This window comes from Serinus canaria, chromosome 5 (genome assembly GCF_022539315.1).
Source record: "Serinus canaria isolate serCan28SL12 chromosome 5, serCan2020, whole genome shotgun sequence".
Lineage (NCBI taxonomy): Eukaryota > Metazoa > Chordata > Aves > Passeriformes > Fringillidae > Serinus > Serinus canaria.
The window spans coordinates 14,481,785-14,616,743 of record NC_066319.1 but is presented as its reverse complement, the minus strand read 5'-3'; the positions used below and the strand labels follow the sequence as shown (position 1 = coordinate 14,616,743).

General features: G+C 42.3%; 1 protein-coding gene across 13 annotated transcripts; it reads right to left on the bottom strand.

Moving 5' to 3' along the window:
• Positions 1 to 30,435: 30,435 nt before the first annotated feature.
• PTPRJ (protein tyrosine phosphatase receptor type J) lies at positions 30,436 to 104,860 on the bottom strand. Of its 13 annotated transcripts, XM_030240184.2 has the most exons (24): positions 104,474 to 104,860; positions 57,996 to 58,014; positions 56,811 to 56,957; positions 55,787 to 56,059; positions 54,919 to 55,194; positions 52,050 to 52,322; positions 51,175 to 51,450; positions 49,794 to 50,069; positions 48,344 to 48,619; positions 47,186 to 47,461; positions 45,219 to 45,515; positions 44,833 to 44,967; positions 42,051 to 42,261; positions 41,786 to 41,901; positions 41,141 to 41,228; positions 39,799 to 39,840; positions 38,771 to 38,858; positions 37,585 to 37,675; positions 36,707 to 36,777; positions 36,432 to 36,566; positions 35,879 to 35,998; positions 35,371 to 35,531; positions 34,771 to 34,906; positions 30,436 to 33,729 (listed from the first exon to the last, which is right to left on the bottom strand). In XM_030240184.2, the coding sequence occupies exons 1-24, from the start codon at positions 104,534 to 104,536 to the stop codon at positions 33,571 to 33,573; spliced, it is 4,005 nt and encodes a 1,334-aa protein (XP_030096044.2). In that variant the 5' UTR covers positions 104,537 to 104,860; the 3' UTR covers positions 30,436 to 33,570. The 13 variants fall into 13 exon arrangements, with proteins under 13 accessions (XP_030096044.2, XP_050831617.1, XP_050831618.1 ...); XM_050975660.1 differs by lacking the exon at positions 48,344 to 48,619; XM_050975661.1 differs by lacking the exon at positions 51,175 to 51,450 and having other exon boundaries at positions 104,474 to 104,859.
• Between the last annotated feature and the right edge of the window lie 30,099 nt (positions 104,861 to 134,959).

The window sequence follows — 134,959 nt, the reverse complement described above, 5'->3', positions numbered from 1 at the left end:
CCCTCTTCCCTGAATTATTTGCAAAATCAACACAAATTTTCCAAGTGTTTTGCAGATTTTCAATTGGCATTTTTTTGCTGAACGAGATTCATTCACTTATAGTCCTGACAAAATAACTACAGGAAATTGCTTCTTTCTGCTGCTCTCCACAGCAAGTGTTTATATGCACAGAAATTAGCACATTTTTCAGAAAGGGAAATCATCCAAGAAATTAAGAAAGTACAATATGTCTTGAAAGACTAAATCTGCTCCAGTATTTTCAAAACAATATGCAAGATCTGAGGTGTGTGACTCCTGCTGGCACTAGGGAGAGTCACAACATTTCAGTAGAGGTTTTTGAGATGAACATGTCTGAGACCTGATTTCACTAAGATTTAAACCAGCACTGCCCTGCAAGAACTTACAGTTTCCTGGGAGTACAGAGGGGAAAGCAAACAAACAAAACCAGTGAATAGAAAAACCTCTGAATAGCAAAGGCAATGTGTAAGGGAAAGTTAAGCAGAAATGACAGTATTATTTGATTCATTGCCTACAAAATTGGCAGTGATCAAGTTGAGGCTTTTAAAGAACAGCTAATCTGAGTTGTTGTTAATTAAAATCACCTTTGGTATGAGCTGCAACTATATCTACACACATTTTGACAGAGACAGACTAAGTTGAACCCTTTTTATAAGCACCTAAGCATATGTGGTAAAGAATAAACACTTGGAGTAATACTACAGTTATCTATAGTATAGTCAGCAGAGTAAAAACCCAATTAATGCACAGCAACCCAAACCTTTACAGATTAATTAATCCTGTTTTTAAAAGGGCATCACTGGTGGCTACAATGATTTGCCCTCTGGAAATTCTCACTCTCACTGACTATTGGAAGATTCCTACCAACCAGAAGTCAAACTAAAGTTAAATAAAACACTGTCTCAGATAGTCTGGCAAATTAAAATAACTTCTGTAGAGTTAAAATTTTGCCTGGCTTTTCTCAGATTGCATTTTAGAGTTATTTTCATTAAGATAATCATTTCATGATTGACTTCAATGGGAGTACATTCCCATTAATGCCAAACATTTTGAGAATGTTGTGGGTTTTATATTCAAGTGTAAAATCACTGATCCTTAGGGGAGTGCTATCAGAAAGAGAGCTGAACTTCCTCCAGTGATTTAATTTGATCTGCAACAAATCTCACTAAAAGAGACAGTTATATCCTGGATATTAAGGCTGTCATGCAGAGGTTCACCAGATTTCACATCCCTACAAGAAGACCTTGTTTAACTAAAGGGATTTAGAGCAAGTCCTCAAAAAAGGAGCATGCAGAAACTGATTTGAGTGCCTTTTTTTACCAGCAAGACACTAGACAATGCTGCTTGGCATGTTGCTGTACAGACTGACAGCCAGCTGAGAAAGAGCTGGGTATATGACCTGACTTTGTATTTCATTGGAAATTGTCCTTCTTATGCCAAACACTTCTTCAACATCCTAAAAACAGTCGCATAAAGGAGGTAAAGTTGCCTTTTTCTGTAACACACTGGAAAAAAAAAAGATAAATTCATTCTTGTCCTACTGTTGACTTACAAATGCAGCAAAATTCAGTCTCTAAACAGTAAATCTCAGAAGACACAAGGACTTCCCAAAGGGAGTCATGGTAGAGTTTTTCCCTCTTCCCCATCCTACCTGCTGCAGAGCCAGCCCTTCAATCCTAGGCAAGTACTGAGAACAAACAGTGATAAAACCTCCTTGGCAGGATCCTCTCTTCTGTGGGTGGACAATATCTCAGTTGCAATCACAGAATTGCTGTGATTTGGGGCCAGCTATCCTTGCTTCCCACCACAGACTGCACAGGGCCATGGAGAAAACACTCTCACACCAGGGTTGAGGTTATATTCTACCCCAATGAGTTTTTACTTTGTCAAGTAAACTATGACACTCACAAATATTATCTAATAAAATGTGAGGCCAAAGAAGAGGGTTGCATGTTTCAATGTCATGGCTACGGGTATACATTGCTCTTCCAATCAGAGGGAATATGAGGTGAAAAGAAGCTAAAAATCAAGCTGCAAAAATATTAGTGTTTCTAGGCATGTCCAGAAACAACTAAAGAAAGGATTGTGTTTTGTTTGATAGAAGAGAAGGGCTCAGCTGCCCAAATTAAAAATAACTGAAATCCATTTCCCTGAATTTAGTTCCTTATATTGCTGGCTTTATCTATGCCTGGCTTAAATGCTGAAGTAATTGGAAATCATTTAAGTAGAATAAGTCATGTTTCTAGCACTTGAGAGTTCAGTTTGGTGAGTTTATAAGAGTTTTTACAAAAAGCTTGCAGTAGGCCTAAATTTGTATATTTGGACCTTCACTGGGAGCAGTGTCTGAGCACAGAGTGGTGTGTTCCCTCTGTGGACACCTCAGGAAACCACAAGGCATAAAATGAGTGTGTGAGAACTGATGTTTGACATTCCTAGGCCAGGGGCCAACCTGGCAAGCACAGCGCTTGCAAGGTCCAAGCAGCAAAGGTTTAAACTCTACCTTAGCTGCTGCAAGGGCTTTTGAAATCCTATCCTCCAGAAATCATAACCTATTTCTTCTCAGCTTCTGGCAGAGCACACACTTCTTTCATTAATAAAGCAAAGCACCTCTAAGGAATTCACAGCCACTGGAAAAAAAGTCTAATGTAAAGTAGCAATTTAATTTGCAGAGCTCTTGATAAAAGCCTTTTACTTTGGGATATGACATAAAGCTGTCACTAACAAGACAACACGCTTAACCATGAATAAGGTGTTTATAAAATTCCTTGACTACAAATACAGCAGAGCCAAGGCCATGAATAATTGTGCTCCTGACTGGGCATCTTGCCCAGTCCCAAAATTTGATGCCTTTGGCCCTCCTGCTCCTTTTGCAGGGTGTACTGGCACTGCAGGCAGCCTCCTTAGCTGTGTCAGTCCCCTCCAAAGTGGAGCCTGGTTCCAATCCCACATTTGCTGAGGCATGTGGAAAACAGCAGCTGCACACACCAAAAGGCCAAAAAAACCAGATCCAACTACTTCAGGCAGTCCTGGTGAGCTGTCTCCTGGAAATCACTAGTAACCTGCACAAAGATACATCCTAGCAAAATACAGCCTATCATCTTTAAAAACAGCTCCTGCCACTGACTGCCACACCTGGGAGCAATGAGCAGGTGTGTGGAAAGGAAGCAGGAGACCCAAACAGGCCTGAAACATGGTGAAGTGCTTCCTCAGAAAGATATTCCAGATTGTTCCGTGGATTTTGGATTCATATTCAAAGCATGCCAATTTACATACATCCTGATCTTTCTGCAATTCATGTTTGGACATGCTCAATTCTGCTAATATTTAGGATACCATTTTTTTCATATTGTCCTGAATTCTTTAGCAGTTCTGAACTCCAAGACTTCCCTTCAGCTTTCCATTCTTAATTTTGTAAGATTGTGGATGACTTGGAAATGTACTAGTTGTTTTATACCAGAATAAATGAAGGTCACTAGCTATGGGGAATTAACTTGTTATTAAATCTGTTTGCGTATCAAAAGAAGGATCCAGACATAAGAGTACACATATTTCAAGAGAAAATTATTAGTGTACTTCAAATATTTATTAGAACTCTATAAATTATGTATAGAGTTGTTTGTGTGAGGCCACATAACATCATTGGTCATAGTCTAGCTTTTTGTTTGGAACAAGGCAGAAAATGTCACTGAACTCATGTACATGTATTTTATATTTTTAAAAACCCCATACATCATCTTTATTTAGCTGTTGTAAGAGGTGAAGGGTCCCCCACAAGCACTAAGTTGTTTTAGTGATTGATTAGTCTCTTTCATGTAAAGATTAAATTTATCTGCTTATCCTCCACCCCCAGTGCTGACTCTCAGGCAGAAGAGCCTCTGATGTGCTATTGTCTCTGATAAGAGAGCCCTCAGCAGGATGCACAGCTGGGCAGGGATGGGTGAGGTAAATCAAGCACTACCAGCAGCACAGCCTCCAGATACTGCTCCCCTCCTGGCCATGTTGTTCTTGTAAGACAAGCTAACTGGCCCACATTTGGGGATGATCTAAGGCAGTTATACTGCTCCTGGTACCCAGAAACAGCCAAGGGAAGCAATTTGGGTGTTCCTACACAGCACCCTCTCACAGAAACATACACTGCCAATATCCACAGGCTGCAGTCAGGTGGCATGGGAAAGAGAGTCCTCCCAGTACATTGCAGGAGGTAAGACAGCTCCCAGACTGCAGTCTTTGGTCAGAATAATCCTGAAACCAGCTGCACCTGACTTCTTTCCCCAGGTACAGCTCAGCTGGTTCAGAGGAGAGCTGGCCTGAGGAGATCTCCCCTCTCTTCTTACATCATGGCACGGAGAAGTGGCCATGTAGAAACACCTCATTTTTTTTCTGCACCCACCTCCATCTGAGCCAGACAGCCCTGGTTCAGCAAGCACCTCCTGCTCCGTGCTGCCTCTGACCCACATCTCATCTGGTGCCAGGGCTTTTGCTGCTTCCTTCCAGGTCACTGCCCTGCCTCTAAAAGCACATTCCCTCCACCTTCAAAACCTTGAGAGAGTCTGAGTTAAAACAGCCACTGTCAGCATTGACTGCTGGCAGCCTGACCCTCAGCTGACAGCAAAGCAGGCAGAGCTAAATCTTTCCTTTCTCCTCCCAGCTCCTGCTCTATGTATATATTTGCAGTAATCATAAAAGCTCAGGCACCTTCCTTATCACCATTCAAGACATTACAGCAGCCACAGGAAAAACCCTTTTCCTCTCTGAGGAAACTGCTCCCTGAACATCTGCTCCCTGCTCGTCCTCACTGCTGCCCAAATAGATTTCTGTAACAAAAGCCAATCAACCTCAGGTAGCTCCTAGGGGAGTCAAAGAGGACATGATTTGGTTATGTCACCATCTGATTGCAGCTCTGAATCTGCCTAGATCCATGAGAACTCCTGATGAAATCTTATTTGCATCTATTTAGTAGATTATAAAAGCAAATGTGTTTCCAGCCAAGCATTTTTAGATGACTATTTCTTTGCACACCCTTTCAAGGGAAGGACCCTCCAGCATCTCTTTGCTCAGGAGGGTCTGAAAATACACTTCATCCTTTTGTGTTGCACCTGACTGATGCTTGTGCATGCAAAACCAGACATCCTCTCTTCAGAGGGTCCCTTTTTCTTCTCTTTCCCAGAGATTCTGGGGATGTGATCCAGATACACACAGTCATGGGGCACTCCCTGGAAATACAATAACATATCTCCAGTCATTTCAGCTCTGGCAGCTCAGATAAATCTTACTCTGCATCCAGCCATGGCCAGGACAGAAATGCCTTTTTCAGAGGAAGCTGATGAGCTTGGCAAATTACATCCTCCTGCATCACTAGAGACAGGGGATGAACAAACCTCATGCTGGCAGAACAAGGAGCATCAAAGTAGAAAGCTACACATATCCTGCCAGTGATTTTTTGATGGGTGAACCTGGGGCCAAGCTGAACAAGTTTGCCTCAGCCTTGCACTGCAGTCTGGGCAGCCTGTCACACCTCCAGACTTGTGATATATTTTCAGCACTGGCCCTTGATCAAACTTTCCTGTCATTTCCCTGGGCCAGTACTCTAACATTTGACCAGAAGAGCCTCCTTTACCACATGGAAATGACTGCTAACTTACACAGAGTTAGCCTGGCATATTTGTTAGTTATAGTTAAGGAAATGAGGCAAAAGAGGAGAGTTTTTATGTCTACTGTCAAATCATTGGTTTCTTTTGGGGCGGTAAGGGACAAACTGTATTTAAAGCTATGTTGTTTCCCTCATAAAACCCGCTTTTATTCTTGTGTAATTTTGTGAAACAAAATGGGTTAAAGTTCCAAGGGGCCCAATTCTCTGCTGCAGAAGAATGGTAACTAACTTCTCTGTGAGCACCATGTATTTACTTACAGTTGAATGAAGCTGAAATGGCATTTGTCCTTGCAAGTGACCAAGAGATGTCATTGATACCTTGACAGGGCTGGGTGCCCACCAGGTGGTGAACTTAACTGGCTTTGGCAACACCCACCAAATGATGGCACGTCAAAGTCCTGCACCGCGGTCTGGGGTACTTTTTTTTCCCAAGCTTTAGATACTTCTCTTATTTTGAGGACAACAACAGCTTGCTTCAGCAGAGCTAACAGGTCAGGATTACCTAAAGGGTGCCCTTAAGGGTTTATTTTCTTTTAAGTGAAGTGGCCCTGCAAATGGCTTATTAAAGTGGCATCAATTTAGCAGTGGTTTTTTGAAGCAGAATTTTGTATTTCAGTTTCCCATGTGGGGTTATGCATTTCTGGTTTGTGCTCAAGGAGGAGGAGGCAGTTAAGAAAAAGAGTGAACTGAATATTCATGATCAGGATAAAGTAATATTCTTCTCTTGAAGCAATAAAACAAAAAAAAATTTAATGGGATTTGACTTAATCTCATATAGTCTCAATAATCTACTATAGAGTGATATCTTCTTTAAAAAATGCAAGATATTTCATATTTTAAAACCCCTTTTCTTAGTTTTTCCTGAATTTGTTTTTTCTTTCTGGTAGCCAAATAAATTAATTTCAATAAAGCAGTAATGTATCAAGTTTCAGTAATAAAGACATTGGCAGAAAATTAGTTTCATTTTTTTAGGAGTTTGAGTTTTTAAAAAAGACAGTTCTTCCCTGAGAAATTTGCCAACCTAACTTTGAGCAGAGGGACTACAATATTACAAACAGATGATGTTTGTTTTGCTGGCCCCACTGATGATGTCTCCCCAGATTTGCTTTGTTGAAAGCAAATGTAAGATCCACAAAAGGGACCACACTCCTTTCCTAGTTAACTACCAGAGCCACATCTGCATCTCCTTCTCTCTAAGCACTGCAGACAAGGTGTCTTGACAGGAGAGCTGATCAAGTCTAGAAAGATTCTGTGCATTGATGCAGCACCTCCTTATCTCTCCACAGACCACCTAACACATCCTGTTTCCACACATCTCTCCTCCAATGTATCCTCTTACTCCCTTCTATACGCACCAACCCCTCCAAAGGCTCTGGAGGACCATGAACTTGGTGATTCCAAACACAGTCATGCCAACCATCCCATGCATGCCACATGCCACAGCCTTCTTCTCAAACTTGTCATAACCTGTTTGCCTTTGAGAGCTGTCCCCCTATGCTGAATTTTGCTGAAATGTTAGTGCTTCAGGGACAACAGAATCACAGAATGGCTGGGGACAGAAGGGACCTCTGGAGGTCATCCAGAGCCCCAGAATACACTGCCATGGTTCTACAAGCAGATGGAGGGTCCCTGCAGCCATGGACAAAGGAAGCTCTGCACCAGCCACCTTCTTCTGTGTGCAACTTAACATAAGTTTTCTGATTCATGAACACATGGCTGGTTTATGCTGTCTTTTTAGGAAACCTTTCAGGGCTATTCCTTTTGCATAAGGATTGCATAAGCTTCAACTTCCTAGGAAACCAAGCTAAAAAAAAAATTAAAGCATAATGAGTGTCACAGCCAAGATTAGAGCCTGCAGGCAGGGATGTGTAAACCAAATGTGTGTTATGAAGGAATCAACAGTGTAACTGAGCCCAACTGGCTCCTTGTGAGCTCTTGAGAATCTTTCCCAGATTTTAGACTTCTGATCGACTCTAGGATTCAGGAAGGAGCAAATCTTAGATTTAGTATCAGAATAAACAGAGCCTGGGCACAGAAGAACTGAAGGACTTGATTTGATTTACAGGCACTGTGACATCCTATGATAATTAATTTCATTAACAGGCCTGATATCAATCTCTCATTACTGAAGGAAAGTGTCAGAAACAGCAGAAATTGCTCTCATTACACATTTGCTCCTCCTAGACCAATAAATACTCTGCTCCCATGCTGGCAGGACTGCCAGTGTCAGGAGAGCAGCTGCACCCATTGCCATGCTGGCAAAAGGAGCTTCCTTCCAGACCAGCAAAGGCAATGTACTGTGAAGTTGTGTGTGAGGAGCTGTGCTTTTAAGGATAAGGAACACTCTGCACAGCAGCCAGCTGACCTACATTTACAACTGAAGATGTAAAGCTGACCCACAGGGACTTCTGTCTAACCTACAAACACAGAAGGAGGACTACTCAAGCAGACCGTGTCTTTAAAAACTATAAACTGAGCAGGAGCAGCAGCGTGGGGACAGGCTTTTCCTGCTCCCACGTGTAAGCAGCAGCCCAGTTCAGTATAGCATGGTGAGCCACTGCCAGCAGGGGAGCACATCCCAGGATAACTCCTACCACCTCAATATGCCTTGCTGCAAGGAGAAAAGCACAGTTTTCCTATGTGGAGGTCCACAGAGTGAGCAGGGAGATGGCAGCCTGGGCTAAGCTGGGCAAAGCAGGCCCTGGGGTCTCACTGCAGGCAGTAATGCTGCAGCAAAGCCAGTGCTGCTGTGCTGTCTCTCCTGCCAAGCTCATGGCATCAAAGCTCACACAAGGAGCAGCACTGAGCCACTGACACGTGAGCAAGGGCAACCTTCAAAATACAAAGGGGACAAACAGTGCATTGTAAGGTTACTAGGCCATAAAGAGAGAAGAGGAAGAGAGGCACCTTCCCCAAGCACAGTGGTTGCATCAGCAGAAGAGAATCACACACACTTGAGACCAGATTTTTAACCCCCTTCAAACAAAGCAGCTCTGTTGAGATCAGCACAGTGCTGCTCCACAGTGTATGAGGATCTTCCCACTGGCATTAATCAGCCTTTAGAAAAAACAGGCACCCACTTAATTTGCTGAGTCCTTCCCCCAAAACACTGATTTTTCTTGAACAGAGCATTCCCTGTCCCACTGTGGAGCTGCAAGGTCACATGACAAGTAAAGAGTACATCAGCTCTTTTTCCACTGCTACAGTGGTAAAGGAAAGACATAAAAGAAAAACTGACAGTAATCACAAGGCAAAACTGCATATCCTAAACCCACCTTAAGACAGACTGTAAGTGTTAATTAAGCCCCCTTGCCTATAGTTAAATTACATCACACCATTTCATCCCTGAATGACAGTTCTATATTTTGGAATTTTATGAGACAAAATCAGAGCAAGGAATAGCTCTGCTGCGCTCTGTAAATATATGTAAATACCCACAGAAGGAAAAAAATCATTAATAAAGCCTGGATAGAAGACATCTCCCAGATTACTCGGTATTAATTTCCTTTCAGTTTCATTTTGCAAAAATCTAACCATCTTTTATCAAAACTTCACACAGACAAGACTTTTCCTGGGACCGTGCAAATGATTGGTGCAGATGCAATAACCTGGGAGCCATTGCAGCTTAACTGCAGCCTGGAGCAGGGACTGACTGCTGAGACACAGCCACGTGTCTTACTTGAGACTCAGAGCTTCTGTTGGTGCAAGTTGCTGCATTGACTGTCTATATTTATCACACACTTGACTGGGTCATGTTTGTTACCTAGGTTCTCAGGTAGAAGTCACCTCCATATAGGATCTTCATGGCATTTCTGTGACACCCTAATGGAAAATGTGATGCCCATATATTGGAGTCAACAAGGGGCATCAGCTTGAACACAAACCATTCATGTTTTCATGTATCATTTCTTTGTCCTTCCACCCAGCCTCAGCCTTGTAACATTAAAGGGGTTTAAGAAGTTAAATAAATACTTCATCTCTTTTTTATATATTAAGCTTTGGTGTCCACCATATTAAATAAGCTCAAGAGGAATGAGGTTTGGTTTGCAGACCAAACAGAAACATATAATATAAAAACCTAATCTGCTGTGACAAAACTCCCATTTCCTGTAGCATGGATTCTAGAAAATAAGTAAGAAGATTCAAGTAAGAATCATGGAATCATAGAGTACCTTGAGTAGGAAGGTATCCATAAAGACTACTGAGTCCAACTCCTGGCCCTGCACAGGGCAAGTATTCACTATTCCTTTGCTGAGACAAGTGCATTTTCCAACCATGCTTTTTTCCAAGCCCAGACTTTTCTATTACAAAGGTTGAGGCAATTACCCATGCCCATCCCTGACAAATCTTATCAGTTCAGTAAGTCAATTCCAAATTTTACTCCTCACAGATTTCAGCAAGTTCATGATCAGCAATGTTTTTTGGCCAAAGTTAGGCCCTTTTTACTTGTAGGAAATAGACATTTCTATTCACTCAAGGAAGATGGACTATAAAAATATTTCAAAAGTGATTACAGGATTCAAGATCATAAGCCCCTAAACCACTTCTAAAAGCTAGAAGGTCAGTGGATTTAAAGTTGCTTTTGACAACTTCTAAATATTTTACCCTAATTTTCAGCTACAGCAATTTACAAGAACATGGGGAGATGACAGATCATTCCACAGTGAGGAACAGCCTGTCAGACATAATTTTTGTTAGTGACCATCTCCTCTAAGAACAGAGGTATTGACCAGCATATATTCCATGTGGCAAATTACATATTCACTAAAACCTATACAGTCATCTGGATTTATCAAACATTGCAAAACTCTTTCAAGGGAAACCAAAATAACAAGTATATAATCCTTCTGTAGTCTAGCCTGAAAATTACATGCCTGTAACACGACATAGAGCGTTTTCCTCAAAGAATTCTTCCTAAGACGTCAGCTGAAAAGAGAAGTCAGGTATGCTGGGGAAACTATTTCTATATTAGCACTAAAGCAGCAAATTAAATTATTACACAACCTTTAAAGTCATCCCATCCTCCCCCCACCCCCTTCAGTTACCTATGTGGGGACCAATTTGTTCAGCTTTGTGCCTTGTACTAGCTCTCCATTGTGAGAGCCTATTTTAGCCTAGATTCCCACAAACTGCCACATTTTAATGGTTTCTTGACCAAAGGAGCAATGCCCATCTGGACACATTCAGCCAGCCACGTTTCATCAAACACATTACATGATGGTACAGAAATGCACCATCTGCTTTAGGGTTTAGGCTTTCATATTGTGCTCATCTTTTGCAAAAGATTAAAGGGGTACAAATTTTTGTGTCCATTTATACACTTATATGGGGTCATGGGTGAATGAGTCTGTGCAGTTTTGCCATTTGCTACTGCCAAAGCAAAAGCTGAAACTACTCTGGGAGTGCTGATAGTGTTGCAGTTACAAGTGACCAAAGGTTGCTGTCTTACTGATGAAACTTTCCCAAGGAGAGTCCAACAGGCTTTCCCTTCCCTCTGCTTCCATCCTGCATCTCCTTATCCCTGGGAGGTTCCTATGAACACTGTGAGGGAGGAAACCTCTTGTGTTTGGACAAGTAGAAGTGTACATCCACACATGCTTTGTAAACACTTCAGTTGACATTAAAGGCACAAGCTGTATATAATCAGCATCATTTTGGTGGTAGGAACACCCAGAAAGATCCCAGCTACTGTCTGCCCACTAAGATCAAAGTGGCTGCAAGAGCTACACCACTAAGGGAGGGCATGAGGTGCTCTGGAGCGATCCTGTCACCCATCCATCTGTTGAAACTGTGGGTGTAAAAAACAGGGTGTCACCCAACTCCTATTTTCTCCCAGACTGCAGTGCTCTGCAGAAAATAATGAGCAAACTTCAGCAAGCTTTGCTTTCCAAGATGGTATTTCCATGGAGATACTCCTGAATGTCTGCAGCTGCTGTCCTGACTATGGATTTAGGAGTTTTGCTTCTAAAAGGTATGATAAATATTGTGATTAAAAGCAAATAGGTGTATTTATTCCTAGGGATGTGTGTATCAGGCTGGTGGGTTTTTTGGTGATATATATTTCTCACACACAAAGAAATTCTAACTTTGCTTTGTGTTGCTTTCTAAATTTCTTCTCTGGCTAGTTTTTTATCTATCCCTGCACACCAGGCATGTTGGAGTTGGGATTGTGCACCATGGAAAGGCCATCCTCACATAGTGTGTGAAAGAATGGAATTTGTTAGTGGAGAAAGAGGCTTTCCTGAGGAGGTTGCTGGCTCTGCTGCTGAGGTGGGTGCAGCATGCTCCAAGCCTTCAGACTGGAAAACTCTGAGCTACCTAGGGTACCTTCTCCTGGTAGTGTCCATTCCCTTACTCAAGACAACAATTTGCTCCGAAAGCTGAGATCAATTGTTAGGTTCTGTATTCCTTGAAAATAAATGCCTTACTGCTGCAGAAGCTGCAGAGCATGTGATCAAAGGATGCCATATGGGCCATTTATTAACAACGAAAAACGAATGCACCATTTGTCAGGCTGTAATTGAAACGGAAGAACAATTCCAGTTTTCACTCCCACTGTTGATCTGACTATCTGTATCACAGAACATAAACAGCTTCTTGCCTTATTACTTCTAGCATGAATCCACAGCACATTAAGTTTACACATGGATACTGAGAGTAAATATTTCATGTTATGACTCAAAACCATGCTGGTATATATGTAAGCATATTGCCTACCAGCTTCCTACTTACATATATGTTAATGGGATTATGTTTATATACATATACAGAAATACAAATTCATATCCAAGCTAACCAACCAACCCAACAAAGATAAAAATAAAATCACTGCAGACAGTTTACATGCCATTCTGAATTTCAAGTTTTAAAATACTCTTGCAATTTGCAAGTCCACATTTTAAATGGACATGCTGTAAGAGCATTGCATAGAAGCTATTTTAAACTGTCAAAAACCAAATCAATGTATTTCTACTCCTTTAACTCGGATCTTAAGCTAAAACCAAAAAATTTCCAGATAAATGCTTTCTTAAGTTTTCTCTTGGTTTCATTTCTGCAAAATTGCCAAATACAATCATCAACATAGATCACAAGCTTTATATTTTAGTCGCCTTCTCTTTCTACTTTTCTCCATTTTCTCCCCTCAAAGTAAAATGTCTAGAACTGCCCTTGTCTTTTATCTACTCCAACAGAACTGAGAAACTTGCAACATTTACAAGGCTGAGGACGGCAATTGCGGTGCAAAGCACCACACCAGACAGAGAGCAGAAGAGGAAAAAATCTGCTGTTCTGTTCTGAGGGTGGCTGCAGTCATGGCATTCCCACTGCTACAAGCTGAGGACCAGGCCAGGAAAGGGCACAGGAAAGGGCACATCATCCCATGTGACTGATCCTCATCCCCTGCCCTGCCACAGGGCCCTGGGCCACCCTTGCTTCCCTGGGACTGCTCAGAGACCACTTACACAGCTCAGGCACAAGGAGCATTCCTTGGGTATCCATTCCACAGTGCCCTAAGTGAGGCCACCTCTGCCTTTGGCTTGACAGTGACAGAAATCACCAACATTTTGCCTGTTGTGGCATGTAGAGTGATGGCAAAGGCTCAAAAATAAGAAGCCTGTATTCAGCTCTTTCAGGATTATGCTGGAACACACAGCAGCACATCAGTAACTGTGTTTCAAAAAGCCCTTTGAATAATCAAGAGAATCACTCATTCCCCTCCAAATAAATTGCATCCTACTTTGTGACAAAGCTCCATTTCTACCAAGGGTTACCTTCAATGCATCTCATTTAAATCTTAAACCAGCAAAATTCACATCTTCACTTACTTTTCCTCCCCTTTTTTTCCCCTTTTCAGTATTACAACTGTAACAGCCACAGATTGCAACTTCACAGATGCATGTTTGACATTAATACAAAATACTTCTCCAAGAGGATAAACAGGTACTGAGCTTCTTTGCCAGTACTATGCTTTTCACATTTGTTAAACTTCAATCTTAACCTGAGATAAGCTCTAATTCATATTCCACAAGAAAATTCCAGGAAATCACAAATACATCTATAAAACTAGGTATAAAACAGCCTAATCTTCCATATAATGACAGAGCCTGTGATTTCTGGAAGGGATGTTTGGAATCCAATGAGTATGAATGTCAGCTTCCCATGGCTCCCTTGGAAGCCTCAGCCAGCAAGAACAGGAACAGGAATGGTGCAGAAACACAGGAACAAGCAAAAACATAGTTCAGACTATTTACAGGGCCAAATAAATGTTTACAAGACATTTAGAACCAAAGTTTGTCAATGCTACTTGGCACAATTGCACAAAAGTCATACTAAACCATATTTGCTGCATCGTTTCTCATTAGTACAAGGTCCTAATTCACTCTCATAACCACAGGTGGTAACAGGGCCACATGACTTCATGGACTACCATTGCCCTTGTCATGGGAGCCAGTTCAGAAGTTATTTACTTCTGAGCTGAAACAGAGATGGAATTCCACCAAATGAAGCCTCCCCTCTAACCCCACCTGGACATAATGGGGAGACTCCTCCTTGCAACTACAGCTGCAAATCAATGCTCATGTCTTTCCTGCACCTACAAACTTGGCCTTCCCACTCTGTCCTCTTCCCAGAGTACTCAAAACATGACTTCAACACAGCTTGGAAAGGCAGCTGTGGTGCAGGTGATTCCAAGAGGTTATAGCCAGCCCCATGCCATCCATTTCTGACTCCCTAAGGAACCCATTGCATCCCAGTATGGTACTGCAAAGCTACTCCAGCCAAGGCAAATCATGAAGATGTTTAGGTTCCTCCTTGGCCCTCAGGAAGGAGAATGAAGAAAAGCATCATTGCCATCAACAGTTGTGCTACCCACAGCCCATGAGTGTGGGAAGTTCTTGCTTGGGAAGTCTTTGGGGACTGTGTGTAGCTTTACTCAGCTTTAATTTAAGACTTTGACTTAGTTCTACATTGGAACTACATGAGGAAGCTACATTGTTCCTGCACTATGTTCAGGAGGGATCTGTTTGCAGAAAACACTGACACCCCATTTCCTGTACCACCTCTCCCAAAAAACCCTACGAAATATTAGAGAGAGGTATTTTGAACAAGTAGAGTGATAAAATGTTGTTTCCCAAAGCTGCCAAAAATACACATTTTTGAACTCCACTCCAAGTATCCGGGGCAGTGCAGGCTGTTAGAGTGAAACTCAGGTTATTTGGTATCATTTTTGAAGCAGCAGGTATGAAGCACTCTCAGGATTAACTGCATCTTTGTATATTATAGGATTGCTGCAGTCTAAAAAGCTGCATTCCTTCATTCTGTTCCAGTGCTGCTGGTCAACCATCAGTTCCCTTAGGCAGCAACATTTTTGGGGGCTCTTCAGAAATGTTTATCTGTAGAGCTGTTTACAACTGCTGTAGGTGCAATGCAGTATCCTGCCACTTTGAGCACCACACACTTTGGGGGCTACATTAAAAACATTCCCTTCCTTTGCTCTGCCCTATTTTTCCTCTGTGGCAGAGCACAACTTGCAAAATGATCCGTAGCATCAAACTTAACAGAAGTTACCCTTAAAAAAGAAAGGGCAAGATTAATCAGCAATTTTCAGAAGACTTGAGCAAATATTAGCAAGCAGCTCTGGTATTTTGAGTTTCCACTAGGAAAATAACAAAACCAAAGAAAACATTTTAATATCAACATCTTGCAGCAGCATTTTGCTCTCTCATGGCTAAAAGCTTAAATCAATGTATTGCAGCGCAGGAAACAACCAGAGTAGGACACAAACACAGTGTTTTAACTCAGATCATTGCAACAGTTAATCGAGCATTTTATGACAGCAAGCCATTTACCAAGTACATTTTCACATAATTAAGCAGCAAAGGAGACACAGTCCACAGGAGCCGCACATTTAATTGTGTCAGCAATTAGATCACGGCACACTCTGCGCATATAGACGTGGCTATATGGACCTGCCTTTCTATACTCACCGTGCAGCAAGGCATGGGTGTTACGTTGGTCTCCAAACAATTGCTTCAGAGCCCCAGGCAGAGCAACCTTCCTCTCACTCTCATCTCGGGCAAGTCAGTGTTTCTGGAAGGTGGCCAGGCAAGATCAGATTCATCAGCCAATAAAATTGTCTAAAGCTGCCGTTCCACAGGAGACCGTTCCGCCGGCTGCAGCCTCAGGAGCAGCCAATAAAGGAGAAAATCAGCATCAGAGTGCAGGCAAGCATTTTGCCCCATACTAAGGGTCTGCTTGCCAAAACTCCTGCTTTTCCCTGCCTGTGCTGCTGCACACAGTCATCCTGCATGAAAAACAACTTGCACTTGACTTGCCTGGCTAAAATAGGTTCACAGCTATTCTGAACACTGACAAGGGTAAAGGAATCAGTCAGGCAGGTGCCTCATGAGCTGGGAAGCAATACAGTGACATTTGGAGCCATGGATTTGTGCTGCTAGAGGGGTAGCACAGTAGACCCTGCTTTTTGTGGGCACTGGGAATTACTGCTCACATAATGTTGCTTCACTTGAAAGTTCATGGCAGTTCATGGTGGGCAATGTGGAGACTGTGAAAACCTTACCCCGATTTTATCTTCCAGAGCTGGACCTGCTGCAGTGGCTGCGGGAAGCCATCCTGTCCTCAGCCCCACGTGTTTGTCCTGGACTTCATTGCCATTCAGAGGAGTCCTTGATTCCACCCTGCCAGTCCTACAGCAGCAGCAAAATATCCCAGTGTGCAAAAACACTTCACAGAGCAGCTGTCTGACATCCCAGGATCCTTAGGGCTTGCCTTTCCTTGGAAAATCCAAAACAGCCAGTAAACAAAAAAAAAAAAAAATCAGTCTTACTATGTGTTATCTAACCAACAGTAAATCCTAAAGGTGACAAGGCATTTGTGACAGTTATGCATGAAAGCAAGTCAAGAAAGACCTTTGCAGGTCTTTACTTGTAAATTAACAATCTGAATAAGACCAAGCCTGTGTGTTATCAGTCTGAACACACATATTTTGATAGCAGATACCACATTTTTGCCACAAAATCTTAGTGGAGAAAAAGCACAGGTGGTCTCTGTACACTATTTTACTGCTTTGCTGGTATTTACCTCCCCTAACCTCTCTGAGGTTAAAACTATTTGGATTTGTTTCCTCAGAAATCTTACACCAAGGTGCTTTGCCAATGTGTATCTGCAAAGCTGAGTTGGCACCCAATCTGACAGCAGCCCTGGTGAAATCCCATTCTCAACAATATTTCTTTCAGTTTCCCAACACAAATGAAAAGCAAATACCATCCAGACTTCACCAGTAATGTTACTGTGAAGTAACATACATAAGTTACATACCTTCACCTATGTGTATTGCAGGACAAAATTGTTTGTAGTGCAGACAGCCCTTTGGAAGGCTAAGACTTTGCTCCTTGAAATGGGAAGGGATTCTTAATTGAAAAGCAAATGATAAGGGAAAAAAAGATTAGAATATGAAGATTGGAAATTAGAATAAATTAGATATTAGAATAGGGTCAGCAAGAGCGTCATTAACAATGACTGGTTTTCGTTTTCACATGCCATTGCCTTTAAACTCCTGGTTTATATGGATGTATTTTTACACATTTATGTGAGACCTCAGCTCTCTTTCTACATATTTATGTGAAACCTCTCCTTTCATGTTGGTACTACAGATGTTTGAAGGACAACAAGCCAAAGATGTGTCCCCCAGAGCTCTAAAGGCTGTATTACACTGGAGGAGCTGGAAAAGAGGCTCCTCAGAAGCCACACTATGATAAATCAGGCAGCGCAGAGGCACAGCCTGACTGAATTCAGAGGCCTGGAATTTGTACTCTGATCTTGAAAAGTGAAGAGGGTCCCAAGGAGAGTTGGCTGAGTAATGACAATCACACCATTATGGCAACATTTTGCTACTACATTGCTACTTTATTTAGCAATCTTGTCGTATTTATGCCGTACCCTTGTCTCATGCCACTACTGCCTAATGCTCATGGGCTTAGTGGCTGTAATTACATGTCCATGTTACTTGCTGATTGGTCGTCACGCTATAAGCATTTTTAGCTAAGGTGTGCTAAATTAGCAGTTCTCATATCGTGTTTGGCATCTGGCTTCATCCTTGCACAATGCTTATTCTTCTTGTATCTATTTGAGAATGGTACATGGTCTATCTTGTTCTGAGGACGGTACATGGTCTTCAAAGTAACTCTGTAATCTGCAGGCCAGGGCTGTCCAAGAGTACAGCATGCCCCTGTTTTGCCAAGAATTCTTCTACAGAAAAGCTGCATGTGCAAGCATTTATGATCTGGATTTTCCTTTGATGTAAATTGGCACAGACCCATGTCAATTGACACAGGCTTTTCTTCTAGCTGGGGATCTTCCGCTGTCTCTGTAAAACACAGGGTCCCATTTGGAGCCATGGTGTGCTGCCCTATTGTCCATTCAAGGGCAGCACTGGGCAGGGAGCACACACCAACCTGAAGGCAAACACATGCCCTCAAACAGGGCCTTGGTCTTGGAAAGAGGCTTGTCAAGCTGTAACCTCAGAAAACAGTGCCTTAGCTGCAGAGAGGCAGGTAAGATGGACATACACTTCCTCAGAGCAGCTGGCTTAAGGAAACCATGGCACACTTGACAGCAGGTGAGGAGCCTCCTTACCTCTGGGAGAGCACAAAGCCAGCAGCAGGCCAGGACCCACACCAGTGACACACAAAAGAGGGGGATGCCAGGCAGGTTCCCAGAGCAGCCTGCCTCATGGAAATTCTTCATTTTCACACAGTTGAAAATAAAAAAACCATTCACCCAAGGCAGCTGTGCTGGTGTCCCATCCCACTGGCAAGCACTGGGTTGATTTAGGCTGGAAATTGTGCACGTTGTGCTAAAAACCTGGTGAACGCATACTTTTTCTTCTCCTGCAGAGAGGAGTGCTGCAGGGTTTGGTTATCACTCATCATAAACTTTAGTTCCAGGACTTAAATTCAGTAATGGAGAACATTTTCTAAGCTGCTTTCTGCACATATTTGAGGTGATTTGGGCTCTAATTAATTTGGAACAGGGCAGGGAGTTCAGAAATTTTCCTTTTCTCTCCCTGACATCTCTGTGTCCCAGTTTAGTTTTAAAGTGGTAAGGCACATCTAGATTAAGGCACTAGGAGGGAGAAGGAAGAGAAAGAAAAGAAATCTAGCTGAATTAGAGATAGCTGACAGGGCATTTCATCAACCCAATTGTGTACTCAAAGCTTTTCAGAATCCATAACAAGAGTGGCCATGCAAATCAGTGAGTCATTGCAGCAGCTGAAGGGGAAAAACCCTACCAAAAAAAAAGGAAAAAAGAAAAAAATCCAGCAGAACTCTGCTCAGCGAGGAGTTTCCATAGCATGCTTGTGCTTTGCCTAGCCATAGCCCATTTTTATTCTCTTTAGCACATTTATCCTTTGTGAACTAGGGTGTTCCTTCTGGGAAAGCTACAACACTTTCTTACAGTAGGATAGCCCAGCAGCATGCAGGAAGCCTATGACACTTCAAGGAACTGAAGGATATATTTGTAGTTAGAGCTAAGGCTGTTAAATCTGCACTGGGCTTCTCTGTAACCCAAGATCAAAAGCTGCTGCCCTCTTCCCCATCTCTTCCAGCACCTGGATGTGCAGCTGGCATGCACATGTCCCCAGTGAGGGTGTTGGGTAGTCTTAACCTTTGAACAGCAGTATTCTGCTTTTCTATGTTTTATGGGCTCAGTATTTGCACAGTTTCTTAATATTTATTTAATTTTTTTAAATATATAGATGATCTCAGTTAAAAGAGAATGTATTGATTTTTGGGAGAAAACTGTTTTACACTTAACCCTTCACAGTTACTCTGATCACAAAGGACAGCAGGATGCTGTGACTTTCTGTAGTTTCACCTTTTCTAGCAAGGAGTGATGAAAGGCCATATATATGAAAAACAGGAAAATAATCAGAAGAACTCAGATTGTTTTTGCACCCACCTCAAGTCTAAGCAGTCCCTGCTTGTCAGGACTCCAGAAACATGGAGAAATCCAAGTGCAATATGCACCAGAAAACAAGCATTGATCTTAGAGTACAAAAAAGCAGCCTGCAAGAGACTAAGAGAAAATAATTTCCCTGTGAATTGTCTACCCCTGTGAGAAGTGAGATACCCTCTCCTGGAGCAGGCAGGTCAGCAGGCACGGTATCCAGTGGCCCTTGCTTTGAGGGGGAAGGCTGCTTTGGAGTAAACAGAATGTGGAAGGAGAGACAAGATCAGAGATGTGGCATTGCAGTGCTCAGCTCTAGGTTGCTTCACACAGTCCTACTCCATGAGCAGCTTGGGATGAGCAAAAGGGACGAGACCAGCTCTGTCAAAGCTAGGGAGCTTGTGTGGCAGGTATGTGTAAAAAACAGCTTCAATGTATAGTTCCTGTGATCTCTCATGACAGATACCTAACTTATTCATTAACACAGGAAAGGAGACTTTAAGGGATTTACAGCTGAGGAAAGAAAAAAGAAGTCATGTTGCTCAGAGCTCTGATTCAGATGAAGCAACTCTGCAAGTCTAATAATGCAGCTTTTGGCCTTTAGTGTTATTTATGGGAAAAGTGAATTTGAACAGATCTGCTGGGTTTGTTCAATAAAAGGAAAGGACTGGGTTTCTATTTACACACACACCCCTCCTTAAATCAGTTTGACACTGCAGTAGAGTTGATGCCCTCTGCTTGGCAGCCTCATTACCATCTGTAACAAATGTAAAATCTTATAAATAATTTATGTTGTAAGAGCAAATACAGTTTAGAAGAAAGAAAACATTTAAGAAATCTGGGATCAGAAAAGGCTAGAGTGAGTCAACACAGGCCTCTCTGTTTCCATGGAATTAAGAGCATTACCCTAGCCGCCTTGGAGTAGTCAAAGAGCAGCCCAAGTGACCAGGCAGGAAATATTGCATCAGATTACCAGAAAGGGAAGAAGAGCACTAAGGAGGGAGGGGGATCTCCCAGGGAGGGAGTATGCTGGACTGGGACCCAACAGGAGCCAAACTTGTTTTCCATCTCTGTTGCTGATTTCTGTCCCACTCTAGGCTGACCCCTAACTGTGAGGGGGAGGAAATCTATATAAATAAATGAAAAATTTTAGCAAACAGCTGTTCTGGTGTCAATACGTTGTCACATCCCATTTTCTGCTTGTTGAAATGAACTTTACCCATGCATCCTCTGCTGCACTTGGACTAATTTATCATGCATTATGTATGTTCCTCTGTCTCAGAGTTTAATTATTCATGAATCCCCCCACCCTCACCTTCTTCCCCTTCCACATTCACAAGGACCACCGGGCACAATTCATCCACTCAAGCCCTCCATCACCACCACCTCTCCAAGGTGTGAGGCTGCAGCCTGGCCCAGCTGTGGCCATTGCTGGCTCCTGCCAGAGCTCCCCCCATCCATGTGCTCACTGACCTGCCTCAGACCTCGGGAAGCGCAGGGGCACTGCCTTAGGCCTGGCTGCTGATGCCCAGAAATGTCACCTCCCCTGGGGCTCCTTACAACCCTCCTACCCCTCAAGCAGGTGCTGTAGACTGGGGGCAGCCCTGTGTAACCCCTAAAAATGTGGGGTGGCCACCAAGGCGTGTACCAAAAGCCCCAAAGTGAGGCTGGAAACAAATTGTCCTCGTCCCCCACAGTGGCGGGAGCCCCAAGGAGCCGCCTCAGGGCCCTGAGGGCCCTCTCACCTGGGGTGGGACTCTGTTTCTCCCAGCACCATTTTCACTCCATTGCTGTCTGGAGGGAAATGTCTGAAGAAGGCAAACCTACCTGCTGGGTGCCAGCTTGCACAGGGGCCATGCCAGTCCTGTTCCCAGCACTGGTGGAGTGGGGCAGGGTGGATGTGCCCACACGGGACAAGGCCTGATGGCGGCGGGGTGGGCAGGAGCAGATCCATGCCTGGTGTGGAGCCCAGGTGGAGCAGCAGAGGAGCAGCCACTGTGAGGAGAGGGGCCAGGGGCTGCCCTGTGGCTGCCCTGCCACACCACCGTGCACTGCCTCTCCCTGAAAATGGAGCTTTCTCTGGGAAAAGGTTCTCTAGTGAGAGCACAGCTCCCGCCAACAGCGAGGGACAGTGTGAGGAATAGCCCTGACAGCAGCCTGGAGAGGATGAGAGGCGAGGCAGCACGAGGAACATTTATAAACCCATGGGATGTAGAATTACATACAGCACAGGAGCTTCTTCTGAGAGCCAGGATTTAAAGATGCTCTCAGCTGCCAGTGCCATGGAAATCTTGCTTTGACTCAGGTGTGTTCTCAACAGGATTATGCATGGGACCCATGAAGCATAAGAAAACACCTGATGGCAGCCAGGCCTTCCGAGTCAGCTCCCGGCATGCAAATCCAGCCAGACTGAGAAAAAGTACAAAATTATTACTGGTTTCTGTACCTTAAGTGCCAGATACCATTGCTTGCATTTTATTCCAGCCCCCATCTCCAAACAGCCACAAATGTTTTTTTAAAAAACAGAGCACTTTGCTCCTATTTTTAGTAGCAGTGATATCCCACAGTGTAGAAGAGGTAGAATCTGCTGTCATCACTGCTGTCCTGGACCAGTGCTCTCACCTGTGCTGTGTTACTACTTCATTTAGCACAGAATGCCTCAGTCAACACCGCTGCCTAATGCACCAAGTATAATGTGCTTTTTTTATCTTTTAAGGCTTCCCCTCCAGTTTGTATAACATTGCTCAGCTGATCTCTTAATTTCCTACATGCAAAAACCAAGCTCTTTGTTCTGAAACCACACAGCTTTCATCTGCTGCCAAAGGGGAATCCATCTGGGTGCCGTAACTTCCACCCTTTGAAATGAGTCCTCCCCACACCCACCAGCAGACAGGAGGCCTGTGGCCACAATTCAGGATGCCTGCCTGATTTTGATTTACCAGGGAAGCAGGGAGGATTGGAGAGAGCAGGCATTCTCATCCTAGTCACAAGTCCTTCCTCACAGATAAACCCTGCAGGATGGGGGGATTTCCCCAGGTATAGCACGACCCTAACTACCACTGTCCTTTCCATTGGCTTTCTGCCTGTGCTGTGAATTTAGTTAGGCAAAAAGATGGCATTTCATCTAACTGCAGGAGTTATTTTGGGTTTTTCCATCCCTTGGAGCACTATGGAATTGGTTTCCTGTTCTGTGGCTCTGTTTGGTGCACAGAACCTGGGGCAGTTGCTGGGGACTGGCCCATGATGGAGATAAAGCCTTTGCAAGGCACAACTGTGAAACACTGCTCTGTCCACTGCAACTTCTTGGGCTGGCCCCTCTGCTGCTTTTGCATAGCAAGAACCAGATCATAAAGCCAGACACATCCCATGGCAACTGATCAGCCCCAAATGTCTCATCCCCCACCCACAGCCCTTAGCCCCGGCTTGTCTGGCCACCCTCACACCTGCTGCCTGCACCTCAGACCTCCACCTTCTATTTCAGTTTCATCCTTGAGGCTATTTCTTGCTGTAATTAGTCAATTGATTCCCCATATGCAAACACTGAGGCATTCTGAGACTGTGACTTCAAAGGGCTTTTGTCACCAATAATTGAAGCATCTCCACCCAAGCAGACTGTGCTTTTGATCAAGGATAAGCAGTTTGCTCCTGACTGTGGGCCAAGGAAAGCTATAATTTGATCACAGTGCTGGCAGATGTCCTAGTGAGCAGGGGAAACTCACTTTGTTATGCTTAGTAGCTCCTGCCTTTCAGTCATGGGAAATCATAATTTGACTATTAGCATGTAAGAATTTTCCTTACACACCAGCAAAGTTAAAAGGCCACTGTCATCTTGGAAAATGACGCCTTTCCTATGATGAGAGGCTTCACACTACAGTCATATGTCATTGAAATGGTAGATTTTTTGCAATGAAAGTATTTAACTCCACAGAAATTATTCACTTTTTCCTTTTCTGTCGTGTGAAACAAGAAGAAGCACCACAGCTTCACTTCTGCAAATATTTGCAGTATACACCTGCAATGAAAAACACAGATTTCCCCCCCCACCCACTTCCTCTCAGCACAGCAAGAGTGCTTTCTGCTTCTCCCAGGCTTGGGAAAGCAATTCACCCCCACAACCCAGCTGCTAGCAAAGACATCGGTTCATTTTGCAAATTCTTTTTGGGGTATTTCAAATGCGATAGTCTTTGTTAATGATAGCAACATTGAATAGCCTACAAAGCCCTCTGATTTTATTCCTACTCCACCCATTTTGCTGAAAGGAATTACTTCTGAGCTGTTTGCAAAACTGCCTTCAAATGTCTCCTAAAAATTTCATATCTAAGAAATCTGAAAAATTGTAGACAATTGCAAAATGCTGCTTATTAAAGTGACCATGGTCACCACACTGCTGTCTCGTGCCTCAGCTGCTGGTTGTGTTTATCTCCTGCCTCTGGCCATATCATTGATTGCAAACGCTAATCAGGAAATGGTCCTTCCCTCCTTGGCAGCTGTGTCCTCAGCCCAGAGGAAGCAGCCACCTGAGTCCTCCAGAGCCGTCCTGCCTTTTCCAAAATAAACTAAACAACAAAGTCCTTGGAAGTTGAAATGTCTGCTAAGTGAAAGCTTAATCCCAAGAAAAACTGTAGTGTTGTGTTTTTTTTCTGGATGCAGAGAGCAGTCTCTGCAGATTGTGATGTTGCTGGTTGTGTTTTCCCAGAGATTCTAGCTCTACCTTGTAAAAGCATTTACAGCATCTTGATTACTTCATGTAGTAAATTGCAACTACAGCAATGTTTCATCTGGAACCAATTGACCGTAGAATAATACATCCATGTACTTCTAATATCATTTAAAGCAAATGACTTGGAGAGAGATTTAAGGTAATAACATTGTGCCTTCATCAGGCTGACTCATAAAATCTCATTGCAATAGAATAATGTAACCAGAGGGGGAAAAAAATTAAAAATAAGAAGTAAAAAGATTACTAATTTCTGTCTGTGAAATGGAAAGTGGATAACCTGAATATATGTGATGGATGGCTCAGTGCAGTGCTCCTCAAAAAAAGAGCATATTCTTACTGCAGCTCTTTAGAATAAGGTCCTAACTCAAATCTATAAATCAGATAAGAGAATACTGAGTAAAAATACATCTTGAAATAGGTCAACAAATAGAATACTAAAATCTACAAAGAGGAGAGCTGTTTGGGTTAAGGGAATTTGCCATCAGTTCCACATGGATCAGAATATCAGCTGCAGAAAGTTTAAAAGGATATTACTGATTGACATCCATAGACATTCAGGTTCCCTATTCTCTGTCCCATCCTTTTCTGTGTGCTTAATATTGCTAAAAGCAAAAAAAAAGGAAAAAATAGGAGAAAAGTAGGAGAAAAATAAAAAGAGGGGAAAGGAGGAAAAAAGAGAGGAAAAAAGAGAGGAAAAAAGAGAGGAAAAAAGAGAGGAAAAAAGAGAGGAAAAAAGAGAGGAAAAAAGAGAGGAAAAAAGAGAGGAAAAAAGAGAGGAAAAAGAGAGGAAAAAGAGAGGAAAAAGAGAGGAAAAAGAGAGGAAAAAAGAGAGGAAAAAAGAGAGGAAAAAAGAGAGAAAAAAGAGAGGAAAAAAGAGGAAAAAAGAGAGGAAAAAAAGAGAGGAAAAAAGAGAGGAAAAAAGAGAGGAAAAAAGAGAGGAAAAAAGAGAGGAAAAAAGAGAGGAAAAAAGAGAGGAAAAAAGAGAGGAAAAAAGAGAGGAAAAAAGAGAGGAAAAAAGAGAGGAAAAAAGAGAGGAAAAAAGAGAGGAAAAAGAGAGAAAAAGAGAGGAAAAAGAGAGGAAAAAAAGAGGAAAAAAGAGAGGAAAAAGAGAGGAAAAAAGAGAGGAAAAAGAAAAAAGAGAGGAAAAAAGAGAGGAAAAAGAGAGGAGGAAAAAAGAGAGGAAAAAAGAGAGGAAAAAAGAGAGGAAAAAGAAGGAAAAAAGAGAGGAAAAAAGAGAGGGAAAAAGAGGGAAAAAGAGGAAAAAAAAGAGAGGAAAAAGAGAGGAAAAAAGAGAGAAAAAGAGAGGAAAAAAGAGAGGAAAAAGAGAGGAAAAAAGAGAGAAAAAAGAGAGGAAAAAAAAGAGAGGGAAAAAAGAGAGGAAAAAAGAGAGGAAAAAGAGAGAAAAAGAGAGGAAAAAAGAGAGGAAAAAAGAGCGGAAAAAGAGAGGAAAAAGAGAGGAAAAAAGAGAGGAAAAAAGAGAGGAAAAAAGAGAGGAAAAAAGAGAGGAAAAAAGAGAGGAAAAAAGAAATCTTGGTTTACCAAGGCCCTGTGCAAACTGCCTGTTCTGTCTATGCCTACATTCCCTCTCAAGTCTGACTTGCAAGAATAGGGGAAGAGAGAGAAGGTCATGATTCACATGTGACAGGAACCAAGGCTTTCTTTGAATTTCTCAGTATTTCAGTCCCTTTCACTAAAAAACACATTTTAAGAAACAAACATGGAATATTTTCCTAAATCCTGATTGAAACAGCCATGTTCATCTTTGCCTTCAATTGCTCTAAAAATATATCCAAATGGTGAATAAATAAAACAAAGACATTCTCAAGAAAGATTTTTTTTCAGGTGGAACTGTTCAAATCTTTTTTTCGTGCCATTTTTAAAAGGCAACACTTTCTAAAATGAAAAAAAGAGCTCATTTTCAAAACACCAAGGGGCAACATCAATTGTCTTTACAGAAATAACATGACTAGTACTAATGTGATGCCAGTGAGCTGGAAAAAAGGAAATATCTACTGTGGCAAACATTATGAAATGTATTTTCTGGCATCTCAGTCACACTTTAGATCTTCATGCAGGGAAAATCCAATTCAGTAGCTTTAGACCTGGCTTATAATTAAATTACAAGGAGTTTAAAGGTTTGACTGATCCACATTGGTCACATATTTTTCTCTGTATTTTGGTGAGTGGCCTCCAGAGCTCAGCTTTCATTCAGCACATGACAAGCAGGCCTGTCACCATCAGCACTGGGAGCATCACTCAGGCCAGGAGGCAGCACCTGAGAGCTGTTCAGCTCAGCCAAATCCTACTCAGAGCAGATCTTCCACAGGACTGGTGCTGATACACAAGCATGGGAAGTTCTGATGTGAAATGTTATTTCCAGGTTTGATTTATTCCTTGCTCAAAGGCTAAAGGATTTGTAAGCAGCTAGGCAGCTGCAGATAGATCTTCCAGAAGATTTAGAGCTCTGTCACACACCTACCTCCATTATTGCCTTGTTTGTAAAAAATGGATCTACCACTAGAGCTTTGTATTGAAATCTCACCACATTTCAAATGGGAGATAGAGGAAGCCAAAGTAACTCAGCAGATGTTGCCAGGTGCTTTAAAAGCTATATTTAAAATCTCCCCAAGGACCTGTGTAAAAAAAGGCAGGAAGAAGTCACGTTCAGTGTTACACACACACACACAAACAGATCCATTAAATGAAACAGCCTTTTAACTGTTATTCATATTGAGTAGTACGAGCAAGCACGTCATTGTTTGCTGTCTTTATTGATGTATCTGCACTGTGTTCAGCAATCCCATCAATCTGTTATTGCTGGGAACAGCTGTGGAGCAGGCTGATAAGCTGGGAAATGAGCACACAGCTGGTAATGCTGAGTAACCAGCTCCAGGCTGGTCCCAACCAGAGCCCTTACACTTTGGAATACGCACACCACCAGAAAATGCCTTGGTACCAGCAACACCGAAGCGCAAGAGCACCTCCTGAGGTAGCAGAGGATTATTTGGCATTATTAGGCTATTGCTGAGCTTAGGAGTTTCTGGAAAAAAAGTCAGCTAATCAGGTGTACAACATTCATACAAATCCCTGTGGAGCAGGCAGACAGACACACACAGGCACAGTAGCCTGGGCTCAATGAGTGGCATGGGCCAGGGCAAGGAAGGGGAAACAGCACAAGGAACAGAGGGAGGTTATCAGAATCTGGGAAGGAAGTGAAAAAGGAGCAGCCTGGCAGGGAAGGCTTTCCTTGGAAAGACCAGTGGTGTCATGTGCCATCTGGAGGCTTAAACCAGAAATGAAGAGGATATATTTTCTCTCTGGAGTGACAACAATCACCTTTTAGGTAGATACATTCTTTAATCAGAGCTGACACTAGACCATTATCAAAAAGCCTGTTTTCCTCCTGATATGATATTCCTGACTCTGGAAGCACCACATCAAAAATCTGCTGGACAAAAAAATAAAACAAGTCTAGAAATCCCTTAGAGAGGATCCTTGCTTTCCTGTCCATTCTGCCCTGAGGTGAAACAAAGGCAACAGCCTGGCACTGTGTGTGAAGAGCACTCTGTCCCTCACACACTGAGCACACAGTTCTTGTGTGTCCCTAGAAATCCTGTCAGCATTATGAATACACCAGGAACATCCATGAGACATCAGCACTACACTTGGAACATTGTTCCAAATAATCTGGCTCTTCTCTGATCACTCGGAAAGTTGGAGATAGAATGTGAATTCTAGCAACTCACTTGGGATCAAACTAGACACTTTTCTCAGCAAAATGGGATAATTTGCTAGCTTTGCTTCTGGCTGTCAGAAAATTATGTATATTAATTTAAAATGTAATAAACCCAGGGAAAGCAACTTGAATGAATACATGGGATTCTGCTAACAGGGACTAAGAAGAACAGGTCTGAATTCATAATTTTTTTCTTCAGATCTAAGAAATCACTTGAGAAGAGCTCCCAGCTTCTCCCCTACATGAGATGTATTAACAGCTCCTTCCCTTCAGCCAACCATGCTGGCAGGAAGCAGCTCCTCCTGATGCTTCCAACTCAGGTTTTCTGCTTAATTTGCCTCCTCCTCCCTCACAGGCAGGAGGCTGGCACGGGCAAGGGGTTTGCCAAGTCCAAGGGTAACAAACGTGGAATGAAACACAAGATTGGAGAGAGGCACTGTTTGGTGCCAACACCAAAAACAGTTCAGCAAAGTGCTGAGAATGGAACAGTTTGCAGGCAGAGGTTTTTCAACACAAGGTCTTACATGAGGAGCTGAAAGGGACTCCCTGAAGCAGTGCCACAGCAAAAGAAGAAAGGAAGTACAGTAACTTTTCTGATGAGTACAGGAAGTGGAGAACACTGTACCTGCACACTTCAGAAGCAACTAAACTATTAGTCCTTCCTTGCCCCTCATTCCAGCCCTTGACCACAGTGATTGCATCTGCATTTTTAAATTAGTTTTTACCCAGAAGACCCAGGAGCTGTTAAGATCTTGGCTTTTTGCTTGAGAATAGCACACTGGGCAAAGATTTTCAGGTGATTTTCCTTCCCAAGCCCCCATTTCTGACCCGCTTCCACAAAAGCAGCCACATGTTCAACTCATATCTGCTGCCTGATAACACCCAGGCAGGAAGGGCATGCAAGGGCAGCATCAATACATCCCATTTATCAAGCCAAGAACAGGACAGAAACATGACATCCTCTCCTCTCTGACCTGTATCTCTTTAATCTCCAAGGTAGCAAAACTGATACATGACAAGACCAGGTACAAATGTGATTTCCAGATATTAAGGTTCAATTTTAGCCACATGAACAGACTACGGCTCCAAATGGCATCCAGAACAGCTGGCTTTCCTGAAGTTCTAATAGCACAAGGGTAAGACCAGGATGACATGGCTGGCACAATCTGAACAATGACAAGACAATCACATTTGGCTCTTCCCATCTCACCACGCAGTCATTTCAAAAAACACAGCAGTTGTCACAAAGTAACAACTGTAAGAGCAAGGCAACCCTGACAAAGGGGAGGAATGATGCATTTGACTCCATTGATTTTAGAAGGCTAATTAATTATTTTATTATACTATATTATTCTATACTATATTACTCTACTTTTAAACTGAATCTGCACAAGCACAACTCTACTGACAATAGGATCTTGTGACTGTTAGCCAACAGTCCCAACACACACCTGGATTCAATTGGTCAATCAAAACACACACACCAAAATCCAATTACCAATTCCCTTCAGGTAAACAATTTCCCACAAGCATTCCACTTGTGCACAAGAGGCACAGCAATTGAGATAAGAATTGTTTTTTCTTTCTCTGAGGTTCTTTGCTGCAATTCCCAGAAAATATCCTTGGGAAGTTATGCCTTGCTTTTCTCTGTGAAGAGAAATGCAGCCACAATGGAGGATCAAAAATTTTAGTTTAGTGTAAGCACCCTGTGGTGAACTGGAGAGCTGCTGAGTGCCAGTATCATCCTCCATGCATGTGATCCTCCTCAGGAATGGAGGCAGATGGCAGCCAGGAACAGCAACTAAGATTTCTGGGAGAAAAGCACTTAGCCAAGATAATTCTCTATGCATCTACAGACAGGTGATCTTTAATCCAGCAGCCAGCTATAGCACCACAAAGATATTTCTGCATCCCCTTCTACCACCACCTCCAGACAATGCAATATCTTCAACAGATGAAACAGTCCTCACTCTTGTTTCTCTGGAAGCAATCAAGTCTTCAAAACATTGGTCCTCCCAAGGCTATTTCAGCAAATGGAAATCTTTGATGGGCCTTGGATGATGGTCCTGTTTCCTTGCCTGGTATCAAGCTCTTCCTTTAGAGAAGCTACCAACTGCCAGGACACATAAACATCAGACCCAGGGCCTTCCAGGGAAGTCTGAATGACAGATTATCACTGTCCCAGGGAGCTCCAGTGACTGCAGTACACAACTGACTCAGGTGCCACCCCAGAGGATGGGAGCCCACTTTCCATTTATAAAGCCCTTCTAAATGAAATGGGTATTTTAGCAAATTAATTTGATTCAAAACAGAATCCCAACAAAGGAAAAATAGGAACAAAAGTGCTCTAGGATGATGCTTTTTAATTGTTATTTTTATATTTTTAAGAACAAATCAAACCATTAAAAATATTACAGACATGTACTGAAATTTCCTGTACAACAAATACGAAAACAATAAAATTTGTACATAATTTCAAGATATTCAACAGTCACTTATTTGAAACACATCAACTTTTCCCTTCTTAAGCAGGCCCCAAATGGGAAGAAAGAGTTAAACAGAAATGCAAGAGATGCAATTGTCACACAGTGGAGCTTTCAGTGGACAGCTTTAAATAAGCAAGAGTGAGAGAAAACACAAAGAGACAGATCTCAGCAATTATAACATAGTGAACATCAGAGGGCAAGGAGAAAACATTTGCAGGAACTCAAGTCATCTTGAGCAAGACAGATCCACAAGCTAGTGGAACATTACCTCTAGTCCTTCTCCTGCAGAGACATCCTACAAGGAATGTCCTACTTATTCACACTGACACTACACCCAAGTTTATGTTTGCAACAGCTTAAGCCTTATCAACTTTTTCCACCCATACACAAAATCAAGAGGTCAATTATTTCAACTTTCAGTCTTTTCTCACAATGTGTCAGTTTTGGAAAACACCTGCATATAGTTCTTTAAAAATGATACTCTTCAGATGATGGCACACGTGAGAATTTGACGCCTGCTTCCAACACCAAAACAATGGGACAGATCCATCTGTTTTCTCTAAGAGGATCTGAGCAGTGGTTAGGTAGAAACACATACTGTCTTAGCTCATTTTCTGATGTTCTGCTGCAACAGAATAGAAACAACATGATCTAGCATGGAAGACTCATCTCCCTCTCCAAGCTACACAAAACAAGGGCCTTCTGAAGCAAAAGAGCACTTGCCACCTTAAGGCAGCAAGTTCTTGGGAGACCTGGAATAACAAATACTGGCTCTGTGCTCTGCACAGATGTGCAGTAATTAAAAGAAGAAGAGAGTTAAAGAAAACAACGTGACTGGAAAGAGCAGATTTTCCTCCCTCCCAGTTCTTTTGGAATGGTTCTGTTTGGTGCAAGTGGTTTATCTTTGTCATCTGACAGCAGCTTAGGAAGAATGCAAATCAGAGATCCACTTTGTGGGCTGCCAGTTTGGATGGAACCAGGCAGGATCAGGAACCTCAAGATGAGGGTTTTTTAAGGTATTTCCAGAGAAAGAGGAACAAAATTATATTTAAGAACCCACAAGTGGCTGTTACAAAAAAAACCAAACCAAAACAAAAAACACAAAACAAAAACCCCAAACCAAATAAACAACAAAACCAAACCCCAAAACCTAACAACCAAAAGTGCACTGTGGTTTGTCCTCCAGTTTTACTCACACAGCACACCACAGTTTCTCACCAGGTTGTAAAAAATTCCTCAGGATATTTGTAAAGTTACAGTTGTGCACCAGGAATTCCTATGTTCTCCTTCAGCTGACATTGGATCCTGTGAGGTTGCCAGGTTCCACTGTAAAGCCACATATACTCCTAGTATCTGTAGCTTTTTCTGACAACTCTACTAAAACAAAGAAAAACCCCCAAAACAACGACAACAAAAAAGCAGCAGAATTCCAGGGACTCTGGTTATTAAACCTTCATAACATTTTTTTCCCTGCTTTATAGCTATTCTATAGCATTATTCATAAACTTCATATTCATCTACAATGCAACCAGTGCAACGATCCAAAGACCAAAAAACACACCTTCTCCCCACCTCATGCTACCTAAGTCCTTCATTGGTAATGCCTTCCTAAGTCTAACAGTTATGTACCAGCAAAATAAATCCAATCTGATCCTTGACTTGTGAAATCAGCAAACGGGGGATTTCTGCTTGTTCCTTCAGTTTCAAAAAGGACCAGTCAAAACAAAAGCAGCAGTATATTGCAAATAATTACAAAACAATTACACTGGATCAGTGAGATGCAGGCAGGTAAGATGTGTCTTAGTTTTGAATGGCTAAAACAACCAAGAAATTTGTCTTTACAGCAGAATTTTGTGCAATGTCTTTTGGTAGAAACAGTAAAGCCAGTTGGATCCATTTGGGAGTGCTTGAACACTTGGAACCTTAGTTTCAGCATTTTCACAGATTTATATATTTGAGGAAAAACAACAACAATGATAAAAAGACACCAACCTGAGAAAAACTCTATTAGAGTGAGCATTATTCAGTAAATCATATATTGCACCTTTAAATAAATCATTATAAATTGTATAAAAACAGGAATATCAGGCAGGAACAGGGAGGAGCTATTCTGTCCTTCATCCACACGCCCACACACCCCCCGCACACACATTCACAGATTCACTTGCTCTGTTTTTATCTACAGTTAAAGCTCGGAGTGACAGACCACACTCCTTTTCCTCTGGCAGAGGCACCAAAACATTAAGGCAGGGGATATTTGTGGTGAAATGCAAAAACAAAGCTCACCTCCAAACTTCTGGAGGGTCCTGCCAACAGTGCAACTACAGTTAAGTTTGACATAAGCCTTATTTAAAAATCTGTGTTCTCATTAAGTTTCAGTACAAAAATAGAATCTCTGCTGTTTTTTTTTTTCTAGAGTAGCAACTAGAAAAGGCACAATTTCCAAGTATGAATGTCCATTTGAAGGAGCCATTTGTACTCCTTTTTTAAATAAAAAGGAACACAGAAAAAAATAGATCACAGAGGCACATATCTATTAACTAAGTAACCAGATACAGTAGATAAAATATGTTCCTGAAACTTATAATTAAATATATTAAAACAACCCACCAGCCTGGTGTCTGTAAATGAAATCATATAAAATTGTAATAAAAAGTTTGTGTTATTATTTTAATATTTAAACTCTAGTTCACTGTTCATACTGTAAATGCTATTTCACCTATCAGTACTGTTAAATTCCCAAGAAAAAACAAGATTCCTCTGTTAACTTGAAAAAGTTTTGCTTGGGTTTTGTTGTTTGGATTTTTTTAACATGAGTCTGCAGCTCCTGCCAGCGTTGTGTTTTTCCTCCTGTAGATCACACCTTGAACGCAGACAGAACCGGAGAAGCCAGACACGAGACACTGCACACAATCCCAGAAAACACGAGCCGGACACCTCCCTCTCCTACAGGCAGGCAGCCCCTCCTGGATGGAGGCACTGGGTTCCTTCTGGACTATGCATGGTAGCCATTGGCCTTCCCAAAGGCTGGCCCAGGTGTGAAGTTTTCATAGATTGCCATTGCTGTCACGTTTTGGTAGATAAGGTCTGTTTTCCTTTCTCTCTGGGATTTAATGATATCCATGACACACTGGTTTAGGAAGACGTACTGGTCCTGGGAGAAAGAGAGACAGAAATATATTTCTAAAAAATACCTGATTTTGGAAGTAATTCTGCTTCTGAATGTAGGTTTGGGCACTGCACTGAGTGCTTGTTTTAGAACATATATATAGTGTAGGCACACAGTTTGTGGTAATTGGGAGTGGGGCTGTGGCAGAGCTTCATCCCTAATGGGCTACAGGTGTGAGAAGCAGGTAAAGAGCATTGACAGCCATGAGACCTGGAGTGCCCAGGTGCACTGACCAATCACCAAAGGGAACAGAGGGCACACAGGTGCAATGCATGAACATGAGGGCTATAAAAGGTTGGGCTAAAGAACAAAGGCAGATGCTTGCAGCCTTCTGAAGTGCCATAATGTTACTCTGTATGGCTTGAAGCTTTCTGAAATTGTATGGAGACACTCTGTGTGCCATGGCCGTCTTGACTGTGACACATGCTGTGACATATAGTTTATAGAAAATAGAGCGGGAAAGGACCTCATGATGTAATCTGATCAACTCCCCCCCAATAAAAAAACCCACTAGGATCAAGTTTTGCTGTCTAGAGCTAGGATCTGTCATGCCTAACGCTATCCTAAAGACTTTCCTGATGGAAAGTCAAATCTTTTCCAAATCAGCTTGTGTTAGCCCATACACCGTTCTGGATCAAAGTGGTAATTTCTGTAGGAATACTTGTATTCCTGCAGAACACAAAAGCAAAGATGCACACCGAGACCACTTGACTCAGATAATTCTGGCTCACAACTAAAGGATAAAGCCCCCATGAGTGAAACTAGTCTGCAAAAAAGTCTGCTTCAGGATTTGATTCCTTCCAGCTGCAAATGCCAGTCCTACAAAGTTCTCTGTAAAGACATTGCTTGGATGTACTACAGTCCCTGGCTGCAACTACTTTTGTGGAGAAGAGATGAGGCAGAAAGGAGAGAAGTTAAATGAAGAGCAGTTTTACCTCCTTAATACCTTACTGTCCTGTAACTGAGCTATGTCTGGATGATTATGCACACCTGAGAAAGGTGCTGCTGGATGGGAGAGAGCCTCACCTCAGTCTGCACCATGAGGGGTCGGTGCATGCGGAGGTCGTACACCACTCCGTACACATCCACGGTGTTCTCCATCTCCATCTGCTGGATCAGGCGGTCGATGGCGATGAACGTCCCCGTCCTCCCGACGCCAGCGCTGCAACGACACCGACAGGCTGTTTGTGCTTCCTCCCCACCACCTGCTCACTGTTGGCCTGATAAAAACCAGGCAAGCCAGGATGATGCTTCCTACTATTTCAGTGGCATGGGTAATAAAGGTCCTGGCAGCACAGAGGGGTGGCTCTTACCACCACCAAGAGGAGCTTCTCAGCCTTGCTCATGCACAGGATTTATATACAAGCTCTTGAAAGGACATATTTTCCAGCTCAGTTTTCCAGGCTAGGAGAGATGCTCTGTTTTTATGACATTTTGTATCACTTTCTTTGCTATCTACACAGCACTGCTAGTTTCTGAAGCACTGGGCAAAGGTTTTAGTTTGGCAAGGTAAATAGCCTAATGTCCTTACACAGAGAGACTTTGGTTTTAATCCCACTGAAATAGAAATTACTTTAAAAAAACCACAAGACAAAAGTGTGCCTAACAGAAACACCTTCTTCCTACCTGCAGTGCACCAGAGTAGGAGAGTCTGCTGGATTCTGGCTGTTGTACTCATGGACAAGGTGCCTGAAGTTGATGAGAAGGTCTGTTGTCTCTGGCACGCCATGATCTGGCCAGGAGGTGAAATGGAACTGGCGCACCGTGTGGCTCTCGGGGGTGTTGGACTGCAGGAAGAGTAGACATTAAAAAAATTAACAAAAAAGACAATGAAAACTGGCTTCAGAGGAGTGACAGCTGGGCTTCCTGGCACATGTACTGGGCCAAGCTCAGCTTCATCAAAGATGCCTGTTACAACTGCAGTGACTTCACCAATGATATTCCACTTTCCCTCTTCCTTCTGCTGTGGTAGAGAATACTTTGAAATAATTTCCTCGTACTTTACTCCAAGCTCATTTCTAGTGCATTGTCTTTACTGATGGGGCTAATTGTTTGGTCCAGAAGATACTACAGGTACCTGCATAAGTGCAAGGTTATTTAAACACTAACAACCAACAATCATGGCAGTCCTCACCTTTTCTACAGTGAAGTCCCTTATTGTCCATTCTGGAAGGACAACTTCGGAGACCATTGTCACAATAATGTCACCATAGCTCTTGGGTTGTTTGTCTGGCCAGTACTGCTCACATTTTGTCTAAGAAGAGAGTTACAAAGTTAGACACATGGCATACAACAATGAAACAACTCACTTTTAAATAACCTACCACCTGAAGGAGGGTAAAAAGCATGTCACTCTTCTCAAGGGCTATTCCAGGGCAAGAGAATATCTACCAAAATCATTATTTAGAGAGAAGAACCAACCCTTATCAACACTGATTCCACAACCCTCCTGAGACAATCTATTCTGGCAGTCAGCAGATATAAAAATAGGAAAAAGCTAAAAAAGAAAACCAACAACCAAAATAATTGTGTTTTTTTAATTTAAAAACAGTCTTACACCAAGAGGATGGTTGTCAAAAGACAGTTGTCAAAAGACAGTGGCCAGTCTCCAAACCACTAAAGTAACAACAAAATTAGAAGAGATGCAGCTGCCTTCAAGAGACAATTCAGTATTGATAACAACATACCCGGGCTTGTTCCACACATTTTGTCAACATAACAATAGAGTAGATACTCTTTTCCCAAATCATTTGCCAGAAGTCTTCTATAGTATTGGGTAATGGACCCTGTGCAGCAATAAATGCCTTCTTTGAATTATAGCCCTAAGAAGAAAAAAAAAAAGTGTGTATATATACACACATCAGTGAGAAATAAAAGCTTATTTCAAACATCATTATGAGCCCTTATGCCTACATCAGAAAAATACACATTATATTTCATTTCAGCTAATGAAGCAACTTACAGGCATATAGTTTGCATTAATATAGTCAGTTCCAGAGCTTTGATTTGAAAGTTTAACACGAGAAATATCATCTGCAGAAAGAAAAAAGGAAAAGACAACTATGAATTTTTGAACTGGAACCTTTCAGAACAATATTGTTTATCTAATACATGGTTTCTAAATAAAAGGTGTTCAATGTGCATTTTAAGAATAAGAATATAACCTTAGGAATCATAAATAGCAGTAGGCTTCAGAAAAAGGAGTGACCAGGATAGTCACCCAAGAAACACAGATTATTTTGGTTTTAAACATGGTTTGATATTGCTAATTTATATATTTTTAACACAACACAAGATTTACTACAGTTTTAATTACTGGATAAAAATAAGTGATTTGGCTCTTGCTGCCATGGTAGCCAATGTTATTCCTCCAAAACATCCTTAAGTACCTGTCACTGTTCACTTTTCAATTACTTCTGACTCTCTGCTACATTGGGATGCCCAAAGGCAGCTTGACAGGGCTTAAACTCTTACTTGACCTGCAAAGCTGGCCAGCAGGGTCTCAATATTTCTCATAGCTTGCAAATTTATTTGTGTGTAGTCTACTGTTATCCTCTTGTGTTTTCAACCTGGACTGCACATTTCTCACAAATGGAAAATTAAAGTTATTTAGTTATGGGAAGGTTCTTTAAAGAAGCTTTCTGAAGAAATATCCCTGAGGGAAGGCTCTTTCAGGTGTGTTTATACAGTGACTTTGGGAAAGCAGCAGCCCAAATTCATTTATTTGGAAAATGATATTTGAAACCTCTGGGTACTATTAAAGCTGGATTAACCAAACCCAATGGGTTTCACTTAAAAACTCAACCAGTAGAAGATGCAAACCCAAAGAGAATAACTCACATGGTAGGACATTGTTGTATCTATTTTTGCCCCTGTTCTCTGGAAGTTCAGCAGCAAATTTTGGCTGATGAACACCAGCAGACTTGAGTTCCTACAATGAAAGAAGGACTCATGAGCACCTGGTCCTGGTTTAGCAATCATACAGAAACGTGACAAACAGAAAAGTAGTCCAAACAATTGTGTCCTGTGCTGTAAAAGTAGGCATGTTAAACTGGGATAAATGTCAATAAAAATCATCTTGTTACAGAGTGGGAGGGTGACAGTGGCAAATCTTTTAGAGAAGGGATTAATACAGAATGTAGGAATAGCAGCATGTTTAAAACCCACAGATGGACTTTAAAAGCCTGGAAACAGTTTTGTGGAAAGAGACACTGATATCAATGGCAGCTCCTTCTGGCCCCAAGGCAGGGAACTACTGCATAAGTTCTGCAGACATTACAGGTAGAGAGGAGAAAATCATGAACCAACATCATGAACCAACTGAAGGAAGCAAAATCTGAGAGGAAACAAGGTGGAGCACTAGCCTGTGAAGTAAAAAGAGACAGAATTTGAAGAAGAGGTCAATTAATAGCTTTGAGGAGATGAGAAACAGAATGAGATTCTTTAACAGCAGACATGACAACACAGAATCCTCCCTGACACTTCCTTCCTGTCCTCTGTTCCTTACAGCAAGTGAGTTTTAGCACATTTAATAGAAAAACTCTTTTGGTCAGTAAGCAAATCGTGATTGCTGTTGCTCTGACTGAGCTATTCACAGGTGTGGTTTGCAAATCACACCCACGCACTGAAGAAGTCAGTGAGATTAGCAACAGACCTATCTTGATATGTATAAAAAACCCCAAAACAACCCAAGATGAGTAAAACTGAAAAGCAGAGAAATTGTACAGTGTCCCCGAGGCTAAGTCTGCATATGACTAGGGAAAAGATTTCTCTGGTGAGAGCTCTGATAAGCAGGCCATGCCACAAGCTCACAGTCAGAGATAATAATTCAGGGTAATATCATGCACTTCAACTAAATTTGGAGCTGTATAAGGGAAGGGAAAGCTGTACACACAGCTTCATCATCTCTATAAAAAAGGACCCTTCTTTTCTCCTTCAGTAAGCCTTGTGCATGCTCCATAGGAAAGATGATTTGTCTTTCCAAAAATATTTGTCATGAAGCTCTCTCCCCACTGAGGGCACATACCTCATACTCTTCAGCAAAACCACAGTTGGAGTCAGCTTGCTGCTTCTTAAAGTATGACTCAAAGTTCTCCACTTTAATCATTTTTGATCTAAAATGAGAAAAGCCTCGTGTCAGCACCTGGTGTTAGGTAAATAAGCCATGAATTAATTCAGTTAATGTGTTAGAAAGTATGCTTTACTTACTTCTTGATTCTTCAGGAGAGAGTGAGGGGAAGAAAAAAAAGCTGATTAGACACATGCACAGTTGTATTTTTCATTATGTGAATCTAAGACTGAAAGCATGACTGTTAGTTGCAGCCACAAAACAGTGCACTTAGAGGGGACAGGGTATCAAGCATAGCATTTAACTGCTCTGTTAAATCAAGGAGAGAACAGTGCATCCTTCAGGAGAGGAACATCACACAAGGGGTCAGCCAGATGCTTACTCCCATTGGATTGACCCCATGCCCTGGTGTATTTTATGGCAACCATCAAGTCTACAGAGGTGGGATTCCATGGGATGTTCTGACCATGGCTTTCCACCAGCATAAAAAATTGGTGCCAGAACCAATAACATGATTCAGTTGCAGTGCCTGTGACTTCTAATATATTGTCCCTCCATGGCCAGCTTTTACAATCACAACATTATCTGGATGAATGGCTCAGCACAAAGTAGTTATTAAAGAAAAAAAAAAAATCAGATCACAGAACATATTTTGCCTTTTTGCATTTTATCAGCAATTCTGATTGGTCCCTCAATGTGCACGAACTCTGTGTTTCATTCAAACCCTCTGTTTCAAAACAATGTGGAGCATTTGTGCATCTAATAGTGATTCATGAAGTGAACACTCAGATCCCTGTGGTAGCTCTAGAAGTCTCAATCAACATGATTACTTTTAGTCTGTATGCTGGCATCTTTCAGTTCCATGAGGAATTAATACTTCAAAATTCTCTACAAAACTGCACAGAAAACAAGTATCTGAGTTCTGAGTAATTTTTGCAAATATCACTTGAGCTTAGAAAATACCAGGAGAAAAGATATGGACTTACTTAATTGGAGAAAAAGACACTTCAGTATTTCTTTTATCTTTCCTATAAGGTAAAAGAAAACAACTCAGGTTTACAGTAGAATTCAGTTGAATTTATACAAAAATTTCTTATCTGTTTCCTTGTGCCTGTTGAGAACAATTTCTTTTAAAGCATCGTATTCTGTAGAAAAAAACCCCAAATTCCTGAGGCAAACTTTTACACCTGGAATTAAAAAAAAAAAAACAACCAACCAAAAAAACCAAACAACAAAAACAAAACAAAACAAAAAAAACTTCACCCTTCTTTCAGTGATGTTGTGCAATGGGACTGCTGCTTTCTGTTGGAACCAGAGTATAATGCCTGGACACAAAGCACATATTTTGGTGGAAGATGTACAACTGAGGGATCTGTACCACTAACTGATATCTCAGGAGAACTGCTGCTAATCCTAGAATCCCTACAGGAATTCTAGGATTAGCAGCAGTGATGTGTCAGTCATTCAGTAGTAGCTGAATGAAAAGAAATGTTGCTAGCTTTAGAGGAAGCTCTTCTCAAGGTTGTACACAGCTATAGGACACAATTGTAAAAAGAACAACAGTTACTTAAAGCAAATAAGAAAAATGGACTAAGGACCCTATGGCTCACTCCACATAAAGGATGATCAGAAGCAGGAAAAAGCCTTGATGCACTCTTACAACCCAGATGATTTGAACACGGCTGGAAACTGAGAGACCAGCTCAAACTCATCAGCTTCTGGAAATTCCAGAATAGAAGTTTCACAAGACAGGCCATCAAGCAATTAAAAAGAATGACTGATGGATAGTTTAAAATCAAACCATCTAAGGTACAATTCTACCCAATTGCTTTTAGCACAATAATTTGAGATGTTTGCTCACTTGTGACTGAATGACTTCATCACTATTCATGAATAGTGAGGCACTGGCACAGGTTGTCCAGAGAAGCTGTGGTTGCCCCATCCCTGGCAATGTTCAAGGCCAGACTGGAAAGAAGCTCTGAGCAACCTGGGATAGAGGGAGGTGTCTGTCCCCATGGAAGGGGGGTTGGAACTGGATGATCTTGAAGGTCCCTTCCAACCCAAGCCATTCTGTGATTCTATAACTCTGTTCTATGAATTAAAATTTATTTTGTTTATAACTTCTCAACACTTTGTTTAAGCCCATAGTTACAAACTAAGTTATTAAACAAGTGGTTTCAACCCTAATCTCTAACATACAAACAACATTTTAATACAAAATATTCTAAAACATCTTGACAGGTATATATCATGACAGCCCTTTTCAGGAGAAAAATGAAGTGAAACACTGGTGCTACTCAACACAACCAGTACAGCAACAGACATTACCTTCTCCTTCTCCAGAATATGAACCCCCCTACAGCGACTACAGCCAAGATAGCCAAGAGGCATCCAATAACCACTCCAGCAATAACACCTGATAAAAGAGAAGAAGTATTACTCATTGTCCTCTTCAGTAACTCCTAACTGAATCAACATGCTACAGCAGAATCTTGCAAGTAGCTAAGCATGCTTCACTCTACTAAAATATCTTGTCTTTACTGTCCTTTGGCAGTACCAGTATTGAAATCTCCTTAAGAATAATAACCAGAGAATGTTAAATTAATAAAAAATTGGGATCAAAGGACTAGTATCTGCATTTCAATACACCTGCTTCTAGTTTAACAGAACTGTGAGACCATCAGTTGCTATTTGCCACTTGTTGCTAGACCAGAGTCTCACTGTGTCATCCAATCCCTTTCAGCATGCCACGGCCTTTGGCTATTCATGCAGTGGAATCCTACATGGGAAAAAGGGATCACCCACAGAACTAGCAAGGTATGAATTTACAGAGCCATGCTATTGCAAAGCTAGAAACACTTCATACAGAGAAACCAACGGGTGTTTTGATATTATGAAACTTGCCATAATTAAGGAATCTCCACATGCTTGTGTGTGCCAAGCTACCAGTCCTACATTTGACATTAACTATACCTGGATCCTGGGGCAGTAAAACTGGTTCAGAGCAGGGTGAAAATGATACATAACTATCTTCCCCCTCAATCACGTTGTCCATAAAGGTTATATTAGTGAAACCTGCAACACACGCCCTGTTGAAAAGGAAGGAATAAGAAGAAAATAAAACCAGGTAATTACAGGGTTTTAACAGCCTTTAGCAATATCTGTAATCTTTCCATTAGATGGTCTTCTAGATTTCAACAGCAGAAAACTTAGCAAAAGGGTAGTTTGAAATAAATACCTGTATGAACGAAGAGGGATCAATGGTCCGTTTTCGTAGCCATACATTGTGTTTCCTTTGCCTACATTAATGATGTTTTTATCACTCTGAGAACGGGAAGAATGTGATTCTGCCTGCTCTGTTTTTATGACATATGTAACATAGGCAGTTGTTGTCTTCTTCTTGAAATCTTTGTATGTGTTGTTCAATTTAGACTTCAAAGACTCAGAACCTACAGGCAACAACAAGAACATGGATATAATTCATGGATATAAATGGATATAATTCATCCCCTTGGTTTGTATCAATTGGCACAGTGGCTGAGATAGTCACATCAACTACAGTTGTCATTCCTCCATAAGTACTGCTTGAAATGAAAGGCTGAGAGCAACAGATAATCTCAGAAACCTCTTCTACTGCAGTGCAATCTACTGCACCACCTCTCCCCAGTGTTATTTGTTTTAATTTGCTATTGGTTTTACTTCTAGCATGCATAGGAGCTTCTGAATAAAGGTGCATGAGTGCTAGAAGCAGGCACCCTTGTGGACACACTTCACCAGCCAAGTCAGCTTTATCCATATGTGTTCTATTCATTCTTGTATGTAGAAAGTAAAATGCAAATTGTGTAGAAAAAAATCCATCAGTATTTGTGCTACCCAAAAAGCATAAGGCCTCATTCAGGGTGACACTAAACTTGTCCTGACCTTGTTCTATCCTACAAGAAAGTCTCACACCTGAACTGTAAAAGATGAGAGGTAATTTCTACCTTTACTTGACATAGACAAGAACTGGACAAAACAATGATCAGAACAATTTCCCCCTCAGAAGATTAAGAACAAGCTACCACAGTGAGTAGAGACCAACAGGATACCATTTGCAGTACAACACCACTTACAGTGTCTGTTCTTATAGCAGACAAACCCTAGAATCTTGAGGCAATTATATAGTAGAAGCACATGTAACCTAAGAGGTAATAATAAACTCAACTTACCAGTTGCCCCAACAACTCAAGAGCAAGCCAACTGACAAATCTTCCCAGTGCTGAGGCAGGACAAAGAACCTCACTCATTTGACAGAAGTTTGCTCTCTACTGACTGTCTTTACAAAGCTAAAAGGTCCTTCTAATAGTTGGTATAATACTGAATTCACCTTTAAAAAGGAGAAGCCTTGCAGGAGGTTCTGAAAGGTGGAAAAGCTCTGGTAAATTTTCTAGAGCTGTGCAGACAAGGGATAATCTACCACCAGCAGCAAAGCTCTCCTCAACTGTAACTCTGCAGCAACAGGGTGCAAGACAACTCTTCTAGAGCACTAACTTGGTCTCATTAAAAACAGATGAGGTTACAAATAACTCAGCTGCCTAGAAATGGGTGCTCAATACTACCTGAGGTATGTTATGTCTTAACTTACGTTTCTATTCCACCAGGATGTACATCCCTGGTTATACCTGCAGCTCCTTGTAGATGCCTTGAATACCACCCTACAAAATTCCAAACAGCCTTAGACAACAGAATAAAGCATTGTGTATTTCTTACACAACAGAATAAAGTCCTCTCTGTCTATCCTAAAGGTAACCATGACTGGTTTAGAACAGAGAAACACATCTCAAGAATATTTCTGCTATTTCAACAATAAGGCTGAAGAGATGCTTGGCTGTGAGGCTGTCTTTTGCTCCCACCAAAGCACTCACTGTAAATTACAGATGTGGGCAACCTTCCTCCCTTATTTCTCTCAGTCATATCCTACAAATTCCTCCTTGAATACCTTCCAATTCAACCCACACAGAAGAATACACCAGATCTCCTTGTGACTAACCAGGACTGGCTGAAGTTACAAGCAGAGCTGCAGGCAAGAGACTGGCATTCAAATCAGCAGTTCTGGGGCAGCTGAGTAGGCATGTGAAAAACAAGAATTTTCTGCAGTGATGTGATGTAACACACACACACACACACACACACACACACACACACATATATATATACACACCCACACAAACATGCATTTCTTGGATAGATATTGCATGGAAAACCACTGAAGGAATATCTATAATCAAAATTCTGCAAAATTAATTTCCAGTGTTGTAACAAAGGATAAGCATGAATGTCAACTCCCACTAAGCAGAAATTGTCTCCATCAGGTGCCTTATTCCTCCAGTGCACTGGCAAAAATGAACAGTTGTTCAAGTGGAACCTATGCTACAAAACTAAGTTCCTTAATTTAGTGTTCTATCACAAGACATTCACATATCAGAGACATTTCTCAGTTCTCTAGTTTTCCACAGAATTTAACTTCCATTAATATTGTCAAAGATATTTAAGCCTTCCACCCACATCCCATCTCTCTTAGTTAGTGTTTTGGGTAAAATCAGGAAGAAAAGCTCTTTTCCTTTTAAGACCTTACTGCAGGCATCTTTCAGCTGAAGAAGAAAGGGGGAAAAACATTTCGTATTCCAAAGCTGCTTCTATTAGCTGGTCTGAAAATTATTCTGTGGGGAAAGAAAGGTTACTACAAAATCTTGGGGCAAGGAATCACTGGCAAATCAAAGTGGCAACAGCACAAAGGCAATACATAAGAGATTTATGTACAAAAATAAGTCAGGCAGGAAAAGTCTGAGTGAAAACAGGCATCTTCTGAAATCAAGGAGTGAGCTGACTTCAAGCAAGGTATCTGCCTCATGATTTCTGAAAAGTGATTGAAAATTCTGAGTCTGCCTTTACTTTATCTGTTTAACACCCATTTAGAGTGTAAAACATAATGCTGCATGGTAAATTGTTTCAGCGACTTGACAATATCATAAACACCTTACTTTGATCTTCTGTTGTAATCATTATTGCATAGGCTTCCAATGGACCATTCAGTGAATCAAAATCAGAGAATTCAACAGACAATGAGCTGTGACTGACGACCTTGACTGAAGGAACTTCTGTTGGAGGAGGTGGGTCTGCCAACAAAAACATTTTTTAGTACATTAAGCACTGATAAAAGTTTTCCAAACAAGAAAAGGCTGTGATACCAACACTGCTCACATAATGCATATTTATTGTGCATCACATTAGACTATGAATTAATATAGTGTTCTATTCATACTCTGTAGGCTGATAATGTTGTGCATACCAAGTCTGGTATCCCGCAACCATGAAGTTAATATTTTTGTCCTACAAGTACCTTTCATGCTCAGATCTCAATGCTTACCAGTAATGCTGGTGAGACACAACTTGTCCACTGGAGAGCTTTCAGAGCCATTTTGAAGAGTTACAATAGTAACATTATAGGTGCTGAAAAAATTTAAGAGTGCTGTTTGGAAGGTTTGCTCAAAGCCTTCTCCCGTGCAGCGTGGAGCCAAGTCTTCTCTTACTACCTCAGAAGTACTTATATTATATATTTTGATTCTGAAGCCAGAGTTGTTACCAAAAGGACATTTCCATTTCAGCATTAGGAAAGGCTGCTTGGCCACTGGCTCACACTGAAGTGAGTCCACTGAGACAGTTACTGCCAAAAGAAAAAAGAATAACAAAAAAGGAGGAGTAAGAAATCAAACCTTACCCCTATAAAAAGCTGTGTATTTGTATGTTATGTGTATAAATACTTGTAAAACTTCAGTATTCCTTCCCCTTTTAAAAAGATGCCTACACGGCACCTACTGCCTACACAAGGATTTGTTACCCTACGAGGAAGACAACTATTTAACATAATACACAGATCTATTCTGTGTTCTTTACCTCATCTATAGACAGGGTTACTGGGAAAATTTAGGCTGATTATCTAGCAAGTTCAGCAACATTTTCAAAATACCGTTCAACCCTTTAACATATTACTTTAAGAAAATTTTAGAGTAGTATGTAGACTGCCACTAAATCCCTTTATAATTATGTAAAACTCAAAGTGGTGAACACATAGCAAAATTAATTTAATCTCTGTCCATTAAGAGCACAGCAGTAGCCATCCTTAAAAGGAGCAACTATGACAAGTCAGTTTGGGTGAGAGTCTTCTAGGACATAGCAAAAAAAAACGCAACCTTATGACCAGATACAGAAAGATACTTAAAAAGTAATGTAGCAGGAAGACTGAGAAGAAATGTTCCCCTAACTAAACATCTTGTAAAACTTGGCCTTCAGGATGAAAACACTTGTAAATTTACAATTACAATACACACCAAATTTATTTCCTCTCTCGGTAAGGAAGTATTTGGTACTTTCAAATAGAGGGGTTATAGACTCATCTATTAAATTATTTTGTTGTTAGAAGGGGCATTATTTTAAGAAACTAAGGAGAAGCACAATTGTGTACCAGAAGAAACAGATTAAGTAAAAATAGATGTGAGTGACTGGAACTTACTTCTACTGCAATTTATAAATATTTATTTTTCTTCAGTAACACTGATGGCTACTCCTACAAATATGGTGAAATTACAGGAGATTACAGACAAGCCCTAGAACACCTCTGACACCTGGTGACAGTGGATGCCTGGTTTCTAGAGGAGTCATGACTTTAGACCTTATCCTGTTAGATGAAGTATCATCAGTGCTTCATGGGAAATGTCAGAGGCCAGCATACTCTACCCTGCTAAGGAAAATGTTGTGAGAAGTCTCTGGAAACTCAGCCAAGCAGCACTGTCAGAGTACCAGCAACTCTCCAAGTTCATCCCAGAACCCCTTTGGAAAACCCACTCAAGAGCTCTGAGCCAGGTTCATTTCACCTCAGTCAAAATGGGATAAAACAAAGGAAAGGAGAAGGCAGCACATGATCACAAAAAGGAGGAAAAGTCACAATGCCTAACATGAGGAATGCAGAAGTAACTTAGCCTTGTCCTATTTGCTGATGGACTGAGCAAAGCAGCAGGGCTGACACCATCCCGTGCTGCCCAAGATCAGCTGCATCCACGGGCCCTCCAAAGGGGGAAGTTCCCCAGGCACGATGCACACCCTGTGGGAGACCTTCCAAATGAGAACCTGAGGGTTTCCAGAGGAAACAGAGGGCAACAAAACCCCCTGCAAAGCTCCCCCTCCCACACATTACCATTGCTGACTCCAGGTAGGCTGTGTGCAGCACTTCTGCCAAACATAATATTGTATTTCAAACCCTGGGGAGGTGGGCAGAGCCCTGTGCTCCACAGCAAACCACAGGCTACTAGGACAGGGATATGAGAAACCATGACTTACATGTATACAGGTGTATGGACACTCCTTCTCCTTCTGTCTCATTATCAGCTGCTACAGCAAATACTGTGAAGCTGTACAGTGTCCCAGGGATTAACCCAGTAATTTCTGCTCTGGTTTCATTGGATGTCACATTCTTCACAGGTGTATCATTTGTACCATTTACGACCTCTATCCTGTACGTGTAGGTGTCAGAAGCACTGTCATTCACCACCCATTTTAAGGTGACAGAAGTCACACCAATGGATTCTGCCTTGAGATCAAGGACTGGGCTGGGCCCTGTGGAAGGCAAAGCAACAACTTGTTAACCTGCAAGAACAGCTGCTCACAGACATGGAAACAAGGAACACAGCCACACCAGGGCTTCACTTCCCTCACACCACTCATGCTCCAGAGTGCAGGAGCACTCCAACAACATCACCAGGCATTCCTGGAGGCTTTGGCACCACTGGGCAGCTAAGACAGAACTGACGGAATGTAACCTTGGATGGCATTCATTTCCCTTTGACACTCTAAAGCAGAACACATCATTACAATGCCACAGCTCCCAGGATTTTGCTCAGAAATTCAGAGATGTTGGTCAGGACAGATACAAGGGCAAGGGCGGGTCTGGAGAAAGGAGATGGTTGTCCATCTGTGTACAGCAAAAGGTAAGGAACTTCAAATGTCACTGAAAGAGGAACAGAGGTGATGAAAGGTGGCAAAGGAGCAGCTTGCCTAGGTAGTGCCATGAATGTACTCATGAGCCAGTCTTATCTACAGTTCATTCTGCTCCAGCCACAGGGCCCCAGATCACAGTATCTCTATATGGGAGCCCTTAAAAGAATGTTCTGAGGCTCTGAACCTCCAAGAAGTGAAGGCAACAAATGCACCCACAAAAATTCCAGGCCAGAGAAAATGGTCTTGGGAAGAGTCCACTGTGACACAGTTCTTGGTAACCAAATTCATCAATGACTGTTTTAGAGGTGTTTGTTTTACTCTGCTTTTTCAAAGAAGGCTATGTCTCCTTCAAACAAACATGTCTGACTGCAGGTAGGGAAAGCACAACAACTCTGCCTGGAACAGTCTTAAATTACGACCCTTGGGTGGGTGGGCAGAGCCCTGTGCTGCACAGCAAAGCACACACCACCAGCAATAGGGATGCAAAAACTTGTGACTTACTTGTATACAGGTGTATGGGACTTCCCTCTCCTTCTGTCTCATTATCAGCTGCTACAGCAAATACTGTGAAGTTGTACAGGGTCCCAGGGATTAACCCAGTAATTTCTGCTCTGGTTTCATTGGATGTCACATTCTTCACAGGTGTATCATTTGCACTGTTTGCAACCTCTATCCTGTACGTGTAGGTGTCAGAAGCACTGTCATTCACCACCCATTTTAAGGTGACAGAAGTCACACCAATGGATTCTGCCTTGAGATCAAAGACTGGGCTGGGCCCTGTGGAAGGCAAAGCAACAACTCGTTAACCTGCAAGAACAGCTGCTCACAGACATGGAAACAAGGAACACAGCCACACTAGGACTTCACTTCCCTCACACCACTCATGCTCCAGAGTGCAGGAGCAGTCCAATGACATCACCAGGCTCCTGGAGGCTTTGGCATTAATAGCTGGATAGCAGGAAATTGAGAATGAGCCATCTCAAGCATGACTCATTTTCCTGTCACAGGCAAAGGCATGAAGGGCACAGGCCTGCCTAGTGCTACCACTTGCAGTGGAGGGGAAAGATGCCAGTGGTGCAACTCTTCCACAAAATACAAGGAAGAAGAAATATCACTAGAGGAGGATTAGTGGGGATGAACCAGACACTCTGCTCCAATCCTCATGCCCTGCACTTCACTCCCATAGAAGAGAAACCATCTCTAGACCCTCTGGAGACACTGTCACCAGCCACCCATTCTTTCTACATCTTCAAAAGAGGGCAATTAGGCATTACAGACAGACAGCACTGGGGAGAATTTTGGGCATTGACTGGTCAGCTAGGATCATACATGCAGGCACATTTCAGGAAAAGACAAATGACAAGAACATTCATTGATTTTCCTTCAAATGCACTGTGTGGAAAGATCAGGCTGGGCTACTGCCTTGGAAGCCAGCTCCAAAATGGTCCCTCCAACACCACAGGTCAAGACTTTTAACACTCAACATGGCAAAGTGCTGGATGGCCGAAGTAGTTCTCCTGATCTAGCACTGCCTGAATCTCTCTCCTGGCTGCACCACGATGGCAGCTATAGGCCCCCAAATCACACAAGTCCACCCAGTATAAAATGCTCCTTGTGGGAGCCAATTAAGATGAGAACTTCAGGGCCCCACACTCTAGGTAACAAATGCAAATGCCCCTTTCACAAATTTGCAAGAGACCAGGGCTCAGGGAAAAGTCTCTTCTCCTTGCTGACAGCAAGCTTTACCAATAGTTTTCTACCAAGGCAATTCTGCTTTTACACTAACATCCATCTCCAACTTGGAGATAGGCCATCTCCAGCTCCAGGATGGAATCATCACCTCTGCCTGGAACAGTCTTAAATTATGGCCCTTGGGTGGGTGGGCAGAGCCCTGTGCTCCACAGCAAAGCACAGACCACCAGCAATAGGGATGCAGGAAGCTGTGACTTACTTGTATACAGGTGTATGGGACTTCCCTCTCCTTCTGTCTCATTATCAGCTGCTACAGCAAATACTGTGAAGCTGTACGGTGTCCCAGGGATTAACCCAGTAATTTCTGCTCTGGTTTCATTGGATGTCACATTCTTCACAGGTGTATCATTTGTACCATTTACAACCTCTATCCTGTATGTGTAGGTGTCAGAAGCACTGTCATTCACCACCCATTTTAAGGTGACAGAAGTCACACCAATGGATTCTGCCTTGAGATCAAGGACTGGGCTGGGCCCTGTGAATGGCAAAGCAACAACCCATCAAAAAAAAAAGAAATAAAGAAGAGCCACAGCCACAATTATTTCCCTATTCCACACAGAATGAGCATCACTTGGAGCCAAGCATCACTTTCCTGTTTCAGGCATTCAGGCTGAGGCATCTCTGAAAAGGTCATAGGAGCTTTGGGGGATATTCTATTTCATTTCATATGCAACAACCACTTGTTTCCACAGTGATTTTCCAGACAGAGAAACAGATGGAAATCAGGGAAGGAAACAGTCCAAGTGTATCTTGATCTGTTAACTCAAAATTGTGCCCATGAGTCTCAATTTGAGATCTTCAGCCTAAACTCTCCTTGATACCAGGAAAAACAGGTCCAACAGCTGACATACCTTAGGGAGCTGTGTCTGCAAGCCTGACTCAGCACCAATTCTAGAAAGATAAAACTCACTTCAGGCAGCTGAGACAAGTTTACAGACTCAGTAGCAGATCCAGGACACACTCCTCTGAATTGCTTTGTAGGGAACCTGACTGTTGTCTTTGTATTTCTGAGCCACACATGAAAGTAATGTCTACTCCTATCCCATCTATCTAGCCTAGGAAAAAGGTGCCCTGGCAAAAAGTCAACAAGATTGGCACCACACTTGATAATGCAACCATAGGAAGTGAGTCAGTCAGCCCACAGGAACCTCAGGCCCCAGACTCTGCAAAGAGCTCAGAACAATTTTTAAGGAAAAAAAAAAGCCTTGGTGACAGTGGCACCACATCCCTGCACACACATCTTTTGGTACAAGCTGTGGCAACCCACTCCCAGAGGTGTTGTGAGGAGCCTACAAAGCCCTCGAGTGTCTAGGAGAAGTCATGCTGTGGTAGCAGCTGAATCTCTACACAGTCTTGAGCAGACATGCTGATGAAATACCTGATTTACAGGGGGCACATGCAAGCACAGAGACCATTTCAGTCCTTTGCAAAGACCGCAGCATTCATGCGTGCACACAGATGGAGTGAAAAAGCAACGCCACAACAAGAAACAGGACAAAACTGGAAACCCTAAGTAAGGAAACAGAGCAATTTGGCACAAACAGCACAGTTACTTGCAATAGGAGACACCATTTCCTTACTTGTATACAGATTTCTGGGCACTCCTTCTCCTTCTGTCTCATTATCAGCTGCTACAGCAAATACTGTGAAGTTGTATGGTGTCCCAGGGATTAACCCAGTAATTTCTGCTCTGGTTTCATTGGATGTCACATTCTTCACAGGTGTATCATTTGCACTGTTTGCAACCTCTATCCTGTACGTGCAGGTGTCAGTAGCGCTGTCATTCAACACCCATTTTAAGGTGACAGATGTCACACCAATGGATTCTGCCTTGAGATCAAGGACTGGGCTGGGCCCTGTGGAAGGAAAAGCAACAACTTGTTAACTTGCAGGAACAGCTGCTCACAGACATGGAAACAAGGAACACAGCCACACCAGGGCTTCACTTCCCTCACACCACTCATGCTCCAGAGTGCAGGAGCACTCCAACAACATCACCAGGCATTCCTGGAGGCTTTGGCACCACTGGGCAGCTAAGAGAGAACTGAAGACAAGCCATGCTGAGGGGCATTTACCTCCCTTGGACACTCCAAAGGAAAAGCTTTGGTCATCATTGAAGCAGAGCTCCCAGGGAATCCACAAAGGTGGACAGGAAAGGGATGGGTATGGTTGGCAATGCAGGCAATTTCAGTTTGCTTTATTGCTTGGTTTTTGGTTTAGTTGTTGTTGTGGAGGATGTTTTGGTTTATGGTGGGGGGTTAGAGGGAGTTTGGTGTTTAATAAGTAAATAAATATATCAAGGCTATGTTTCATCTATATGTGAACCACTCATGCTTAGCATCTGGCCCAGGTAAGGCTGCTATGAAGTTACAACCTCAGGCAGGTGGGCAGAGCCCTGTCCTGCACAGCAAAGCACACACCATCAACAACAGGGATGCAAAAAGCTGTGACTTACTTGTATACAGGTGTATGGAACTTCCCTCTCCTGTCTCATTATCAGCTGCTACAGCAAATACTGTGAAGTTGTACAGGGTCCCAGGGATTAACCCAGTAATTTCTGCTCTGGTTTCATTGGATGTCACGTTGTTCACAGGTGTATCATTTGTACCATTTACAACCTCTATCCTGTATGTGTATTGGTCAGAAGGATTGCTATCCACCATCCATTTTAAGATGACAGAAGTCACACCAATGGATTCTGCTGTGAGATCATGAACTCGGCTGGGCTCTGTGGAAGGCAAGACAACCTGTCAGTCTGCAAGAACAGGTGCTCACAGACATGGACACAGGAAACACAGCCACACCAGGGCTTCACTGAGCAGCTAAAAAAGAACTGAAGACAAATCATTCTGAGAGGCCATAATCTCCCTCTGACACCCCAAAACATAAGCACAAGCCATTACAGTGATTGAACTTCTAAGGCTTCCATTGGGAATCCAGAATTGGGCAGAAAAGTGATAGAGGGGAATGGAATAATTACTTAGAAGAGACCTACAACTACCCTCATCCAACTACCTGACCACACCATGCCTCACCAAAAGTTAAAGGGTACTACTGAGGGCATTGCCCAAATGTCTCAAACACAGAAGGGCTTGGGGCACTGACCACCTCTCTAGGAGGCCTATTGCATTGTTTGAACCTTCTGTCAGTAAAGCAATGCTTCCTAATGTCAAGCCTAAATGTCCCCAGAGGCAGCTTTGAACTACTCCCACTCATTATTCTCTGGTGTCCAGGGACATGGAGATCATCTTCTCCTTCTGCATGTCCCCTCCTCAGGAAGCTGAGGACAACAGCCTCCTTTTGTCCAAATTAGATAAGCTCACAGCCCTCAGCTGCTCCTTACAGGTACTCCAGCCCTTGTACCAGCTTTCTTGCCCTCCTCTAAAGGCATTCAAGGACCTTCACATCCTTCTTCAATTGTAGGGCCCAGAACCGCACCCAGTACGCATTCAACTCCTGCATCCATACCTTTGATAAATATGTTCAGCAGCCCCGGGACTGAGCCCTGAGGACAGCACTGGTCACCAGCTAGACACAGCCCCACTCACTGGAACCCTGGGAGCCCTACCCTGCAGCCAGCTCTACACCCCAGCATACCATGAACCCCCTCATCCCACGGCTGGACAACTTGTCCAGAAGGATGCTGTGAGAGACAGTTTTTCTGCATTTTTTCTGCATTTGGAGATTTTTGGTACTAAATTCACCCCTTCCCTGCCCCACCAGGTGGGTGACCTTACCACACAAAGATCAAATTAATTAAATGGGACTTTCCCTTTGTGACTCATGCTGATGGCACCTGATGACTGCATTATTCCTTAAACACCTTTCAACAGCACTCAGTACAATCTCTTCCATAACTTTTCCAGGAACTGAGGTTGTTCTAGCAGGCCTGCAGGTTCCTGGGTCTTTCCTCCCACCCTCCTGGTAAATAGGAGTAACAGTGGCTGGCAGAGACCTCTCTGGGCTCCGAAGGCCTTTGGTAGCTGATGGAGAGAGGTCCTGCTGTAACACAGTGAGATCCTTCTGCACTCAGGGATGAATCCCAAAAGGCCCCATGGACTTGTGAACATTCAGCTGATCAGGTGGTCCCTCTCAGTTCCAGTGTCCATATGGGGAAAGCCACTGTCCCAGCTCTCATGGGCCTCTAGCTCTGGGGATCAGACACACCAAGGTCTATCAGTATCACCAAAAAATGAGGTAAAACACACATTGAAAAACTCTGCTTTTCCTTCATCCCTATTAGGAAAGTGACCATCTTCAACAAGGACCAGTCCAATGTTTTCTTTAGACCTCGTTTTACTATTAGTGTACTTCAAAAAGCCTTTCTTGTTATCTGAAACAGCACTGGCCAGTTACAACTGTAATTCAGCTCTGGCCCTTGGTGTCTTCTTCATGCACAGACAAACCACAGCTCTGTAATCCCCCTGAGAGGCCTGACCTCACTTTCAGAGCTCATACAATTTCTTCATCCTCTGAAGCTCCACCAGGATTTCCCTGCTCACCAAAGCTGGTTTTCTGCCCCAATTGCTTGATTTCAATATAGTGAAACTGCCTGTTCCTGTGCTTCTAAAAGGCAGTTTTTAAAAACTCAACAGCACACGTGGGTTCCTAAGCCCTCAAAAGCAGATTCCCAGGGTAGGCTGCTAAGTAGTACCCTGAATAGCTTAAACTTTCCTGGACTCCAGGAGAGCAACTCTACTCTTTCTTTTTATTCATTACACTGTGAAATTTGAAACTTAGTCATTTAATGATCACCATAGCCAAGTCAGCCACCTACTGTGTCCCATGAGTCTAAATCTACTAAAAAACACCAACTCTAGGAGGGCATCCTTCCTAGCTGGCTCACTATTTGTGACAAGAAATTATCTCCCATGTGAAGAGATATGAGGACAAAGATGGAGAGGAAGCAGGGCAGATTATGTTTGCCTGGAGTTTCTTTTCAAAACCAAGGATGTATTTCTTCCACACCTAAAGAAGCACACTGCTTACTAGACATTCCAAACCAGGCTACAGTAATAAGACATCTGACCTATACACATAACAACCTTACATTTTAGCCCTCAAGCAGTTAGGAAGAGCTCTGAGCAGTCCACCATTTCCTTGCTTGTATACAGGTCTGTGGACCTTCCTTCTCCTTCTCTCTCATTATCAGCTGCTACAGCAGATGCTGTGAATCAAGGCTACGTTTTTGAATACATGAAACACTCATTTTTAGGAGGTTAGGTTCCCAGTAAATTACAGCCTCAGGCAGGTGGGCAGAGCCCTGTCCTGCACAGCAAAGCACAGACCACCAGCAACAGGGATGCAAAAAACTTGTGACTTACTTGTATACAGGTGTATGGGACTTCCTTCTCCTTCTGTCTCATTATCAGCTGCCACAGCAAATACTGTGAAGCTGTACAGTGTCCCAGGGATTAACCCAGTAATTTCTGCTCTGGTTTCATTGGATGTCACATTCTTCACTGGTGTATCATTTGTACCATTTACAACCTCTATCCTGTATGTGTAGGTGTCAGAAGCACTGTCATTCAACACCCATTTTAAGGTGACAGAAGTCACACCAATGGATTCTGCCTTGAGATCAAGGACTGGGCTGGGCCCTGTGGAAGGCAAAGCAACAACTTGTTAACTTGCAGGAACAGCTGCTCACAGACATGGAAACAAGGAACACAGCCACACCAGGGCTTCACTTCCCTCACACCACTCATGCTCCAGAGTGCAGGAGCACTCCAACAACATCACCAGGCATTCCTGGAGGCTGGTGCACCACTGGGCAGCTAAGAGAGAACTGAAGACAAGCCATGCTGATTGGCATTTACCTCACTTGGACACTCCAAAGGAGAAGCTTTGGTCATCATTGAAGGAGAGCTCCCAGGGAATCCACAAAGGTCGACAGGAAAGGGATGGGTATGGTTGGCAATGCAGGCAATTTCAGTTTGCTTTATTGCTTGGTTTTTGGTTTAGTTGTTGTTGTGGAGGATTTTTTGGTTTATGGTGGGGGTTTAGAGGGAGTTTGGTGTTTAATAAGTAAATAAATATATCAAGGCTATGTTTCATCTATATGTGAACCACTCATGCTTAGTATCTGGCCCAGGTAAGGCTGCTATTAACCTCAGGCAGGTGAGCAGAGCCCTGTCCTGCACAGCAAAGCACACATCATCAGCAACAGGGATGCAAAAAGCTGTGACTTACTTGTATACAGGTGTATGGGACTTCCCTCTCCTGTCTCATTATCAGCTGCTACAGCAAATACTGTGAAGCTGTACAGTGTCCCAGGGATTAACCCAGTAATTTCTGCTCTGGTTTCATTGGATGTCACGTTGTTCACAGGTGTATCATTTGTACCATTTACAACTTCTATCCTGTATGTGTATTGGTCAGAAGGATTGCTATCCACCATCCATTTTAAGTTAACAGAATTCACACCAATGGATTCTGCTGTGAGGTTATAAATCGGGCTGGATCCTATGAAAAGAGAAAAAAAAATTAATTTACAAGAATATTTGCTGACAATCGAACACATACAGTGCTCTCCTCCCTGCCATATCCAGTCTCTGTAAAACAGAAATCAGCTTGGGAAAATAAGCAAGCCACCTTTCTCTACTGCAAGGCACACTTGCAAGCTCTGCTGTCTACTGCAACCCTTCAAGCTTCACTTCACCTCTAGCAGTAAAGCTGTCAAGGTGCAGCAGTGATTTCTGTGCTGCCTCAGCTGTGAGCTTTATCCAGATGGCAGACAAAGACTGGGACACACAACACACTGTCATTTTTTTCCTTAAGTGGATATTCCAAAGAGAGAAGCCTTTTGAGCTGCAAGATTCACACACCTGTCCTGTACATATATGACAGAATGTTCTCTATTAGGGAGAGGACTTCAGCTGTACCCCACCACTTATGCATTTCAAATCTCTATGTCACAGTGAGTTGAACTATTAACCAGTAACCTAAAAAGCCATGATAAGCAGGGAAGGGAGTCTGAGTCTAACATGGACAAAACTATTCCAAGGCCATGCTGCAATCACAGCATCAAACTGCATTCCCAGTCAGGTGTTCAGATACATTTTTTTGGCCTCATTCTCTACTGCAGTAAAGCAGTTGGATTCATGTCCCTGCAATGCTGAACTAGTGCAATCATGATACAGAAGCACAAAACACCCCAAAGATTTACATCCCAGTCACAATCCAAACCACAAACGTGTTACAGTGCTTAGATCACCTCTTGTCTCATCAGGTATGGATGCAGACCCAACCACTGTTCCACCCGCGGAGGTTCTGTTCCCACTTGCAGAGTTTACTGATAAATCATCATTACTACTGGTTGCTGGTTCTGCAGTTGCATTTTTTGAGCTGCAATCCTCAGTGCCTGTAAAAGAACACAAAACTCTGTCTTTACAATACTTCTGAACTTTCCATTTGCAGAAGTACAGCCAGTTACAGATATCATGCACAGACCCTCAGTCACTTCTGTTTTCCCAGTTCTACAGAAACCTCACTGCACGTTTCCTGGTTTTACCTCTTAACTTCTGTGAGATGATTTGAACTAAATTCAAATGACTGCCACATTATTTCAGCCATCCACTGACTCTACACATGGCTTGGATGAAAGCTATTATGACCTCTCTTTTCAGTACAGTTTTGTTTGAAAGCACTTTAAAAAAATTGCAGCCACACTCCTTGTGTGTGTTTCTATCATGTATTATCAGAAGTTTTGTTTAACCTGGCATAGCAATATTGTTCCTCCCCTCTAAGCATATTCCCCTCTTCCCCTCTCATATTCCCACAATGTGTTCCCATCAATAAGAAACAGACATGGCTCTATATCTAGAGCCAGAAACACTACATCAATTTTACAGGCCAAAGCATGGAAAGCGTTGACTCAGACCCTAAAATTTAGATGCTAACTCATTTAAATCTGATGTTCAATATTAAGGTAAAACTTATTTGCACACACTTTCAGAAATTTCTACCACATGAAAACATGTTATCTTGGCCAATACAGCATTTCTAAACTGAATTTCACTTCAGAAATTCCTTAAAGGCATCACTTTTTGTGTCTTTTGTTTTTGGGGTTTGTTTGGTTTTTATTGCCATAAGCATATTTTCCCATCTTTCTAATAAGCCCATTACACCTGCACTTGGTCTTATCAGAACTCTCTATAAACTGAAAAGCAAAGGGATTTAAATACAGATTTATATTTTTAAATATCCTTAAATGAATTGTAGGCATTACAGCCACCAAAATAACGGAGTATATATTTTTAACTGCTATTTCTAAAAATTCTTTCTAGGAAGCTTTTTTTTTAAATACTTTGCTGATACTGCTTGATCTTTCTTAAAGCCAACTAAGATAAGGAGAGTTATATTAAAAAAACAAAAAGGCAAGCAACAGAATGATACTTACAAGCAATTGTACATCTGACCTGGAAAACAAAAACAAATAATATAAATTAAAACTACTGGAAGCTCAAATAAAATAAGGAGGCGTTTAATTAACATGAGGGAGGAAGAAATCTGTTTTAAAAACTCCAGATTTTTCAATCTGAGAAAGACATACATAAAATTCTACTGACATAAAAAGAACACCAAAAAATACACCAAACTGGTAGGAAAAAAAAATCTAAGCATGCTGGTAAAAATGTTAGTTTCCACATTCCAAAAAGAAGTAGCTTATTTTGTCACCAAAAGAAAAAAAAATGAAAAAAGGTTCGAATAACATAAGTTGGTTATTTTGCACATACAAATTTATAAGCCAAACCTATAAGATCTTAGTTAACACACCTTAATTAGTATCCTTAACACTGTCCCACAAAAAAATGGCAGATACCAATTAGGTCTTTCTTATTAATAAGAATATTCCTTTCATTTTTTTTCTGTATAAACCCTCTTATTACTTCTCACAAAAGCGTTTTCTGTTTTCTGAAGCAAACACAGGGTAGTCAAAGTTCAAACCACCTGACACATGTTCTGAAATCCAGTTTACACGTGTGCACACACACATATCAGCAATTGACATTTAACCATTTAACTGCAGCCTGAAACTCCTCTGCTGGTAATACTGACAAACACAGCAGAAATCTGCTTTGAGAATGATCTTTAGCCTTCAGACTTTGTACTTTACTTCCAAATAGCCATTTTCCTTCCTGTTGGAGTGAGAATTGGCCCATAAATTGTCATATTAAAGTCCCTCCAGGTGGCACCACAAAATGTTGCTTAAAGGAGTGAAGTAAAAAGCCTGGACTGAGGTCTGCAAGAAGCACTCTTATCTAAGGCACTTCCAGCTTTTGTTTTCTCTACCCCCATCCAATTTCTTAGCCAATTATGCAATTCCACGAGTTAGCTCAAAATAAGCAGCTATCTCACAACACCCTAATGCAATGCTGGAATCCCAAACCACTCCCCCAGCTGTCATGCTGCTGGTGCCACAAGGAGCTCCAGCAGCCATAGCTCTTTGCGCCAGTCACGGGTCCAAGCAGACACACCCTCAAAAAGCAGTCAGAAAATACCATTAAATCTCATTCCTGTGATGGTCTCAGTGCCACAGCAAGAAGTGTTCAGGTGCTCTTCCTAGGCAAAAAAAGCACTTGTAAGCATCAAAGACCTAATGCCTGGTTTTGCCTAGCACAGCCCCACGGACAACATGGCACACAACAGACATGACATGGGATGCAGATGTCCTACGTACAAGTGGGAGGCTCCTCCTCAAGCTGAGCTTTTGAGAGCTCAGCCAAACTGCAAGGCTATTCAGGAAGTGAGGAAATATTTGCCTGCACCCAGGTCAAGAGTACTTCTGCATTCCTTCATGAAGTGTCTGAGGAAGAAAAGCTCAAGAAGGAAACAGCCACTCTGAAGGCAGGAAGACACTACCGTGCAGTGTCCCGAGCAGAAGAGCTAAGCTGTGTGGAAACAGCTGCTGAATAGTAAGAGGTGAGATCCCCTGAAATGCAGGGCAATCTACAAGGAAAGCCAAAAGGATGTGATGTTTATTAAGAAAGGGAATTCACAAGAAGAACAAAATCAACAAGAAATGACACAGGACTAAGCTACAGCGATTTCTGGAGCCCTACAGACAAAGAATCAAGAGCCTGACATCATTCACAACTCATCATCCTTCAGTTACCTTCCCTCTGTAGAACTGCCTGAAAATGAACTTTCTCAACTCCTCCTTCACAAATTATGAGTTTGGGGGCACAACATCCTTCCTGAGCAACAGGAGCAACAGGTATTATAGTGTGACTGCAGAACAGGTATGCCACTAGCAAATACACTGAACTCCTCCTTTTTACCATCCCATTTATTCCCTGCCAGCTCAAACAAGAAATGTGATGCCTGCTTTATGGACATCTGATCCAATGGCAAATAATGACCAAGCTGCTTTAAATTTGATTGTACTGTTACACGTGGACAGCGGGCATCCTTTTATTAAGGATGCTCAAACAACCTTAAAAAGGAAAGTTACACTAAAATTCCTGTCACATAATTAAAAAAACTGCACCCCATCATTCTACTTGCTTATCACACCCTGGCAATACTCCCTCAAAATACCCTTCTGACTTTCCAGAACCCTATGGGCAAAATCAAATTAAAAAAAAAAAAAAAAACCAAAACAAATCACACCACTGGCAGCAGGCAGGCCTCCTGAAATCCAAAACCACACAAAACAAATTATCCCATTCCCAAGCTTTAGCCTGCCTGACTCAGTCATTACATGTTGTATTTTTCAACATCAGCCACGAACCAAATTGTTCTCCAACCTGATGTTATTACTTAGAATTTACACAAAGCATTTGTTTATGATTTCAGAGGATATTTGCACTGAACACCTGATTCTCCTTGTGTTTGCATTTAATACATCATGAGCCCTGCCATCTCTGGTTTTCTTTTCCAATAACACAAATCTCTATTATTCATATATACAGTTGGGTAATTTTTTTAACTTTTGTGGTGCTTTGGGTAGGGATGGAACATCCTTAACCAAGAAAAGACAGCAAAATGCCAAATACTGACCATTTCAACTGAAAACCAGGATGGAAATGTATACACAAACCCATCATCGTCATCAGCTACAGCAAAGGAATTTTTTCGTGTGTCACACAGCCGTGCTTAGGGCCCAGTCAAAGCCTGAAGGTTCCAGAGGAGCTGAGGAATTAATCTGAACTTGCACAAGGTCTGTCCTGTGCTCTCTATGTGAGCAGTTTACAACTGACCAGGACTGGTGGTGTGTGATACAGCCTGAATTCAGCTCCATCCTCCTCAGGTATACACTAGGTTGTATCACTAATACTGAGGAATCAGTATTAGTCTCACAAGTAATCTCACCCAGGAAGAATTCAGACATGGTACAGGAAAACTGTCTTAAAAAATAGTGGGTGGCTGAGAAGACCAAATTCCACTGAAATGTGATAACTCAGAGTAAGATATTTCCAGGAGTCAGATTTAAAACATGCCAGCTCTACACATGCACTGGGAGAGCCACAGGGAAGACAGCAGTGCAGAACTTCAGCTCAGCTTGGCTCTGGTGCCAAACTGTGCCCTCTAATGAAGCTGGGGTTCCTGCTCTGGGGAAAACCCTTGTGGACAGCAGCCAACCTACCTGCTCCAGTTTTCAAAACAAACAGCATGGTTTGGTTCATGTAAATATAAGGTCAAAGGCTGGCTAAATAGTCAAAGCAAGCAAACCAAAAAAATCTTAGCCCAAAAACCCCTTAACCACAAATCCTTTCCAAGAACACCACTTAGGTTGCTGCTTACTGTTTCTGGCATGCTCAGCACCATCTGCCTCATGACTTAGATGCAAAAAGCCAGGAAGTAATTGCACCCCTCTCAAAGCTGATCTTTCAAGTGGGTACTTTGAGATCTTATAGCCTCCACCCACACATCCTTCCAGGTTTGGACTTCCATGAAAATACCACCAAGCTATCACAGTGGTCTCCAAACTGCTTCTCAACAGCCTTTCACCCAAGCAGCAGCATATTTAGATCACTGCCCCACTAGACAGTACCCTTGATCTCACACCATTTTTCCCCCTCTATGTCCAGCTATGGTTAGTTGTCCCACAATGAATAACTGTGGGCTTTGGGACAAGACACCACACAGCACCATCATGATGGCTTTATGACTCCAGGCCTGGCTTTGCTGATGCTGATGCTTTGCCACCACCCCTCAGCCAACAAACATGAACCAGCAAAGACACAGTAACTTGGCTACTTACAGACCCCTCTCTCTGATATCTCTTACTTAGCAGGGACTAATTCAGTATTCCCACAGAAAACTTTTACTCGAGGTCACACAAAGTGAAAATCAGACTCTGGAAGCCTCACAGTAATGGAAATGGATTGCCCAAGTATTGCATCCACAGACTGATACAGCTTTCCAATACTTGCTGATTTGCTAGGATTTTTAAGGCATGGCCTGCTATTCCACCTCGGGACATCTTTCCACTTGCCTGGAAGTGCAAAGTCTAAAACAGCAGGGAGTGACACCTTTCTGCTGCAGACTGGTATCCTGCAGGAAGACAAGGTGGGTTTTGGAAAGATTAAATGTTTCTGTCTCTCGAAACCCATCACAAGGCTGTTCCATCTCATTAATTTCCATATTATTTCCAAATTAATGAAGTTTTCAAGCTTCCAGCACTGAGCAAGAAGAATGAGTTCACCTGAATTGGGGCACAGAACTATGTGCTTAAACCTGTATGAACCTAGCTCAAGTAACATGCCTTATCTGGACAATGTGTGAGTTCTGGGGTGGAAAAAAATATCATACTGGAAAATGAGTCAAAATATACCTGGGTAACATAATAGCCCTATTTTCCAGTTTCTTTATAAAATGACACAAATCTTCAACTGCAAAGCATTTCCCTGCATTTAAGCAGAAAACTTCAAGTGCACATCATGGCACTATTACAAAACACAGCATCATCAAGGCTGGAAGAGACCTCCAAGACCATCCAGTACAACTGCAAACGCAGCACCACCACAATCACCCCTGAACCATGCACCCAAATGCCACATCCAAACACCTCTTGCACACTTCCAGACAGCCTTTGATTTACACAAAAAATATGCCAAGCCAGGAAAAGCAGGTGTTTTCCCCTGTGCTCACTGTCCAATAAGGAAAAAGACAATGTTAATAAAGCCTGTGTGCTGAAGGAATGCAAACATAGTTCAGTTACCAATTCCAGTGGCATTTGTGGATACTCAGCCCTCCTGTATCAGGTTCTTACTACTTGAAAGAGGAAATAATCAACAGGAGCCAAAGTCAGAAGCTAACATTTAATGATGTTACATAGTTTCATTGAAGATTGATTACTTTCTGAATTCACCCCTAGAGTTTGAGGCTAGTTTTCTTTTAATCTCCTTTCTAGTGTGTATTTACTCTGCTAAGCTCACTTTAACTGTAGTCCACAACACTTCTGTGTTTTTGTTATTTTTTTAAATTCAGATTAACTCCAGATTATCTCAATAATATGATGCATTCATTTCCAATGAAAAATGGAAAATATGCTGTGGCAAGGGTCAATTCCACCTGTTTTCCCTCAGGTATTTTATGCAGTTATTCACAGCCCATACACAATACACCACTTCATAGAATGTTTGCTCTAAGAGGGTTTATGCTAGAGTAAAAAAGCTCTAATTTTAGAAATAGCACTAAGTTTTTGCAAGATGTTTGGAGTCTTCTTTTAACCCTAAACAGGCAGCTCTGTTAGTGAGCCTGCACAGGACCAGATGGAGATACAGAACTCGGAAGAAAGAAATGTGAGCTGGTGTTTGTTATGAACTGGGTGGGGCTGGACCCTCCTAGATCCCCTGTTGCATTTGGGAGCTGTGCAGAGCCATGGAACAGCCACACACAAATGTGCACAAGCTATTTTCAGCTGTTATGCAGTGATGTGAAAGAGGAAAGACTTTCCACTTTGCATGTATTTATATTTTGCCCCTGACACGTCTAAATTCTGACTTCCCTGAAGCAAGCCTTTCTGCAAAGAGAGACCAAATATAATTTTTTTTCCACTGTTTTTTATGAAAACATATGAGGACATTCTAGTTTGTGCAGCACCTCCAATGAACTGAAAGTGCTGTGGAAGAAAAAGCCTTGTAAGAAAACCAAGATGAGACACCAAAAAGATACTTGTGATGACACATACTGGAGCAAGCTCTTTTTTCCTTGATTCTTCTGCAAGAAGAAGAATCAAGTATCTGCTTTTCAGATGGCTAGCCTAGGAGCAAGGAGTTTTCTGGGCAACATATCCAAAATGAAGAGAAAAATACAGACACCAAAACCCAAACGTGACTGCATCACAACTGAACTCTCTCACCACTGACTCCAGAGAACACCATTAGATTTAATTCCAGTGACTTCCAGTTTAAAACGCTCAGTTTAAAATGTTTCCATGCAGCCCAGTAGCAGTTCTGTTTCACCCAGACCTCCAGGTCCTGTTTAATTGTAGCCATTAAGTGCTGCAGACCACCTCATAGTTTAGTAGGATCGTTCCTCCAACTGAGGAAACCACAAAACTTCAGCCAAAAGAAAGGCTGAAAAGTTTCAACAAGCTCAAATAATTCCATAACCCAGTAAGTAAGTACATTTAATTCACGGACCATCCTCCTAAAGGAGGTTATAATGAGAACAATGTGCTTATTTGACAATGGCAAGGACTAATACTTGAAACAATTACTTACTAAACCCCAAATTGTTATCCTACTCAAGTTCCATGTCATACCATGCTGGCTTCACCAGGGACAGAGTTAACTTCCTCCACAGTAGTTGGTGTGGAGCTGTTTTGGATGGGGTACTTGGTTGCTAGCTGGGGTTAAACCATGGCACTACACTGACATGGGTGGAACTGGAAATGGAAGTGCAAGACCAGTGCTTGAACTGAAAAAAAACCCTCCTCTTCTAAAGAGGAACTTCCAGTTAACACTGCCAATCATTTCATTTTTTAAACTGAGGAAGCATCAACCTTTATTTTATGTGAACAAGCCACATTCCTGCGTACCACTCAAGAGCACTATTTTTGCACTCTGAGTCATTACTCAGGCACACCCTGGAAGAAGCAGGATACAATGAAAAAATGGAGAAAGAAAAAAAAAAATACCCTGGTGGCAATGACACAACGCTCAGTGTCGCCAAGTCAGCAGGGCTGGCCACCCAGGCACCATGGAAAACGCTCACCAAAGCCAGCAGCTGCCTGGCCCTTGCAGCACAGTCACAAAAAGGAGCAGCATTTCCTGACAGAGCCCTAGCTCAGATCTGCTGAGCTGAATGCAGTAAAAACTCCCAAGTTTTTCTTATCACAACAATATTTCACTATGCTGAGCCAGACAGTTTGGACTCTGCACAGTCCTTGCTCAGGGAAGTGTTAAAAAATACTTTACAAGGAGAATAACACTGAGCTGGATTAGGTTTGAGAGGTTTTCCAAGTAAAAGTAGTTGCAAAGGGATTTTAAAACTTACACTACAGCTCAAAGACAACATCAAGAAAGATTATTTATACTGACAAAAAGGACCAAATTTTTCATCTATGACACCCTGTCTGGTGGCAGGAAAACCATGGCCTGTGAAAGCCTTCAAGCTCGCTCCCACAGAGCTCAAAACAATCTTGTTTACACAGAAAATCCTTTTTATGGAGGCAGTATTGGTGCTGGTACATGAATGTTTTGCTCTTTCTTGCCTTAATTCTATACTTTTCTTAATACAACCTATCTTTATGTCCTTATCAGGGTCCTGAAAACTTCCTAATCTAAAAATCGGTGAGCTGTGCAGCTGGGAGGAACCAGCCTGTGACCACTGCCCAACACAGACTTCTCAGGCTAACCTTCATCTCCTCCTTCACGCTCTGTTGCTGTTTATTACCACTCATTTATGCTCCTTCAGTACATTCAGTTCTACCTCCGTGTGAAATGCTCCACTAGAACCCGAATAAATTTTCTGTACGGCACTGCCCTTGCCCTGTAGCTGGGTAAATCTATCCAAAGGGAGGGAGGAAAGCAATCTGCCCTCCCCATTCCCAAACAGCAGCTTTGGAGCAGTCATGCAGTGTGAGACCACTAGAGGCCCCAGTAAAACCACCTAACTTCAGCCCAAGTGACTAACAGCAGGGAAATATGCTGAATTCCCACAGAAGTTGACATTCTGGAAAGCACAAGGCTAAGGATGACCACATCAAGAGTGTAAAATGTGGATGCAGATGTCGGCACTGCCTTGTGCTGATAGTGGGAGATATTGACACCAGGCCGAGCTGGCTTGGGCAGGCTCAGTGCATCCTCAAACATCATAAATCTGTCACAAGGAAAGTTATCTCATGCAATAAATGACTGCCTGACCTTAGACTTTCTTCCCAGTGCTTATTTACTAGATTCCACATCTTCACCTGCACTGGTTTACAGTGAATCTACATTTTTTGACGGGACCTAAAAGCAAAGTAGCTTGACTTCCTCAAAACAAATGCAAATTGCCTTATAGCAAAAAATGTGATGTGAAACCTTTTCCAGCTCCAAAATAAGCCACAGATCTGGCTAATCTACAGGGATCAGATTATCACAAACACAAACATTTCGATTAAACAATGTTTTCCCATATGTTGTTTTCACATGCAGCACTATGGGGCTGCAGGGATACTCTGGGGGTTTGCCTGCTATCATCAGCCCATTTAATCCTTTAATGAATTTAAACTGTAGCAAAAGACAAATGGACTGCAAGCGTTCAAAACATGTAGTAGTACTCCTGGGAGGGAACAAAAGATCTCATTGTACAGCTCCACTAAGTTCATCTGGGGCTCTGGTAGAGTCTCTCTTTTCCTTCTCTTTGAACAGAAGCTGAATAGAAGCAGGAATGAGAATTGGCTCTGCCATTACCCCATTGCCAGACTCTTCTCTGTGAATACATTGAGGCTGCATGAGAAGTTATTCACTGACAACAACATGGGCTCTCTCTCATTTACCAGTCAATAGACACATCTCTCAAAGGTCAACTTCATGGCCATCTGGGAGGACTGGCTGTGGTGGAAAAAGGCTGGATGGTGCAGGGTCAGAACCAGAGATCAGACCGACACTGCAGCCTGAACAGCTGCAAACTTTTTATTCCAGAAAAGTAATACCCATGGCTTCTCTCTCCTTCCAAGACACGTGAAGGAGTCCTGCTGATCTGTGTATTTGGCATAGCTCTGATACAGATCGAACAGCCAGTAGCTCTTTTCAAACTCTTATTTCAAGAGCGAGATGTTTATGTTATTTATTACCAGTCTGGAAACATGCTTATTTCAAATACATTGCACATTACACTGCTGTGCAGTGTTTGCTTAGCCTTGTGTATCACTTGGAAAAGGAAACCAAACCAAACTTAGAAAGCTTTCAAAGCTAAGAGTCAGTTTTCCCAACATGTTGCTCATCCTTTGCTTAGAGCAACAGTACCACTGTTGCTTCCCATAGCTTCTGCTATCTCCATACACTTACAGATTTTCTTGTACCTACCATATAAACCAGAATACAAAAGCATGTCTCTTTCTATTGCATGATCTTGGCAGATAAATCCAAAGTTTTTGTAAAAGATTACTGAAAAAAAACTTTTTAAAGTTGCAATTAAGTGCAAGACAAACAAGGCAATCAACAAAATTAATGAAATTTACCCCAATTTGTTTTACCACTAAATGAAGAACCTCGACTAGTGAGTTTAACGATGAAGCAAACTGTTTCAATCAGGAATTCCCCCTCCACTTGAGGATGGTTCTTGCAAATTTTAAACACACAAGATTTTTATTTTTTTTTTTAATCTCCATACAAGTTCTGTTTCTGATGACACACCCATGTATATTTTATACAGGCAGCCTCCTTTTTCACAGACTGCCTTGAAAAAACACATTAAATACACTTGGAAGTTTTATCAGAAGTACGGGTGCACTGTTAAGAATAATTGTGTCACACAATTATATCTGACAGTGTTGCCCTAATAGAAAAGCAGAAAGGGGCAGCAACAAATGCAGTACTATCCTCCAAGCATTTTGGCAGATTCTCCCTTTGCCAAAGTCTGTAGTAGCAACTATTGCCTCAACTACAGCCAAGAAAAAAAAGGTAGATAGTAAAAAGTACTAATACTGGTCAGGCACTGACTCTGCAGAAGACAATTGGGGGTAGGGGAGGGCTTCATGAGGGCTACCCCTCTTTTTCCTACCTATGCTATTCACCCCTTGAGTCTAATGATTTTTTCAAGCCTGCTAGGGACAGTTAGAAATTCAAACGGAGGGATGTCCCTCCATGTATTTTAATCTTTCTTAATGTGTCTATAGGAAATGGCAGAGTGAAAGATGAGCAGCAGGTACTATAATCAGTCAATCACAACACCTCATCCTTCCCCTTCAGTTTTGATGCTCTTTAACAATACATTAACGCTTCCTTCAATTCATTATTCTTTGACTCAAACTGAAAGTCACAAGAGTAGATTTGATTTTATTTCACTCAGATTATATGTTCAGTGTCTCTGAAATAGTAGATTTGTTCTCTTGTGCTCCTCTGCCCTCAACAGACCACAAACATGGAAATAGAAAATATATCACTGCTTTTCTAAAACGTTTCCAACCTTGAGCTAAACTACAGAAACAATTTCCTTGCACCACTGCAAAGTGCCTGGGAAAGCCTGAAGGATAAGAACTTCGTGATTTCCAAATAGACACATTTTTTTCTGGCCTAGTGTTTGGTGGTTCTTATACTTTGCAATAGCTAAAGCATAACAGCTCCATCATATTCAGGGAGGAAACAAGGACATACCCAAAACCAGAGAGTTAGAGCACATTCACTGCTATCACTTATTAAAAAAAAAAAAAAAAAAAAAAAAAAAAAAAACCAGAAAATTTAAAATAAATAAATAAAATAAACACCATCACAAACAGAACTTTGAATTATCTGCTAAAAACATGCTTCTCAAATTTCTCGTCTGTGTGTTTAAGGCTGACAAGAGCAAGCTCTGAAGAGAAAAGCCACATAAATGTGTCTGTGTTTGGAGCAAGAGCTTTGGGGAAGGTTAGGTGAGAAACCCTTCAGTTCACTCTGATGCATTTTCACAATGAACACATGGTGCAAAGCTTCCTCTTCACACTCAAATACTAAAGCCACATTAAACCAGCTCTAAGACAAAGATGAAACTAAGCCGTCCATGCCTCCCGTCCTGTTTTATGTTCATGCCACAGAAGGCTAAGTCATTTACAGTCCTTGCTCATCTAATAGCCAAAGTTCCCTCAGATTAGGGGGATAACATATATATTTGCAACTATCTATAAACTGCTGCTTGCCAAGAGCAAGAATTGTAAAGCAGCAATATAAAACACAAACCTTAATTGCTCTGCACCACATTGGTGGGATTTTGGCATATCTGTAATCTTAGCACAATAAAAAAATTATACATGAACTCAGGGTACTGAGTTCCAAAGCCTTGTATCAGATAACACAAATGACCTTTGTTAGCCATGTGCAGGTAGGGGAGAAAGATAAGAATGAAGAGGAAGTTAATTGCATTCCAGCTGCTGAAACCTTGTTATCTTGGTATCTTTTAATTGATGTGGTTTTGCTTCCACATCACCTTCCCTGAACTGCTCTTCTAGTGGCCTCAGGCTCTTTCCTCCCCACCTTCCAACAAGGGTTAAATGGAGAGTGACTCACAAGGTGGATTCCTCTGCACCTCTCCTGTCTCTAACACAGATATTCAAAATGTCCCAAGTTATATAAAGCTGCCAGAAACGTGACTACCTGAAGAACAGGTTTGAATATAGAATGTAAAACATTTACAAGAACGATTACATACCAGAACAAAGCAGTGCATCCTCCACAGGCCACAGCAGCCTCTCCCATCTCTAGGAGATACTGCTTGCTTTTTTATTCCTCCTTACACTTCAACTGCACAAAACAAACTAACAAGGAAAAGCACTTTGGAACAACTGGCCTTATTGGTGAGAGCTGACCATGGAGTTTGGTCCACACCCCCACAGGGTTTAATCCCTGGCCTGCCTGGCAGCACCTCCTCCCTGTGTTTCAGCAGCAGTGAGGAGGAATCCTGCAGGCACTACCAGGAAGAGTTTCATCAAGAGAGAAGACTCAGCTAAGACGACACATACAAATGAGAGCGAGGGCACACCAAGCCAAGTCAGACTAAAGACCACTGTTCACTGCACCCAGACTGCCCCTGCAAAGCTGAAACACTTTTCAAAGGACTGAGGAACACATTAGAGCTTGAATACACTAGCACACACAAAGCCCCAGTTTAGCAAGATGCCTGATCTACCACCTGACTCAAGCTATGAAAATGAAAATATACCCACAGACTTTTTTCCGTCATGTTTTGGGACACATGAGCCTCCAGATGCCAAAAGGCAAGAAGGCAGATGTCCAGACAACCCCTTAGGGCTGAACATCTCTATTAAGACATTTTCTCCTTTTCCTTCCTAGTGACATATCCAGTCTGCATGACCCAGAACTTAATAAAATCCACTGTTACAGCCCCTTCTCCCCTGCCATACAGGGATTTTTACATCTGTGCTGCCTCTAAGAGCAACTGCACATTGTGAAGTCTGTGTTCAGAGCCCACTTTAAATGCAGACTAAGTTTTAGAGCCCAGTCCCTGTTCTGCCTCCCAAAGACACTTACCAAAGCACATTCCTTACAAGTAAGCCAAACAAATAGAAAAGTGTTTAGATAACTAAGGGGTTTCCTTCTTGTTTGAAATAGAGGCGTGACCAGCAAGTGTGAGCTCCTACAGTGTCACCCAGGGGATTCAGATGCAGGCAGCCAAAAAGATGAGCTCTGATCATATACAGGACATTGTTGCATGTAAGAGGGAAGACACAGAATCACTCATGTCTCGATCGTGGGTTGAAAAACAAAACAAAACAACACTATGAACAAAAACACAAAAAAAAATCCTCAACCAACCAGACTGGCTTATCAGGGATAGCTCTAAAATCAGAGCTATGTTTCTAGAAACATTTCAAGATTAAAGCCTTCTACAAGAAGCAAAAAGGTAGAGTTTGTAGCTGCCAAAGGAAAAAAAAATTGCATTGAATTGTACTTCAAACAAACATGTTTCATTATTGGCTCCAAGAACATGAAGTTACCTACTTTCATTCATTCAAACACTACTACTCTGGTGCCAGGAATGCATCATCAGCTGAGACAACCCAAGCACTGAAGAAACCAAAAGAATTACCTTTTTACTGACAAAGGTCAGCCCAGGGGTAATCCTGCACTGAAAGGAGCAAGTTCTACAATGAGAGACAATAATTAAGCAGGAAATTCTCTGGTAACATCTGTGAATTTTTTGATCCAACACCTATCACTGGATATTTGCTAGCCAATTTCCCAAAAGCTTATGTTACTTGATATGACTTATCAGAATTTAACCTTCATATTTAAATGAAAGAAAATTAATTGCAGTTATGGTATTTTTAACTCAAAGCATTCATATTGCAGGTTAACAAAACCAGTCTCATCTGAATTACATCCTTTATCCCTGACATTTGAACTGCCCACATTGGAGACTGGGGAGTGAAAAAACTGAAGGGGATAGAACATTATTCTTTCTACTCTTTATCCTGACTTAACTAGAATTGCATCCTGAAAGATACTTCCAGTTTTTCTAATAAACCTCTTATGCCATTTCTACATATACTGTATGAAGATCCCCCATTCCCAAATATTATCACAGTAACATTTTAAGCTCTTACACTGTTCTTTCACATACCACTCCAGTCTCACAGGAACACTTCATAGCTACCAATTCTTATCCCCTATAATAGGCAACCCCTGAAGTTTTTTATTAGTTTTATTAGTATAAATTTTATTGCAATTCCATCAACGGAGCACAGAGTGTATTTATAGCAGCTATCAGAAAAGCTGGGTGTAAATGGTGGCTCAGTCACCCCAGAAACAGTATCTGCATAGCTACACAACCCAAAATAGACCCAAAACATCATCTTCCAACAGAGCTGATCTTCTGCAGAAAAAAAACCCCTTCCAGTAAAGCACCAGAGCTTCCTCCTTTACTTCATATACTAATCAGACACCCAAGACACAGAACAGCTTGGAATAAGGAGTTTAAAATGTGGAATAGTTTCCTCTCTTATTATAGAGAGCTTATGTTGCCATGTAGATACCTTGCCTGTGTTACCATATGAGCCAGCTCCTTCTACTGCAGTACCAGAGCTTTTGCTGCAAAGCTCTCTTTTTAAATTTATAGGTTTATTAAAAACCCAAAAAGAAACCCAAGTAAAATAAAAGCCTTCTTCCCCTGACTGCAGGAGTCAGGCTGGCTTATCAGCTGAACTGGATCCACACTGCTCACAACAGCCCAAAGACTATATAACTAAAGAAAAAGGCCTAGCAAATTTTAATATTGCTTCTTCTGGCTGGAAAGGGTCTTTTTTTTTCCCTTGCTCAATCATTTATTCATTAAGAAACAGAGTTTCAGGGAAGACTAAACTATTCATGAATATGGGCTGAATTTACAGGAGGGTTCACTCGAGGACAACCCCCTGCGACTCACACTGAAACCGAGGCGGGAGATGGAGAGGAACTGTTTCGGTTCTGACAAAAACCTTCAGATGCTGAGCAGGGCAACAAAAGCCGAGGCAACAAAGGGCCACAGCAGCCACAATATGGAGCCCATGGCTCCCAACAGCCCCACGGTCACAGCACTCAGCTGGCACACAGCAGATCCACGCTGCCTGGCCACAGAGGGAAGGGCAGACGGGAACGGGGCAGCAGCTCCCGCTCCAGGAGCCGCCAGCCCGGCCCAGAGCTGCCCTCACCCTGTGCCCAGTTGTCCTCAATTACCACCAAGCTTGGAACACATTCCTTCTGGGACAGGCCCGAGGTCAGGCCCTAATGAAGAAAAAAAAGCTTCAACAAAACACATACAGGGATGTGCCACTGGGAAAGACATGGGCTGCCCCTTTTCTCCCACTGTCTTTCCATCAGCTCCTTCCCCTGGGGCTCTTGAGTTTAAACACAAACCACACAGGCAAGAAAGAAGCCCAAGGTAAACCACTCGAACATGAGGTCACACCAAACAGTCAAATTACCCCAAACTACCCAAATTGTGGGTTTGTGTTGTTGTAAGACTTCCCCTGTTCCCAGCTTCCACCCCCACCCCCACTATCTAGTGCAATTACCACAATTTTTCCCTTTGAATATGTTTTTTTGGGAGAGAAAGTTATTTCCCCATATCTACGCCACCAAATGCAAAAATAAAGATGTCAAATTTTTGTTTTCTTTTTGTGTTGTGCTAAAAAAGAAAATCTGGCCACTGCAGAACTGTGTGCACTTCAGTGAGGGTAAATCTGGGACACATTCACATTTTATTAGCACCTAGAAGCCAACAGCTCAGGGAGCAGAAAATCCTGTAAAAACAATAAATAAACATTCAAAAGAAGCGAAGGGGAAAGGCATTTGTTTGCACACCAGGGTGGGGCAGCAGCAGAGTGCTAAAGATATAAATTATTCTTTTTCCTTTCTGTTTAGCTTTCTGCATAATCCCTCTAAATAGCAGTAATTTGGGGAACAGCATCAAATTCCTCTACCAGAGGCCACTCTGTACACACCCCTTATTCGAATGCAGTTAGAGCACAATGGGAAGAATGATATTCATTACTTTCTGCTGCTCAGGGTGAGACTAATCTACTCAACAAGCCTGTATGGAAACAACTAAAACACATCTACCAAAATTAAAAACCTGGGGAAGGAGGGATCTTAAACACTTAGTCCCAGCTTTGTTGATAGGCAGAAATAGTAGAAGCTAGACCCAAAAGTCATTTAATTATAAGCAGGACAACAGTGTGAACTGGCAGCAGTGAAATCATAATGCAACGCTCTGACTCACATCATGCATGTACAGCAAAGCAAGATTCTCCTGCCCAGGGTATTTTGGGAATCTGTGTTCTCCTGTATGCTGCAATTGCAGCATCCCAGCCTTCTGAATTAGGCCCAAATAGCTCTTTTTATTATGATACCTCTACTGAAGAAAAAATACTGCACTGCAGGCACAGTTTCTTACCTAGAAAGCAGCCAGTCATACACAAAACTGCTCTTTCAGTACCCACACAGCTTTCATGAGGCATTATACCCAATTAAGTCCCAGCAGGGCTGCCCCTTAGTGATTTCCCAAGAGACTGGATGCTTCCAGCTCTATGATTTTGGACACAATTTGCTATCAGCTGGAAGTGCTGCCCATTTACCCATCTTGCATCTTCATGATCCATCTGCAAATTCAGCTCCAACCCATCTGACGATAATAAATTAATAAAAGGTAAATAATTAAATATAAAAGAGAGGCTAGCTGCTGAGGTCAAACTGAGTTTTGCATTTCTCTCATAGAGCAGCTTCTGTGAACTGCTTTTCCCACCTGCTGCTCTGACACCTGGCAAAGCTGGCAGGACCCTCTTGCCGGTCCTGAGCAGGAGCAGCAGCAGCCACTTGGCACAGGAGATCAGGCAGAGGAAAGCCTCCACCCTGCAGCACAGCTTTTTCAATCACCACTCAGCCTCAAGACTTCTAAAAACAAGATCAAGACAATGAAAGATCTCAGTGATATGATGGCAGCCAAATTTGCCTTTTTTTTTTTTTTTTTTTTTTTTATTTTGCACACAAATGAATCAAAAGTTCCTGTCTGATAATGTCTTCCAGCACACAACTCCCAGCCAGTGGCACATGCCAGGCTGGGGTGGAGAGCTCCAGGCATTCATGGCTCTAACTGGAAGAACACCCAGTGCCTGGCAGTATCAAGTTTTATTTCCTAATTTCCACTCTCAAAACAGTTGGTGCAGAAAGAAGTGTGTGTGGAGAAATATTTTATACACATATATTTGTTATTTATGTATGAAAAAAAGGATTTGTATGGTATAATAAAAAGAAAAATCAGTAATTGAGATATCATTTCTGTTGCTGATTCTGGACTAAAGTTCAGACAAGCAGCAAACCTCTGTTTTTTGCAGGAACTCTTGCTTCTCCTTATGCCAGAGAGTTGCTTTAAAATAATAGGGGAAGAAAAAAAAACTTTAAGCATTTTCCCACAGTTCTAACCCCCACCAGCAAGAGCAAGGCTTAAATATATAAATAGCCAGGCAAATGCATAGTATGCACCACACACCATCTCAGGGCCATTGAGTCTAAAAGAAAACCATTAATATTCCAAATGGGATGTGGAGAAGGTGATAAGGTTGCACTTGACATATTTCTGTATCTACTTTTGAAGAACACCGAGTACCTCACACAAAAATGTTGTACCAGGTGCTCTCCACCCACCCCCATTTTATTTTTCATGGGCAGCTCTCCCAGCCACATTGCTATTTGGCTTCTCCTGAAACCATGACAGCTTCTCATCGAGAACAGTGGCTAAGAGAACACATGCTGTGGGGTTTGGAGGGGAGAGGAGTTCCCACAAAAACCAATACACAGAATTTCAGGATGTTAAGGCAGGAAGATGCAGAAGGGTTCACCCCAGCACAAGAAGGATGTGGCTGCCCCAGCCTTCACCTTGCTTGAGGTTTCCAGAGCAATTGCACCAGCAAGAGCTGCAGTGTTCCCTCATGCAATTGGACATTTGACACCCAGAAGTTCCCACATTGCCAAATACAAAAGAATGCAAATTTCCAGGCAGCGCACACTGTTTCTGTGGAGCACATTTTCATTATGGTTATAGGAAGTTGCCGAGAAGTAAGATCTCAGGAAGCTGAGAAGAGGAACCAGATCTTTGAGGGACTAACAAGAACCAGAAGAGTTGCAATAGGATTGCTAAAACCAGAAAAAGCAGATCCCTTACAGGCAGGATTAAACCTTGCTCTTCAGTTATAAAGCCAATCCTGCATTCGGGGAGGTAGAGAACTAACATGGAACCCTCTCCATGGCTGAATTTGAAGTTCCTTTGTTCTGCCAGAGCTGGAGGTATCTACCCTTCCCAGGCCCTTTCCCCTCCTGCTGCACAGTTAAGTGAGGGGTGAAGGCAGCCTCCACGCCCCCCATGAAAGCAGCTCACATTTGGCTTGAGTGAATAACAGGAAAAGAGAAGAGGGTTCCCCAAGAAGCCGAGGCTTCACTCACTCTGCTGAAGCTGGAAACTCCAGCCTCAGCCTGGCTGCTCTGTGTCTGCCAAAAACCTTTGAAGTGAATTCTTTGAAGTTGGCCAGAAGCGGCTCTGAACTGGGGAGAGTGACGAGGAGGGTGGATGGGGGCTGGCCAGGGACTTTGATTCCCACACAGTGGAGTCCAAGTCAGGCCTGGATTCAACAGATAAAAAGGGCATTTTTTAAAAAAGTCACCATTGATTTTACAGGTATAAGGAGATGTAAATCCTAACTCGTGTTCACAAGGGGAACATGACTTAAGGCCAAACTGCAAGTCTCAACAAGTGCTACAAGATATGCAAGTGTGCATTTATTTCAGCCTCACACTGCTGCAAACATCACCCCTTAAAAAACACCTCTGTGACAGGACTGTATGAGGTACCAAAGCCCTTCACTGTGTGTACTTCTGCAGAAATGACTGACGATTCCCTTAAAGCTCTCTGCACTATTTCTGCTACAAGGACAAAAGGAGCTCTTAAAGCAAGTTTGAGTTTCTCAGGGGTAAGTAAGAGTGGGAAGCATGTAAAACTGGCATCTTCTGGAATCCTTCTGCAAAGGGCATCCATGATCCCTATTTTCAGTACTTAACACAGCATCACACAGACGGCAATTCTAAGGGTTACATCTTTGGAGAGTTGCAATAAGAAGTCTGGCTTAAAGGAACAGCCTGCCTTAAAGCAACCCTGATCCACTGGGACCTGGAAATATATTATCCCTCTGAGCAAGGAGCATGATAATAAAAAAAGAAACCAGCTGAAAGTATTACACACTAGAAACATTTCATTCCCCTTATGCTGCCTGAGGACCAAAGGAACAGAGGCAGTAACTGCAGCGCTGAAGGCGTGCAGGCAGTTTTTCAGCAAACTGATGAATGGGAATTTTTGAAGTTTCTCTTGCACAGAATAAAGAATGAGGCAGAGCAGGCAGCCAGTATTTGGCCCACAAAACCCATGAAAATGTTAGACATGATTTGATCATGCAAAAAAAGTGCAAAAGTTCAAATGGAACCAGTTGCACATAGAAGACTGCACCAAGAATGAAGTGCCTGAAATTCTGGGACCCTGGGTTTAGTCATACTCAAGCATTGCTTCTGTTTTCCCTTCCCCAAAAGCCGTATATTCTTCAACACAATTACTTTCCCTTATAATTTAGGACTTATTGTAGAAGTGTTTTCCATTCAGTCCCTGACCAGGTGCTTGTAACAACCAAGAGGAGACATGAAGATTTTTGTTTCACAAGTTCTCTTGCTGCATTTTATAACCATTTTCTCACAGATCTTTTTACAAGCCAGTATTTTAAATTATCTTTGTAAGGAAAAGGAACTTGTCAAAGCTATTTCCTTTTTATTTGCTCTGCTAATTTAGAGGCCTTTTGCAACAGACTAAATCAAATGACTTTCAATTTTGAAATCTAAAAATGCTCTGCAGCCTGCATTTAACATATGAAGATTTAGAGTATGCACTTTATTTGAAACACAACACAGCAACGTCTCATGGTGAAAGGAAAACATTTCCCTATAATAAACAAGATGCAGGATTTATTGTACAGCCCTGAGTATAAAGGTTTTTAAGGCTGCTAAAAATGGTGCAACAGTTTCTACATTATTGTATCTCAGCAACTTGTACATCAAATTTGCAGAGCTCACAGACAAGTTGCCATTGTTACTCTGTTCACTCTCACTGGGTTGTGGTTTTCTGTTTTGCTTTGCTTTTTAATTAATTACTTCAGATCTGCAATTTGAAATCGCTTAACAGTTCCACTGGGCTGCTTTTAGGAACACTTCTCATCTTCTTGCCTACAGAAGCATAACTTGTTAGAAATCACATGAAGAAATATTACAGTTCTAGTGCAGGAAGGAGAGGTTACTCAAAATAAGCACAGCAGCAAATGTGTTAAGCAGAAATATATTTAACTGGCCTGCTGGCCACGGTCACTTACTGAAGCCAGGAACAACCTTATGCAAAGTAGCTAACATGATGTTAAAAAACACCCAGTACTATTTTAAAAACTTTCAGTTTCAACAGTGTTTAACGAGATAAAATATAGTTCTTAGCGCTAAGACAGTTTCCAGACATAAGAATGTTTTCTCCTCAGGGACACCACAACACACAAATGAGAAGATTTTTGAACTAGACCCCGAGCTAAGCCCTCTCAAGTTGTGTATTTAGCATGTCATCAACACAATGAGCCAATAAATTGCTGCCCCTTCCTTCCACCCTTTGTTTTTAAAGGCCTCATTGTATTTTATTTCAGTTTATTTAAGCAAGATTTCTATCGCTGCTGGTACAGAAACAGGCAAAACTTGTTATCTTTGCAAATACGAAAAAAGCCTCTGAAAAATACATCCATATATATTAATTGCTCTGACCTTACAACTTAACAACTTAAAACTTGTTTGTTCACTCTAATCAGAAACCACAAATCAATATTCCTTCATACCTTAACAAGATATGGAAATGAGAGACATCAGGAGTAGCATTTTTAACATTTCCCCTTTTTCCCCTGACAAGCTCCAAGATCAGCAAGAAAGCCAGGCAACAGACCAGTTGTAAAACTACTACTGAGCTTGCAGCACTTCCCTGAACATACAGCCTTTAGGAACACTTCCACACTGATAAAGAAATCTTCACACTAATGAAAGAGCTGAAGGCTAATTACTTCACATTGTGGGGATTTCCTATGGCCCTACAGACACTGAAGAACAGATCTGAGAGCAGCTTCTAAAGATTCTCTCAAATCAGCTGCTCAGGTTCTGATGCACACAGGGGTGTCAGCAAGTGCTGTCTTGACAGACCTTCTCCTATTGCCTGCTTTTTGAAACACCCCAGACATGCAAAATGAAGACATGTGACTCATTTTCCCAACCAACTGCTTACAAGGATTATTGATTTCATGGGTCATTAGACACATTCCTGCTTTCTTCATTGTCTCTGCTGCAGAGTGGGGATGGGAGCTCAGCACTTTCAAAATTATTATGAATTTAAGAGCAGCAATGACAGAGGAGAGAGGGGGAAAAAGAAAAAAAAAAGGAGGGTGGGTGACAGAGATGACACGGAACAGAACACCAGTAGTTTCAGCACAAGAATTCCCAAAATACACCGAGGAATGCCAAGCCCTCTCTTTCTTCCCAAAGAACCAAAAGGCAACAGCAAACAAGTGGAAGAGTTAGATAATGAAAGATTTGCAGCAGAGCTGGGAACTGTGTTTGCTGTTTGCTTCCCTGGTCGTGGGTAAACATCCAAACATGTGTATGATTAAGTGATCTTCAACATTAAATTTCTGTGTAAACTCGCCTATATCAGAACATTTCATCTTTGTATACTTAGAAGGGAGGGTTTGCTGATTTTTAAAAATTCTCTTGTATTTCAGAAGCCTAAAAACATAGGGCACAGACTATTTTATTCTCTGATTACTCTTTTCATGGGGAAACTCAAATGAAATATGGTCAACATCACTTCAAAAAGCTGAAAACAGGTAACCTACATCCATACGGCTCCATAAAAAAGGCCTGATTATATTATGAACAACTGTACACAGCCCTTCTGTGCAGCAGCTCAGTCCTAATGCTTTGGCTGAGCACTTAGAGCAGGAAGAGCTGCCAAGTGACAACAGGAGAAAAGAACTCTTGTTCAGCTTTGTTCTTCCCACACCAACCTGTGATTTTTATTTTGATCCCCTCTAAAAGAACCAAGTTTTCATTCCAAGGTCTGCTCTGTGTGAATGAAGCGAGCCACTCTCTCTGTAGGAGACTACAGACAAGGGGAAGCTTTCCCCCCACTCCTGATTGCACACAACACTCCTACAATCGCTGCCATCAAGCAGCCAGGTCCCAATTCCTGCCCATGGACACCTTGCAAACCTCTGCTCTGCTCCTTTGCTGCTCTTTTTCAGGTGCAGGATGCAGGCAAGCTGACAAGTGACAAGTTCCACTGTGGAAATTTCAAACATCACTGAGCCAAGCTACCAGCCCAGTCCCTGCCAGGCAAAGCAGGTAATAAATTACCAGTGCAAATTTTGTCAAAGGATCTTCTGAATCCTTAGGAGAATCCCACCTGCCTGACTCCTCCAACCAATGCAGCCCAAACATGAGTCCCAGCTCAGAAGCCACCTGCAACAACCTGAGAGAGGAAACTGCACCACAAAAGCCCCAGGTTCACCTCACCTAACACCTCTCTTTAAACATGTTCCACAAAAGCAAGACCCAAAATCCACGGTGGGTTTTCCCTATGACTTTTGTTCAAAGAGTTATTAAGTGTCATGTTTCAAATTGAGTCAAAAAAAAAAAAGAAAAATTCAAAGGCACGAAAATCAGATTGAATAAAATTGGCAGTATTTCTGTCTATTTTCACATCACTATTTTCAGTGAGACCTTGTTCATAGCTACACATAAACCCAAAATAAAGGTGGAGTGCACACATACAGACATAACATTTACAAGTGAAAATATCAGGCAACAGTAGCTTGAAACTGCCAGAGCTGTAGAAAGGACTTCAGTCTGCTTTGGAGCTTTTCCTGGTAAAAACTAATAGGCTTTAGACTCAATCTTCTAACCAGAAGTAATTCCTTACCAGCATGACCACAAGAAAAGTCTAAAAATCACCTTTCTTGTTAAAAAGTGTAATAAACAACTTAGACAATATGAATATTAAGCCTCAAATGAAACAAAATGCATTTGGGGAAGCAGATAAGAGCCTTTGGCTAAAATAAACAACTAAGAAACAAAAATTATTTCCCTAATGTAAACTGGAGGAGGAAGAAAAAATATTTGCCAGTAGATTCCCATGTTCTGACCTCTGCATGAACTCTAAGTAACCAGACTGCAATTTCTAACAGCAACAAGAAAGGAAAGTGCATAAAGATATTGAAGAATCCCAGTCCTCCCAACTTTTGCTAAGCAGACAGGACACAAGTCAACTGAAGGAAAGAAAATAAAACAACAAACAAAACAAAAAAACCAGACCTTAAACTGCACAAAGCTGCAGCTCTTTGTAGCAAATCACCAAAATACTTCACTGCAGCCACCACACTTGGAACACTGTAAGCCACAGACCTGTATGCTTTGGGGACCAAGGCCTGACTCCAACTGCAAGTTTCTTCCCAAAATTATGTATGCCTTGGGGTTTAGCTACATTATCAGCTCAAGGCAAAACCAGCTTGATTTAGAAATGCCAGATACTGGATAATCTATGACAACCCAATGTTAATGATTCCCCAGCTTAGTGCTAGCATAATCACCCATCTCTACTCCAAAAGGTAATGTGTTGATAGACAAATATTCAAACTATTTTAGGGTACCTTAACATGAGGATTTTCAAGGCTGAAATAAATAACAAGCCCAACTGCATCCACTGAACGTGTCAGAAAAGTTACAGGAGATCTTCGGCAAAGTAGGTGCTTTGGCTTCACAGGGTGTTAACAAGCAGCAACTTCTCAAATTAGTGTGGATAAATTGGTCTCAAAAGCGGCAGAAATATAGGAATAGGCAGTATTACAGTGTCTATATTAGACTGCATATTTTTATTACAAGAGGGTTATTCCTAAGTAATTAAGAAATTAACCACTGTCACTAACTTCAGGTTTAGCAAGGCACAGACATATGCTAATACCTTTTTCTAATATCCCAGGGTTTGTAGCTGACAGGTCCCTAGAAAAAGCTGGTAAGTTTGGTTTGTTTTGGCTGAGAGGAAACAATGTGCTTTTGCTACACAGGTGTGCAACAGTCTCAGCACATTATTTCCAGTTTTCTTGAAAAAAACAAATGCAGAAATTATTTTAAAAAGGAAAACTGCTTTTTATGCTTGGAGGAGCTTCTTGTCTTTGCAGCTGTAGGAGAAACTGAATGCTGAAACAACCTCATTGACCATCAGCACATTGCTATTGCCACCATGCTGGACTTTGATTTGCTCTATTAAAACAGTTCACACATTTAGATCTGAAATTGGCACTTGATTTGAGGCTTACAGAGAAGGATGATGACACTGCATAAGAAACTGAAATACAGTTAATATAATTTTACTACTGCTGCTGCAGACTGGTTGACCCTACCCATTCCTCCTCTCCTCACACTGAGGCACGGTCACCCACCTGACTGCACAGTGAATTTGTTTAAGCAGCTCATTTGGCAGAGAACTTCTCTTCCAGAATAATGGGAATAGCTTTCTGCTAGTTTAGCCATCTCACCCAGCCCAACAGGAGGTCAGACACGGGCCAGCAGAGTGAAGGGGAGAGCTCACGTCACTGGGTGACACAGGGAAGAAGATGGCCATGAGATTGGCTCAGCTGTTTCGTAAGGCCTCACCCTCTTTCAAACATAAAGGAAAAGATCTAACACTCGCCCATCTCAATGGCATTTGAGGCAGGAAAACATTCACCTTCCGCCAACACAGAGGTGGCATATTTCGGTTATGTAAAACAAGTAAACAGAATCATTTGCTTATCATTCTTCCTGGTGAAAGCTCTACTGGCGGCCTAAAAAATGATGGCATGCTCTTTTCTGACCAGGAATCTCAAAAGCATCTTTTCTAGAATCCACTCATTCCCTGCCTGCTTGCCTCACTTTCCTGTCTTTTGCCTATGTGAACCAGTTGAAAGACACGAGACGGGCAAGCGACTCCTTTAGAAAAACCACACAAATTCAGGTCCTTCTGCCTCAGCACTGTACATGGCTGGACATGAGAACATCCTTTTAGAAAGGCTGATTTCAAAGGCACTCTCTATTCCAGGCACGCTACTTTATCACTGCCACGACTGAGATGCACAAGGCACTTGCAGAGGGATTATTCTGACACAGCAGGAACAAATCATCTTTCAGCCAGCACCAACAATGAAATGAATGAACCAGTTGGGAGCCCTGATGCAATTCATTAGACAACCTGCCCTACACTCCTTAGCAGAGGTTAGTACAGTATTTATTCACAACAGAAAAGGTACCATGTGTTCTTCAAGTAATTACTATAAACACTGCACAAATTAACTGACATGAAATACTTGTTTTAAAATAAAATGTTCTCTTTCCTCTGTGCAATATTAGTGGAGAACACAAATACAGCAGCTTGAAATAGCAGAATTTGAAGAAAGTAGGAGGAAATTCAGCACCCTTTATTTTGCCTGTTTGTCCAAATTACGTATATTTGCACTTCAGTAACACCCAGAAACAGAAACCAGGGCACCACTCTATTGAGAACTCTCCTCTCATCTGGCAAAACCAGCTCCTGTCCATTGCCCTTCCAGCCCAAGCACAGCAATACAGAAGGGTCTTTAAGGCAGTTGGCAATTGCAAAGGATTTATCCCTTTCCCCAGTGCAAAACATTAATTCTATTTGCTACAACACATGTTTTGAAAGACAAATCTACAGCATTCACCTGATGTAAATACTTCATGGTGCAGAAAAGTTTCAGCCAGATAATCACCTTTTGTGCTGCATGTGGAGGGTACAAACTGTAGGAATGACAAAGTGAGGCAATCTACCCCTCCCTGTTTCAGAAGTTATTTCCAAGCTTCTGCTTCTTTGGCAAGGAGACTCAAGTGGACCAAAGTTAAGAATTAAAAAGTTCCAACCTTGCAAAAAGAGAAAATTTAAGTCATATGCAGAAATACAAAGCCAGCAGCAGACACACACACAAAAAACTAAACAAAAAACATTTCCTTTGGCATAGAAAGGGAACAGGCAAGTGAGATGTCAGAAGAGTTAAGTGGTCACAGGCTGCAGCTCCACTTCCCATCATCAACAACCAAAAGGCACAAGGGTTCATTTAACTGACAGCCAGACCTTCCATCTTCCTTTAGAAGGGGAGGAATTTTCCCCTCGGGCAGGGGATGATGCTGAAGATATAAACTCCTAGAGGAAGAACAGAGTAAGCAGCTAAAGCCCTTCTGAGATGTGCAAGGGAGTCAGAAAAAGAGGGTGGGAGAAATAACACCCCAGGAGCTCTTCACAGCTTTGAGTGCCATTTTATGAAATGCTAATTGAACTCTACCCAGCCAGTCATAAACGTGCAATATGCTTTCCTTACTGAGATAATGAGAGTATTTTTCTTATCATTTCAATACAGTGAGTTAAAAAAATATAAGGAAGTCACACAAGAAGAAGAGAAGCTGCATAAAAGCCAGGATGTTCAAAACAACTGCAAGAACCACTATTAAGGTGTGCTTTTTGCATATAATAAAACCTATTATGCCTAATCACAGAACATATTCAAGCAACACAAAATCCCACATATTCTTTGAAAGACTAGACAGATAGCTCAGTGCAAAACAATGCACTACCTGTGCACTGAGCTTTTCTGATGAGGAGCAGGAAAAAAAAAGCAGAATTTCTGTTGCTGTACATGCCAAACAAACTGTACTACTGCAACCTGTCTTCTAACATTCCCTTAAATTATCTTATTGATAATGGCAAAATACAAGTTAGCTGGATTCACTGAGCTCAACATTACCAGGTTTTTAGTTAAAAAGCTGCACTGTTAATTAGATATTTTTCCCCCTGGTTTTAATCAGTTGAAGATATTTATTAGGGATAAGCATAGTTATTGAAATCTACAAAGGCTTCTGGGTTTTCTGACATATCTTACTGTTTCCTACAGTACCTTTTCCTTCCCCGTTTTGCGTCTGCCACGTGCAACATGACCAAAAACACAGAGCAAATAAAACATTGACTTGGTGAAAGTGTTGCCAAAGCTCCAGGAGGAAAGAGTGTGTGTTTTGGGGTTGGTTTTGTTTTTTAAAAAACTTTCAGTAATCATCATATTCAGAGTCACAGCAGTAGAAAGGCATCATCAAAAAAAAAAAAAAAAAAAAACCACAAAAAAAAAAAAAAAAAAAAAAAAAAAAAAAAAAAAAAAAAAAAAAAAAAAAAAAAACACAAAAGCAGAAGAGCTGCTGCTTTACAGCTTGGCTAAGTCTGCTGGATTAGGTGTTAGAGGAATTTAGGGTAATTTACTGTTTAAACCTTCTCCAAAAGAATGCCCAGCAGAAAGTGGCCATTTTTAACCCAAGAAGATGTAATTTTTCTGAGCTGAATCCAACCCTTCCAAAAACATAAAGGGTTACAACAGCCACTAAAACCTTCATTTCTTCTTCCTATATACACACTTGTATTAAACTAACCCCTCAAGACCAGTGTGGAAAACTGCAGTGGATAGTGAAATGGAGAAGAACAGAGTATATATTCATATATAAAAGGAAGTAAAGTTTACCAAACACTAATAAGCAACAGTGAAATACAAAAATCTAGAGCACATACTCCAAGGTGAATGACACAACAAAAGTGGAGCGTGCCTTATTCTGCAACTCAGGCTCTATTGCATAAAGATTTGTCAGGAAATGTGCCTCACACAGTGTGCATGCATTGCAATTCCTGGTTATTATAATATATATTACAGAGTACTGCATGACAGGTGCTACTTTCAAGGACTAACAGGAGGCAGCTGGGTATTTGCTCCAGGTTGTAAAGAACTGTTTTTGTTTAATGAGTAATAGGCCGTCCTCATCCCCTCCAAAACTGAAAAGTCAAGGAAGGAAAGCAAACACTGAGTGAGGTTACTGTGTTACAACACAATTCCCCCGTGCTGCTTTTAGCTACTCATTAACTTCCACACATATTAACAAGGTAACAAGAGAGACACAAACTCAGTTGTTTCTCCCTCCACAGTGAGAAAAAAAATTAAGCAAATGATAGGTTTAGAACCACCAAAATCACCCAAGAGATGAATTGTACCATGGATAACAGCAGTATGACTCCACACCCAATGATGGATCCCCACTATTGCCACGGGGCCACAGAGACACCAAACACACTTCTGGAGCCAAAGTTTTATCTGGAAGCTCCCATACTGTAACATAGCCAGACCCAGCACACCAAGTGATGCCCAGAAAAAAATACACATCACAAAATACCAGTTAGTTGTCATTTCAAGCACCTGACCTAAGAAAACATTCTTGGCAAGGCCTCAAAAGCAGGCTTAAGGGTGACTGACAATGCACAGACTTGGACATCAGAGAGATTTTGGCTTCAGCAGTTTTGGGGATTTATATTTTGCCTTAGCGAGTGTGTGAGGCTCTAGAGACAGCTCAGGGGAGGCTCAGTGAGCAGTCACACAGGTAAGAAGCCAGCTAAGGACAAGAGCAATGCAGCAATGAGCTCCTGACATCAGGGAACAAAGGAGTTGCTGATGCTCCTTGTCCATGAGGACACCAGGGTGGTACAGGTCAGCCCCCACCTGAGAAAGCACCACCACCATCCAACAACACCAGCATTCCCACAACTGCAATCAAGCAAAGTCACAGCAGGTGCTGGAGGATTCCTCCCCATAAAAGGGCTTTCTTTTTATTAGCAATGAAAGATGAACAAAACCAAGACCATGAAGCACAACCCCCCCGTTGTGACCCCTAAAACGATGCACAGTCTACAAAAGACAAACTAAAATGGACAGAGCAATGGACCTTTCACTCCCCTTAATTCAATTCTCTCCTTTAAGTCAGTGCACTATTATTGCCCTCGTAATGAGACTGTAACACTGAACTTTTTCAGCTTGATGGTAAAATCACGTAGAGTCCATCCATCTCCAATAATAGCAATATTGAGACAATGAACTCTATTGAGGCATCTAATAAGGCAGATAGTCATTTGCATAGTACATTTTCTGTGACTCTCTGTAAGACAACATCTCAAAGACTCAATTCAGACTATTCTCCTTTCCCACAGACATTTTAAAAAAGGATTCTTTTACTAGAAAAAGAAACAATGACCCCTCCCATAGTAGGAGAAAGCAAAAGATAGAATTTTCCTGCCTACGATGAGTGCACACTTTTGCTTGTGTATTTTTATTTGGCTGGGCTAGCTTTTTTCCTCTTTTTAAAATTAACTCTATGTGCTTTTCATTTCTCTTGTGGCTTGAATGCTCAGAAGTTTATTTCTGATTTTGTTCCAACAGACTCCTGAGCAGGAAGTACCTTGGGATCCCCATCCACCACCACAGAAAAAATTTCATCTTTAATTCCTGTGCTACACTCTTTTTTCTTCATGTCTTCACATACTTCTCTCCTGTGTGACTCCCTAAATTGTGATTTGCTGGACATACCATGGTTTTGGAGATACACAAGTCCAATTATGAGCCCTGAATTTTAGGACAGGCTCTGCAATGCAGCAGAGCATTACTTGGGTAAGTTTGACAAATCACTTCCCTTCAACAGACTGTAACAGCATCAAAGAAATGTACATGCATATAATGTACACTGTGCCTCAGAGTTCAGCTCAAATAACACCTCCAACTTAGAGAAGAGCCTTAGAGAAGCACCAATGATTATTTCTTGCTCTTCACAATCCTTCTACTTTGTCCTCTTTCCAATAAGAAATCCTGGACTTTGTCAGTGCTCCATTTGGCACAAGGAAGCACACATCTTATTCCTGGAGGTAGTTAAGCTATCTCTACCTGTATAGTAAAGGCACACACTCAAAATACCACCTCATTGTGGTCCCACAGCTCTCATCTGCTCTGCCCTCTGTTCCTCAGCACAGTTCCAGGCAAGCTCCAGATTTTCTTAAGCGCTCCATTTTCTCTGCCAGAGCCCACAAAAGGAGCAGTGTGAGAGAACACATATCCATAACTCCCAGCCCATGATACAATCATTGATCCACCTTTGGTCATGAACACAAGCTCTCTGCAGCCAGGCCAGGGTGCAGAGGAGACAACCACTGAGCTACCAAAGTCCTTGGACACTCCCCAGCCACGTCCCAGAAATCCAGCGGTGACACACGCTCCTCACATGGGTCAGGCATGAAGCCTCCCTGCAGAAGGCTGAGGCAGAGCACTGCTCTCAGGTCAACCTTCAGCAGCTCAGTGTTGGGCTCTTAGGAAAACAAAACTAGAGGGCATTTCTGGCAAGCCAGAGAAGGTCAGCGGAAAGGGAGAAAAAGCTGCCACACAACAGCCCTAGTGAGGGACAGCATTGCACTCTTTGTCCAAGTTTCTGATTTTATCAGATTATGCCACAGTGTTAACATTGTTTATGGCCCTATTTTGTCTGTGAATCACCCACTCCCAGAGACTCTTCCTCCACCCCAGATTATAAATAGCACCATATACAGAACACAGCCTGCGAAGCAAAGGAGACTTGCTGAAACAAAATAATGTATATTGAACTGACAAAAATCTTTCAAAAGCCTTTCTAATTTATTTATAGTGCTGGCTAGACAGGCAGATTCCCACATTTTATAAACCCTGTAGGTCACTATCTCCATTGCTCATTCACAAACAATTCTGCTAATAAAAAAAAAGCCTTCTGGTTATAACTGAACTTATTCCCCAGCACACTGCTTCTTGGCACATGCCTTTTGAAAAGAGAGATTTTTAAACAAACAGTATTATGTATTTTTCCTGTTTGAAGGCAACATATGCCTAGACCATCATATGACAATATGACATTATTTATGTATCTGGAGACATTCAAACATTGCAACCAACCTCATAGTGCTCTATCAGTACCCATAAGTAATTTTCTACCATGTCATAGCAGATTGTGAACTTAAATTTCCATGAATTCTATTTTCATAGGAAAATACATTCTCGATAGCAAGTACATCACATGTTTTTTAATTGCCTCTTTTCTCCAGAAATGACTTATTGCAATGGGAAGTTCACAGTGCTGTCATCCAGGTTACAAAACAGACAAAGATATGTGGCCCAAAGCTGTAGAGAACAGGCTCCTGGAATCCAAAGGCACACAACACCTGGTTAAACCAAGACATAATGAGCTGCAGGCATAAGGAGCCAAACAAGCACAAGCCTGGGCATTAAAGAAATTCAAATTCCCCTCGAGATGGGATGGGTGGAAAGCAAGAATGCACATTCTGCTTTGGCAAGGCAACCTCCAGTGCTCCAGCTGAACCCCAGGGAACTCATCCCATCTTTCCATCCCCTGCTCAGATGTATTTGCCACCGCTTCACACCAGAAGAGGATCTGGACTGGATACCCATCAGCCCAGCAAGGGCCTGCTGAGCTCAGGCACCCACATCAAACACATGCTGGCAAATACACACCACTACAATGTCCCCACCAGCTGCCTGACCCTTCTTACCAGACACCAACACCAGGGATGCTGGGGCTGGAAGAAACCCTTGATTTTTCCTTGATTTTTTTATAGAGACATGGTCACACAAAATGCCTGTGTAAAAGACATCCTGCCCCAAATCGATCAAACAGAAACAGAAGAGTCACTGAAACAATCCTGGCATGTTCTACTGATGCAATTCCTTTTAAGCGCCTAAGGTGAACCCATTCAAGTGCTTCACTATTTGATTCACCATTTTCCCCCCTGCCATTCATCACACGATTATTTGTCAAGCTAATGGTTCCTTAATCAGTTGTAGAAGTTAAAACCTGATGCAGCAAGGTTCCTCTTTGAAACACAAAGGAGGAGTAAAACAAAGCACTCCAATGCACATTTCAGGAACAGTTAATATAGTTAATACTGTTGTTCTTCTTTATTTTGTAGACTCAACAAAAATCAACTGTTTATAATCTTAACAAAAAAGGAAAATACTAGTGCCTGGAATATATCACAGTAAGTCTGAACATCATTTAAACCAAGTACATGTCTTTTTTTTAATTTTCCTACTGCTTATCTCAACACACAGTTCCTTTTCCTTTAGCCTACTTCAAACAATACTTGATAATAAACAAACAAAACTAGATAACAAAATAAATTATTTCTCACTAAAGGCTCACTTCTTCTCTTCTGTTCTACACTTACAAATATATACTGTGGACATACACAGTCACATATATATATATATAGATATAGATATAGATATATAGATAGATATATAGATATATATAGATATATATATATATATAGATATATGTAGACACACATATATATTGAAATGGCTAATACTACTTAGAGTATCTTATTATCTTATAGTTATTCAAAAACTGACTAGTATTAAAATTACTTTTTTGTAGAAAGCAAAAACAAGACTAGGGTCCCCTTGCAATGACTTAGCAGCACTGAAATTCAGAAAGTCCAAGCTGTGTGCCTTCACTTCACTGTTACTTCAAACCCTCATGCCTTTTTCTCCACATTTAAGAACAGAAGTTTTCCCAGGGGCTCAACACATTGATTTTCATCATCATGATGAAATACTGACCAAAGGACCCACAGTAGCAATATTTAAACTTCCATAAGCTCGTTCCACATAAAAAACATGTCTGTTATTACAATCTTTGTTATTACAAAGTCTGATCAACACAGAAGGAACTACAAGATCATAAAACAGGACTGTGACACAATAACAGTGATGGGGATCTCCCACATAAGTTCTCATTTATGCACACAAAGGGGAAGCAGGGAGGAAAAAAAATTAATTAGAGCTGACAGAAAACTGAGGCATATGGTTCACAGGAATTTTTCTTTCAATTAAAGCACCACCCTCCTCAGCAAGCTAAATAAATACAAATGAAACCAAACTATTCTGTGATGTGTATATGCAAAAATTGAATATAAGTATGAAAGAAAATTGGGGTGGAAGCTGCACCACAGACCATGTGCAACTGCAGTCTGAGTCCTGCAAAAAACACTTTGTCACCACACTAATAGAGGCACTTATTCCTCTCCATCATCACTACTTGTAACTATCTGTTTTCCCCTCATTAGTAAAACCTATTCCACCTACAGACCTAAAATTTGACTTGAGATGTGGGCAGAAAAGGAAAGGGGGAGATAAAACGTTGGAAAGAACAGGGCTGAACTTCAGCAGTAGACTTTTTAATAGAGAAATCATGTTCTGAAGTTTCATATTGATAAAAATGCTAAAATATGAAAATAACTATGTTTCTAAAATAATGTTATAGGGAAACATGTAAAAGACAGGCCATTAAGGATGGATTTTCAATCTAAATTACAAATTGCAATTATGTATATACAGAGAAGACTTAAGAAAATGGGATGTACCTGATTTAGAAACAAGTATGAGAAATGCTGTGAGAAAGACCATGCATACTTGCACTAAGAAAACTGAGAATGGGTGGAACTTTCACCCACTTTAGGTTACACCAGGATTACCTGGCCCAGAGAAGGGAGAGTTTAGGAAAGGCTGTGACACTGGGCTGTGCCACAGCTCTGTCAAGGCTGCCCATCTCAGTGTGCTTGGAGATTTCACCAGAGCATCACCACCAGTGTCTCTAACTGAGGGTGCTCTCACACACTGTGCACCCCACACCACAGAGCTTGGCTGGGGGTGAACACCTGCAGCAAGACAGGAGCAGGAGGAAGAGCTGTTCTGTATGAAAAGGAAGAAGTCACTGGTGCTCTGAAAATCAAATGTTAAAAGTTAAATGAAAAATCTGAATGGCAATTCACAGGGTGTAATGTGACATTACCCAGGGTCTCCTATCAGAAGATCCCTCTTCATAACTTACCCCAAGTGCTTTGGAGGCAAAGTTTTAGGATTATGTGCCAGCACCTGCCTATATATATTTACTTAATTATGAAATGTTGCAACCAAAATGCTTCAAAATACTGAGAAAGGGGGGAAACAGATTGCTGTGCCAATGCTAAATACCCCAAAGACCATTTTTTTATGGTCTGGCAAGAAATGGACTTTCCCTGACCCCTTTAGTGCTCCCTTCACTAAAATTGCCCTTGCTGTAGCTAGGAAAAGATGACATATTTCAAAAATACTTAGAATACCAAAATAAAAAGTCTTAATTGACTTTTTGCCTATTGGAGCCTTAGCAGAACTGGAGTTCTGGGAGGAAAAAATGTTCTCACTTCAGCTTGAAAGCTAATTAAAAAATCAAGGGGGGGGAAAACACACCTCTTAGTAAGGCTCTGTATGGGGAGCTGCACTGGGACACCCTCTACCTGCATCCCAAAATATATCCAGGCAAGCTGAAGTTTCTCCAGCAGCACCTTCTCGTGAGGGGGCAGGCACTGAGCAAAGACAGCCAAGCATGGGAGCAGAGGAGTGTGGCTCTGCCTCCATCCTTTGGAAAGGGGCAGATTAAAATCAAATGGGCAGCTTTAACTCCAACACTTCCTAGGTTTTCAGAGATGGATTATGCAGTCACAAAAATGATCTCTAAATTCAGACTGTGTGTTTACACACATACATGCTTAAAATAACACACAAAAACACACATTTGGGCACTTTAGAACAGAGACTGCCTTCACATGCATTTTCAAAAGAAGCAAGGTAGCCCCACTCCCAGCTAGGGAGCTCTGAGCAATACCCCAAAGTCTATGTGTATGTGTGTATATATATATATATATATATATATATATATATATATATATATATGTATACACATGCAAACAGTAACACTAGTCATATCTCCTCAATAATGGTCACCACAGACTGGAGACTTTACTATTGTGTAGTGAAGCAGATGAAGCAGACAGGTTCACACCTCTTAAGCTCTCAGATCATCATGGGCTGACCATCAGCAGACACTGATCATCATCACCTCTTTGCAAGCAGCACAGAGCTGGTGATCTCATGCAGAGAGAGCCTGCAGGTTCAACACTAGCTGTCCAGAAATGCCTTCCATCACTTTTAACCAGAATCCAAATTAGGGGGGATGGTGCCATGCTATCACAGCTGTCAAGTGTGCAGAGGTCTGGGGGTGGCAGGTCCATGTGAATTTGGCCTCCCTCTCATTTCAGGAAGAGATGTCTCATCCCAAGAGGATCTAATTAAGAAGGAGGTGGACTGGTCAGTTTCATGTCAGAGGGAATACGGTCCAGCTCTGTGTAATAAAACAGCACATACTTGGGCACAGCTTCAACAGCTGAGGCACGCTGCTGGCTTACGTAGGCTGCAGCAATCTTGCTCCTCATACACACTCTGTTTACTCATCATCCTCCCCCAGCAGCCTACTTCCTTTTCTTCAAAAACTTTGCTTCTCCTTCCACAGAGATGGACATGATGGAGGAGTGCTTACACCCCAGGCTCAAGTGCACTTGTCCCCCTCAGCTGCACCCACCCACAGTTCTTGTTCAGCTCTCTTTGCTGAATTAAAGCAGGGACAGGAAGATCTCAAAGTCCTCCAAACACCACCCAATACATACAAACCACAGACTGCTCACAAGACCAGTCACGGCCCTACAGGACATCCAGAAACAAACTGTGGGTTTTGTTGGTCAGAAAAAAAAGCAGTACTTGCTGTGCAAAGGCAACAAAAGAGTTTGTTTCAGTTCTGTACAATACACACTGCCTGGGGCTAAAACAGCCTGATGGAAGCCTTTTACAACACAGATATTTTACCAGCAAACTGGTTTTTGCACCTTTTCAATATAATTAATGGCTGTTACCTTTAGCAGGAACTGCACATCCATTTGCCATCCCTTCAGAAGTTCCCTAGCATCCCAATGCCTCTTGCTGAAGCACTTGCTATGAGTAGAGTCTTAAGAACTGGGACTTGCTCCATGACACATATCCAGGGTGATATTCACTGTCCCACTAAATGCCTGCCAAGGTTTTGTGCAGCCTCACTCACACTCCTGCTCCCTTTTCCCAAGCACTCGAGTGGTTTACCACAGGCTGCCCTGTGTCTAGAGGTAAATGTCGATCTCACCACACAAGAACCCTTTCCCCATCTGTGCCTGATGTAAGGAATGCCTTTCCTATCTGCAGACCCACCAAGAATTAGCCAATTCACTTAGAGAAGAAAGAGACAAGACCCCACAACCCCACTTTTGTCTGATTTATAACCCATTCATGACCAAAAAGGAACCCTGTATTCACAAAATACAGGAAGTATAAAGGAAGCTTTTTTCCCCTTGCAGCTCTCATTTTTGATGCAGTTTGTGAACACAAGTGAATCCTGGTGGAGACAGGTGAGGTAGGGCATTAGGCTGATTTCCTATATGCACCTGCTGACTGAGGAAGATTCCTTTTTTGAAGTCATTGCCAGAGTTCCCAACCCCACAAGATTCCTTAGTAGTAGCCATGTACAACTACAATGTCCCGTGGCATTTACAACCTCAAGGTCACAACATACAACTACTGCAAGAAAGGGGAGGAAAGTGCAAAAAATATTTGAAGGGTGGCAGGTGAGCAACTCCCAGGTCCTCAAACAAATCTTGACACAACAACCTACTGCAAGTCCTAGAACTTCTCAGTCATTAGCTTTATCTTCAAAACTCCAGCAGGATTTCATCAGTGCTATGTTCTATGCTAGAGCATGAAACAGCAAATGTCTGACTTCAGGAAAGCAAAAGTAAGAGGTCTTTGTTCAGAACGGAAACTGAAGTCTGGCACTATCTTATCTCCCATCTTTTCCACACATTTCTACAGGAGGAGACAGAATGTTCAGCTGAGCAGTTCTCACTGCAAAACTCAGATTAACATTCACGGAATTAATTTTGATGGAATCTGGAGACAACAATGACAAATATCACATGCAGCAATGACTGAATAAATGCCCATATATGAGATACCTGTTTGCTTTTTCATTTTGCCCTTTTGCAATTAAAAAAATCATTTACAAGAGAGAAATGCAACTAAGGTAGGCAATTTGCAGAAACAAGACTGCAGGAGACTCAATCTGCAGCCACAGGTTTTTTGCAGAGCTGGCATTACAACATACTGTTCTTCTTAGCAGCTGTGCCAGGTGTTGTGGATAGCCCTAAACTTAGGGATAGGAGGAATCACTGCACACACTGCTTACAAACCATAAGTGCACTGCACAGAATTCTGCATGCAGCATAACCTGTGGGGCACAGTGAAGGCCATCAGAAATGACCTTCTGTCCAGCAGGAGCACTGCAAGCAGGCAGTGGCTCTGCTAGGATGGAGCAGGGGCTGCTCTGTGTGAATCACCCACTCATTAACTTAATGAGTTAATAACTGCTGGATGTGCAGCAATCCCTTCCTGCAAGTCAAAAACAGTGCAAGTGAGTGAAAAGGACTTTTTTTGGTTTTGTAGGCTGCTCAAACTTTCAGAAGTTTAGAAGAGAACTATTTGCACCACTTGGATGAAGTCCTAACCAATTCCACCAGGAAGAGTACTAGGCTCCATTATCAGTGAAGAGGGAAAAGCATGCTCTGCAGCAACTAAATAGCAGCTCTGACCTTCTGCTCACTCCTCCTGCAGTGCTGTGCTTCACACACTGAACCAGGAAACGGTCGAACAGATACATGTAAAATTACGAAGACTGAGTCAGAGGACAATAGTGAAATAAATACCAGTTAAACCACATACCACAGATCTGTCTTGTAGGACTGGGAAATGAGTATTGCCTAAGGCTCCTCCAGATACTGCATCCACCTGCAAATATTTGCTGCTGGCTAAAGCTCAGCACACACACTCTCAGCAGCAGCAGGACATCCCAAAATATTGCAGATCAGAAAGAAAGAGATCCTTAGCTTAATTCAGAGTACAATAAACTAATTATATCTTTTAATCATCAAAAAGCTTGTTAGAAGACTTTTTTAGTTTGGGGGTTTGGTGGTTTTTTGAAGCACATTATAGAGTTAATTAAGGATGCACCTCTTTTTTTCCAAGAATTTCAGGCCTTCAAATTCATGAATATAGAGAGCTGATTGTTAGCTTCTTTAATGTGGCTATTTTACTACAAGTGCACAGCAGACATCAGAAACAAGAATGTCACAGAGGAATTGAGCACACACAACAAAAGCTCAGAAGCAATTACACTTTCATTATGTAGCCTTAAATCCACGTATCAATACGGTAAGACATTTATATTTTAGATAAACTACCCTTCAGCAATTGCGAAAAATCATTGAAGAGAGAGACAAGAAGATAAAAATGCACTAACATGGTACAGGAAGACTTGGCCATTAAAGTCATGTCTTCTGAAGAAACATCCAAACACTTTGTAACAACATTTCATCTGTAACTGTTAAACTGGAAATAAGGCCTGTCTCCAAAGGGATCCAACACTAACTTTTTTTTTTTTTTTTCTCCTTCTGTTAACTGGCTAGGCTTTTTTCCCCTCTGGAACTATCTCACTGAAATTTTAACATGTCCAAATGCAAGTCCTTAATAGTTACAGACAAAGGCAAGTTTTCTCTCTTTTACTAGGGAGAAAGGAGTGTATTGTTGAGATTTGTCATATACATACAGTTACCTGCATTGTTATGGAGATTACAGAAAAAAGGCCCAACAGATCCACTTCCAGATCTTACAGCCTTGTCCTTTCCCATAATTATTGTCTTAAAATCGGGTTTCATTTAACACATTCACAATACCAATACCTACCAGTGCTTAGAATGTGCTTAGGGATCGTTCAATTTATTTTTAAATGGATGTGGCAGTGCATTTAATTTATCACTCAAATGAACAATTTAATAGTACTAATAAAGCAAGGGGGGTTTTAGTTGGTTGAAAGAAGTCTTAAAACTAGTACAAATTAGTCAGAATAACTGGCTAGTCTATCACTCATTTGAAAACAAATGCAAAAGAAACTTTCACAAAAATTTATTTTTTCCTTTCATCTCAGAAATAGGATTTTGAACAGCAGAGATACTGAATTTTAAAAAAATACCAACAAGCAACTTTTATCTTGCAAATATTAATGCCACTCCTTTACCAGATGTAAGAGTATGTCAGTCTCCTTTCCTCAGCTGTCTAATACAAAATCTATCAGAAACTCAGTTTAGAACACCAGGCCTGTGTCTGCAACATGCCCAGTGCGCCAGATGGGCCAGATCCTGACCTCAAAGTTGGGCTGCCCATTTCTCTCTGGTGCCCAGCTGCACAGAATTAGAGGTGAATTACCCTGAAAGTCATGCAAACTGAACCAAAGATAACAAACTTCCCCTAAGAAAGAACTTTTTTTTTTTTTTTTTTTTTTTTTTTTGTTGAAGATACACACTTACAACAACTGTGGGAAGGAAACTGTGGTTACAGTTCCCGTATTTCCCCTCTATAAAATAGAAAAGTATAAATCCATAGAAGGTGAAACCATCATAGACCTCAGTTAACCAGGCACAGCCTACTTAGCAAAAAAAAAAAAAAAAAAAAAAACCACACCAGAACTGACCACAAAAAAGACATTTTCATCGGTACTAAACTTCAGGCCAAGTATTGGAAGAAACAGCTGACCCTGCAAGCAAAGAGTACTAGAATTTAAAAAATGTAATTCATATAGCAGGAAAGTCATGGACTCAATTCCAAACTTGATATAAATAGGCAATTATAAAACGTGCAGTGTCAAGAAGACATTAGAATTCCCATATCTGCCTTCACTAGAGAAAAGCAAATAAAGAAAACAGAATTTGATGATCCAAAAGGACCCTACCAATTTATTGTCGTGCATTTTATTTCCCCCTTGATTTATAAGTATTTTGAAGCATGTAAATTCCTGCAGAATCAAAGATCATGATCACAAAAGGAAGAAAACCCTAAACTCTCTTAATTAACACAATACAATTTTGCATTTGTAAATTTGATGCCAGCCACAGGCACAAATTTTTCCTCACATTGTGTTTCATAAAAAGTCACATTTACTATTTAAAAAGTACAGTGAAACCATGGCACATCTCATATTGTACTAAAACCACCAGCAAGGCTGAGTCCATCTCTTTTGATGGTTCCACACTGCTACTTTCTGCTTATGTGAATTTCTTTCACCTGCATCCCAGAGGGAAACAGTGGAAGCCCTTCCCTTTGTCAGCCAAAACCACATCTTGGTCTCAGAGAGCTCACTTACCCCAAATCCCTGCTAGCACATGAAACTGGTTGCCTTTGCAACCCTGATGTCCCTGGTGGTGGAAGCCTCATCCATTTCCACTCCAGCATCCACCCTGCTCTTTCCACTTCAAAGCCACTGAGGCCACCTTGCACAAAGTCAGGCAGCAGAGCAGGTTTTGACAAATAAAGACAAAGATGGGACCTCTCTTACTATGAATTCAGATGAAACTAACAATTCACCTGTCCTTAAGCTGATGCAGACAGATGAAGGCAACTAAAATGAAGTCTCACCATTTTCCCCTTCTGTATCATGAGACCTTCAGGAAAAATAAGTTGAAAGTTTCAAGGGGACAGTCTGGAAATCAGTTGTCTGAGCTACTCTGCGCATGAGGAAACCCTGGGAAGGAAAGACAACAGAAAGAAGCAACTTCCACTTATCTACAGGGACTGTTGATCCTGCAGGCACAACAACTGCTACAGGGAGGTAGCAGGAAGCTTTCCCAGCCTGTAATACCATGGATGGTCCCATGCTTTGCTGCTTATATAGGCTGGCCTGCCCCAAAGCTAAGCTCCCCTGCCCCATCCTTTGCAGTATCCTCCTGTCTCATGAGTCAATGTAGCACTCACAAACCAGTCCTCTGGCAGGCATCCTCTGCATGGCTCTCTCCTTGGAGAAACAGAGCTGGTAGAAAATAGAATTTGGAAGTGAGGACTCAGAACCAGGTATGTAGAAACAGACCTGCCAGCAGTGACCTGCTCATATGTGTATATAAGAAAATAAACAAGGAAGCTTATTAAAAGTGCTCTAATTTACTAAAATCCAAGTGCACAAGAGGAAATAGCGACAGAAAGCTCTGCCTAAGCTCCACCACGATGGGGAATGCAGAAACAAAAGGCACCAGCATTCCTGTGCAAAAACACCCTCCAGAGCCATCTACCATTGCAGAGGCAAAGCATCAGCAAGCAGAGCTCATGTGTAACATCATGAACTGGACCAGGAGTCCTCTTACAGGCATGCAGAGCTCCCTGTCTTACCACCCACCAGCCAAGAAATCCATGAGTGATTCATTTTGACACACTCCATTAAAAAAAAAAAAAAATCCTGCTGAACTAGCAGAAGCTTTTAAATAGGCATTTAAAGCCATGCCAATCTACATCCCTCAATGACCAAGGACAGGCTGTGTTTCCACAAAGCTGGTCTGCACAACTAACCCTCTTTGGGGAGCACTCTTATGCAGGCTAGGTTCAGTCCAACTGCTTGCAAGCTGGTAGATACCAAAACCAAAATCTTTACCAAAATAGTGGCAAAAGGAAGTAAGGAATTACAGGTAATCACAGAGCCAGCTGTGTTGTAGGTACCAATCTAACAGCCTAACAAGGGAAAAGCCCCCAGCCACTCCCAGGCTATGATGGGAGAGAGGGCTCCAGCACTTTGGGGCTCAGAAGTGCTCAGAGACTGCATCTGCTTACCTGGCCCCAAGAGACAGGCTGTAATTTGTAATGAAGCTCTGCACCTCATGGTCAAGTCTTCACTTGGTGATTTTAGAGTCTCAGAAGCAAAAAGTTTTTACCTTCAATGAGGAAAATGGGGCTGAAGTTCACACAAATTATTCCTTATATTCAAGTCCTGGCTCATTTGGTGCACAGAACACAAAAATGAGTACTACAGTTTGTGGACATCACTCTCCTGCACACCACAAAGCCAAACCAATCAACCAAAAAAACCATTAGGCCCTTCCAATAAACAAAACACCTAACCCAACATTTAAAGAAAATACCCACATTCTCAACCCAAAAGCAGAAGCCCACATGCAGAACATAACAAAACCTTTGCACGCAATAGGAACTTCCCAATGGCACACTAGGTATTTCTTTTCCTTGTTCAGTTTGGCTAAAACTGTACAGAAGAATGAGAAAAATCAGAAGCACACCAAACAAACAGGAGGTACAAGAAGAAAAGGAAACAAGAAGATGGACAGCACTGGAGAGAAAAAGGCTTCCAGGCACTGGCTAGGACAGCCTGAAGGTGATCCTAACAGGGTTCCTTTCTCATCCCCAAAGCAGTACTCGTGTCAAACACAGCCTTAGTCCTCTTCCCCACTCATACCAGCTGGGTTTGAAGCACCATGTAAAGCCAAGGTCAGGTACAGACCCCACAGGTCTGGCACCACTGCAAACACCAACATCCTCCTTCCTCTCCTTTAGAGCTGCCATTTCTTTTTCTTTATAGGTGCAATTTCTTCAATTCTGAGACATGGTCAAAAGCACAGTTACCTTTTCTCCTATTACATTTCTACATGTGGAGAAAGAAACTTTCCTAAACGGCCTGTGGTATCTTTACAGAGAGCACAGAAGGAAGTGTGATGGGTGGACTGCTTGGTTTCTGATATCAAGGGGTTCTTCCAATTCCCTGATGATGGTAGGAAAAGAAGTACTTTCAGTGATGTGCCAAATACCAACAACATTCATGGAAAGATATGGACATATATTTCCCTGCCTTTTCCACTGAAAGCCAATTAAGGCCATAGAAGATAACCAAATGAGGCCATGAATGTATTGATTCAGCTCTGGTTGGACCACATTTACACATCCATTCTTTGTTGGATTACAGAAATACTTTTCCCATTTAATCTTGGATTTTCTCCTGGAATTTTGGATTAATAGCCCCAGGAGGCCTGTTTATGTGCAGATACATTTGGGAACAGCTGGAAAGCACTTAGAGAAGAGCCTTGGTGCAGCCTTCCAGAGCAGTGCATCTGTTTTGTTCTTCTCTTCCTGTGATGCCTGATCACTCTTTCCCCCACACTCTTGGCTTTCTAACACTTCATATTAGCACATGTTTACCTACTTTTCATTTTCTTCCCCCCTCTCCCCGTTGAAGTCTTCCTCCCCTACACAGTCACCTCCTGCTGAAAATTAATTTCCTACTGATAGCTCCATTTAAGGCAAAGTTCTTTCACTCACCCATCCCTACATAGCAGTCGGCCCTCTCTGCTGGAGAAAATTCAGCTAGCTCCTCCTACACTTCCAGCAACCTTTCACAATGTTCAAGGTACAATTTGCATTCAAATTTTGGAGCCAAAATAAAAGCATCAGGCTAACAACCAGATGTGCAGCCAACAACTGGTTCAGTAGTGTCTCCTGCCTTTGCTCATACTGAGAATCTTTCAAGCAGGCAAGTAAATGTCAGAGGTAGGCTTTGCACTTACAAACATCCAAGCACCCAACCACTCTCCAGCACTGTCAAAATGCTCCCTCTATGATAGACTGCAACTCTAGTAGAAAGAAGGAAATGCATAAATTAAAATTATATAGGTTATGCCCTGCACAATGAACAACCAAAGATTTTAAAACAGCAGCAATTTCACTCATATTTAGAAACTCCAACCATAAAAAACTACATGCCATAAAAAATTCTCAACAAAGACTTGCATGTAGCTCCATAATTGAGGAAGTACTAATAATAGTGTGGCTGTTTGCACAGACAACATTTCCACTGTGAGCCTCAATTCTGATCTCAAATATGCAGAAGAAGATATTTTGTTGTGTGTTGCTGGCTGGAGACTCAAAGTACTGGAAACCATGTGAGTGTGCTGCAATGTGCAGCCAGCCTATGCCTCCAAGGAAGCATATCCATGCCACGCTGAGGACAAAGCCTCCATTGAGCCCTGCAGAACGTGCTTGTGTTGTGGGGCTTTGTAAGGAACATAAAGAAGCTCAGGAAATTAACCTGTGTTTTTGTTGAAAACAAAAATTAAAGCAATCATCATACAAAAATAACCTGGCCTGGCAGATGAAAAGTTTATTTCTACACTCCTCAGCCTCAAGCAAATTCTGTTCACAGCTCCAACTTCCCCTTCTGCTCTGTGCTGCCTAAGGTCAGGCCTGCTCAGGTCTCCAGATCAGCAATGCTCATACCTGTGTTTTTAATAGTGGCCATTGAAGGGTTTACCCCAGAAGTGCATGAACAGAAGCAGCACAGGAGCCTCACATTGCTCTATCTTTATTCTTTTGTAAGCCTCTAAATTAGATGTATGTAGACCAGTCACAAAGTTAAATGGAAATTACTATTAACTTCTTCTTGCATCTGCTGAAGATAACCCAGAATAATTCCACAAAATAAAATTTAAATTTAGTGTACTATGCAGGATAAGACTCAACAAGGATGATTAATAATGACCAATATACAGCAGAAATTATCTGACATACACACATGGCAAGCCCACATTTGAGATAAGATGGTTCTTCATTTAAACTCCTCACTTGAAAATTCAGACCAGTTATTAAGTCATAATCCTATATAATCAACTCTCACAGTATCAGTTGTTCTGTGCATGCAATAAGATGTAACAACAAGCTATTAGGTCCACAAAAAAGGCATTTGTAATTCTCAACACCAAATCAAGCCCAAAACCACTGTCTGTTGCTCTTTTGGTAGTAGATGTTATTTATCACATCACTGACGTGATCACTCTCAATAAGAAACGGAGAGCAAGGTTTGTTTTTTAACAACTCCAACCTTGCCCACTATGTTGTAATCCTGAAAAATAAGCAAGATGCTTATCCTTGAGTAAAAGGCACCACAGAAAGATCATGTGCCCATCACACCACTGAGGAGCTGCCATGACACAGCCATTCCACAGCTCTGGGGCTGCTTCCCAGTCCCTGCATGTGGCTGGGCCCACAATGGTGTCAGTGTGCAGCGCTGTCCCCTCTCCGACCCCACAGTCATCTGAGAGGCCAGAGCCAGCCAAAAGCCACTTCCACCCCAGCCTTCTCACTCAGGGGCTGGCTGGAGACTGCAGAGAAGGGACAATAGTCCTTACTGGCAGCACATGAAGCCCAGCTCATGCCACATGCCTGATGGTCCTGCCAGCTGCTGTCACCTTCCTACAGCAGCTACATGCCACCCCAGGCAGTGCCAGGCCATGTCCCTGCACCTGAGCACACACCACACCTCAAACAACACCAGCCAACTCTAACACCTGCCCGAGCCTATGCAAAGAACCCCACACAAAGAGCAAAACTCTGCCCTGTTAGAGAACATCCTCATTTTTAGAGGGCAAGACCATGTGAACAGCACTCGAATGGGCAACAAGATTATTGCACTGGAAGCATTGCCTCCAAGCAAGGCTTTATTCTGCATCCTTACAGCCTATAGAAACATAATGACTTTTCAAATATGAGTTATCCCACCTACCTGACATAAGTGGCTACAGTGAAATTTAGTCATTTCAAATGAGAGTGATTTGCAGAATCACACTATCGGCAAGCACCTGGTTTACATCCTATTCCTCTAAGGAAAAAAATCCTTAAAGACCTTTCTCCCCACCTGTCTGCAGTTCAAGCACACACTCTTAATGCTCAGAACTGCACCAGGTGCTGACCAGCACTAGTCAAGAAGCCTGAGAGTCCCAGTAAACTGAGACTTCCTCGCCTCAGCTTTCACATTCACAGGTACAATTAAGTCAAAATTGAGAATGCTGTCTGGTAAATTTTCAGTAGTGACACTATGAGCTGTAGAGTTCCCACCTAAAGTTAAGAGCCACACCAAAATCTGCAGATCTGACATGTTGATGGGACCTCTGATAACATCAAGGTTAACAAGACCTAGCTGAGGGTCCACAGCTGGGTCCAAAGATGATGAATGCATAAATTTAACTACATGTAATTGAGGAGCAGGTCAACTTTTTTTAGTATTATTATGAAGCATACTAGACACCAATTAAGAGCCTGGCTTAAGAGAACGTCAGAGATCACCAAGCCACAGGATTTCATACACAGCTTGAGAAGAAAAACTGCAAAAAACAGAGGTCATGGCAGGCAGATCCTGCAAGGCTGTACCCAAGGTCAATCCAGGCCTCCTCTGAGGTCTTCCAAAATGCTGGTATACTTTAATTCAGTTTCAGCTCTTTATACTTCAATTCCGTTTCAGCTCTTTATACTTCAATTCAATTTCAGCTCTTACTCAGAAGAGATTTTTAAAGCTAGGCTGGGTACAACAACAAAGATCAACTGACAAAACACTGCAAGGAACCCCAAACTGAAACAGACCAGATGAGGAAGCAAAGGTTTACAATAGCCAGTTGCAGCCAATGGCTGCAATCACAAGCTGGCATCAACACAAGGTAAGGAAAAAGACAAAAATGTAAAGCAGCAGTACAGTTCTGCTTAGCAGCTCTCAGGCAGATCTGTCACCACAGATTACTGAGCACCTTGGTGCCTATCAACACACATTCACACATCTGTAGCAGAAACCACTGAAGCAGAGAGGACAAGGGGTGCATCTGGAAGCAAAAGTTCAGCAAGCCCCAGAGCATCAGAGTTCACAGCGGCCATGAAGCACTCCTACGGAAAGACCGAGAACACATCAGCTGAGGGAAGCAAGTGTGAGAGTCTGTGCCAGCATGCTGAGTGGGTCACCTGGCACGCCATTCTGATTTACATCAATGAAAGGTGTTCTTGGAAGAACATCCTGCAACACACGTGGGAAGAGAGCGGGGCCTGAAAGCCAAGCGTGCTGGCCAAGGCCTCCTGCTGATCTGCTGCCCGGCACCGCTAGGGCTGCTCGCTCCGCACCACGGCAGCGTTTTCCCGAGGAAACTCCGTGCTGATCCCGAAAGCCGTAACCCAGCGGGTGATGTGCACCAGCGGCACGGGCAATGCGCAAAGACCCCCTTACCACATATACCCTAGTAACATAATTCACCAGCAGCGACACGAGGAGGGCAGGCTACAACACTGGGGAGACAGGAGCCGTGCCTGTTGTACCCAGGGCAGCTTTTACCCAGGAAAACAACCGGGGCAGCCTCATGCCCCAAAAGGAGCCCCGCGGCTGCACCGCCGGGTTAAACCCCAGGACAGCCCCCGCTGCGGCCGGGCGGGGGGCAGGGGGAGGCCGCGGGGATCCCGCCCCAGGTGAGCAACGCCCCGGCCGGGCCACACCGCGGCCCCCAGCCTCCCCTGCCCTCCCCTCCGCGGGCGGCACCGGCGGAGCCGCTGCGGGACAAAGCCCGAGCCCGGCCGCACACCTGCCCCGCCGGCTCCCCGCCGAGCCGCGGGCGCCGCGCCGGGGCAGCCGCGCCGGGGGCAGGTGCGGCAGCCCCCCGCCTCACGCAGCTCGGTCTCACCTCGGCCGGCAGCAGCAGCAGCGGCGGCAGCAGCAGGAGGCAGGGCAGGGGCAGCCGCCTCATGGTGGCGGAGAGCGCTCCCCGCTGCGCGCACGGCCGCTCAGCCCGACGCCGCCGCCCCCGGAGACATGGCCGGGCTGAGCCCCGCACGCCCGGCGTCCCGGCCCTCCCCCGCGCCCCGCCCTAAGAGAGGCGGGGGGACGGAGCCGCGGGGGAAGCCCTGCGTGGGGCGGAGTGAGGGGGCGAGCGGGGCAGTGGCCGCCGAGAGCCGGGCCGGTCACCTCCCTGCGCCGCCGCTCCTCGCCTCCTCCCGCCGGCCCCTCGCCCGCGGCTTCAATGGCCGTCTGGCATCGGGCGGAGGGGCTGCGACTTCCCCGCCTCTCCCCTCCCTCTCTCCCTGCCGGCATCTGACATCTCCCCCCGCCAAGTCCAGCCGGGCCGGGCGAGGAAGTGGCTTTCTCCGAAAGTTTCCCGGTCTCCGTCGGCAGCCGCGGAGGGAGCGGCGCCGCCGGGCGCGCCCGGCCGGCCCTGGCACGGTGCTCGGGGGCGGGCAATCCGCGGAAGGGTCAGGGGTAAGGCGAGGTTAACCCGGCCCCGGGGGCTCCGCTGCCCGCCCCGCCGGCGGCCGGAGGCGAGCGCTGAGCCGTCCGCGGCCACACGCGGCCCCGGGCGGGCTAAGGGGCGCCCGAGCCCCGCCGGGGGTTTGCCGCAGCGAGGGGCTCTGCTTGTTGCAGCATTTTTCATCCCCAAACAGTCCCCCAAGAAAGTCTCATCCCGCTCCAGGCACGGGTTTGGACGTGTTTTATCCATGTCATCAAAAGGGACGTGACATCATCAAACGCAATCACTTCTATAACCTTAACTTACTTCCCAGGCTTTCAAGTGTTTCACATTTCATTCATCTTGGATAAAGGAAAGGGGAGGCAGGGACAGTTTACAGAGCATATCTTTAATTACGGAAACACTGGCAGTCCTCATTTTCTCAGAAGTTTTGAGCTCATATGTTTATCATTTCCCTGTCTTTTCTGAGCCTCAAAACATATGTATAGCATTACGGAAGCAACAATATCCATGGGAGTTCATGGGAAAATTCGCAAGAATAAGGACATTGGGGTTGTTCTCTGGAAAAGAGAAGGCTCCTGGGAAACAGTATTAAAGCCTCACAGTACTGAAAGGGAGCTTTTAAGAAAAATGGGGACAGATTTTTTAGCATGGGCGGCTTTTATAGGACGAGGGAGTTGTTGTAAACTATAAGACCAGATATAAGGAAGAAAAGTTTTACAGTGAGGGTGGTGAATCACTGGAACAGGTTGCAGAGAGCAGTTGTAGATGAACCGTTCCTGGAGATGTTAAAGGGCATATTGGGTGGGGCTCTGAGCAACCTCATGGAGTTGGAGGTGTTCCTGCTTATCACAGAGCAGCTGGACTAGATCACCTTTAAACATCCCTTTGAAACCAAGCTATTCTATCATTCTGTAAGGGCACACACAAACCTTGTTTGGGAGGCTGAGACCTACAGCTGGAGGTAGACATTGTGTAGGCATCACTTCATGTCAGTAAGATTTGTAGGAAATAGAGAATTACTTCAGAAAAGGGTTGTTTGGGGGTTTTTTTGTGTGTGTTAGGAAGTACTGAAATGAAGTAATAAACACTATACAAAAAACATTAATAAAACTTTTTACGCTTTCCATTCAGTGCAAAACACCTGAGAATTGTTTTCCAGCTGAAGACTCTTCCTGGTAAACCACACACCTGACAGAAGTCTCACTGGCTGCTGTGAAGTTGTTATGCTGACATAACTTCTGCAGATCAAACCCTGCCATTTGGAAATTACAGCTCTGACTCATAAAATAAATTCCCTGTTGCTCTTCCCCATGCCTGGGCAGACCCCAGCCAAACTGCTGCCAAACTGCAGCTTCTGGCCAGACTGGGTTCCATTGTCTGGGCTGCACCTAAAGTGCCACAGCTGCACTTGAGCAAGCACACTTGGTCATCCTTGGCTCCAGCCCAATGGAAAGTGTGGCTTTTTTAATTACATACCTTTCCAGTACAAAAGCCTAGTAACTTATCCAGTTGCCCTTGAAATTCAGTGGGAATCTCTTCATTGAAATCAGCAGTAGTGGCAGCCCGCTCTGAAAGAGAAAACTAAATTTAAAAAAAATATTGAAATGCACTGAGAAAGCAAGAAGTGGGATTCTCGCCTGGTAAAGTTTTAAGTATCTCCAAGCTGATGTTGCCATCTCCAGACTCTAGACATCCTTGGACTTTTAAGTTCACTCATTCTTCTTCATTGAAGAGGCCACAGAACCCAATTTAGAAGCAAAGGCATTATATTTCTTAGTCTATTATTAATAATAGACTAAGAAATATAATTCTTTGCTCCAGAGAGCCAACTGGGCAGCTACATCACTATTACAGGAAGCTGAACTCCTTTCACCACACCACGTCTGTCTGGATCTGGTATAACTGGTGGAGCTTTTCAAATACAAGCTACATGGAATCTGTAATTAATTACTTTCTCATTAACACTTGTGGCTGAGTGTACATTTTATGACTACTTGTATGTCCAGTACCTGAACCAGGAGGCCTATGAAGTTCTGGGACACAGTCTCGTTTCTGGAGCATGCAAACTAGTAGAGAACTGCATTAAATTTGCTTGTAGAGATATCTAAGCAGCCTATTTCTGGGATTCTAGTAAATAATTACCTTAATGGCATATCTTTAACTATAACCATAACTAATAGCATCAGAAGGATTTATGCACAGCGGCTTCAACTGGCACATAGAGAGCCTGGGTTTGTTACTCTTTCAGGGTGTCTCTCTGACTGACTCTTACCAGACCTCAAGGAAAGAACTCACTCCTTTCCAGAGACATTTCTGGAGTGTTGGGAAGTACCTACACTCTAACCATCAGGGACTCTGTCTGTATGACAGAGGAGTGAATTATGAAGATTCATAAACATTTGAAAAGACTCAGATGTGCTGAAGGTGGCCACAAGAAAAGGGGGGAAAAAAGTGTCAAGAAACATCAGGCACTAAAAAGTGTAATTATTTTGTAGCATAGAACAGAAACGCAATTTCTGTTTGATTCATTGGGGGAAAAAAACCCCACAGGTAACAATCAAACCTTTTTTTTTTTCTTATGTACAGTTTCTAAAGAAGTATTTGTGTCCTCTAGACTGCTTAGAATTCTGGGAGGAGGGTTCTAAAAAAGCTTTTCTGATTAGATTTTGTGAGCTCCATGGAGAAAGAAACACACGTGTACCTGATTGCTTCCTTCAATGAATGCTTCTGCCCTTTATAGCATGCTCTGCTTCACTGCTACCCATGCACATCTCAGGGAAGAGATGGATCTCAAAGAGCTGTGATTTGTGCCAGAGCTGGAGCCTTCACATGCTGAAAATGGAAAAGAGAAATTAAAAGACAAATTTTTTTAAGCTCTTCCAGGTGCTAATTGTTCAGTAGCAATAACCATCACAACACAAACAATTTCCTAGGAATTAGAGGCTCAAGGTTGCATTTCAGGCCACAGGCTCTTTACAGCTTGTTACTAACCTGCTGGAAATTTCCTGAATTACTACTGCTACTGCCTAATTGTTTCTATAGGTGAGTTTTGTTTATTCGACAGGCTCTTATTAAAGCTATATGTGTGACAGGCTTATGAAACTGGGTAGGTGTTGCTTCTGGGCTAAAGCTTCTACTTTTTAACTCACTGGAAGTTAATTTGTGTATCTGAGTCATAAAACCTCTTCAAATGGAAGTGTCAGAAAGAAGTTGTTCCACATCCCTATGATCAAGTTTTCAAAAGAGGCCTTAGTTTAAGTCACGTTGGGACCCTGCACACAAGTCCAGGAAGAATGTGCATATTACTTATGGGTGCTCCAGTTTACACCATAAGGAATACTACTAATTCTCTGGGCAGAATTGGAAGACTGCAAAAATGTAGTGACCCAAAGTTGTCCAATTTGGAGCAGTTACCCTGGCTGGTAATCCCTGGCTTTCAATGAGACTGCCAATAGAATGTGCTTTAAAAAAGAAAAAAAAAAGTTAGAATGGCCATATTTAACTGTGTATCACAGCCAGCCTTGATCACAGTAGTGTTTTCTCATCAGTTATTCCCAGTTTCATTCATCAGCTCAACGTGCAGTGTCAGCCAGAAGAAGTATCCAATTGTTGAGCATGGTCAGGAAGGGAGTTGAGAACAATGCAGAGAGCATGGTTTTGCCGATGTCTAAAACCCAGGTGCACCCACATCCTGGCTGAGGCTTTTCACTGCTCTCAGCATTGCAAGAGGGACAGAATGGACTGAGGGAAGGTACAAAGTAGGGCAGGTAAAGAAATGTGGGTGATGGTGCAGCTGTCTTATCAAAGGACCCTTAAAAAGCTGACAGCTTTCAGTTAGGAGAGGAGAAAGCTCCCTGAAAATTTGGTGAGTGAAAAACATGTTCACTAAATCCTATTCAACAGCCATAAGAGAGTACTTTTGTACATGGCAGGCAATGAGCTTGTGAAATATGTGGTCACAGCAGGTTTTAAAGGCAAACAGAATGAGCAGTTCCAAAACTTCACGGACACATCCATGGGCAACCTGTCCATAAACAGGGAGAAGACAGAGATGAGTCTTTAATGTTTGGATGCTGGGAATGGTCTTCAGAGAGCAGTCAGATTTGTTTGCTCTTCCTGAACAGAATCTCCTAACACCACTGCTGGAGACAGGATACTTGATTGGGTGGATTCGTCACTGACTGGGCAAGTACAGCATCCCTTGGCTACTGTTTACAGCCAAAACAGTGCAAAGCATAAGGACATAGCAGATATAAGAAACAAGTGTATTAGCATGTGCCTGCTGCCTCAGCAAGACAGTAACATGTAACAGGGTATGTTGCTATTGTCATTCACAAAGGAGGAAGGCTCTCTGCTGTGATTTCAGACCGAGGTCCAAGATCAGCTCTTACTTTGCTTTCCCTTGCAAGTCCTCAGATCCAGACATTATGGAACATCTGTGACCCACACAGAACTCCAAATTAACTTCTGTCCTCTCCATCATTGCTCGGTGCCCTAGAGCTATAGGAGCCCAAAATGCTCTTTTGGTTGACATTGCTCTGGCTCTTACTTACACCACTTCAGACCTTCACAGAGTCCTCCAGGCTTCCATGTACCACCAAACCCAGGGATAAGTCTTTTGGGAACAGCTCTCAAGCAGAACTACAAGTCTCTTTTACACAACAGCAGAGGAACACTACACTAACCTCAGCAGCACTTTTAGTGAAAAAACAGTGAGTGGCCAAATGCCTCACCTGGTGTCAATTTTTAAGCTTCTTTTCTGCCTCTGTCAAGGTCAGGGTTGAAGTGCTTGAGACAGTATTTCATGCTCAGACTCAGATGGTCCTACCATCATGCAGGAACATTTCAAATGTTGAATGTGGCTCTAACCTGGTTTCTGCTGGTACAAGCCCTCCACAGCCTGTAGCTACAGGGAGTACTGGCTGGGGACTGCTGGGAAGTATTTCAACTCCTAAACAGTACCTTTTTATTTTTTCACTACAAGAAATTAAAGGTGCATTGAGCTGCTAGCAGAGACATCTTTCAGATGGAGGGTAAAACAGGATATTCAAAGAAAACCTGTCACTTCTTACAATGAAAAGGAAGTTAAGCTGACTTCTGGGGTGGTTTTATTTTGACTGAGGGAGAGAAGATTTTTTTTGTAGGGGGGCAGCAAAGAGAAATGGAAAAAAAAAATTTTTGTTCCTTTTTTTTTTCTACACAACTTTCAAAAAGACTTTAAAGTACCATAGCTGAAAATGACTTTTTGGCAGTGGGTAATGCCTTCAATCTCTTAATTTCACTGAGTGGCCAACTTCCTTTGTGTGGGAAGGCAGGTGAGTGGGAGGATATATTACACATAGTAATTGAAGGGAAAATAGGCATTAAAACCACACAGACTAGCACACTCCAAAGCATTGAGTCAGCTGCCCTGGCAGCCACGAGGGCCAGCCATGTCCTGGGATGCCTCAGGCTCAGCATCAGCAGCCTGTCAGGGGAGGTGAGGTCAAGTGAGGTGATTGTCCTGCTCTGCTCTGGTGTGGCCTCACCTCGAGTCCTGTGTGCAGTTTTGGGTGCTACAATATAAGAAAGGTAGAGAGGTATTAGAAAGCATCTAAAGAAAGGTTTTGAAGGTGGCAAAGGGCCTGGAGGCAAAGCTGTATGAGGAGCAGCTGGGGTCACTTGGTCCATTCAGCCTGGAGGAGACTGAGGGGAGACCTCAGTGCAGTTACAACTTCCTCCAGAGTGGAAGAGGAGGGGCAGACACTGATCTCTTCTCTCTGGTAACAGTGACAGGACTCAAGGGAATGGCCTGAAGTTGAGTCAGGATAGGTTTAGGTTGGACATCAGGAAAAGGTTCTTCACCCAGAGGGTGGTTGGGCACTGGAACAGTCTCCCCATGGAGATGGTCACAGCAGCAAGCCTGACAGAGTTTGGACAATGCACATGGTGTGATTTTGGGAGTTCTCCTGCTCATGGCCAGGAGATGGATTTCTTGGGATCCATGTTTGGGACCCCTTCCAACTCAGCAGATGAGCAATTCTACAGCACTTGAGCTACTTCTAGCACAAAAGAATCTTTTTGTAAGAGATTTGAGTTCAAACAGACACCAGCCTTTTAAACAAATCACCTTCTACACAGGAATGAATGGACTCTGTTCCAGTAGGAAAGAAGTTGTGGTCCTACAGCCTGTCTCACCAGTGCAAGGTCCCATGCAATCACTCGGTTTCAGCCAGGAGTAATGTCAGGGGTTGCAAAGGACTCTAGCACAATAAATATACATCAGAGTTTTACTCAGCCATTGCAGAATGGGCAAGAGGAAAGCCCTGCTCAGTATAGACAGTCCCTGCCATATTACCAGAGGCCACAGCCATAGCTCAGCTGCCCCACACAGGAGCTAGAGCTCTGAGGCAGCATGGAGAGCCAGGAAGAAGTGACTGGCAGGATTCTGGGAAATACCAGAAGCTGGCAGAAATATTTCCCCTTCTCCATCTGCCAGGTTTTTTTTGTCCTTGTCTCCAAGCTCACGAAAGGAAGGCATAAATATTTCTCAGCATATAAAGTTCCAGCAGAATCACTTTCAATTACTATTTAAGTCCCATAAATGACACAATATAATCCAAATGAAAAAACACCAAGCTAAACTTGGTGCTACAAAACATTACAGCAGCTGAGTCTGCCCTTGATAATGAGTGAAATCACCTGCCTCCTGGAAGCCAGCAGGTGTGTTCACAACAGGCAACCTCTGTCAAGGGCATTAGAAAAGGGAGTGGCTGGATACATTATGTTGTCCAGAGGCCCCATCTGCCACGATATCCCACAACACACCCTGCCATCTTTAAGCACTGAAACCTTAAGAAATTTGTCAGAAAAACCACGGGTGGGACACCACTTGCAAAAATACCAATGCTTAAACAGCACCAAGATTTCCACATCAGAGGATTGCCATTCCAGAGTCATAGATGACCCACTGGAATCCCAATGTGACAGATATCCATGAAAGAAGGATAAAGTTAAAAGGTTAAAAATTAAATCTACCTAAATTCTTTGACAAAATGGGTCAGCCTCATTTTCCCTTTCTTCTGACATTACAAATTGTGGTGGGAGGGTGGAGCACAGTTTGAATGCTGAGCATTTATGTTTTGCTTATTAGCAAAACCCTACCCCTCCCTTCTCCCCATAAGTAATAATGGGGAGAAATTATGCAGAAGTCTTCCAAGTGTGATGCATGTCAACTATATCAGGAGCTGTCTGCTTCTGGACATCCTAGGAGAGCAATTAGCATCTTCAGGGTCATCTAACTTTTGGTCCATTGCAGAGATTGCTCCTAAAATATAGGCACATCATCTTGTGCTTTTTCAACAGATGGTACTGAAGCATGAACTATTTTCATGGCAATGTACATTTGGCAATATCATAAAAGTGGGAGAAGCAGTTTTCTGAGAAAAAAAACTGGCTGGAATGCAGCTGGCCTGTTTTACACATAAACAGTGTTTTCTGCACAAATGCCTGCTTTAAGGAAAACATCTCCTTTTTACAAAGGTATGCAAAAAATGACAGGAAGCAAAGAGGCAATAAGGAAGAGGTGAGACTGAATCCCTGAAGCACTTGTGTCCATCACTGTACATCAGAAAGATATCTCAAGGCTTCTCTTGGTGGATATCAGGTCCTATTTACTCTGCTGATACTGCTGTAGTTGAATTGGGATAGTTTCAAGCAGCTTGGCAGTAACCCTTAGCTTAAACAGCAAGATGGCAAGAAGGTTAGGAAGAATTTTCCTGTGAAGAAAACAAAAGCTGACATCAAAAATTATCAGTTCACATCCCAGCTAGCACCATTGAACTCCCTGGCTCTGAATTTGCATCCCCGCACTTCCAATTCTAATGCCTGGTGATGTGCTCTGATCTTTGTTGGTTTACTTGTCCTGTCTGACTGGAAATGGTGTTTTGGCAACAGCCTGCTATTTACTATGGCACCAGAGCCCTGAACATCCTTTGAGACATGCTGAGGCTTAGCTGGCCAAATTCTTGTGCTCACCTTTCAACTCTCATTGAGAGCCAAGTGCCTAGCTTGATACATCCTTTTCAAAAATGCCAGGTCCTGGGTTTTTGTAACATTTTTTAAACAATCTATTTTTAAACCTAACTCCTTTCCATCTAGCACTTCAACCCTGTCAGTGCTGTACAGCCTTCTGATGCTACTGGGAAAAGCTTTTAAACAAATGTTCACTAAACTCTAGTAAGTGAAATAATAAACTGTACATCAAATAATGAATTAAATAATTCCATTTCCCTGTGTTCTTCTTGCATGAGAATGATGTTCACTGCTTTTAAGATTATTAGTTTGTGTGTGCAATGCTTCCCCCTGTCATTTCTCAGTTTAGGGACTGTTCTGAACAGTACTTCTGCTCTCCAGGAAAACAAGAGTCCAAAGGGCAAGGAAGTCACATCCACAACTAACAATCTCTATGGAAGGTACAGATTTTTTTAAAAACTGATGGATTAGATTCAATACTCTTCAATGGGCACTCAGCAGTAACAATCCAAATTAATTTTACAGCTGACAGCTTAAAGGTTGGGTGAATAATCTGTCCTCTTAAAAGGAAAAACTTCCTTTTTCTGAAAGATCCTGAACTTCCAGAGTGCATCTATACAGATGCAAGGTGTTACAACAGCTTTAGAGGCTATACAAACAAGGAATCATTTGTCACTTATTGCTACAGAGCAGAGTAACTCCAAAGCACATCTTGCACAGGGGCAGTGGTTCCATGGACTATGTTCCCTGCCAGAGGTGATGTGGCTTTGCAGTCTTTTAGTCCCCGTAAGTGCCTGGCTAAGGAGCTGTACCTGTCACCTCTGTTGCTAGTTGAGAGATTAAACATGTATGTCCTTTCAGGTAAATACTATATGTGCTTCTACAGCAGTACACTGCTCAAATTAACTGTGTCACTGCAAAACTGCTCCTTTTTGGCACGAAATAACAGTGGCCAGGGAGAATGGAAACAGGAGGAGAACAGGGTGAGGGGGAAGCAACCAAGGGCATGGCAGAGGACTACTGCCTTATTTCTTCACAGAACTCATACCTCCATGTGATACCAAAGAAAGGAAATAAAGATTTAAAGCAGCTGATCAGGAATCAAACAAACTGTCCAGAACATGAAATCAGGAGGTCAAAAGCAAGGAAACATTGAAACTAGGGATTTTTTTCCTTGTTGAAGGAGCATTGCTGCTACTGCACTAAGCAGATGTAGGACTCAATGTGTGGCTGCAAGCACTGCAGGAGAGTCCATAAGCACATTGCAAGGGTTTTCTGTCAGACTATGCTGTCATCTTTGACAGAGCAGACACTGCTGAGGCTTTCTGCCAGGACTAAGCTCTTCACTCTCAGTTGCTGGCTTCTTTGTGCTAATGCACTCTAAGAGTGACACTCAATGACAGAGGGGAAAAAAAAAATCATTGTCATGGGAATACTCACCAGGCCCATCTACTACAGTGATGTGACCAGGCTCGTCTGGGTCCCAGGCAGGTGGGTGTCCTGTAGTTTCAAAGCATTGTGTCCTCCTTGAATGATTTCTAATTCCTGTAGCTGAGGAAAGCAAGAGATAATGGAAGATGTGCTTTTGCTTCTTAGTGGTTATCAGAGGGAATTATAATGGAGCATTTTCAAAACTAATTCCTTTCCTATATCCAGCATACTTAATTAATCTGGGGAATAAAACTGATTAAGTTTCTCTTCTAGAAAGCGTATTTTTTTCTTCACCAGAACTTGATCTTGCTTTCACTATTAATATATGGTTTGGTGAGATAACTACAACCCAATTTAAATGATTTGTTGCAGCATCAATCTTACCTAGTCTATAAGCCAGTTCTGATTCTACAAGGGGTATGTATCTCCATGATGCAGCAAGTCTTTGTCTGAAGGTAGATGATTCAAAATTAAAGTTAAAACTATGAATATGTTGACCTAGCCAAGAGATTCTGATAAACCATCAAAATTTTATTTGCTGTTCTCCTGCTCAAGGGGTCTTCAGGTTTTAGCTTGCCCAGGTCTTAAGATACAGAAAGATTAATCTTTATTGCTGTCTGCATGCTCACTAGGAGCTTTGATTTTCTAAACAAGCCTTACAGATAAGAGAAATCATTTAGATTTTTTTCTTTAGAGGATTAAAGATTTGATGAAGTAGCTAACTCCTTCCCTTTTGTGTATGAACTGACCTTTCTGATGTGTGTCACTGGAGCTTGGTGCTGTATAAAAGCATGGGCTGAGGAAGAAGTTAAGACAGGCACAGGCAAAAGAAAAACAAGAGCTTTAGCAGAGAAACCAAAGATACAAGGAATTTATTTAGTAGTCAGTGGTGGTGCTATTCCTTTCAAGAAGATTCCTGAATTTACCTCCCCTTGTTCCTCAGCCCTCCTTCTCTGGACACAGAAGCCTTCCATCCATGTCCTGTTCCTTCTATAACCCATATATCCATGTGGATATGTGGGCCACATTCCCTCTTGGTATCCCACCAGCTACAGCCCTTTCTTTGGCCATGTGATCTTTACTGCCTCACCTAGGCTCTGCCATAAGAAGCTGGAACACAGCTGTAAGCCAACAGATAATCTTGCTCTCAGGAGGTCCTGCCAGTCCCCCTGCCCTCCCCAGACATCAGTAGGTAGCCACAAAGCATTCTCTAAGAGACCCCCATTGACTAGTAAAGAAGTAGCAGCAGCCAAAATGCAGTGCAAAGTCTGATCCTGCTGCCAGACAACTAAAAATAATCTCAATTTCTTTGATTTAATTTCACTTTGACTAGAGCAGCGCCACCTCTAACAGTGTGACTGCCAACTTCATGTGAGTGGTTTTTTTCTTTGCGGAAGCTCTTGCATTTGCGTCACAAGTGGGAAGGACTCCAAGCTTTTATTTTAAATGAAATATGGTTGGATCCTGAATAATGATCCAAAAGCTCCCTAAAGGATCGTAACCCAGAAGGTGGGAGGGGTGAGGCAAAAAACACATGATAAGCTCTTCTCATGATCTTTGAACACCTGGCAGAGCCAAAAGGAAAGTCTGGGGTTTGAGGAGCTTTTGACAATTTAGCAGCCATAGACTTTCACTCAGTCCTTTGTCCTCTTTAACTTGGGTTGCAAATCGACATTCAAGTTGCAAGATGTGAAGAAGGAACACCTTGAATCAGTTCCTGGGAAGGGAAAGGGAATCTTGTGGAACAGCTTACAAACACCCTGGAGAGGAGATGGAATCAAATGAAATCCAACTGAAAAAAACCCAAAAAACCCAGAAAATTGGCACATTTAGTGACAAGAAAAGGTTCTGGGAAAAAATTAGGTGCAGTGCAAAGGACCAAAAGAGGCCACCACTAGCTTCACAGATGCTGCAAAAGCAAGAAAAAAATCAAGGAGGAAGACACAACTTTGAGGGGAAGAGGTGAGAGACATGGCATGGACACTGAAAAATAAAAAAAAAAAAAAAAAAGAAAAGAAAAAATTCACCACCAAAGTGAAAGCCATCAAAAGGCATGGGATGCCATGAAGTGCAGGCACGTGGACCAAAGCTTGCCAAAAGTGATCCCCGTTTCCGCTGGAAACAGAAAAGGACTTACGAACACCTTGGAATGGACATACAATCAAAGGAACTTAAATTGAAGGAAGAAATAAAAAGAAATTTAGGAAATTTAGTGACTACAAGATGAGGATTACACCAGGTGCAGTGAAAAGGACCAAAAGAGGCAAAAACTAAATTCACAGATGTTGAAAAAGCAGGGGAAAAAAACAAGGAGGAAGACACAACTTGGAGGGGAGGATATGAGGGAGATGGCATGGATACTTAAAAAAAAAAAGAAAAAATAAAAGAAAAATCTTGGTTGAAGTGAAAGCCATCAAAAAGCATGGCATGCCATCAAGTGGTGCATGCAGGGACATGCATCAAAGCTTGCCCAAACTGATCCCCATTGAAGGCCGAAACAGAAAAGAAGGATTTACCAACACTCTGGAATGGAGATACCACCTAGGGCAATGAAATTGAAGAAAGAAATAAAAAGAAGATTGGGAAATTTAGTGACTACAAGAAAATGGATGGGGATTACATCAGGTGCAGTGCAAAGGACCAAAAGAGGCCAAAACATACTTCACAGATGTTGCAAAAGCAGGGAAAAGACAAGGAGGCAGACACAACTTGGAGGGGAAGATATGAGGAACATGACAAGGATACTTTAAAAAAAAAAAAATCTTGGTTATAGTAAAAGCCATCAAAAGGCATGGCTTGCCATCAAATGCAGGGACTTGCACCAAAGCTTGCCCAATTGATCCTCATTGAAATCACAAGATTTCATTTCCCTTCCCCAAAGGAAATTTCATTTCCTTTGGGGAAGAGAAACAGCATCTTGTGGAACAGAAAAGAAAGGCTTACAAGCACTCTGGTAAGGAGATAGGATCAAATGAAATCCAACTACAAAGAACCTGAAAAAACGAGAAACTTGGCATATTTAGTGGCAACAAGAATTGGCTCTGGGACAAAATGAGGTTCAGTGCAGAAGGACAAGCCAGGCCAAAACTAACCTGACTGATGCTGCAAAAGCAGGAGAAAAAAAATCACGGAGAGAGACACAACTTTGAGGGGAAGAGATGAGAGACATGGCATGGACACTGAACAGCAACAGCAAAATAAAAGAAAAAATTCTCCACCAAAGTGAAAGCCGTGGGATGCCATCAAGTGCAGGGACATGGACCAAAGCTTGCCCAAATTGATCCCCATTGAAACAGTCAATGGGGATCAATTCTTGAGTTCCTGCCACTGTTAAAGCAGTTCAGTGCCTGAAATTCTCACCCTAAAAGCTTGGCCTGGCCAGACAGTGCTGTTTGGACAAGGAAAGTCTGCCCAGGTGCTTTTAATTACCAGGAAAATAGTTTCCAGAAATAGCTTGCTGGCTGTTTCCCAGATCTATTTCTTCTGACAGGAAAGGCAAAATGTAAACATCCAGCACTTCATAACAGACCAGAGAAACCCTCTCCAACTGGAGCAGGACTCTGGAAAGCCTGTGCTATCTTCTTGTCTCCTTACCCTGGGCTGCCTCCTAAGCAGAGTTATCCCACCACCCACCTTAGCAGCTTGCCATGGGACATCGTGGGAGCCCCCTCATGCATGCTGCAGGAGACATTGCAGTGCTGAGGAATCCCCTGGCTCTTGCTACAGAGATGCTGCTTGGGAGAGCAGATCAAACAGGGAGCTACTGCCACACAAATGCTTATGTAGCCCTTGGGTACTGCCAAAAGAGACCAGTCCTACCCAGCTGCCTCTGAGTGGCAAACCTGGGCCCACCTGAAAGTGATTGAGAAGGAGGGGTTCTCTCATTTAGTCCTGTCTTTGGCATTTATTTCTTTTTTAATCCTACTGTTATGGCTGCTGTCAGCTTTTCCTGAACTTCAGAACTACTTTTTGGTTATGTGGCACTCTGCCTACAGGTGATATAGGTGTAGAGGTACCTCATGGTATCTCATATGTTGCAACATCTCAAAAGGCAGCTCTTTAGGGAGCATTTCACTTTCCCTTTCCTTGATCTTTGCCTGGGAATGTCTTATAGGAGGCAGACCCCTGTGAAAAGTATCTCCTGATAACTCTAAGCATTTGGGGAGACAACAAAGAGCAATTTCTGGGTTCTGTCACCTATGCACAACATTCTGGCAGGAAGAAGATGAGACAGAGAATGTTATAGTGAATAATTAGATCTTCACTCTTTGCAGTAGCTGCAAGACAGCTCATGGCTCCAATTCTCCCTTTGCATCCTCGTTCCCTGCCGGCACAGCATCTGTGCTGAGTCTTTCAGCATTGAAAGTTCCCTGTTTCTGGAGACTTTAGCCAAAATACATGACAGGAGATACATTCTTATTAGTGCTCTAGTTTCTAGTTTGGCAATTCTTGGAAGGCATCCAGAGGACATGTTAAAGGATGAGGAAATGGTGTGGTTGATTACTCAGATATTACTGTTAATTCCAGTGATGCCTTGGGATTATCAGGAGCAAAGTTTCTTTGCTGGTGAGTGCTACACAAATATGTAGGGTAACATTTGCAATACAGAGGTGATAGATAGACGAGGAGACACAGATAAGGGAAGTTGTTTATGGATGGCACACTAAGTGATTAAGGAGCTTGCCCAAGGTTGTAAAGAGAGATCATCTAAAAGCCAGAAACTGAGATGATGTCTGCTGAGTCATAAAACACTCATGAGTTCGCTCATCTGAATTTTTTCCCATTGCATAAATGCCAAGGAACTCATCTGCAATATAACACACGCACACAAGTTGCTTAAATGCAACTGAACTCAGTAAACACAGGGTGGTTTTATGAGCTTAAAGAAAGGAAGACTTTCATCTTACAGAGGGTGAAAAATAATCTCTTCTTTGCAGGGAAGGCATTGGCTGGGCAGTGTCACTATTGTGCTTGGTTCCAACAGGGAGATGACTCAGTAGTGCTGACACTGATGCTGCTGTTGGTCTCCCTTGCACATCTCACTTCCTTGCTTTGGGCAGTTTTTGCAACTGCACCCATCCTCCACAGGTCTCCAGCCCATTTAAAGTCTGCCCAACCATTCCCATTCAACCATTCAAAGTCTCCAGAGCCACAGTCAGGTCAGGAGGGAGCTGTGTGAAATCACTGCTGTCTGCTGAGTGTACAACGCCAGGAGAGGCTTCCAGCTCAATGAAGTCCTTGCAATTTACAGTAAAGAGAGGCTGGAAGAGGGTGTCAGGAGGGAATTGTGTTGCAGAGCACTGCAGATTGAATTGAGAATTTCTCCTCTGGAGACCAGTTGTGAAAAAAACAACAAAGCATCATCTTGCTTCCTCTTCACAAGAGGTCAGGCAAGGCAAAGAGTTGGTGTCAGCCCCAGCCAGATGAAATTAGCAAGAATTAGCAAAAAATGCAGTGTCCATAAGTAACCTTGATAAAAATTAAGACCTTTTTATGGCACCAAATAATGCAAAGGAGGGCTTCCCAAGAGGACTTTGGAAACATCAGTACTGTGCCATGGGCTAATTCAGTCACTAAAGAGATGTGATGCTTTCTGGGGAGGCTCTGTGAACTGCAGAGGTGGTATGACACAGGGTGGTAAAGACTGAATCAAAGCTGGAGCAGAGGTTTCCAAAGAGTAGGAGAAAAGCTCCAGTTGGCCAGAGTCTGTTTGCCCTGTCAGCCTCTGATCTGGCAGAATTCTCTCAGCTCTCTCTTTAACTTGCAGCATTTAACCAATTCATTGAAGACAATGTGGCTGCATCTGGGCTTGAGTATAACACACAAGAGAAATGCTCTACTGCACTGCTGTCTTGAAGTGCTTCCCAAAAACTCAGGAATGAGCCTCTCTGGCATTGCCTACACTAGAGTTTTGCTCAGCATTTCCCACTAGTCCACATCAGCTGTCATGGAGAGGCAGCAACAGTGTGGACTCATGAGCAAAGCAGAATTTGAATTTGCATATTTAAATTCTGACTCCACGAGAAAAGATTTTTAGAAGTCTTAAATGTATTAGGAGCTTAGCTAGCATTGCTTTGTCCATTCTAGAAAGAAAATCTGTTCCTCAGAATCCATATATAAGTTTCTAGAAAAGTAATTTGGCTTTCAAAGTAGCACCTATTCTCATCTCCACTGGGACTTGCACACATCCAGAACTTATGAAAAAGCAATATATTCTTCTATAGGAGGCCAAACCTGAATATTTATTAACACAACTTTAATACATCCACATTTACAAGGTGTTAACCTTCCTTTAAAATATCATTTTGCTAACTGATTTTTCTTAGTATCTAGAAGTTGTTCATGAAGTGCTGTTTAATAGGTTGGGTGTGAAAGTGGTCACACCCAAATTGTGAAATTGGGTGAATTCACACTCAGTAGGTTGAGTGTAAAAATGAAGACTATGTCAAAACAAACCTCAAACAAAGAAAATTATTGAAAATTTTGGTCTGTTTGGGTGGTTCCTGCAATTTGTCTTTTTGTAAAATGGCTTCTTGCCCGAGGAAAAAATTTAAATGCTCTTAGTTTTTGAATATTGTCCAATGAAAATTTCTGAAGGTTATTTTTTTCCACTTGAGAACAGAACCATGTCCGCTCCATGGTCCCCTGCCCACAGCTGTTAAAAGATATGTAAAAGCACAGAAAGGAGCCCAACCCAAAACAGTAGTTATTAAACTTCCCCCTTCCTCTTATTTTGCAATAACAGTTCAGAAACATGCACAGTTAACTTTTCATCATGAAAACTATTCTCATCTAAGTTGCTAATACACCCATAGAACTGATAAGCTAAGAATATTTCCTGATTTTTTTATTATTTCCACTATTTATTTCCATGCCAAGCAGAAGCATGTTCTCTACCCACTTTGAAATTCATATTCAAAGATACATTACCTGTGGAAAGGCAGACTTTAGGAGTTTCTTTTTCTTCTCTATTTTTGTTCTAGCTAATGCTTTTATAGAAAGATGTTCAGGAATCTGATCACTCAGAGTGCTCTGAAAGGACTTTTATTAGTAACAACCAGGACTCATAGGCCAAGGCAGTACATAAGCAAGAAATTTCTTCTTTTAACATCAGGTTCCCTGAGCAAAGGGATCAATTGATCTTCTGAACTATAATGCAGAGCACTCAACTTTCTGTATGTTGCCTACAAAAGTTGCTCTAACTTCCAAACAGGAAAATGATGCCACACTGACTTCATAAGGCACCTAAAAAATGGTTTGATCTCTTGTGAAAACTAGAAATTATATGGCTATTCTCAACACTCCCATAAATATTACTAATATTCCCTTTTAATAGGCTGCTAAGAAAATTCTGTATTATCTTCCTGGGGTGGCTTTTACTGAAGCAGCATTCTGCAGGTCCTTACTAGATAAGCACACTTTGGTAGTGGCAGGAAGAGGATTTTGAGCCCAGACACAGGACCCCAAGAGGACCTCTGTGAGTGGGAGCTCTCTTTCTGCTCAACTCTGCTGCTCTTGAGTCTCATGAGCTTTGCTGGTGTTGGCCTTGCTTGAGTGAACTGTCCTCCAGCTGAGTCCCTGCATTTGAGCACAAAGCCCCCCAGCCTTGCCATCCCAGGGACTGTGGTGTGCCACTTCAGGGCTGGGTTTCTTGGATTTGACAAGTTTGATAGGACTGGCCACTTTGGGTCTCAACCAGGTGACAGCTCTGCTGCCATGGCAGGTGCTGGTGTTCTGCAGGAAGTGAGGCTGAGAGATGACATCAGACCTCCTGTTAGCCTGATATCCTCTAAATTACAATTAAGGCCAGCAGCAGCACCCTTGGGAAGAAAAGGAAAAGAGAATAACACCATGCTAAAGATGTAGTAATGGTTTCCCAGAGTCTTGCCAGCAGGTTTTCTGCAGCATCCAATCTGCAGCTCAGAGTATGAAAATACAGGAATTTATAGTGCATCTACATGGTTAGACCCTGCCATTGACACTTTTCTGTGTGAAAGAACACAGTTCAACAAGAAGCAAAATACAGATGTGTCTTTCTTCAAAAGTTAAACCACACTTTTAAATACCAGAATCATTTGTTGTAAGCCTGGGGAATTTTTTAGAAAAGGAGCTAAAGAGCAAGAAAAAGGGATCTTACCAGTCTGCCCTGATGTCATATTCCCTTGTCTACACCTCATCCATTTGGCTCTGTTGAGCTGAATTGGTACTGATAATATGGTAAACTGCAAACTGGGTGAGGTTATGGCAGTAGTACAGGCAATCATCCTGTCTTAGCAAAACCATTTTCAGAGGAACAAGAGGAAGGACTAGGAAGACCTTTGTAAAGTGCACAACTATATCAGTGCTTTTATGGCTTGGTTACTGGAAGCCCTACACATGTTTCATTTGATAAGGCAATCACAAGGTTTTCATTCTCATCTGAATAAGAATATTTAATCTTTGCAGGATAAAGTCCCATGTGCTAAATTAAATTTCCTGCCAGCTCAGCAAACAGTTTTGCTACTTTGAACTGCATTGTGCATGATTTCCTTTCATCACAGGATGCATTCTGTCTTGAGCATCAACAGCCAAGAGGGAAAAGCCCAGTCTGCTCCAGCACAAGCCTGAACATGCTGTGGTATTCAGAGCCACCATGCACCAGCAGGCAGCTGGGGTGGGATGCAGGTGAGAAAGCAAAGGGACCTGTAATGGGGACGAGTCTGTCTGAACGAGTCACTTTAATTGTCCATGAAGAAAAAGGGCTACTCAGTGGCACAGTGCAGCCCATCTGATGGAAGGGCCTGGCTATCCCAAAAGGGCCTCTTTCTCTGCATTGGTTTTCAAGGATGTGTGGAAAATCTGCTCAGGTGTAGACAGCCACATTGCAGATCTCTGTGATCAGGAGGGAAGGATCTGACTTCAGTTTCCCCCAGTTATAGCTAATAGAAACCCTTGCCACAGTAGTTTTGAGGAGGCTTCTCTAGGTTCCCTCCTATGAGTATGTTTCAAAATGTTTCATGCTTATAGGCTGAATTTGGCCATTTCATTCCAGAGTTACCTAAAAACCTAAAGCAGAGAAAGCTGGTTGTATTTTTTTTCAAGAGAAGAGAAGGAACAGGGAGAGGAACTAATTGCATTATTGCAAAAGCAGAGGTGCTCTTTTCACACCATGTATCCTCAATGAATTTAAAACATTGCATCTTGATAAAGTGCACCAAATATTTGTGCTGATTTTGTATCAAAGTTTTATCTGCTTTAATTTTTTGTTAAGCTTTCCTTATTTCCATTTTTACTACGTGAGTTTGGGTGACACTTGTGATTACAAAGATTTTCAACAAACAGAATGGATGCTACAGTACAAAGCAAAAGGGATACTGGGGTCTCCTATTGCTAGGGAACAGAAAATCACTTCCCTTTTGGTTAACTCCATTCACAGTTCAGCCTCATCTCAGCTTTTCTTGCATCATTTGGAGTTTGTAGCATTTTAGAGACTTGCTGACACAGGTTCAAAAGTACAGGGATTTTGGATATTGAAATGAAACTCAAAACTGCTTAGAAATGTTCTTTGTTGGACCAGTGAAATGTGACAGGAAGACAAGTTGGACCTACAAATCTCAGTTCCTCAGTACCTCAAACTCTAACCTTACTCAACCAGACTAACTGAACATATCTGAAGAAGAAAAGCTTCATTTGCTATAAAAAGAAATTAAATGTGTATAAACAGACATTAGGTTTTGGCAAGCTATTCTCTTTTCTAATCCTCAGTATTTCCCCAATTACTATACAGCCCAATCATTCTACATAAGTTGTTTTTATTAACACTATAAGAGGCCATCTGTCTGCAAATATCTAGTCAAAAAATAGAAACCAACAGAAGAATAATCAAATTCAGCTACTGACAGATCAAAAAGATTTGTGTGCAGAATAAACATTTACTTTTTAAGGCACTTCAGTATCATCCTGGGTGTTTTCCAAGCATTTATCATTTCAGGGTGGCAGGGAATGGTAACAATTCTTTCTCCACCCACTTCAAGAATTTTTACTTTCAATCACCAAAGATGATGTAACATGAGGCCTTTCCAATCTGCATCATGCTATCACACCCCCAAAATAACAAGCATGCTGTGATTGTTACAAGATCATAGAAAAAAACCCCAGCACATTTTGAACCCCAAAATTTTGACTCTTTTAGAGGTGTCACATCCAAAAGATCAGAGTTGCTCTACAAAGCTATGGCGGCAAAAATGGGCAGGTCCTTTGAATGAGTGCCCTGAATCAATGCAGATGGATTTGGTCTAGCAATCAAAATGAAACTGCTTGGACTAATTGAACAGTTTCTGTTGAGAACTCTCCCACCAGGCAGCTTTTTCCAACCACTCTGCCCCAGCCTGCAGGGGGTTGTGACCCATATGACGCAAGTTGCTTTGTTTTCTACAAATGGCCAACAAGTTGTTCTATGCAGCATCTCCATTCATCTTTCTCTTCTTCTTTGTTTTCAATGGGAATATTGAATAGGACAAACACAGCTGATTTAATACTGAAGATCTTAAAGGAAGCTTCTATGTAAATTAGTGTGTTTAAAAAACATAAATCAAAATAGTTTCTCCTCCCATCTAACAAGGCAGGACAAGAGGAAATAGACTCATTCTTTTCCAGGGGAGATTTAGATTGGATATTAGGAAAATTTTATTCACCAAAAAGGTTATCAAGCAATGGAACAGGCTGCCCAGGGAAGTGGTTGAGTCACCAACCCTGAAAATGTTCAAAGAAAGGTGTGGATGTGGCACTTGGGGACACGGTTTAGTGGTGAACCACAGATGAGTTAATGGTTGGGTTTGTGATCTTAGAGGTCTTTTCCAACCTTGACAACCCCGATATTTTGTAATTTCACTGACTTACCTCAGAACTGAATTTGCCTCAGTGGCCATAATGATTCCAACCTGTAATTGTGGGTTTTAAATAAAGTACCAAAATGTATCAAAAGCAGCTCAGCGCAATGAAAGCCAATTAAATGTGATGATGAAAGATCTAAAGAGAAAATAGACTAAATAGAAAAAAATAGACTAAATTGCCTCTTGAATGATTATCTCTGCTTGCATACAGAGATGCTTTAAATAAAACTTGTCTTTCTTAGAAAATGTTGCCTTCAAAATAAATTTCTAGTTCTTGAGAAAATGAAATTTCAGGAGGGCCATCTTTTCATTACTATCTTACACTGTAGAGTTGTGATATACTGAGAACAATACCACAGTAACTAAAAAGGTACACATGTAGCAGGTTTGTGTAAAAAAATTACATAAATGTTTGCAATATGGTCTGAAGTACTATCATTACTGCTTAGGGAAAAAAAAACTTTTCACCAGGGAAAACTACAGCTGTCAAAAATTGGCTATTATGTAATAGCTGGGGAAAAAAAGAGTGAAAGAGGGAGAGGGAAAAAAACCCCGCTCTGCATCTCCTCATGGTCCCTGGAGTATCTATCCAGACCAGATGTTAGGAGGGAAGGATGTGCTTGTGCTGCCTGCTGCACAGCAAACGATTATGCTTTTTGCAATAGGGTAAGTAGAGGGTGTCAGAAATGCTGGGGGACTCATTCTCATGGAAAGCAATGGGCAGGACAAACCTCCTGCTCTTAATTGTAGGTCCCACCTTCAGAGGATGAGGGGCCAATTCCTAGCTGGGATGTCTGGTAAATTTACTCCTCTCTTTTTGTGCCTTGGCCACCTCTATGATGGGTTAAGCCAAACAGCAATTTTGCATCATTTAGAGTCATGTTAAAAATTGACTCATTAATTTTAAAATCACAACAGTCATGTCAATAGACATTAGTTATTATACATTGCTGCACAATTAAATAGTTGTTATAAACTAAATTTGTATTTGCTTTGCAGATTACAAAAACACCAAAACAGTGCATTTGGAAAACAGTTCTCCAACGACAAAAACTCTACTAATAAAACAAATTCCACTTCCTGCTTAAGCTATACTGTTCTAAGGCACTTACCACCCACATAGCTCAGTAGAGGGAAGGCACTGAACTTCAGAGCTCAGAGAGGGACCAGCAATAAAAAAAGCTCTTCAGCTGTTAAAGCCATACACCGTTTTGCTGGGCCTGAGAAAAGGATGGACAAGTAGCAGGAGAGTTAATATCAGGAAATAATAATAACACTAATACTTCACTAATTACTCTTTTCCTCCACACTCGATCGAAATTGAGATTAGGACTGCAGCTAACCAAAAAATAAACCTCCAAAATTTATGTTAAGAATAAGAGGATACATCTGTTTCCTGCCTTAGCCAGATCTGCTCACCCCTGCCATCAGAATAGCTGCACTGAGACGCAAAGTTCCAAAGATTAAAGCTGAGGGCCACTATTTTTACTCAGAAAAGCTCCAGAATATGCGTAAGAGTAGTTTATTATGTCATCACTGCCTGTGACAATGCAGAAGTGCTGCCAAAGGGGGAAACTCAGAATTGTGAAAAGCTCATTTGGGTGAATGCAAGTAAGAGATTAAGGAAATATCTGTCCCAAAAGAGTTCTTTATGCCATTTCTGGAAGTCAAAAAGATGAGCTTACCATCTTTTAAGTAAGCACATTACTTACCATGGATTTAAGTAAGCACAGCACTGACATGGGGCTTTAGCAGGACTTTGCCAGTTTGCCCAATGTGTCTCAGCTCCTACAGTGGAAAGCCTTTTCAGTGTTTTAGATCTGGAAAAGAGACATTTTGAAAATGGACTCCTTCATTTCATTTTTCTTTTACATACTTCCAGTTTTGGCCTGTTGGCAAGATTTCTTAAAAGATGAAAATTGCTAGCAAAAAACTATCGGAGTGGGAATACCTAGTCATACTGACAACTTATAACCATCTGTTACTGGTTACTCATGGGTGGTTGGAGTCCCCTTTGTGCTAAGCACTTGATGTATGCATAGAAAATGACAAAGTGCCTGCCCCAAATAGCTCAGAACAGACAGAGCTAAGATTTGCCCAATTCTGCAAGATGTACATGGCAGAACTGGGAAATGAGCCCAGGTTCTCTCCCCTCAAATCCAATTCCAATTCATCTTTCTAGCTGAAATGGATTGGAAACTGCCCTATGTCTGCAAGGAAAAAAAGTTCAGCACCACTGACAAGTACACACAGGGTTTTGGTAGTCTGTGGCTAAACATGGGAGGATGACTTTGTGCTGCAAAGGAAAAAGCTAAATCATTGTTTAAGCTGAATAAAGGTGGAGGCTACTGCCCATAGTGTTCAGAGTGACAGCAACAGAAATAATCCCTTTGTTTCACACAGGCTTCTCTCCCTGTGAAGCCTACAGTCCTAAAGAAGTAGCAGTGTAGGTTTTGTCATCTTGTTACTCCCTTCCCCAATATAAGCCCCATGACTTTCTGGTTTTCTAGCAATTTTCTGTCTTCAAAATTCCTGAACCAGGTTTCTACAAGTCAGAAAAACCTTTGGAAACCTTTTTAGTTGTCCCATTTGTGTTTTGGTGGGGTTTTTGTCAAATATCTGAGAATCTCATTGGGCAGAGATCTGAGTAGGGAGGAAGAAAGGGAGAAAATATCCCTCCTCAAATAAGCAGCTTGTCCTGCTCCTCCTTGCCCAAAAGATCTGCTAATATCACAGCATCTTTGCTGTACAAGATCTCCATAACATCTTGGACCATTATTATACAGTGCTATACCCTCTCCTAACTCACACATTCAGTCAGATAGAATAAATCCCAGCCCGGGATTCCCAGGTTACTGGTATATAACCTCCATCCCTGGCAGTGTTCAAGGCTAGGTGGGATGGAGCTCTCAGAAACCCGGTCTAGTGGGAGGTGTCCCTGCCCATGGCAGGGGGGTTGGAACAAGATGCTCTTGAAGGTCCCTTCCAGCCCAAAGTATTCTATGCTTCCACTGGAGGCTCAGAGGTCCAGAGAAGTCACGTACAGGAATTGCACCTGTTGCTGCAGCAATTCCCTCTGTAGCAGGCAAACAGCAGGAGCTGTCATGTGCCCAAGAAGACAGGTCTGTTTTTGTCCTACTGACCTGCAACCAGGTCTGTTTCTCACAGTCCTTCCATACAGGAACAGAGGAGATCACAGCTACAAACTGCAGGCCAGGAGCTGTGGCAGGGACCACGCTCCCTGTGTGTCTGCTTTAACGTTGTATTACCACCAATTCTGGAGCCCAGGCAGTCCTCACAGAGAGCTCCTTTGCCCCAGCTTTGCAAGGAATTAGTTTCTGGAACCAAAAGGCACTTAATTGTAATGTAAATGAAGAACATGGAAGGTAGTGCCTGGGTTTTTGACAGCGTGATTCACAGCTGTTACTTTTGTCTTTTCAATGGAAGCAATGTAATTAGGAAACTCAGATGGAGTTGGCCTTGCAGGAGAAGACAGAACTACAGTGATGAGGCACGTAACAGAGCAGTGGAAAATCAGCCCTCCTCCACAGTTCATGCAGCACTCACAGTGCCAGCTTTGAACTGTTCTGCAGTGTATTTTGAATAACACATTACATATACACCTGGAATAAAACATAGGAGCCCTAACACTACACTGATTGGATTTTGTAAGTGGTTAACTCATAAATCCTCTTTATGAAACAAATGCACCCAAGCTGAAGACTGAGGGTGATTTTAGGATTTTTTTTTTTCTTTTTAAGTCACTGCTGCCAAATTTTAGCTGTAAGGGAGGGTGTTACATGTTCAGTTTCTAATGTTACTGCTCAGCCTGCAATGAGATTATGGTATTGTTAAAATGAAGGAATTCCTGTTCCGTGGTGTTGGTTTTGGCTGATCCTGTATTGTGAGTTAACTTTGTGTGATGTATTTTCTTTAGAACAAATTTCCTTCAATTCATCAGCAGAGGTTCAAGCTGCCCTGCTAGGAGTTTGTGACATTTTTTGGAAGCAGTTTTCAACTCACCAATGCAAAGTTAACAGATTGTTGAGAACACTCCCTTGGGAATGACGTTTCTAATTTTTCTTTATCCTTTATCTTTTGTTTTATACTCTTCTGTTTATACTCTTTTCCCTATACTCTATATCTTTCTGGGCCAGAAAAACTGCTGTGTGGAGCTTTTGACACAATCCTAGAGAGCTGCAGAAGAACCCAGAGCAGAGAAGAGCATCCTGATGATCCACTAGACTGGAGGCCTTGAGCAGCAGAGATTCAAGAGCAAACCTTCTGTCTGTTCCTGGCTTTCTCTCAGACTCATTGCATAGTCATAGTCTGTTCATTACAATGTGGTATTACAGACCCAGCCATAAAGACAACCAACAAATTATCAGTGGGGCAATTGGTGCAGAACCAGCAGGTCACCTGGGGAATTAGCTCTCAACAAGAATAGGGTTGTGCTACGCTATGTGCATATAGGTGTGTGCTATGCTTCACAAAGGGCAGAAGCAATGAACACATAGAGCAAAACTGGAATGAGCTCTTTGACAGAGTATTCTGGATCATGACAAGAGCATGCCATTAAGTATTTAGTCAGGGGAAAGAGATATGTGATTGTAGGTAACATAGCTAAGTCATCAGTCTTGGTAAATTACAGGTAAACCAGTATGCTCAGCCAAGCAGTGGAGAAAGATGGATTAAAATAATATGGTGTCAATAAGAAAAAGATGGGACAAATTCTTTTGATTTCGAGATAAAGACTGCTTGCTCTTTATTTTGCTTTGAAGATCTTTATATTTTACACAAATGCACCATTTTGAAAAATCTTAATTGCCTCACTTCATACAAATGCCTGTCCAAGTCTCTTCAAATCCTTTGAGAAACATAGAGAGGACTAGCAAAATGAAAAAACAATGGAATCAGTCAATGAATGACCTTGTCATAAAGTCCTGTTTAAACATACACTTTCCTTAACAAGCACAGTAAACTGCAGCTTTGAATTAGGTACAGAAAGAAATATCCCCCCTGAAAAGTAATATTTTGCTCAGCTGTGAAAGCTGCTCTCTTTAATGTGGCAACAACAGGAATACAAGAGCTTCACATTCCCCTTTTATATGTTTAACCTTTGACAAAAAGGTTAAACACTTTCCTCACAACTGACTCACATCAGGAAACGCAAGAACTCCACTCTCCAGATGAAGCCTGGCTAGCTGAAAATGCAATGTCAGCATCCAGGTGCCTTAAGACAAGGATTCCTTGTGCAGTTCCTAGTGCTGCTGCAGGGGCAGGAAGTGGGTCAGCAAGAGGGTCTTTTACAGACAAGAGGGAGATGAAATAGTGCCGGGAACAATAAGGAAGTTCAGGATGGAGGGAGAATTAGCTCCCACTACAAACATCTTGCTGAGATCTATTTTAAACACGACATATTAAAATCCCCCTAGCAACATAGCAGGAGAGTTTACAAAACATTAAATGGAATATCTCTGAAAACTTTCTGTGCTTTCCATTCTTTGTCTTACGGATATTTAGGGCCAGATTCTCATCTGGTGTCAATATGCCTAATTCCCTTCACTTGGCTGATGAATGTAAGCTCAAAATTGGCTGGTTGTATTGGTTTATTCATTGGAAGACTGGTGGCAAAACTCCTGAACCATAGCAGCTCCAAGACAATGCGCAGAGAGGATGTGAGGAAGAGGCCATTCCAGGACTCACTTGACTCAGAAGGAACAGAATTGCTTGTCACCACAGCACAGACCCCTTCAGCCAAGTCGGTGTGAATGAAGAATTCACAGTATATTCCAGACATGGGATCTTCTCTGGAGTGAACCTACAAGGAGGTGATCCTAAACCATAATTAGAGAATAAAGTTACAGAATAAAACTGGATTTCTAGGTGTCATCTGACTAGTCCATCTCCTGCAGCTCTCATTATGTGTGCAAAGGGTAAATCCTAGCTCTGGAACTTTGTGACACTCCTCACTTTAAGTGAAGCAGAAACTGGCTCTTGATAAGTGATTCAATGTCCCTCCAGCACCAAAGCCATAGAAATGAAAAGGAACTCTTCTGCATTTGAAGAGTATTCAAATAAAGAGTAGTTTTCTTGGACACTGGGTTGAAAAGGTGAAAAGGTGTCCAGAGCACTGACCTGCAGCACCCGTTGTGTTGCACGGTGCTAACAGGGGACACAGCCACCCCCTCAGTGTCCCCCAGCAGACACACCCTGCAGTAAGCTACAGGGTTACACTGGCTTCACAAATGGCGCTATGGTGGCAACCACCACATTCCAAAATCACCACAGACCCAGACTCCAGCATCTTGGTATCAGCTGTGCCCACCCTGCCCACCTCACAAGAATCGTATTGAGCCAAATATTTTACATGGAGCCCACAGCATCTGCCACAGAAATTGTCATAGTAACGCTGCGTTTCCTGCAGCTTGGTATACGATGCAGCAGGCACCAGGTGGCGATATCATTACAAGATTAGCTGCGACGTTACAAAATCATGCTGCAGCAGAAGTGTTAAAATTGTTACCTAGATGCTGTCACAGATCGTTATTGATCCAAACCCGAAAATTTTATCACTCTCTAGCAACTGCCTGATTTGTCATGCACTGACATTCTGATCCTCTGCGACAGGGTAGGTTTGACCTTTAAAAGACCAAAAGGGAGCTCACATTGGTGTGGGATAACTGACAGCTTTCAACAGGAATTTCTGAGACAGACTCTGAGTGGGTTTGCTCGTGGTTTTGTGTGCACATGCACATGTGTGTTTCAAAGAGTCAGAATAACTCGTGCATGGGCAGAATGAACTCCTGCCCTGCTCATGGAAATGGCAGGCACTGAGCACCACTGCACTTTGCAACAATTCCCCACTGGGGGAGAAAGGGGGCAAAAGGAGTGGGTAGAACAGTCATGTAAGGGCTGACTCAGTGAACAAACGCTCACTTAGTGGAACAAGCAGAAGAAAGTAATAAGACAGTAAGGAACTTTCCCAGCTTGCTGGCTGGAATAGCTGGCAGCAGGCACTCAGACCTGCAGCACTGATGGGCTCTCCAAGTCAGGATGGGGAGCAAACAGACCTCAAGCCAGTTTCTCCTCTCATCAGCAGTAGCAGATTAAAGTCAGCAGAGCTATTCTAACATACATTCCCATATCTGGATGCCAGATGGGAAATAAGTAACACATTTTTAAGAGTGAGAGTGACTAACCATTGGAACAGACCAGCAGGGGAAGCAGCAAATTCTAAGCCCAAACTGGATTTCTGTTTCTGAGTCCAAACTGGATGCCTGCTTTTTGCAGGCTGTGTTTTAGGGAGACACAAAAAGCTCATTGTGAGGACAGCAGTCTAAGGTCTATGATTAGAGAACACACTATTCAATCTGAATTGTATTATTTTGTAGCAGTCCAGAGTATATAGAAGGAGAACTGGGCCCTGCTTGTTTCCCAAGGGGGTGCATGGACCGAACTTCTGGTGTACTCACAATGCAGAATTCAAAGTTCATTTTTTCATAACTCATCTACTGGTATAATCATATAATTTGATATTCACATAACTCATCTAAACAAGTCATAATAGAAGTGAACTCTCCTCCTGTTTTCTGGATGAGAACCTTTGCTCTGTGTTGTGATTTTGGATAAGTAGGAGAAGGCTTAATTTACAGAAAAAATTAGCAACCCCAACTCTTCTATTTTACTATTGCATTTCTGCTGATTAAAACCACTTAAAACTCCAGACAAATTTCAGGTGATGGACAAAAGTTGTTGAGGTAGAATTTGACTCTCTCTGCAACAAAGTACAATTTTGAAAGTTCAAAATATATAATAGCAATATCAAAGATCCATTTGACATTTGAGCACATCAACTCTTCCAGAAGGCAAAGCCTTTGAGGTAGTTAAAAACCATTTCACATCAAAAAGACATATAATTCTGTCCAAACAACTAATACAGTTTGAAGATGTTTGTCTATGTGTCCTCACATCTATTTCCTTTTAACAAATTGTGGTACAAAAATATCCAACAAAGATGGGTCCATGCTTCTGTAATTGGCTGGGAAAACTGATTCAGGAAACTTCATCAGCTGAGTTTTGTAAGAAGTTCTGCTTTTGATAAATGAGTTAAATTGTGCCTGCACTTTCATTTCCTTTTAGCAACAATGAACATACCACCAGCCATAACATTTTGCACTGGTTCAATTAATCCTGACGGTCTGGTGCATGGAAGAGGTAAGATATAATATCTCTAAACTGTGACATTTTATTCTTGGTGTTTCATTATTATTCATTCAGTATTCATTGCAAGGCATCTCATCTTGATTAATGCAGTGGATATTCCTGTGGATTTCCCTTTTCTTCAATTAAAATGCATTATAATTCACAACTGGCAAAACAAATTGAAATAATGCTTCCTTTTCCAACCACATGATCTATTCATTACAAAAGTATGTAACAGTCTTATTGTCTGCTCATTAGGAAGTTGCATGAAAAGAATAGCCCAGAACTCTGTTTCTTGAAATAAAAGAGATGAAAAGCTTATTTTCATCTGTCATTTAAATATATAGAAGGATGTGATATTTGAGAATTTCCCATTTGTACGTGCCCATCTCCATCTCCAAGCACCACTGCACGTAGAAAAAGAAGTTCAGAAAGGAATGATCCAGAGCAGTCCCAAGACACCTTCCTAAGCTGCGTGCAGGAGAACACAGCACTTTGTGTCTGTCCACCCACAAGCTCCATTTCCTGTCACCATGACGCTCTGCCCCTCATGTAAAACAACTGAAGCCATTTGGGAGCTCAGCTGCCTTCCACCTTCAGGATGCAGCATAAAAGAGAACTTCTTTACTGCTCCCAGGCAGAAAAGCCCCAATCCCCAAAGGTCTGACTGCACTAGAGCAGGCCTAAATGTTTCTCTCTGCCCCACAGGACTCAGCCTGTCAGTACTGATGTTCTGAAAAAGCTGACTCCTTCCAAAACCACAGTTTTGGGTCCCAAGTGCTTTTTTTTTTTTCAAATGTTGGGATCAGACAAAGATCCATAATCAATGTCATTTAGGGATTCAGTCATGTGCCATGGTCAATATGGTGAATGGTCATACTTTTGGCCCCTATTTTACACAGTGCTGCAGAAAGTGCACTCTTCTGTTCTCAGAATTTCTACTCCTGCCTGCACACATGCAGTCTCTTGGGTCATTGCTCTTTTTCTTGAACACAGTGGTTTTTCCTGCTTCAAACAATAAACTTAACTAAGTACTTCCTCAAAGTACTCTTCTAGTTTTACCATCTCCTTTCTTTACATCGAACAGGATTTTAAAAATTTGTTCCACGCCCATTTTTGACACACCATTGCACTGTACCAAAGTTAAAAGGTACATTTTCTGGGGTAGGCAGATACTCATTCTCCTTTCAGTTATTGGTGTGCTTTGTAAAGCACAAACAACAGACAGCTATTTCAGCAGAGTCCAGATTAAGCAGTGTTTTCCTGGAAAAATATATTACCAAGCAGTAACAAACACAGCTGCTTGGTTTTTGTTTTGGGTCAGGTGGTAGGAGATCTGAAATTAATTCAATCTCAGAGATTCAAATCCTGAATGAACATATATAATATGAAAATCTAGCAC

What these genes read in the sequence shown, in the direction of transcription:
- PTPRJ (XM_030240184.2), bottom strand. Translation starts at nt 104,536, where the DNA reads ATGAGGCGGCTGCCCCTGCCCTGCCTCCTGCTGCTGCCGCCGCTGCTG. An exon ending in CATACCTGATGAGACAAGAG is followed by an intron (nt 56,060 to 56,810) that starts GTGATCTAAGCA and finishes CTCTTTTCATAG; the next exon opens with GATCCAGCCCGATTTATAAC. An exon ending in TTCCATACACCTGTATACAA is followed by an intron (nt 51,451 to 52,049) that starts GTAAGTCACAGC and finishes TTCCTTCCACAG; the next exon opens with GGCCCAGCCCAGTCCTTGAT.